Consider the following 144,179-nt stretch of genomic DNA (forward strand, 5'->3'; position numbering starts at 1 on the left):
GTAAGATGGGAAAAAATTTCTCACATAAAAGGTGTGTAGGGAAGAGCCTTTTTGGGGGCGGGATGCAAGGCAATGCTTGAATCTTACTATAATTGGAATTGGTTCAAAGATGGAAGAAAAATTATCTATCTATCTATCTATCTATCTATATTCTTATGCATTCAGTTGTGTATAGAAATGTAACTTACTCAATAGAGAAATAGGAGGGGGAAGGGAACAAAAGAAAGGGGAAGATAAATTAAGTTTGATAGAAATTAGAAGAAAAATAGGCTTTGAGGCAGGAGAGGATAGAAAAAGAGAGAGAAGAAACCTAAGAAAATGGGATGGAGGGGCAGCTAGGTGGCACAGTGGATAAAGCACTGGCCCTGGAGTCAGGAGTACCTAGGTTCAAATCTGGTCTCAGACACTTAATAATTACCTAGCTGTGTGGCCTTGGGCAAGCCACTTAACCCTGTTGGCCTTACAAAAACCTAAAAAAAAAGTTATTGAGGAGAAGAATGCTTTAAAAAGCAGAATTGGCCAGATGGAAAAAGAGATAAGAAAGCTCTCTGAGGAAAACAAATCCTTCAGACAAAGAATAGAACTCAGGGAGATTGATGAATTTACGAGAAATCAGGACTCAATACTTCAAAACCAAAAGAATGAAAAATTAGAAGAAAATATGCAACATCTCATTGAAAAAACAACTGATATGGAAAACAGATTTAGGAATGATAATTTAAAAATTATTGGAATACCTGAAAGTCATGATCAGGAAAAGAGCCTTGACATCATTTTCAAAGAATTACTACAGGAAAATTGCCCTGATATCCTAGAAGCAGAGGGCAAAATAGAAATGGAGAGAATCCACCGATCCCACCAAGAAAGAGATCCCAAAAAACCAACCTCCCAAAATATTATAGCCAAGTTCCAGAACTCCCAAGTCAAAGAGAAAATATTACAAGCAGCCAGAAGGACACAATTCAAATACTGTGGAGCTGCAATCAGGATCACACAGGACTTAGCAGCAACTACATTAAAAACTTGTAGGGCTTGGAATATAATATACCAGAAGTCAAAAGAGCTTAGAATGCAACCGAGAATCAACTACCCAGCAAAAATGAATGTCCTCTTCCAGGGAAAAAGATGGACTTTCAGTGAACCAGGGGAATTTCAAATGTTCCTGTTGGAATGGCCAGAGATGAAAAGAAGGTTTGATCTTCAGATACAGGACTCAGGTGAAGCATAGGGATTGAAGGAGAGGGGTAAAATATGAGGCACTTAATGATGATGAACTGCATGTATTCCTGTATAGAAAAATGACACTGATAATACTCATATGAACCTTCTCAATTAACAGAGCAGGTAGAAAGAGTTTTTATAGATGAAGCACAGGAGAAAGCTGAATTTGAAGATAAAATATGGTGTAAAAATGGAGCCAATAGAAAAAAAAAAGGAAATGTAATGGGAGAAAGAAAAAGGAGAGGGGGAATAGGCCAGGATATTTCATATAATAAGATTTTTCTTTATTACAATGAGCTATTGCTAGGATATGGAAGGGGGGGAAGGCAAGGGGGAATGAGGGACTCTTTGCTCTCATCAGAGGTGGTTAGGAGAGGAAACAGCATATATACTCAATGGGCTATAGGCATCTGGAGTAAGAAGGAGGAGGGAGAGGGGGAAGGGGGGGATGTGAGTGATAGAGGAGAGGTTGGACCATGGTAGGAGAGTGGTCAGATATAACACATTTTATTTTTTACTTCTTGCAAGGGCCTGGGATTGGAAGGCCTGTCCAGGACCATAGGGCCAGATGGATGCTGGGCCTAAGCCCAGTGGTACGGGGGCTTGTGGCCTCTTGGCCCCAGGGCCAGGGATCTGTCTGCTGCACCACTCAGCTACCCTACAGCAGAGTCAGAGTGAAAGGAGAGAGAAATATATAGTATATGGTAGTGGAGAAATATGAAAGGAGAGAGTTGTGATTGGCAATGGTAGAAAAATATGGAAGTAACTTTTGTGATGGACTTATCATAAAAAATATGATCCATCTATGACAGAGTTGGTGGTGTTGGAACACAGACTGAAGCACATTTATTATTATTATTATTTTTTGGGGGGGTGCAGTGCAAATGGGGCTGGGTGGCTTTCCTGGGGCCGCATAGCAGGGTGATCATTGGGAGTCTGAGTCCAGATTTGGACCTGGGTGCTCCTGGCTCAAGGGCCAGTGCTCTGTCTGCCACCCAGCCGCCCCTAATATTATTACTATTTTATTTTATATTGGGTCTTTTTCTTTCTTTTTTTTTTTTTGGTTTTTGCAGGGCAGTGGCTTGCATGTCACACAGCTGGGTGATTGTTGGGTGTACAGGCCGGATGTGGGCTCAGGTGCTCCTGGCTCCAGGGCTGGTGCTCCGTCCACTGTGCCACCTGGCCATACCTACAATTATTACTATTATTTTTTTATTTTAATTTTAATTTTTTTTCTCTCCCCTTTACTTTATCGCTCAAGAGAGTCTTTTTTTGGAGGAGGGGGTATTTTGTTTACTCTTAAACAAGAATATTTTATTAATGTTTAAAAAACATTATTTGTACAAAATGAGAATAAATAAATATTAAATTAAAAAATAATTAGTAAAAAAAATAAAGAAACAAAACAAGAAAAAAAACCCTCACTAGATCCCATCATCTCCTTAGGTTCTCTAAGCATCATGGAAAAACTGGATTTGGCCAGTTATGGTCACACATTTCTATCTCCTACTAGATTTTAAGGACCTTGAGGACAGGGATATCACAGAGAAGGAAAGCAAGCACATATCATACAAGAGGAAAACAAGGACTCAAAGGATATTCAAAAGGGATTCAGTGACATAAAGCACCACATTTACAAACATTTTTCAAAATAAATTTTGAAAAAAATGCAGAATGATATGAGTCAAGCCAGGAGAACAATTTATACAATACAATAATAACAACAAGCAACAGCAACAACAACACTATAAAGAATCTCAAAAACTGAAAGACTTTATAATTCTCTTCAATGAAATGATAAAATACATTCCAGAGGACTAACAAAGTAGGATAAGACCAGCTTGATAGGCAAATGGACTTAAAATGTCAAATGACACATTACCTTTAGATTATGGTCAATCAGGAAATTTGTGTTTATTTGTTAGGTCAGCTTTTCTTTTAATTAAAAGAGCAACTTTAATTGACGTGGGAATGGAATGGTTGAGGAAGAAAACAAATGCTTGTGAACTGATAAAATAAAATTTTTTGTTTCAATATCAAAAAAATCTAATATGCTAGATTGGCTAAACTAAAAAAAAGATAGGAGTAGCAAACAGGATCTCAAACAAAGGGATAATCAGAGAAGCTAAATCTTGCTAAAAGGTATCATATATAATGAAGCAATAATATAAACTTCTTTTTACAGTATGTCTTTGACAAAGGCCTCGTTTCTCAGATATATACTGAATATAGAACTGAGTCAAATTTATAAAAATAAGAGCCATTCCTCAATTGATAAATTGTCAAAGGTTATGAATATGCAGTTTTCAGAAGGAGAAATCTAATCTATAGTATGAAAAAATGCTCTAAATCAATATTTGAGAAAAGAAAATTAAAACAACTCTGAAGTACTGCCTGATAACATATTAATGCTGGAAGGGATGAGGGAAAAAAAAGATACACTAATGAAGTTGTCATTCTGGAGAAAAATTTGGAGCTATGTCCAAAGAAATATAAAACTTTGCTTATACCCTTTGACCCAGCAATATCACTACTTGGTCTGTGTAATAGAGATCAATAAAAAAGGAAAAGAAGTGACATGTACAAAAACATTTATAGCATTTCTCTTGTGCTGGCAAAGAACTGGTCATTGAGAGGATGCACATCAATTGATCAATGGCTAAACAAGTCTCTGGATATGATGATGATGAAATACTATTGCGCTATGGGAAATGATGAAGGATGTGATTTCAGGAACATGGCAAGAGCTATATGAAGTGAAGAAAAAAGAATGGGAAGTTTATTGAGCACAATGACGTTCCATTACAAAAGACTTAGCTTCTCTGACCAATGCAATGATTCAAATTAATTTCAAAGACTTAATTTTTAAAAAATATTTTATTTTTTCCAACTTCCTAAAATGATAGCTTTTAACAATCATTTTTTTGCAAGGTTTGTATTTTTCTCCCTCTCTCCCTCCTTTCTCCCCTCCCACTGATAGAAAGCAATCTAATATCAACTATATATGTATAACCATGCTAACCATAGATCCAAATCCAAATTAAAAAGAAAAAACCTTAGAGAGAAAATAGTACATAAGACTTAAAAATTGAAGATTGTAAGCTTTGGTCCACATTTAAAATTCACAGTTCTTCTCTGGATATGGATATTATTTTCTATCACAAGTCTTTTAGAATTGTCTTTGATAATTGAACTGCTGAAATGTACAGGTCTGTCTTAGTTGATCATCACCTAATGTTGCTATTAGTGTGTATAATATTCTTCTGGTTCTACTCCACTCTGCATCAGTTCATGAAAGTTTTCCAGGTTATTCTGAAGTCTCATCCCTTATGATTTCTTATAGAACAATAGTGTTCCATCAATTTATATATCACAATTTGTTCAGCTATTCCTCAGTTTCCAATTTTTTTCTACTTCAAAATGATCTGCTATAAATACTTTCGTAAATGTGAGTTTTTAAATCTTTTTTTTGTGATTTCTTTCCTAAGACTTATGATGGAAAAAAAATGCTATCTCCAAATGAGAAGTGATGAGCTCTGAGTGTAAGATGAAGTATAATTTTCTCACTTTATATTTATTGCCTTTTTTTTGGAACATGGCTGATAGTGAAATAGGTTTTGCATGATTTCACATATATATAATTGATAACATATTGCTTGCCTTTTTAGTAGGATGGGAATAGAGTAGAAGGGATATATATATATATATATATATATATATATATATAGAGAGAGAGAGAGAGAGAGAGAGAGCTTGGAACTCAAAATTTAAAAAGAAAAATTGATAATAAATCAAAATATTTTAAAATTAATTGGAAAATAATGAAATAAATGATACAATGGAATATAAAAATGTATTTGGTGAAATGGAAGGTAATAATACCATAGGATGTCACAAAAAAATAAAACCAATGTGAAAAATATGAAAAAAAATGTGACATATCCTAACAACTATCCTGGAAAACAGATCAAGGACAGATAATTTAACAATTACTGAAATACCTGAAAAATAAAGAGCTAGTTGGCATATTTTAATAAATCATAAAATTGCCAGAATATCTTAGAAACAGAGGACAAAGTGGAAATTGACAAATCTACCTAAAAAAAAACAACCACCAAAACCCCCCCAAACCAATAAAAACTCCAGGAAAATAATAATCAAAATTCAGTGCTCTGAGGTGAAGGAAACAAATATTGCAAGCAGTCAAAAAGAAAGAATTCCAATATGAGGAGCCACAGGATTGTACAAAATTTATCTGTCATCACAAAAAAAGTTAAATGAATTACTGGAATTAATTATAATACAATATAACATTATAGGAGATCATCATTCCAGTATTTCTATTACTATTCTCAATATAAATATAAATATATGCATACAGAAATAATAGTGGGAACCTCAATTTACCCCCTTGATCTAGATAAGTGTAAGTATGAAATAAAGAAAAAAGAAATTAAGGAGATGAATGGAATTTTGGAAAAGTTATAATAGACCTTTGGAGAATATGAAATATTATAGAAAAGAGTATTTCTATTTCTCAACTGTATATGGTATCTTTTTTGGGGGGCAAGGCAATGGGGTTAAGTAATTGCCCAAAGTCACACAACTAGGTAATTATTAAGTGTCTGAGGCCACATTTGAATTCAGGTCCTCCTGACTCCAGGGCCAATGCCCTGTGCCACCTAGTTGCCTGCAAGTGTATGGCATCTTTTTACAAAAATGGCTATGTATTAAAGCATAAAAACCTCAGAAATAAATGTAGAAATAATAAGTCTAGCTTTTTTTCTGACCTCAATGCAATAGAAATTGTATTAAACAAAGGGCCTTTCAAGGAGAGATTAAAATTTAATCAGTGAAAACTTAGTAACTTAATTGTAAAGAATAAGTGTGCTAAAGAACAAATCCCAGAAACATCAATTTTATTAAATATAATAACAACAATGAGACAACATACAAAAATTTGTGGGATTTGTACTATGTAGCCATAGTAATACTCTGGGGAAAATTTACATATCTACTTACATTAGATTATGAGATGATCAACTATGATGGATGTAGCTCCTCTCAGTAGTTCAGGAACAATCCTGAGAGACCTCTTAAAGCCAATGCCATACACATCCAAAAGAAAAAACCATGGAGTTTGAATGCATACTATGTTAGCTTTTATAATACTTTTAAAATGTTTTTTCTTCCTTTCTCATGGTTTTTTCCTTTCCTCTTAGTTCTAATTCCTCTTTCACAATATGATTGTAATGGAATAAACTAGATTCAAAATGTATAATTTTTACAAGATTGTTCACCTCCATGGGGAGGGGGGGAGGAAAAAGAGGGTGGTAGAAAAATATGGAACTAGTAAATTTGCAAATGGATGATTGTTGAAAAATTGTCATTGCATGTAATTGGAAAAATAAGATAAAAGTTTAATTAAAAATACATCAGTAAAAGAGAGATCAATGAATTGGACGTGCAATTTTAAAACTAGAAAAACTAACTCTCCCCCCATTAAATATAAAAATAAAAAATCTGAAAATTAAAGGAAATTAATAAGGAATACACATAGGCAAAGAGAAATTTAGATGTATGCCATTTTGTGCAAGTCATGACATGATTTTCCTGATGTTATGGTCTTCTTCAAGAGACCATAGGAGAAGAACCATCACTACTACATGTATTTAGCATTGATATTGTGTCTATAGTTCCTTTTTAGCAAAATGCAGTTTTCTTGATTATCTCTTAGGTCTATTTTTGCTTTGGCTATTGTCTTAGATCATGATCCAATATCTACATTTTATTTGTCAACTTCTGCTGAAGCATAATAGATTCTGCTCCTGCCCCTTATTTTAACTCTATGTATCTTTCTGTTTCAAGTATAAAGGTAATCCTAGTAAACATTTCCTTGGAAAAAAATTTATTATTTTATACATTATTTAAGTGTTAAATTGCATCAAGGATTTTTTCCCCCCCTTGGAAAGAACATTTTTAGTTAAGATTTCAGAGGCTCTTGGTTACATTCATTCCTTCAAACATTTATTTTTACTTAAATTTATCACTTATTAGTATCAGTTAGACCCAAAAGTATGCTGATAAAAGAGAAATCTCAAAAACACCCTTTTTGTTTTCTATTAGTAACTTCTCAAGTGGGAAAATAACCATAATGGAAGATTTTCCCCAAATGATCATTTCAAATTATGAACAATTCCATTAGAGAAGGCTTTTGAATCAGAGTTTGATGTGATGGCTTAACTCTATATTTTACTACATGCTCTTCACTTGCATGAGACTGGACAAACTTTCTGACTAGCTAGGTGATTATTTTCTCCAGAAAGTAGTGATTGTTGCAGTGCTTCTGTTGAACAGTTACATGGGCCCCTTGTGTTATGTGCAGTGATTTCAGATTTGTCTACGACACTTAATTTATCAAAGCATTCATTATCACTGGGAGGTATTGACAAGAGAAATGAAATGCTGTTGTAGGAAGGCTGGTCCAAATACTGTGGAAGGAAAAAAGGAAAAAAATATTAAAAAATCATGGCATATGCATTCCTTTTTTAAAATTAAGGTTTACTAAGATGATAATCAGAACTAGTTTGTCTGAAAATATCAAAGTCTGTTAATTAATACTTAATTTGTTAAATCAGTTCACCACAGATTTGCTGTATGATCTTGGGTAAATCTCACATTCAAAATGTTTATTCTTTTTATGGGCAACTAGGTTGGCAGAGTGGATAAGAGCATTAGTCCTGGAGTTGGGAGTACCTGAGTTCCACTTTGACCTTAGACACTTAAGAGTTATGTAATCCTAGGCAAGACATTGTAACCCAGGTTGCTTACCCTCCCCACCCCTCCAAAAATGTTACCTTTTGAAAAATCAAAATTTTTTATCCTGATTAGGATTCTGTGCAATTAACACAGAATATATGGAGGGAGTACTGGACCCTGATTCAGGAGGCTTAGGTTCCATTACCTTGACTAGTTTCATGACCTTGGAAAAGTCACTTAATTTTTCTAAAACTTGTTTTCCTTAACAGTGAAATGAATAGGCTGGAACATGTTATTTCTTAAGTTCTTTCCAATTCTGAAGCTTAATGGTATGATATTTTGTCTTCTTTATGGCTCTCTCTTCTCTATCATCCAATTCTTTATATGTAAAAACATTTAAGAAAAATTTGCAAACTTCATAATTTTTCCTTTATTTCTTTCATTTCCCATCCCTTCCTGGTTATTTTTTAAAAAATTCACTTCTTATATTCTATTTAAAAGTTATTATAGAAATTCAACCTAATAAAATGAATACTGGTCAGGTCTGAAGTTAGGTCAGGCCAGATCAGGTCAGAGGACTCTTCTCCTTAATACCTCTCTGATCCTCAGTTTTCTCTTAGATAAAAATGAGCAGACTGAGCTGGGTGATATCCAATATCCCTTCTTTGGAGGGACAGGGAAGGAAAGAAGGGTCTAGGTTCTAGGGTAATGGCAACAATCACATCTGGCTTAATATAACTAAGAATCTTTTTCCTTGTTATTTCTCTTGACTCAAAGAGTCAAGGTAAGCAACTTTGGGAAAAATAAATAGGGACCTTTCATATTTCCTAGAGTCAGTATATTCATTCTACAAGCTTGAGAAATAGATTCTTCTTCCTTTTTTTCCTTCAAGGCAAGTGACTCGCCCAAGGTCACACAGCTAGGTAATGAAAAATTTTTTATCTAGGTAATTATTAAGTGTTTGATGCTGAATTTGAACTCAGGTCTTCCTGACTCCAGGGCTGGTGCCCTATCTGCTGTGCCACCTAGCTGCCTGAGAAATAGACTCTTGCCTGGCTTGGAGGAAGAGGAATTTTATATCTTTCTGAAGTGGTAATGGTGAGGACAAACTCAGGGATGAAGACTCCCCCTAATCCTTTTACATAGCCTGCATTTGTACTTGCTACCAAGGTCTAAGTAATCCTTGGGGTGGGGCAGAGGAGAGAGGAACTAGAACCTGCTTATAGCTGCAGCAGCTGCTTATATGGAAGAGTATCTGCCAGAAACCTGCAGTTCCAGAGTAGGTAGGATTTCCTTTGTGCACCTCTCAACAACTAGCTTATGCTGTAGTTCCTGTGGAATACAGCCTTTACTTGGTTCTGTTTCGCTCTTCTACTTTGTTCACTTGTTGTAGATCTCTGCAATTAGCAGGTGAGTTCCCTGACCATTAAACCCTCACAGCTTATTCCTGAAGGTCTTGGTCTTCATCCCCCTATAAGGTTAATTTCTTTACTAGGTTTTCTTTAAGTAATGTGCACTTATAAGGTGTTTACTATGCACCAGACACTGTGCTAAGGATTGGAGATACAAAGGAAAAAATCAAAAGTCCCTGTTATATATGGAAGATTATAAACATTTAGTTCTCTACTATATTAATGTTGCAGTTTATGGCAATGAAATAATTACTTTATTTTTTTAGTCAAATGAAGCCAATGCTTGGGAAGTGTGATGTGCAAAATATTTATCTATAGGCCTCACAAAAGGTAGAACAGGCTTTAACTTTTATGGTATAATTTGAGTAGCAGCAAGAAAAAACTATCTTCTCATGCTACAGTTAGGTCTTTGAGGTAAGTATTTTCTTATCTAGTTTTCTTCTTTTATTTTTTGGCTTTTTTGTAAGGCAATGGGGTTATGTGACTTGCCCAACCAAGGTCATCCATCTAGGTAATCATTAAGTGTCTGAAGTCAGATTTGAACTCAGCTGCTCCTGATACCAGGGTTGGTGCTCTATTCATTGCACCACATAGCTGCCCCTATCTAGGCTTCTTTTAAAATGTTATTACCACTGGAAGTCATTAAGAATGACTAGTAGAGTTGGGTTGACTTTTTATATAGACTTCCCTGAACTGTATACTTCAAGAGGACAAAATTATCAACATAACATGCACGTGTTATTTTCAGCTGTCTAGAAGGGACTTACTGTCCCTAGTAAGGGAATGCTTAGGTCTTTTGGAACTCAGAAGCAAAGATTTGGGATTTAGGTTGTGATCCTGGGCAAGTAACTTCCATATGGCTAGAATTAATCCATCTGTGAAATAATACTTATAAAGTAAATACACAGACAGGGAAGGGGACTGCTTTAATATTTAATATATATGATTATACATCTAATATATATTTAATATATATATATATATGAAACATACCTCTTTCAGATGTTGAGGAAAAGAATAGCCAGGGAAAAATACAAACTTTGCTTTTCTGTAGAAACACCACAGCATGGAAAAACAACCAAGCACTGATATTAAAACCACTATCATGGATATAATAAGCACAATAGCAGTTATCCAGTATGGAAGTGACTCTGTAGGTGGGAAATACATAATTTCTCTCAAGAATTCAATTTTTGCAAAGTTTATATTCACAGTCATTAGAAAATATCTTCCTAATTAATACATTGTTGGTAGAGTTTTGAACAATTCCAACTATTCTAGAGAGCAATAAGGACTTATACGCAAAGAGCAAATTACTCTTTGACGCAGCAAACCAGTATTAGACCTATATTCAAAAGAAATCATAAAAAATAAGAAAAGTCCCACATGTTCAAAAATATTTTATAGCGGCTCTTTTTGTAGTGGCAAAGAATTGGAAATTGAGAGAATGGCTGAACAGTTATGGCATATGAATGTAACGGAGTACTATTGTTCTGTAAGAAATCAAGAATGGTCAGACTTTAGAGAATCATGGAAACAATTACACAAACTGATGCTGAGTGAAGGGAGCAGAACCAAGAGAATATTGTACACATTAACAATAGTATTGTGAGTTGATCAACTATGATGGACGCAGTGCCTCTTAGCATTTTAGAGATCTAGGACAACCCTGGGAGAACTCTTGTGGAAAACTGCCATCTACATCCAGAGGGGAAAAAACAAACCAAAAAACCTCACAGAATCTGAATGGATACTATGTTCACTTTTTAAAAATTTCTCATATTTTTCCTTCCTACCCCATGGTTTTCTTTCTTTCCCCTTAGTCCTAATACTTAGTGATACACAAAATGATGAATATATAAATATGTTAAATACAAATATACACATACAACTTTTTATCAGACTTTGCCACTGAGGGGAGGAGGGTGGGAAGAGAAGGTGGTAGAAAATGTGTAACATCAATATGTAAGTGAATGAAGGTTGAAAAACATTCATAACATGTAATTGGAAAAAATAAAATAAAATCAATAAAAAAAAGGGAAATAACTTCTGACATCAATTCCAGATAAGAATTTGAAGGGGAAAAGAGCTGACTTAAGAGTAAAAGTTAAGATGCAAGTTTTTCCCACTTTTATTTTTAAAGGCTAGTTTCCAGCATATCTTTTGTATCCAAAGAATAAGAATGTGTCCCTCTATTTATAATGTAACAATGAAACATTAGACTTGGGAGTCAACTGACTTTCTTTTAAAGTTTCAACCTCAAGTCTACATCTCAGCTGACAACCAGAGTGTATTTGGCTTGTACAGTTTATACAGTTCTGTATAAATCTAACAGAGGCACAGCTAGGTGGCAGTGGATAGAGTACCAGCCCTGGAGTCAGGAGTACCTGAATTCAAATCCAGCCTCAGACACTTAATAATTACCTAGCTGTGTGGCCTTGGGCAAGCCACTTAACCCCATTGCCTAGCAAAAAAACCTAAAAAAAAATCTAACAGAGAATACTATCTGTATCCAGAAAAAGAATTGTGGAGTTTAAACAAAGACCAAAGTCTATTACCTTCAGTTTTTTTAGAAAAAGTATCCTACATACTACATAATTTTGCTGTCTCTAATATTTTATTTTCTCTTCAAGGATATGATTTCTCTCTCAACACATTCAATTTTGATCAATGTATAACTAGTAAACAATTTAAAGATTATCAGACTGCCTTCTGTTCAGGGGGTGGGGGAGGGAAGAGAGGGTGGGGAAAAATAGCAAAATTCAAAACTTTCCAAAAAAATGATAGGTAGAAATTACTATTGTATATAATTGGAAAACAAAATAAAAAATTGAAGAAAAATATAAATCTATTCCAACACAGTATATATATATATATATATATATATATATATATATATAATATATAACATATATATATAACATATATATATATATATATATATATAACATATATATAAAGAGCATAACTCAAATTTTTCATTTGCTTATACACAATTTTAGTGGGAGAAAGTGAGGCTGCAGAAAACATCACCACTTCACCATATATCCTAAACTTCAATATAGAACAAATGTATAGAAACAAACCAGGTCTTTTTCAAGGTAAAGTGTCAAATTTATTGTATACCTTCTGGTGCACAGAGAAGAATTGTTCTGCATCTTTGCAGCCTACCTACTACCCACCACCTTCTATCTGTGTCTACCCTCTTCCAGAGTTGTGGCCCACTGAGGCCACCCTCTTAATTGTAGCTTTCTACTTTGCCAACCCAAGCCCTTGGGAACTGGAGACCCAAGCCAAAGAGTAGCCCTAGGCCACAGATATTACCATTATTTTTTATAGTATTTATGTCTTTATTAAGCTTGTAAAAAACTTTGCTTTTGTTTTGTTAGGTTCCTATCCTTTTTTCTTTTATGATGAAGTTTTTAAATGTTGTGCTTCTAACCCTATTTTTCTCATACTTCTTTAGGTTTTTATTTGCATAGCATGGTGATTTTGAGGAATGCATATGTTGAATTACAGCATTTTGAATTGTGCCACATGTTCATAGTAGGAACATGAATGGGCCACCTTGAAAAGAAGGGAATTTTCACTTCTGGGAAATATTTTAAAAGATGATAGATAATCACCTCCTAGGAATATTGTAGAGTTCTAAATTAGGGAGGCAGATGAATTATTTATGAGACTATGTGATTCTTTGAAGACCTGAGTAAAGCAATAGAAATCTCAAAGGCAGAAAAATTATCAGGTTAATGTTTTAGGACTTATGTTGAAAGTTAATTTTTTAGAGAATGCTACCATTTTGTCCTATATTAACCACTTTTTGTGTGTATTTCTGTATGAACTGCAAGATTATATGATGCAGTTGTTTTCCTTCAGTTTCTTTTCTTTTTAGATTTTTCAAGGCAATGGGGTTAAGTGGCTTGCCCAAGGCCACACAGCTAGGTAATTATTAAGTGTATGAGGTCGGATTTGAACCCAGGTACTCCTGACTCCAAGGCCAGTGCTCTGTCTTTATCTGTGCCACCTAGCTGCCCCACCCCCTTCAGTTTTTTTCCCTCCTCTAATCAGTATAAAAAGATTTAATGGCTAAAAAAGGAGGATTCAGAGTCTCTGGAAATCACCCTCCCTCATCTAGCATAAAAGGTAGTTAGCTCCCTTTGATTTAGTGAAACTAGCTATACTAACAAGGATATATTTCTTGTCTGTCTCCTATATCTAATGATACAAATTTTCCTTAACAAGTATACTTTATTTCCTTTTTCTAACCAGCTACAAGGAGCAACTGTTTTTTATTTCTGTATAAATATTGTTAACTGGCCCATCAATTGGGGAATGACTGAACAAGTTATGGTATGTGAATGTTATGGTTCTATAAGAAACTATGAATGGTTATACTCTAGAGAAGCATGGAATGAATAACAGAAACTGATGCTGAGCCAAGGGAGCAGAATCAAGAGAACACTGTACACATTAACAACAACATTGTGAATATGATGGATGTAGCTCCTCTCATCAGTTCAGAGAACAAGGATAATCCTGGAAGACCTGTCATGGACAATACTATCCACATACAGAGGAAGAATGAAACAAAAATGAAACAATAAAACAAAAAACAAACACTACAAAATCTGAATAAATACGATGTTCACTTTTTAAAATTTTCTCTTATGTTTTCCTTCCTAGCTAATGATTTTCTTTCTTTTTACTTATTCCTAATTCCTCCTACAGAAAATGACTAATCTGTAAATATGTTAAACACAAATGTATATGTGCAATGTTCACCAGACTGTTTGCTATTGAGGTGAGAAGGGAGGGGGGAAGGAAATTATGTAATTATAAAATATGCATGTTCATGTGGATGAATGTTGAAAAACTTTTATAACATGTAATTGGAAAAATTAAATAAAATATTAATTGAAAAAATATTACTAACTGAATTGTGAATGACACATTCCTTATCAACTATTGTGGTTGTCACACTGAGTATAATAAAAATCTGTACTCTGGTTTGAGATGGCTTAACTGGCATCAGCTGGTTGAATTGATAAGAAAATTCATGCAACACTTACCATTATCAGTAGTTTGGATACAGGTAGGCTGACTCCATTCTCCACTTTTGTTCTTCTCAGTTATAAATCCTTGAACTTGAAGACAATAAACTGTCCAAGGTTCCAGATCAGTAAGGACATCAGAGTTATATGAAATATTTTTTTCAAACTAAAATTGAAGATGGGCAGAATAAAAATGCCACAAATAAAGAACAATTTAATTTTGCAATGGCTAGTTATACATATTCACTTCCTCAGGGAATTATTAAAATGATGATCCGTATCCCGTTTCTCTCTAGGAGGACTTTGTTCAACTGATGATAATTATTGATAAATATTATTCCATTAATTCCCTATGCCAAATGATATGCAAAAAGTAAAATTATTTTCTTTCATTTTGCACAGTAAATACATACATCTATATCTATATCTCTCTATATATATCTATATGTGTACTGTGTTATTTTCATTTGCTGATATTCTTAATCTGATTCTAACAAAGAATAACTAGTTGCCACAATAGTGAGCACTCCATTTTAGGATTAATAAATGAGAAGGATAGGAAAGTTAAGTTTAGTCTGACAAGTACCCTAGATTTTGAGAGAGTACATAATAATGGGTTCAGAGAAAAAATATGGTGTAACTGAAAAAAAAGCTGACCTGGTAGTCATGGGACCCAAGTTCAAATACTAGTTCTCTCACTATTACACAATCATGGACAAGTCATTTAACTTCCCAGGACCTTAGTTTCCTAATTTGTAAAATGATGGGGTTGGACTAGGTGACCTTAAGATCCCTTCCATCTTTACGTCTATGATTCAAAGCTTAAATAAGTTATATATATATATATATATATATATATATATATATATACACATATATACATATATATATATATATATGTTTGAAATAGTTAAACAACTGAAATGTGAAAGGTTAAACCATAAAAATAAATTATAAGAGAATTAGATCAAGAACTTATTACAATTGTGAATAGAGAATTTGTAACTAAAAAAGACATAGAGATGATAAAATATAAATAAATGTTATATATTAAAAAACTAAAAATACTTTTGCATAAAAAAGCAGTGCAAATAAAAGAAAAATGGCAGACTGGTAAAATATTTCCAACAATAAAAGTCTGATATTAAACTTATTGTATATACTTATTTTAAGCTTATTTATGTTTATATGAAAAGGGAGTTTGGCATAAATATAATGTTTAACAAACTTTTTTCTACACCCCCCCCAATCAATTATTGTTAAAAAAGAAGCTCTCTTCAATAATTTATATTGATGAGCTCATCAAACATTGGGTAACTACATTAACTGCATTTGTTTCATGTTTACTCTAGGCTGTTAAACTGGTTTATAAAAAAAGACCTTAACACCATATAGTTTTAATGATTATTATTTCATAATAAAATCTACATCTTGAGGTTTGAGGTCAATGTCCCTTTCATTTGTACTATTTATTAATAATTCCTTTGTAGCTGTGTGACTTTGGCCAAGTCACTTAACCCTATTGCCTTGCAAAAACAAAAAAAAATAATTCCTTTGGAATCTCATGTCATTTTCCCTTCCAAATTAATTCTACTATTTTGTCCTCTTCTTTAAATCATTCCCTCTATAACTTGAATGAGTTAGCATGATAAAATGTATATTAATTTAAGTAGTATTATAATTTTTCATTATGTTGGCACAGTTCAACCATGAGCATTAATATAATTTCAATTATTTGTTTTCCTTTATTTCTGTCAAATGTTTTGTAGGCATATTTACTCTTGGTGTGTGAGAAATGGTCTATCAACTCTGAGACAGTTTATGTATTTTGTAATGATTTTGAAAGAAATTCTTTATAATTTCTTTCTGGTTTTTGTTAGTATTTTATAGAAATGGATTTTTTTAAAAAAATATTTTATACTTATATAATCAATTTACTAATCCTGTGAAATTAGTTACTGATTTTTTTGAAATTTTTTTAAAGTATATCATTACATTAGCTACAAGTAGGGATGATTTTATTTTCCTTTTGATTATGTTGTTCTCTAATCAATGTCAGAGCTATTATTTCTAGAACTATATCAAATAATAGTGGATAGAGAGAGTATATATATGATTTATTCTTTTGTATACTAGTAGGGCTTCTATTTTTTTTTGTGACTGTAACCAGTGCTAATTCTCTTAATTTTATGCTTTTGAATATATTAATGAATGTGAGTGATCTTACATTTTTTTTTAGTTCTTTACATGAATGAATGCTATATTATATCAAAAGATGTTTTTTGCATCTATTGAAATAATCATATGACTTTTATTATCCTTGATCAAAATTATACTTTCTTTAATACAGAATTATTTATGCATTACTGTTATGAAAACATAGTCATAGTGGATTATTTTCTGGCTGTAAAGAGGTACCTTGTTAATTGTTAGAGAAGCAACCTTGAATGCAGGAAGAAATGCTGAAGATGTAAATAGAAATAATTCTAATGAGGAAGAAAAGGGGACATTCTCTCAAGAGAACAATGTGGAAGTACAAGTATCTTAACAACTTAAATTTTATTTTTTTTAATGTCAGTTCTATAACATATACTATGTTAATTCATTTAATCTCTCAGTGCTCTAGGCAACTCTACTACTCCAAGATGCAGATAATGTTAATAACATTTCATTAATGCTAATCTGCATTAATGAAAGAAATTTCAAAAAACAAATACAGGGTGGCTAGGTGGTGCAGTGGATAGAGCACCGGCCCTGGAGTCAGGAGAACCTGAGTTCAAATCTCACCTCAAACACTTAATAATTACCTAGCTCTGTGGCCTTGGGCAAGCCACTTAACCCCATTGCCTTGCAAAAACCTAAAAAAAAAACAAAACCAAAAACCCCCAAACAAATACCAAAAAACCAACAACAAATCTACAAGTCTAGTCCTTATCTTTATTTATGAGTACATTTAAAAAAAATGTGCATTACTATTCATTAATGAGATTGCTGTCTTTCTCTACTTTGTCTCTCCCTGGTTTGAATAGCAGGACCCTATGTCTCACAAAAATAATTTGGTACCAGAGTGCTTTTTCCTCCATTTTTAAGAAAATTTTTTTGGGAGCATAGTTATTAATTATTCTTAAATATTTGATATAATTAATATAACTAAGGGAAGCCATATAAGGTTTAGTTAGTTTTATTTTTTCCCTATAAGGCAAGGAAGTTGTTTATGAGACTTGATTTATCTTGGGGTTTGATATAGCTTCTCATTTCATTACAGACATGAGAAAACTCATCAGGAGTTGCAGCTCTCAGACTTGATACATGTCTTGCTGACATACTTGTTACCACATCTTGCTTATGAAATCAATTCCTGTATGCAGACAAGCAGGGACATATCTACGTGAGGTAGTATTGTATCTTTGCTGAATATTCTTTCTATGTAGACACTTTTCTAAACATGTTTCATTTCATTCTGATTCCAAACTTGATCTATCAGATCAACTTAAATAAGTCTGGCCTACAAGAGAAATGTCACTAATTCTTCAAGAGAGGCAACTTACCTTATGATCAGTGCCATTTTTCCAATATAATACTTTGTAAATCCATGAGTAATAATAATCTTTTATAGTCCATATATTAGGTTCATTTTCAATGCTTGAATAGGATAAGTATATGTGTAAAGAACGAGCCAGTGATTCTACTTGTAATCCAGGAGGTCCAATGATGGCTAAGCATGAGAACAAAGGAAGATTACACAATATTCCATTTTCCACCAAGACAGGTAACATAAGGAAAGGAAATTAGCATAGATGCTTAAGCCTAAGGAAAAGAAAACCTTCAGTATAAATTTTATACTGAAATATTGAAATATACCAAAAATACACTGATATTATATTTCACTCCAGTGAAGTAACTTATTGTTATTATGGACTATTACTAGACAAAAGTGAATACTATTCTGGGCAGGTGAAAGTTCAGCCTATGGGGAAGGCACTAATAGTGTTATTCATAGTAATTAATTTTCATCAAATTCTGATAGCTATAATATATAGGTGCTAGAGACAGTGGTATGGGTAAAATGGAAAGAGTGTTGGAATTGTTTAAATATTGGTTCTGACACTCACTAATTCTGTGACCATGGACATTTATTTTTTCTGTCTTTGTTTCATACAATGCTGGTTTTTAATAAAATGAAGATAATAATACTTGTATTACCTATCTTACAATTTTTTTGGCAAACCTTAAGGTACTACCTAAGAAGAAATTATTAGTTTTAATTTTCATATTCAGAAACATTTAATTTAGCTGGAATTTGGGTAGTAATGAGTGGTTTATAGGAATAGATTTTTCTAGGTAAATGAAGTATACTTAAAAAATTTGATATTACATATTTTTCTGTTTCTTAGAGACATGAACATACCATAATGTATATATGATCTCATAGAGGCATAAATTTTCTATCCTGTGTTATTTTTGTCCATCTGAACAGATTGTTAAAAAAAACCATATTGATTGCCTCCTAATGAAACTCCTTCTTCTCATCAAAATCTCTCTTGTAACATCTAACTGCAGTTAAATTTTTTCACCTTATAGTCCTAGATGTGACTAATGCCAAACCAGGTAAGATGGTCTCCTAGCTCTGCCTCTCCCACAGTTCTAGAAGGGATGACCCAAGCTAGACCTCAGGGAAGCTGGTTCCTTTCATCTCTTATCTAGGCAAGCCCTGGAGAAGGATGTTCTGTATTTCTAAATAAGGCAATAGAGTGAAGTGGGGGTATGAGCACCAGCTCAGAGCTGGGCAAATATAACTCAGAGTAAAAACATAGGGGAATACCCACCTACAATTTTTTTTTGGTTCATTTCTTGTTTGCTGCTCTCTTATTTTATTTGGTTTAAAGTTTCCTTAACTGCTCCCTACAAGGGAACAAATTCAACAAATTTAAGGAATTGAATTTGATCAGAATCTTTCATGCTTTCATCTTTGCCAACAGCACCCCATAAATTGTTCATTGAGGATCAACTCAACATATTAGAATCATTCTTTTAGCTCTTTTAGCATTTTGTTATGGCAGCATTTAAGCAGTCCATCTGTTAACTATAATTATTTTTACCCATCACCTTACTATAATCATACATATCTTTGATGCCAGTTCTTTAGTATGGGTCACCATTGGCGACCTGTTGTAGTCTGTTATGAATCTCTCCATTGTTTTGGGATTCATTAAATAGGAGATGGCATAGGATGTTCAGATGTTCAGCTGTTTAAATAACTTTATCTTTTGTTCCCTTTGTCCCTTGAGAAAATGCTCTCTAAAATGTTGCAGAGGTGTGGGTACCCTTGGCTGGGTGACCAATGACATGTGATAGGGTCCATTACTGGGGAGACATGAACAATATCATTCAGGAGTTGTACTGTATGAGTTTAATAAAGGTTGTACATGCACCTTTCAGTGGGGCAGATTTATTAACTGCCTCACCCATTGCTTTTTTGGGAAGTTAAAATCAAATCAGACTATGCAAACGATGTAGGAGTAGAGTCACTTCTACATAACACAAAGGAAAAAAATCTTAATGCACAAGTGGAGATTCTCATTGCTTTTTCTCCACTGAATTGAAGAAGACTTCTCTGAAAAGAAACTAAAACTGTGATTCCTAGAAAAGTGACTATCAGGTTCTCAATAAGATTGGTACCAGATATGGGACCTGAGGTTGCTGAAAAACAGGTTTTAAGTTATTTGAAAACAGAGTTTGCTGAGCTGAAGTGACCCAAAAAGTTCAAGGATACATGGGTTATGGTGGAAAACCTTGGGTATCTGATTTCAATCATCCCCCTTATCTGTCTGGGCGAAAAGCCCTGAAAAAAGGTTTTGGTGTTGAACTGGACTTGATCAGAGAAAGAGGAAGTATTCCTGTGATCTTGATCTTCCAGAAGGTTACAGGTAAATGCTGTTGCCTGTAGGATCAGCAGATTGGTGGTGTTCTTTCATATTTTATGAAAAGTATGTGAAAGATACAGGAGCAAATGTGACCATTTTAAAAAAATAGGGGTTGTTCTGACCATAAAGCTTGGAAACCACTGGACTACATGAGCTCAAAGATTCTTTCCATTCTAACATTCCAAGATAGTCTGCCATTTCAAGCTCAGTATATTTTACTATAATACTTAATTTCTCTCTACTTTCAAATCACAGAGTAGCACTATCCTGTTTCCTGTTTTCCAAATCTAAAAGACAATTTTACATTTCCGAATTTTACTTCTTTTCCATTTCAACCATTTCTTTTTCTTCAACATTTGAATCTCTCTGTTCTTTGTTTCAGCTATCCAACTGTCAGAACATACTGCAACTAATTAGGACTTCTGACTTATTTTTCACAGACTTTTTACCCTTTTTACATTTTCAAACATTTTTTTATATTGAAGTTAAAATCATTTTTCAGTGCGTAGTTTAACTTTTCATTCCAATAACCCCATAGTGATTACTTTTTCTCTAAGTTAAACCTCTATTATTTTCAAAAATTATTTACTAAGTAGTCTTACTCTACCTATCTGCTGCCATCTCCTGCTATATACCTACTTGCACTTGGTTCTGGATAAGATGACCTTCTTGGGGCACCATCCATCTGGTCTTCCATCTACTATAGCAAGCCATTGTTCATGATATCCACATCTGTACAATAGCCTTCTATTTTGCTTACCATATTGTTTTCTAAAGTCATAACTCAAACCCCAACTATTTCAAGGATTTTTATCCAATTAACTCTAACTATTGTTCAACCTGTTAACCCAATGTATGACTTACTTTGATTATAATTATTTTTTGAATGATTTGTTTTCACATTACTATAGTAATCTTGTTGTAAAAGGAACCATAAACCCCTCTCTCCCTAAAAGGATAGAGAAACCTCAAGAGAAATGAAGTGAGAGAAAAAAAATATACTTTAGTCTGTGTTCAGATACCATCGGCTCTGTCTCTGGGATGGGTTGCATCCTTTATCATAAGTCCATTACAGAAGTTGCTTCAATTTTTTCCCCCATAGTAGCTAGTTATCTGTATTCCATTCTATTCCTCCCCATTCCCATTTATTCTGTTCTCTCTTTCCTTTCACTTGTCCCTCCTCAGAAGTGTATTGTATCTGACTACCCTCTCCCATGACTTCTCTCTCCTATCACCTACAACCCCTCCCCTCTCTCTGTCCCCCTTCTCCCATCCTTTCCTCTCCTTTTTCCTCTAAAGTAATATAGGTTTCTATACCTTATTGAGTGTGTATGCTAATTCCTCTCTCAGTCATTTTTGATGAGAATGAAGGCTCATTCTTTTCCCCTCACCTTTCCCTGTTCCACCCCTCTGCAAATGCTTTTTCTTGACTCTTTTATGTGAAATATCTTAGCCCATTCTACCTCTCCTTTCTCTTCCTCCTAGTACTTTCCTTTATCACCCATTGACTCCATCTTTATACTATATTATACCATTAAATTTTAGCTCCCTCCTGTATCTTGTCTATATATATATATATATATATATATATATATATATATATACTCCTTCTAATTGCTCTTATAAATGAGAAGGTTCATATGAGTTATCAGTATCTTCTTCTCATGCAGGAATACACTCATAATTGACCCTTCCCATCCACCCTCTCTATGCTTCTTCTGAGTTCTGTACTTGAAGATCAAACTTTTGGTTCATCTCTGGTTATTTCAATAGAAAAGTTTGAAAGTACCCTATTTCATTGAATGTCCACTTTTTCCCTGAAAGAGAATGTTAAGTTTTGCTGGGTAGTTGATTCTCAATTGTAATCTAAGTTCTTTTGCCTTTTGGAATATCATATTACAAGCCCTATGAAGCCTTAATGTAAACAGATACCGCCAAATCCTGTATAATCCTGATTGTAGCACCATGGTAATTGAATTTTTTCTTCTATTTACTCTTAGACTTGGGAGTTCTGTAATTTGGCTTTAATATTCCTGGGAGATTTTTGGGGGGAGATGCATCTGTTTCAGGAGGTGATCAGTGGATTCCTCAATTTCTATTTTACTCTCTGCATCTAGAATATCAGCAATTTTGCTGGATTATTTCTTGAAAAATAAAGTCTAGGCTCTTTCCCAGGTCATGACTTTTAGGAAGCCCAATAATTTATCTGTTTTCCAGGTCAGTTGTTTTTCCATTGAGATATTTCATTTCTTCTTCTAGTTTTTCATTCTTTTGTTTTTTTTTATTGTTCTTGATTTCTCACAAAGTCATCAGCTTCCCTTAGCTCCATTCTACATTTGAAGGAGTTATTTTCTTCAGAGAGTTTTTTTTAAATCTCCTTTTCTATCTGGCCAATTTTGCTTTTTTAAGTCATTATTCTCCTTATTGACCTTTTGAACTACTTTTTCCATTTGACTTAAACTCATTTTTAACATGCTATTTTCTTTGGCGTTTTTTTTTTTTATCTCCTTCACCAAGTTGCTGACTTGGTTTTCATGATTTCCCTGCATAACTCATCTCTCTTCACAATTTTTCCTCTACCTCCCTTACTTGCTTTCTTTTTAGGTTTTTGCAAGGCAAATGGGGTTAAGTGGCTTGCCCAAGACCACACAGCTAGGTAATTATTAAGTGTCTGAGATCGGATTTGAACCCAGGTACTCCTGACTCCAAGGCCGGTGCTTTATCCACTACTCCACCTAGCTGCACCTCTTACTTGCTTTTCAAAGTTTTTTTTGAGCTCTTCCATAGCCTGAGACTATTTCCTATTTTTCTTGGAGGCTTTGGATATAGAAGTTTTAACTTTGTCATCTTCTGAGAGTATATTTTGATCCTCCATGGGACCAAAGTAATTTCCTATGGTCAAATTCTTTGTTGCTGTTGTTGTTGTTGTTGTTTGGCTCATTTCCTCAGCCTATGCCTTGATTTTAATGTACTTACAAAGCTTTTTGGGGGTTTTGGGTATACTGCACCCCCCCCCCCCAACAAGACCTTAATTCCTCCAAGGTCTTATGAGAGACTTGGACTTCTCTTCTGGCCTATGCTATGGTCTGTGGATTATTACAATCCCTACCCTCTACCCTGGATCTGTGAGGAGGGTCCCTGATCTGCTATGGTAGTATAGGGACCTAGACTGGGCCCTGAATCTGAGTATGAGCAAAGCAGCAATGTCCTGTCCCAGGAGTAGCAGAGAGACCTCTGCAGTCTCTCTCTACTCCCTTATCACCTGTGGACTGAGCATTCTGGGAGCAGCTGCTGGATGACTCCACAGGTTCTGGGGTTGGGCTGCCCTGAGGTCTGTGCTGGCCTAGGCTTCCTGCTCACTCTGGTGCAGCAGAGTTCTGCCAATCCTCCAAGCTGTCCCAGAGATCTCTGGGTCAGGAGGTCTGGAAACCGCTCCCGCTGCCATGGACCCAGGCACCCCCCAGGGACCCAGGTGTTCTATGGATTGTTCCTGGAAGGCCGGATCTGGTTTGCTTCAGGGAAGCTATGGCTTGGATTGCTTTGTGACTCTTTCCAACCCCGGTTGCAATGGAATAGATCTTTTCCGTGTATTGTGGGACTGTTGTCTTGGACTGGAAAATTATTTCACTTGATTTTTCTGTGAGTTCTGCTCCTAGAATTTGATTAGAATCATAATTTTACAGCATTTGGAGTTTTTTTTGGGGGGGGGAAAGAACTTCTGGGAATTCCTGCTTTCATACCAACACCCTGACTCCGTGTAATCATAATGATTATGTAATTATATGAATTCCCTTTGTAGCTTACTTTCCCATTTCCACTTGTGGATTTGGTCCACAGCGTAACAATGTCTTGAGTTCTAAGGGCAACCATATGGTACCCTACTTTTAATATTATAACTTTTAAGTCCCCATTTGTATGATTAATATTAAAAATTATCTAGTAGGCTTACTTACCTTTTTAGCAAAGGTATTTACTAAGATAGTATAGTAAGAACTATAAAAGCCAAAGGCATAAGGGCACACTCTCTCACAAATATACACAGGTCCATGGGAAGAGTAACTTCAAACTTATGAGTAAAATGGTAATGAGACAGTTTTAACCCACTGATTTATTTTCAACAGAAAGGAAAAAATATTACTTACTGTCTTCCAAAGGACAAAAAGTGATGTTCACCCAATCTGAATGGTCATCTTCAGATTCAGTCCTGACACGCAATATATAGCTACCATACTTGGAAAGATTTGAGAAATCACAACTGGTGAGGATAGTGTTCTTGCACTCATCTTCGAATGAATCAAAACTACAAAACCATAAAAATGATTAGAATTTTAATTCTCATTTACCTAGAAGCTGATATATATTTCTTAGAATATCTATCAGATTAAGATAGGGAAATTGAGAAAAATGGCACTTAACTGGTCAATCCTGCTTTTTTATTATTATTGCTTTTTTGTTTGCTTGTTTTTGAAAACGAGATCTCTCCTTATTGAATCTAAGCTAGATTGATCCCACTACTGATCAATATAGGAACTTTGACCTGCACTACTTGTGATAAATTCATTAAACAGTCTGGTGACTTCACATCTCTCTACTCCCACTCTTGGGGCTCACCATATTGGTGCCAGATATAGTTCAGACATTCAAAAGACTTAGTTCACAGTGACCTCAAGATTCACTAGTCTTGAGCTCCTCCATAGCAAGGATTACAGGCTATATCCCACCATGTCCAGCTCCTACTATCCTCGATAAATAATATATGTAATGATGTATTTTTTAACTTTATTTTTATTTAAAGACAATGGGGTTAAGTGACTTACCCAAGGTCACACAGCTAGGTAATTATTAAGTGTCTGAGGCTGGATTTGAGCTCAGGTCCTCCTGACTCCAGGGCTGGTACTCTATCCACTGAACCACCTAGCTGCCCCCCATGATAATGTATTAATATATAAAGGTTCAGTGACTTCTTTGGTGGGGAACTCTTTGTGTAGGAAATATTTTCATTGGCACATTACAATATCTACACATATGTTAATATAAATAAGTAAACAACAATATATAACAATTATTCCTAAACCACATTTAACAATAAAAACATTAACTACAATTTTAAGTACCCAAAGAAATATATACTATCCATATTCCTCTGTCTTTCTGAGCTAGATATTCATGATTTCTATAAGTTTGACCAGTCACTCAAAGTGAGTTGAAGAGAAAAGACCCTAGCTACTCTTGGTAGCATAATGCTTTAAAAAATAAGTTTTTATTGATTTTCTTCTGTATCTTACATCCATGTATTGCTACCTCTCCCTCAAGATCAGCTACCACACTAATGGCACATTCTTCAATTAGAAAAGGTTATATAAGCCAAGATCAAAGTAGAGGGTTGGTGCATGATCTTCTGTTTGCAGATGATTGTGCACTCAATGAAGCCTCTGAAGCTGAGATACAACAAAATATGGATCGATTCTCTGTTGCTTGAGCTAATTTTGGTCTAACAATAAACATCAAGAAAAAAACAGGTACTCCATCATCCAGTACTGCACCATCCTTATGTGGAACCATTGATTATAAAAAATGGAGAAGTTTTGGGTACTATGGACAAGTTCACCTAACTTGGCAGTGTCTTTTCCAGGGAGGTACACATTGACAATGAGATTGACATATGCATTACCAGAACTAGCTCAGTATTTGGAAGGCTCTGAAAGTGGGGGAGAGAAGAGGTATTAGACTGATTACCAATTGGCAGATCTATAGTTGTTGTGCTAACTTCATTGTTATATGCCTGTGAAACCTGGACAATCTACCAGGACCATGCCAGGAAACTGAATTGTTTCCATTTAAATCATCTTAGAAGATCCTGAAGATCACCTGGCTGGAGAAGATACTAGACACTGAAATCCTTTCTCAAGCTAAACTGCCTAGTATTCCAACATTAATACGGAAAGTGCAACCATTGTTAGAATGTCAGAAGTATGCTAGCCAAAAAAGACTATTTTATGGAGAACTTATACAGGGCAAGTGCTCACAATAGGGTCAGAAGAAGTGATACAGAGACACTCTAAAGTTCTCTCTTAAGAAATTTGGAATTGAATGTGCAGCATGGGAGGCACTAGCACAAGACTGTCTAGCATGGTGTGAGGAAGGAAGAATTGAAGCAGCTCAAAGGAAATGTAAAATATGTAATTTTACAGTACCCACCCCAGGGGTTCACAAGGACTCTTTGTGCCTGACCTGTGGTAGATCATTCTGAACTCATGTTGGACTGATCAGTCACAGTTGGTCACACTGCAATTTAGCTCAAATATAGTGATATCATTTTGGACTTTTTCAATAACAAAGACAAGAACCACCACCCCTTCCTCTTTCAGAGAGCCATCCTATTTAACAAATAGTATTTTTTTAGAGAGAAAAAAGTCAGCACAATTGGCTGATACATTGAAAAAGTCCTAAAACATGTGCAATGTGTAACACCTATATATTTCCCATCCTTACAAGCCCTGAGCCAGGAGAACTGAGTTCGAATTCAGCCTCAGATACTTAATAATTACCTAGCTGTGTGATCTTGGGCAAGTCATTTAACCCCACTGCCTTGCCAAAAAAAAAAAAAGCTTGGCAGGTCAACTCCTGCCCTAGGGCAATTCACTAAGACTCTAAATGGCAGGAAAAAGTGTCAACCTATATTGGTAGTAGTTCCTTATACCACTGAAATGAAAGGTCTCGTTCCTACCCCTAAAAAACAACAAAAAATAATAAAAACAGAATCCAAGAAACAAATATCAAAAACACTTCCTAATAACCATAAACAAAAAGGGGAGGAGTAAGACCTTCCCTTTGTTGTTCATCCTTCATTCTCAAAGAGTACTGGGGTCATCACAGAGATGTTTGACTTATGGTGAATTGGATTTAAGTGAGGTAGGAATGTTAAGACAGTAATATGACCTTAATGTTAATTCCAAAACCTAATTGGTGACAGGTGACATCTACAAAAACCCAATAATATATTAGTTTATTAAACCTACCTGAAATACTGGGCTGTGTAGGTCACATTTCCCCTATCAGGCGGTTCCCACTGCAGAATGTTCTTCAAATTAACTGAATTCATTCTTAGATTTTTTGGCTCTGGCAATATTCCTACCACTGTAAAAATGAAAGGGAAGAGAATAGATTGAACTTTCTTCAAAGAGGATGCCAAAAGAAGCAAGTAGCTTAGCTCAGTGTCTGGCCACTGTAACTCCTTACTAAGTGTTTATTGCCTGAAATAATATACATAGATTCTATAGCCTGATTCATTTTTGCTCCATTTTTAAAATGCTGTGTTTAAAAATTGCAAATATGAAAATAAATATATGTACATCTGTGAATCTATACACATATGGATGTATGAGTGTATATGTATATATAAATATATATATATAATATCTTCTAAGTTATGTCCTTATTCATTGCACCAAGTTAATACTTCTTAGAAAGTAAATCTATACTTTTGTAGTAGCAAAGAACAGTGGAAACAAGCAGATGCCCACTGATTAGAGAAGTTGTGGTGCATGAATGTAGTGGATTATTACTGAACAATAAGAAATGGTAAATATGGTAACTACAGAGACCAACATGAAGATATATAAACTAAAGCAAAGTAAAGTAAGCAGAGTAATAAAAACAATATTCATTAAGGACTGCAATGATGTAGATGGAAAGAACAACAAGAAAAATGATCAAAACAATGCTGTGAAATTATAATGCTCAAGTTGAACCCAAAGAAGAGAATGGGAATGTATCTCCTTCCTTTTTGGTAGAGGAGGGATATTATAGGTCTAAAATATTACATATATCAGATATCTGGTTGATATATTGATTGGTTTTGTTATATCAGTTTTCTCCCCTTTTTTAAAAAAATTCTTTCCTTTAAGTGATGACTCTGGGAAAAGGGGGGAGAGATTTATTAGGAAATATGTAAGTGTGGGGGCAGCTAGGTGGTGCAGTGGATAGAACACTGGCCTTGGAGTCAGGAATACCTGGGTTCAAATCAGACCTCAGACACTTAATATTTACCTAGCCGTGTGGCCTTGGGCAAGCCACTTAACCCCATTGCCTTGAAAAGAAAAAAAGAAAATATGTAAGTGATGAAAAAACAATGCTTTAGTAGGAAGCTGGTATTTTTGCTTTTTTTGGGGGGGTCTGCAAGGCAACCACCCCTTATTTTTGCTTTTTGATCTTATCTTGGCTATCATAAAAATCCTAACTTTGTTGGCTCAAATTTTTTATAATTTTCAAATTACCATTCTGTCATACAACTACAATATTTTTCAAAACCAGGAAATGAATGCAGGCATATGGTTTCACTCACTATAAAATGGGAGTAGTAATAGTGCCTACCTCTTAGGGTCATTTTGGGGACCAAATGAGATAAGGTTTGTACAGTGCTTAGCACTAAGAACATGTAGTCAATAAATACTTTTTCTTTTCTTTCCTTCTGATGTGCCATCATGACAAGTGTGGAGGCAAGGAAGCTGTGCCCAATGAAATAAATGCTCTGTCTTTATTGAATAACCTTTCTATGTTAGGTTGTACAAGTTTCTCTCTCTTAAATATTATGTGGTCCACCAGTGTCCCATTCAGTTCCAATCCTGAGTCTGAAACACAAAAACCAATCTTTGGTCCAGAACAAGGCATTTTGGCCTATGTAGGCTAATTGGTTTATTGTCACATCGATTAGAATGGGATTGGATCAAGAGAGAAGACAAATTGTAGAAAAATTAACATTTTAATTAAAAACTGACTTAAAATTGTCCACTATTAATAAATTAAACTTTTAACAGTTAGCCATAACTATTTATGAAATGTCTACTATGTCTGAGATGCTGTGCTAAGGGCTAGGAATAGAGAGAACAGCGTTTAGGTCAGTGATGCTCAGCCTTATGGCAGATTGTAGAGCATTACTGTTGTGACAATGGAGATAATACTAATTAGAGGAAAAACCATCTCCTTGCGAAGTAAAAGAATTGCAGTGCAAGTGGCAAACGGAGACCCAAAGAACTATTTGTGTTTGCTCATAGAGCTCTCTCTCTCTCTTCATCTCAGAAACAATGTGTACAAGTTATTGTGTCTTCATTTGAGGGGCCAGAACCCCCAGGCAGGAAATGGAAATCTCAACTCAAGCAAAGAACACAAGGGAATCAAGAGTCTCCTTTGTTTCATGGACTGTTAGTCAAAAATTCATCACTGAGTGGCCAGTTTATTGGTGTTGATGAGCTTCTCTAGACTTGGCTAGTGTAGTTTTCAGAAACCAGACACAGTATTAGTATTAGCAGTATCTTTCTCAAAAATCTTTCTGGTTATGATAGAAATGATCAGAGCTTGAATTCTGTTGGCACAGATTTCAGCAATCCATGGCACAGAAGAACTGGTATTCAGTTTATGGAAGGCAGCTTGATACAGAGGAATGAATACTGAATTTGGAGTCTGGAGACACTTGGTTCAAATTCAGCCTCTGACACTGGCTTAGCTGTGTGACACTTGGGCAACTCATTTAACTGCTCTGGTCCTTGATTTTCTTGATTATAAAAGGGAAATCATGGGTGAGAGAGTGACTTGTCTTTTAGGGGAAAGACTGCCTGCCTTAGAGATAGTAAGATCTAGATCAAATCTTGTCTCTGATTCATACTGGACATGCAACCACAGGCCTCAGTGGCCCCAGATACCCCTTTTAAAATTGTAAGTTATTACTTGCCTATATGCATTGATAGAAGAAATTACTGCACCAGCAGGTCTCCACACCAATGAAATCATGACTGGATCAAAAAAGTCTCTAAAAAATCTCTTCCCCCCCTCCAGGATTGATGAACATATATAAAAAATGCTTTAAAAAAACCTGAAAATGTTATATAGATGGATTTGTTTATATGTTTATGCAATTGTGAAGAGTTGCATGAGATTGTAATAAAATATATTTTATACTGCTCTCATCAAATTTAAATCATTTAATAAAATTGCTTTTTGTGTAATAAAAGCAATGACACATGAACTATCCAGAAAAGCCATGAAATTTCTCTCTGGAAATCTTTCATAACATGGCAAGTATATACTAGGCACTAAATATATGATTTATGATTAAAGTGACAGAAACTAATCCTAGAAATAGGAAACTGGATACATGAAGTCATTTTGGTGTGAGAAATTTAGGGTGTTGATCTTCACAGGGTGTGGAGGGGAGCCCTTAGGGAATCCATTATAAAGGGGGAATGGCCCAGTCAATCACAAGACTGGAAGAGTTTTCCCTAATCCCATTCTAGGAATACCAAACCCCAAATGGGTTCTCAACTAGTCAAGAGTGACCTAAAGATCTTGACCTAATGCTACTGAGTTTGCTCAATTAGGTAATTGAATATTAACCCACACACCCCCTGTGATGATTGGGGTTCATTAGCATATCATGCCTCAGATGATGTTGGGGGGATCAAATTAGGGGCATGTCATGGAATGGGTGGACCTCTTAGATTGCAACTCAAACTCTGAGAGCCTATGAACATCCAAGAGGGAGGGGAAAGAGTTTCTGGAGACCATAAATTACCTGACTTTGAAGACTAATTTGTGCTTCATGCCTAGGTGAAGTACCCGTACCTTGTAAGGTGTATTTTGCAAGGTTTGTGAATAAAATGTACAATTTTCTCTCACTCTAGCAGGTTTTTCTTTTCATTCATTTATAACAATTTGGGGGATTTTGCCAGGATGTTCAGAAACCCGTGAGGAAGCCCCAGAAGAGACCTGGGGGAGGAGCACTCATAGCTTGATTTCAAGTCAGATCCTCGTTTCTTTTCTGAGGTTCCCTCCGGTGGATCTCTGGATGGACCTGAAACCCTGCCATTGATGGGGAGAGTGATTGAAAATTGTGGAAATGACCCAGAATGGTAGGGAAACTTCGGTTTTTATCTTTCGAGGCTGATTCTAGACAATTCCAGGAAGGGAAATCCTAGATGGGAGGCCAGGGGTCGAAAAGGCACCTCAGGGAGGGGAGGAAGAGACCCCCCCCCCCCCCATCCAATACCCAAGGAGAGGCCTTTGGGTAGGAAATGAGCTAGCTGGGACAGTGAGGATGGATGCTGTCCAGGGTCAAAAGAAGAGTAAGTTCATCAGATACTGCTGTTCTGAATGGCCACAAATCCCCATTCAAGGACAGTCTGTCTGGTGGCCAAGTTTGGGGTCTGATGAACAGTGAACCATAAGGTACCTTTAAATAAAGAGGAGGTGGACTATGCAGCATGCTGGATAACTGGGGATGCTAAATGGCGTCTAAGCAAGTTAGAAAAATATAAAAAAAACATAGGTGGGATCCTCTGGCCTCTCCTAGAGAGGAGGAGGCTAACAGCAGGGCCCAAGAGGAAAGGGAAAGTCTGGAGAGAGGAGAAAAAGAAATGTTTTCTAAATTAAGGAAGTCGATTGGATCCAATGCTATGTGAGTGAGTTTGAATGTTCCCGTGGGAAAGTGTGTATATGTTCCATGTCTTGTCTTGTGCATCTCTTTTAGGCATCTTTGGGTCTGAGCACCCAGCTTAAGTTTTAAAAGAGGGCTAGCTGGGAGTTGGGCCCAGGAGTTTCAGAAGGTGGGGGAGAAGGAAGTAGTGTGGAGTGGCCCCCATGTGTAAGTCAGCCCTTCCCTCACTGAGCCGGTGGTAGCTGTGCTAGGTGTATAGAGTTAAGGGAAGGGAGGGGGATTCTTAAAGAGAAAAAGCTGTACTTTGGGGAGAGTTTAGAAGAGTTTAAGAGAAGGGAAAGATTGAGAAGTTCTAGGAGGAAAGACTTTATCCTTACGAGTTCCTAGGAAAGATTCCATGCTTTCTCCCTGGGTTGGGGGAAGGGGTGGTGGGTTGGACATGTGGTGGTCTTGATTCCATCCACCATCATGTTAAGACTTGAACCCTAGACTGAGTCTCCCTAAGTGCCCCACCCACCCATGGGGGGGGGGGGGAGATAGGAGAGCTCAAGTGCTTAAGCCTTAAAGGGAAAGATCCCTCCATAGGTGGGATGTGTGATTGGAAAGAAAAAAATCGTTTAAGAACCAGGGGTTAAGAGACTCGTTTATTGAAAAGAAATCACATTTTTAATAAATATCTGCTGGCCACATGGTCTGAGTGATAACTCAAATTATTTTTAAAGTTTCTGAACTAGAGTTTTGGAAAGCATGCTGAAGGTTTTAAAAGAGGGATACTAGTGTTGTAACATTCTGACAATTTGTACAGAATGGGAGGAATTAAATAAACTATATTATTAAATTTAGTTTGGGATTAAACTATTTTAACACTATTGTAACTTTTGCAAGGAGTTATGTGGTTTGGGATTTTAAATTCTATTGTAACACCTTTGGGTTAAAGAAAAGTGGTAGTGTTACTAAAAAGAGAAATACCTAAGTTATCAGGGGTGATTACTGATTTCTTTTGGGGAAAAGCTCTAAATGGTTTTAATGTTGAGTTTAATAATGCTAACAATTGTACTTTTATTTTGGATAGAGTGTTTGGAATGTGAGTGCTGGATTCTCTAAAGTTTTTATCAAACTTAACTGTTGGAAAGTTAGTTGAATTGTAATTACATTGGGGTTTTAAATGTATCATGTATGAGATTGGATTCTGAGAATTTGGATAAAAAAACAAAAATGTAAATAACATGGGATATTCATTCTGCTCTTGTTCTAAGGGAAATGAGATGTTTAAATAAGAATCTTAATGTTTAATGTATATTAACAATGTATGTTCAATTTTAAAGAAGTCAAGAATGTGGCCTTCTCTTGACATCATTTTCAAAGAATTACTACAGGAAAATTGCCCTGATATTCTAGAAGCAGAGGGCAAAATAGAAATGGAGAGAATCCACCGATCCCACCAAGAAAGAGATCCCAAAAAAACCAACCCCCAGGAATATTATAGCCAAGTTCCAGAACTCCCAAGTCAAAGAGAAAATATTACAAGCAGCCAGAAGGACACAATTCAAATACCATGGAGCTGCAATCAGGATCTCACAGGACTTAGCAGCAACTACATTAAGGGCTCATAGGGCTTGGAATATAATATACTGGAAGGCAAAAGAGCTTAGAATGCAGTCAAGAATCAACTACCCAGCAAAACTGAAGGTCCTCTTCCAGGGAAAAAGATGGACTTTCAATGAACCAGGGGAATTTCAAATGTTTCTGATGGAATGGCCAGAGCTGAACAGAAGGTTTGATCTTCAAATACAGGACTCAGGTGAAGCATGGAGGTTGGAGGAGAAGGGGAAAATATGAGGGATGAGGGACTTAATGATGATGAACTGCATGTATTCCTGTATAGAAAAATGATACTGATTATACTCATATGAACCTTCTCAGCTAATAGAGCAGGTAGAAGGAGATTTTATAGTTGAAGCACAGGAGAAAGCTGAATTTGAAGATAAAATATGGTGTAAAAATGGAGTCAATAGAAAAAAAGGAAATGTAATGAGAGAAAGAAAAAGGAGAGGGGGAATAGGCCAAAATATTTCATATAATAAGATTTTTGTTTATTACAATGAGCTATTGCAATGATATGGAAGGGGGGAAGGCAAGGGGGAATGAGGGAACCTTTGCTCTCATCAGAGGTGGCTAGGAGAGGAAACAGCATATATACTCAATGGGGTATAGACATCTGGAGTAAGAAGGAGAGAAGGGAGACAGGAGGAAGGGGGGGGGACATGAGTGATGGAGGAGTGGATGGACCATGGGGGGAGAGTGGTCAGATATAACACATTTTCTTTTTTACTTCTTGCAAGGAGCTGGAATTGGAAGGTCTGTCCGGGACCATAGGGCCAGGTAGATGCTGGGCCTAAGGAGTAGTATTGGGGACTCAGGGCTTCTTGGCCCCAGGACCAGGGATCTGTCTGCTGCGCCACTCAGCTACCTTACAGCAGAGTCAGAGTGAAAGGAGAGAGAAAAATAGAGTACATGGTAGTGGAGAAATATGAAAGGAAGGAGTTGCGATCAGCAATGGCAACGGTGGAGAAATATGGAAGTAACTTTGGTGATGGACTTATCATAAAGAATGTGATCCACCTGCGACAGAGTTGTTGGTGTTGGAACAAAGACTCAAGCACATTTTTTTATTATTATTATTTTGGTGGGGTGCAGAGCAAATGGGGCTGGGTGGCCTGCCTGGGACCGCATAGCAGGGTGATCGTTAGGTGTCTGAGGCTGGATTTGGACCCGGGTGCTCCTGGCTCAAGGGCCAATGTTCGGTCCCCCAGCCAGCCACCCCTACTATTATTACTATTTTACTTTATTTTGGGTGTTTTTTTTTTCTTTTTTTGGTTTTTGCAGGGCAGTGGAGTTCGGGTGGCTTGCATGTCACACGGCTGGGTGATTGTTGGGTGTACGGGGCCGGATGTGGGCTCAGGTGCTCATGGCTCTAGGGCTGGTGCTCCATCCATTGCGCCACCTGGCCATACCTACAATTATTACTATTATTTTTTTAATTTTAATTTTTTCTTTCCCCTTTACTTTATTGCTCAAGCGAGTCTATATTTAAGGGGGGAGGGGGTATTTCATTTACTCTTAAACAAGAATATTTTATTAACGTATAAAAACATTATTTGTACAAAATGAGAATAAATATTAAATAAAAAAAAGAATGTGGCCTTCTCTCTTGGTAACTGCAGACAGCTAATGGGGGGCTCTGAACAAATTGAAATTGTGGGCCCTATTTTAAGGTAACTTATTGATGAATAAGATGTTTTTATCAGTTATGTGATTCTTTTGTAACTGCAAGAAGATTATATTTGCAATATTTAGCTATCTATTGTGAATATGTTATTTAAATACTGTATTGTTAAAGCCTGAGATTAATGTGTGATTGTTTTGAAGGGCAATAAGGAAATATGAAAAAGTATGACCCTTTCTGGGATAGATCTGGGGGTTCATGAATAATGTAATAATGGAAGGATTGTTTTAAAAGACCTAGTAATTTGTGTGTTACTCTTATTGCTGTTCTGTTATAATGAAATTAATAATGAATGTTGGGGGGGTGGTTAGGTGACGAAGTGGATAAAGCACTGGCCCTGAAGTCAGGAGTACCTGGGTTCAAATCTGGTCTCAGACACTTAATAATTACCTAGCTGTGTGGCCTTGGGCAAGCCACTTAACCCCGTTTGCCTTGCAAAAAAAAAACCCCTACAAAAAAAATAGATATCTTTAGGGGCGGCTAGGTGGCGTAGTGGATAAAGCACCGGCTCTGGAGTCAGGAGTACCTGGGTTCAAATCTGGTCACAGACACTTAATAATTACCTAGCTGTGTGGCCTTGGGCAAGCCACTTAACCCCATTTGACTTACCAAAAAAAAAAAAACCTAAAAAAAAATTCATGTTGGAAATTTAAGGCTGCCTAAGATGTTTTAATGGTTTTAAAGAATTCTGAAAAGTAATTTGTATGTTAGGGGGTGGCTAGGTGGCTCAGTGGATAGAGCACCAGCCCTAGATTCGGGAGACCTGGGTTCAGATCAGGCCTTGGATACTTGGTGATGGCTTAGCTGTGTGACCTTGGACAAGTCACTTAACCCAATTACCTGGGGAAAAATAATCATTTGGATGTTGAGGATGGCTAGCAGTTAAACAAGTTTATGTATAGAAGTTTATAGCTATGTATGTGAATTGGGAATATTTTGGATCTATATATGTATATTGCAAAGCATTGATTGTTTGTTTTGAAGTAAAAGCACTATATAATATGGGAAAGATAAACATAAGATAATTTGATATTTCTCCGTGCAATCTCCTGATAAAGGAGGCATTTATTTGTGGTAAGATACAACAGGCTTAGAAGGAGGTTTCTCTAGCCAAGGGGAATCTGATATGTCATCTTTATATAGAGATGGACTAGATATGATTTCACACAAAGGGATGTCTCTAGTAAGAGGTAGGAGACAGGACTGAAGGGTCAGTCATAGTTAGAATACCAGGTTTTAGGCAAAAACCCAGGAAGGATAATCGAGCTTTAGGTAGGGTTTCATTAATTGGGACACCATTAAGATTACAATTGGAATTTAGTGAATTGCATTCACTGGAAGTTCTAATTGGGTAAAACAACTATTTTAGATCACAGGACTTTTAATTTTTCTCTTATGTCAGATACCAGGATGGTCAACAAAAGGAAATGCTACTAGGCAAATGTCATGTTCTTGGAACCAAGGAAGCCAATGGGTCAAGGATGTCAGGTGACAGGGTTGGGCAGCTGAAGGGGTGGCTTTTCAGTATGGCTGCGGTTGGACCCCTTTGACTTGATATCCCCCAAATGACATTTGGATAATACCTCACCTGGAAGAATAAATCTGGCCTAAGACATTTTGCTTACCTACATGACTTCTGCCTGGCCACTGACATTCAATACTCATATCTATAAAGGAACTTTCCTTTAATGTCCTGGAAAGTTTTAGGTAAATTAGATCTAATAGCCAGAGATGGGTTAGGTATCTGGCTCTGGCAGCTGCTATCAGCTACATGCTAAGATAGGAATTAAGTTTCCATAGTTTTTGTATTAGAAGGGATATTTAGGTAAGAAGAATGGGAAATTCTTAGGATAATTACAGTTTCAAGTTCTAGTTTAAGGAAACAAATGTGTTAGATAAGTATACTAGGAAAAGGAAAATATGGGAATATTTGGAAAACAAAAAAAATTCATTTTGTTTAAGGATGTTTGAATCATTGTTGTAATGAGAGCAAAGGTTAAAATTGTTTTAGTACCCAGATACTGGGTACTCTTACAACAAAGGCGAATGTTGAATGTATGTGTATGGTGCAAACTTCCAGTGAGAATGATCATATTGACTCAAGATTGTGAGTTTGCTCATGTAGTAAAATACTAAGGGAAGTTTGCATTAAAAGTAAACTATGTGTGTCAATATGGCAATAAGGCAAAATGTAAATTGTAATAAGCTTCAGAATCTCATTGTTTAGTGATGGAAGCATGTGTTTTGATCTGAATAAGATGTTAAGCAGTTTCTCTACCAGAACACAAGGTCTCAACTAATCATCTAAGCTGGAGAGGACTTTTTGGAACAGATTCAGAAGCTGCTGAAGGACATTGGATGCCTCCAAGAGAGAAGGGAAGGGAAGGGAAGGGAAGGGAAGGGAAGGGAAGGGAAGGGAAGGGAAGGGAAGGGAAGAAGGGAAGGGAAGGGAAGGGAAGGGAAGGGAAGGGAAGGGAAGGGGAGGGAAGGGAAGGGAGGAGAGGAGAGACACTGGATCAGTTATCTCCACCATCTCTCACCTATGTGTACATTGTTTATCTGTAACTTCCCCTTGACTCTGTAAGTGTGACACCCCTACTTATGCCCTTCTCCTTATGGAAAGGAGGGGAGGCAGGGTGAAAATGTTCTCCATTGAGAAAGAAAGAGGGAGATTATTGGGTGGCATTATTATAGCTATGTGAGTCTGTATAGGTAATGAGTCCTATCTCTGATTTAGACAACAGGGTGTTAGTAAAGGTGGAAGGAGAGTCTAGCTGGCAGAGTCAATGCCCAGTCTTTTGGTGTGACTGTTGGAATTGCCATAGTTCACATCAGTTTGAGAATTGGCCTTGGGTACCCCTGGATCTAGCCTAGATTCTCAGTCCCTGGTCAGAGGTGCACGTTGGCACAGAATTCTGATCCAGAGGAGAGAGATACCAGTGGCATGTGACTGAGTCAGTTCAGGGTGACTATTGTTTATAACTGACTGGCCAGGAGATTTGCCTGTGGAGTAGCAAATGTCTGGACATGTCCAGAAGTGGGGTGCATATATTCAGGACTCAACAACAACAACAACAACAAGATAGGTGGCCTCAGACTCATGTGAGATTAATGATGGTACCTGGATCCCTTGTGAAGATACACAAACTGGGGCATATGTTAAGGGAAACTGATTATTAGTTAGTATGGACTTGCAAGGAAAGTGCTGAATGGCCATTTGTAAGAAAGATAATTTAAGGAACATCACTAGGTATATTAGCTATTCTTAGAGTTGATCCAATGGCATAAAATCAGGAATTTAGTTTGGATTTTGGAGCCAAGAAGACCTTTTTTTTTTTTTTTTTTAGCAAGGCAAACAGGGTTAAGTGGCTTGCCCAAGGCCACACGGCTAGGTAATTATTAAGTGTCTGAGACCTGATTTGAACCCAGGTACTCCTGAGTCCAGGGCCGGTGCTTTATCCACTACGCCACCTAGCCGCCCCAAGAAGACCTTTCTAAAGACATTGGTATAAAAACTTTCAGTGGAAGGAGGTATAGCAACTTTGGAAATGTACCTATTATCATGATGTGGCCTATTTAAGAGGGCCCTTGGAAGTAAAGAGGAGGAACAGTATTATCCATTTGTTGGAAACTATTCCTGGAAGACCAACTAGCACTAGAGGGATATTACTGGATTTGTAGGACTACTGCCTAGATCCAGTTGTCCAAAGAGTTGGTGAGGGAGTTATCTAGACTTAAGGGCCTACTACCTGGGTACAGGATGGGAATTGGGGCTATGGAGCCCCAATTTATATACTGAATAGGCTAATAAGACTCCAAGCTATAGTTGAAATAATTACCAATCAAACAGCTAGGGTCTTGGACCTGCTGGCTACCCAAGCCATGCAAACAAGAGCGGTGAGTATTCAACATAGCTTGGTACTAGACTACCTTTTGGCCAAGGAAGGAGTAATCTGTGGTAAACTGAACTTGTCAAGCTGCTGCCTAAAGATAGATGACAATGGGCAGGTAGTAAAGAAGATAACTAGGGATATTAGAAAGTTGGCACATGTTCCAGTCCAAACCTGGACAAACCCATTTACTATCTCTAGGATGAATTGGTTTACTGGTTCATGGTGGAAACAGTTACTAGGTATCTTACTATTGGCCCTAAGTGGGAGAATCCTATTAGCCGTGTGCATCTACCATGTATGATCCAGTTAATAACTCAAATAGTACAAGATTTTATCAGCAAATTAGGACTGGTGTATGGCTCTAATAAGGAGGAGGTAAAGATATTGATAAGGGAAAGTCATTAGTCCTATCGAGGATGAGGATTGTGAATTAATTTGAGGAAGACACTGCTGGTGAAGTGTGAAGACCAAGTTGTTATTAAAAAGAAAAGGGGGGAGTTGTGAGAAATGTAGGGTGTTGGTCTTCACAGGGTATGGAGGGGAGCCCTTAGGGAATCCATTACAAAGGGGGAATGGCCCAGCCAATCACAAAACTGGAAGTTTTCCTAATCCCATTCCAGGGATACCAAACCCCAAACGATTTCTCAACTAGTCAAGAGTGACCAAGTGATCTTGACCTAATGCTACTGAGTTTGTGCAATTAGGTAATTGAATATTAACCCACCACACCCGCTGTGATGATTGGGGTTCATTAGCATATCATGCCTCAGATGATGTTGGGGGGGGATCAAATTAGGGGCATGTCATGGAATGGGTGGACCTCTTATATTGCAACTCAAACTCTGAGAGCCTATGAACATCCAAGAGGAAGGGGAAAGAGTTTCTGGAAACCATAAATTACCTGACTTTGAAGACTAATTCGTGCTTCACCCCTAGGTGAAGTACCTGTACCTTGTAAGGTGTATCTTGCAAGGTTCGTGAATAAAATGTACAATTTTCTCTCATTCTAGCAGGTTTTTCTTTTTGTTCATTTATAACATTTGTCAACCCTAAATAGTATCTATTTATGAGAGATCTTCTGATTAGAGCGTCAGAAAATCCCTTAGAGATCATCTAATCAAACCCCTTCATTTTGCAGTTGAGGAAACTAATGCTGGATAGCTGATGTCACATTCCTATGGTAACTGGTATTGAGTGGACAATTAGTTTGCTAAATGTACTTTTTCTTCACATAAGCCTTGAAATTCTCCCATAACAACTAGTACAGGGCATAATCAATAAAAATATATTAAATGGGGGTTGGATTAAGATAAAATATGCATATATAAATATATTTATATATCACAAAAGATACAAATATATTTATGTTATTATATAATATTTATACCATATATGTATGATACAAAGATATATAAATAAAAAGGAATAATCATATGTACTTGTTTATATATTTACACATAAATATATTTAATATATGATATACCATATAATACAGTATAATATATTTATATATCAAATATATGTAATATATGATCTTTAATATCACACATATGTAAAGCAAATGTAGATATGGTTTACCAGTTGGAGTGTGCTTGTATTAAATAACATGAAATGGCCCCAGGTAAACTATCAACTATGGGCTACTTTTTAAAAGATAATTTTAAATTTAAAATCCTGTCTTCTTATATCTTTCAAGACCACTCTAATTAAATTTTCTTACAAGCTTATAAATAAGCCAAATAATCTTCAGTCTTTATCAATTTTATGATTGAAACAGACATAATTTCTAATATTAGCTACTTAATTTCTAATATTAGCTACTTGTTGACTTAACAAACAAAGAAAAAAATACCAAGAAAAAACTGAGCTAATTCAGGACAGAAGTAGTTCCTAGAATTTAGAAATTGTGCATATGTACAGGAATTTGGCTAAATTTGATTATATTGTTAGCCCAAGGAATGATTGGAAGCTTACTTTTTGACAAGTATCCAACTTCTGTCAGTTTTCCCTCACTTTTCAAAGTAGTCCTTAAGCTTGTTAAACCAATTTTACGTACTGACTTCTATTTAATACCTCTCCTTTTTGGTTTTCCTAACTAGATTTAAATTCCAAATGAATCTCCATACCATTTAGTAGAGTTGATGATTTTGAAGTATTAGTTAAAAGTTGTCAATTCAACTATTTAAATTGGGGCTTGGCGTTAGTATTGTGAAATATTACTCCTGGGAACCAAATTATAGGAAATTTAGGAAATATTTCATTTATATTAGCGGTTTCAAATTGAAGTCCAATAAACCAGGCTTAGATTCTAGACTTACATTCGTGGCATTGTAAGGTATTACTGGGTAGAAAGAGAGTAGAAAAGTAAGGGGCAAAAAATAAAGGTGGCCCAGGGAAATCCTGGCAGGGCCGGAAACTCAGCCGGTTCTGCCACTTTTGAAGCTCAACAATTAGGGAAGAGATAAAGGCGTTGGTATAGTCAGTCTCCCAGAATTGTCGGGAAGTGGCACAATCCCTGGATTGGGTGATAATAAATAGCAGATGTGGGGGTGGGGGGAGATAGAGAGAGAGACAGAGACAGAAAGAGAAAGAGAGAGTGTGAGTGGGTGTGCGTGTGAGTGCGTGCCTGCGTCCCCGCGGACGGGGTGAGGGTGGAGGGTATGTATGTATGTATGTGGGCGACCCCACGCGCGGCCAAGAGGGTCCGGGAAATTTTTTTAGTGCGAAGAAGACAGAAGTAGAAAAGTGTCAAAAAATGGGTGAAAGGGGCGTGGGGTCAGGTTTGCTCTAAATGTGAGGGAAGTTTGGGAAGGGGAGAAAGGAGAAAAGATTCCACTTCAGATCCCAGTCCCTGGAAGTCTGCCTTCCAGCACTCCTCCCGAACTCACCCGCGATTAAGAGGCAGCTGAACAGAGAGGGCTGGAAAGTCCTTTCCATGTCCGGGGGGCTGCGACCATGCCAGTCTAGCCTCTCTCTGCTCCCCGTCGTCTAGGGAACTTTCCTTGGGGACGCTTCCTGCGCCGAAGAAAGAAGAAGAAGCAGAAGCCCGCAGGGGAAGGGGAAGGGGAAGGGGAAGGGGATGCGGGCGGCTCCTGGATTCACCTGGTTCCGTGAGCTCCCCTTCCAGAGTCAGCCCAGGCCCCGCCTCCTCCTTTTCCCCACCCCCTGCCCTCGAGAGAGAACGTCACCCCTCCCGTCCTAGCACCCTGGGGTAAGTTACAGGAAAGCGGGCCACACGCTTGGGCCGGGAAAGGCCCTGGGGTCCGCTTCCCACGCAACGAGTGCGACTTGCCCAACTCCGACTACAAGAAAGGGGAAGTCTGAGATTTCTCGTCACCATATGGGGCCTGCGGCTCATCCAAGTTCTCCCCCTTCACTCCTCCTAATTGTGCTCACAGGATGGAAGTCACCAAGCTCTGAGAAAATTTCCACTGCGTTCCAACGTCCAGGGCATTGTCCTCGGTGCTGGAGATAGGGGAAAAACCCACCTACCAGATTGTTACCAGTCATGGGGTGGGGAGAGCGGTGGGAAAATGAGGAACTCCTAAACTTTGCAAGTGGATGGAATGTTGACATAAAACAAATAAGTGTCAACCCCTGGAAGGCTGATCATGGTGGTTGTCCATTCTCGAAGAAGACCTTGATATCAGGGAGGTGACGCCGTGAGAAGCACATATATTGTCTGTGGTGTGTGTGTGTGTGTGTGTGTGTGTGTGTGTGTGTGTACGCTATGTTAAATCACCAGTCTCAGTTTCTCTTCCAGACTCATTCTGGGTCCAGTGGCCAGGTATGGATCAGGACAACTGGAGATGGCCCTGGATTCGAGGTAATCAGGGTTAAGCCCAACGTCATGTTTTTGTGACTAGATTTGAACTCGGGTCCTCTTATCTCCAGGACTGGTGCTCTAACCTTTGCCACATCTAAGTTCCCACTTTGCCTCAGAAAATATGTAACAGAAACAGCAGTTCACTTCAGTCTTAGCCATCCCTTTTAGGTTCATACACATAAAAAACCTTTAAGGCTCATACCTGAGCTTTAAGGCTAATACACATAAAACAAATTGGTTTAGGAGCATCTTAGGTATGTCTGGACTCTCTTTTACAATAATACTCGTGGATGTAAATTTCTATCCAGTTCAGCTCTTCTGAAAAGGGAATTCCACCCTCTCTAATCCTAAAACCCATTTGTATGAAACTTTCCCTTTAGTGATAGAGATGAATGCCCTCTGGCCTGAGGGGTGGGATACTAAATTAAGAAGTTTCTAGCCTTCACCACTCATCTGTATATTCTGGCCCAGGTTGCTGAAGAAAAAGACTCTGGGAAGATAGGAAAAGTTGGGAAAGTCCCTATTATTCTCAGTTTGCTACTCTAGAAACTGGTGGCAGCTTGCTTCCCCAGAGAGGGTTCCATGGTACCCTTAATTTTTTCCTCTCTCTCTTACACACACCCCTTCACATCTAAACACCCCCCCCCCAATTTTCATCTGTATTACTGTTGAATTTATCTTCAGGACCAAACTGGTGTCTAACATGAGGATGGCCAGAGTCAAACAGAGCAGACTAGAGCTGGAAGAGTCAGGAATCAAATAAGTTTAATTTCAAAGTGAGGGAAACATCTTGCAAGGACGTCCATTTGGTTATGAAAGAGATGGGTTTTTTAAGCATGAAAAATCATAAATGGCCCACAACACAGGCATTCTTGTGTTTTGACTAAACAGTCACTAAGTCACTTGGGGTCATGAGCCATGAAGTTTGTTCTATGTGCAGCTACAGTCAGTTACAGTTGGGCACCTGATTTGGTTCATTTTGTGATTAAAAATGCAGAGGATTGTTAAACATGACAAGAGGATGAATGACTGGCTACAGACTCACCTTCCAAGTAGGAAGTAGGGAAGCTCCAACAAATCTAAATGGTTAGTATAATTGTTATACACATCATCCCAATTGACATAGATATTACAGATGTGATTAAAAATTATTTAAGGTAATGGGGTTAAGTGACTTGCCCAAGGTGACATAGCTGGGCAATTATTAAGTGTCTGAGGTCAAATTTGAACTCAGGTCCTCCTGACTCCAGGACTGGTGCTCTATTCACTGTGTCATCTATCTGCCCCTGTAGATGTGATTCCACTTCCACAGATTTATTCTGTCCAATAAAAAACCAAAGAAGAATGGGAAGGGAAGAGCTGTCACTCCTTGATTACTGCCTTACAGCATAGTCTACCCTCTAGGGATGCTCATGGTATGATGCGGGTAGTGGGTAGTTGTGTTGGGGACAGGGAAGTAAGTGGAATTTCCCCAGTAGAACTTATATAGCTGATACTTTTGCTCCAAAGGGCTTTTGCTGGTGCTGAAGAGGGAAGGGAGAAGGAGCCTTGTATAGCGATGGGAACAAGGGACCAGAGCCTTGGGGGATAATGGATGAAGGGTAGGTGTGGTGATTTTAGATATGTCCTACCTTTGACTATTCCAGGGAGAGGAGGGATTTAATTAATTTTCCTACCCATAGATTGGTCTATTATATACCTATTAAAGACATGCTACAGAGTCTTTGAAGTTGTCCAGTGTCTCCTCAGGGCACTCCCCACTGTGAAGTCAACTGGAGTAAATAGCATATAAAACATTCATTTCTCCTTCCCATTGGTTCATTTGACAATTATACCAAAAAGTCCATATTTTTTTGAATTATAAAGATTTTATTTATTTTGAGTTTAACAATTTTCCCCCCTAATCTTACTTCCTTCCCCCCACCCCCCACAGAAGGCAGTTTGCCAGTCTTTCCATAGTATACATTGATCCAAACTGAATGTGATGAGAAAGAAATCACATCCTTAAGGAAGAAACATAAAGTAAAAGAGATAGCAAGATCAGACAATAAGATATCAGTTTTTTCCCCCCTAAATTAAAGGTAATAGTCCTTGGTCTTTGTTCAAACTCCACAGTTCTTTCTCTGAATACATATGGTATTCTCCATTGCAGACATCCCCAAATTGTCCCTGATTGTTGCACTGATGGAATGAGTAAGTCCATCAAGGTTGGTCATCACTCCCATGTTGCTGTTAGGGTGTACAATGTTTGTCTGGTTCTGCTCATCTTGTTCAGCATCAGTTTATGCAAATCCCTCCAGGCTTCCCTGAATTCCCATCCCTCCTGGTTTCTAATAGAACAATAGTGTTCCATGACATTCATATACCACAGTTTCCCCAATCGAAGGACATTTACTTCATTTCCAATTCTTTGCCACCACAAACAGGACTGCTGTGAATATTTTTGTGCAAGTGATGTTTTTACCCTTTTTCATCATGTCTTCAGGGTACAGACCCAGTAGTGGTATTGCTGGATCAAAGGGTAGTTACTATATTTTTTTAGCAAAATATAATTTCCCTGATTATTTCTTCTAATTAGATCTATTATTGCTTTTTGTTTGTTCCCTTTGCCTTTCCACTTTAGCTCAAGCCTAAGAGACTCTGCTTGAGCTCTTTAACTGTGTTCTGCTTCTAGTGTGTCTCTTGATATAACATATTGTTAGATTCCATTATCTAATTCATTTTGTTATCCAATTTCATTTTCTGGGTGAGTTCATCCCAGTCACATTCACACTTTTGATTACTATCTATATATTCCTCTAGCCAATTTTATTCTTTTGAACTTTCTTTTTATTCTATCCCTCCTTAGAAGTCTGTTTTGCTTCTGATCACTGCTTCCATATCTCTTATCCCCTCCCTTCTTATTTCCTTATTTGGTAAATTAGATTTCTGTACTTAACTCTGTGTCTATATATATGCGTGTGTGTGTGTGTGTGTGTGTGTGTGTGTGTGTGTGTGTGTGTGTGTGTATGCTCTTTCCTCTTTGAACCAATTCTGATGAGTGAGATTCAAATGTTGCCCTCTACCCCCTCCCCCTTTACTATAAAGGCTCTTCCTTGAAAATCTTTTTTATGTGAGAAAATTTCCTCTCTGTTTACCTCCTCCTTTCCCCTTTCTCTACTGAAATTTTATTTAATTTTTTCAATTACATGCAAAAATAGTTTTCAACAATAGTTTATTTACAAGTTTATGAGTTCCACATTTTTCTACCACCATACCTTCCCTCCTGCTCTCCATGGCAGTGAACAAACTGGTAAAAGTTGTACATGTATGATCATATTTAACATAATTCCAAATTAGTGATGTTGTGAAAGAGGAATTAGAATTAAAGAGGGGAAAAACCATGAGAAAGAAAGGGAAAAATATAATAGAAGTTTTCAAAAAGTGAACATGGTATGTTTTGTTCTACATTTACAATCCATAGTTTGTTTTCTGGATGAGGATGTAATTTTTCTTAACAGGTCTCTCAGGATTGTCCTTGAATTATTGAGAGGAGCTGCTTCCATTATAGTTATAGTTAATGTGTACAATGTTCTCTTGGTTCTGCTCATTTCGCCTAACATCAGCTCATGCAAGTCTTTCCAAGCTTCTCCAAGTCTGGCTACTCATGATTTCTGACAGAACAATAAGATAAACCATAACATGTATAGCCATTCTCCAACTGATGGGCATCTCCTCAATTTCCAACAAGAGCTGCTATAAATATTTTGAACATGTGAGACTTTTCCTGCTTTTAATATAGACCTAGTAATGGTATATGTGTCACTTTCTCACATCTTTCTTTTTTTCTTCTTTGAGATCATCCTAGCATGATTAACTCACACTTACACCCTTGTCTATGTAGACTCCTTCTATTTGTTCTAATAATGATAAAGTTCTTAGGAGTTGCATGTATCATCTTTCCATATGGAAATGATTTCTCTTTCATGTTCCTTTTTATGCTTCTCTCTAGTCTTGTGCTTGAATGTTAAAATTTTTATTTAGCTCTGTTTTTTTCCTCAGGAATACTTGAAAGTACTATTTCATTGAATGTTTATTTTTCTCCCCTGAAGATTATATTTAGTTTGGCTGGGTAGACGATTCTTAATTGTAATCCTAGCACCTTTGCTTAATTCCTTTAAAGAAACTGTTAATCTTGTGTGATTCTAACTCTGGCTCCGTGATATCTGAATTGTTTGTTTCTAGTTGTGTGCAATATATTCTACTTGGCCTGGGAGCTTTTAATTTTTCTATAATATTCCTGAGAATTTTCATTTTGGGATAACTTTCAGGAGGTGATCTGTAGATTCTTTCAATGTCAGTTTTACCCGCTGGATCTAAGATAGTGGGATAATTTTTCTTTTCATTTCTTTTTTTTTGGTTGGATTTTTTTATAAGGCAATGGGATTAAATAATTTGCTCAAGGTCACACAGTAAAGTATGTATTAAGTGTCTCAGGTCAGATTTGAACCCAGGTCCTCCTGACTCCAGGTTCCTCTATCATCGTTAACTCTTTTAACTCTTCCAGGAATTCTTGTTGTACTTGTGTTCAGTTATCATTTTTCTTTGAGGCTTTGGTTGTAGTTGACTTCATATTGTTTCCTTCTGATTTTGTCTTGGTCTGCCCTGCCACTATAATAGTCTTTTTTAAAAAAAATAATCTAGTTCTTTTTCTTATTTGTTCATTTTTCTAGGCTATTTCTTGACTTTGAACTTTATGTTAAAGCTGGGCTCTGCTCATCTGGGGATGGGGGAACCATCATTTCAAGTTTCATGCTTTTTCATGCTCCAGTTTTCAGGACTAGTTTTGGAGATCTGTAAGTTTTCAGTACTTTCAGGGTGGTGTGAATTGGGAAGGTATGGGATTACTTCTCTCCTAGTCTGTGCTCTGGTCTTTACCCTGGCCCACCACAGTCAAAAGTACTAGTGCTCCTCTTGGAACTGTGACCAGGTCCCTTTCCTTCCTGAAGTAACAAGCACTAGTGCTACTCTTTTTTTTCTCAAACCATGGCCCCAGCTCCCTCCTGACTGATCACAAACACTCCTCTCCACATTTGAACTGAAGCCTGGAACTGCATATGAACAAAAGGTGCCAATCAGTATCAGTTACACCCAGTGCCAGGAAATGGTCCCCTGTAATCTCTTTTATAATCAACTGTCTGACTCCCTTACAGTTTCTGGGTTGAGAGTTCCCAAACCTACTGCTATTATTGCAGTCGAGTCCAATCATGGGCACTATTCAGGTGCTCCCACTATGCTCCAGGCTGGCTCCCACACAGGTGTCACATATATCTCCTACTGACATACTAAGTTGTCTGAACCTGGAAAAAATTATCGTACCCTGATCTTTTGTTGATAACTGCTACTCCAAAATTTATTTTGAGAAATTGTTTTTAAAGTTTTTTGGAATACTGAAAATGATTTTTAAAAGGAAGTTTTCTTGCAGAAGGTGGAATTTTAATTGAGACTTGAAGGAAGTCAGGGAAGCTAGGAGGTGGAGTGAAAAGGGAGAGTGTTCTAGAATAGGGGATAGTCACCGAAAATGCCCAGAGTTGGGAAATGGTGTGTTTGTGCCAAAAATAGCAAGAGGTCTAGTATCACCGGATCACAGAATGGCAAAAGAGGAAATGGGAAGGTTTTAGAGACAAATGGGAATTTTTGATAGTTGGGATCCATAGCATTCATTGAATAAGTGGGGAGGGGGGTGATATGGTTAGACTTGTACTTTACCAAAGATCAATTTATTATCTGAGTGGAGGATTGGTTTGGAGTGGGGAAAGACTTGAGGGAGGGTAACCAACTAGAAGGCTACTGTGCTATTTCAGGTGTCCTGTAGGATACCCACAGTTAGAAGGTATGATCTGGAATGAAGATCTAGCAAAAAAAAAAAAGACTGAAGAGATAGGTTGAAGATCTAGGAGAGAGAAATGTCATGAAAACATAGAAAGAAGAGAGTATAAAGGAGAAGGTGATCAATAGTGTCAAAGGCTGCAGAGAAGTTAAGATTTTTGAACTTATTCTTGAAAGGGAGAAGAATCATAAGTATATAGTTGGATAGATAAAGAGAGGGTTTTTTGAAGATGGGGGAGACATGGGCATATTTTTAAGCAGTAGGAAAACAGCTAGTAGAGGTGGAAAGATTAGTGAGAGTCTGGTTTATAGAGAAGGGCAATCTGCTGGAGAAGACAGGATCAAATAGGATTACTCTTACATTTAATTGTGCATTTTATCTTAAATTCAATATGAAGCAATTTTTTGAGTAGGAAGAATGCTATAGAGTTTTAACATTAATTTTTACAGCTGTAATGGATTGAAGAACAGAGAATAGAAGTGGGGAGAACAATTGGGAGGCAATTCCAGTAGTTTAGGTCAGAGGAAATAATGGCTTGTACTATTATAAGCTAAGTGTTGAGAAAGTGACTTATGGAAGAGTTAGAAAAGATGAAATTGAAAAGAATTGACAAAATTTTGAAAATGGCAGAAGAAAGCATCAAGGATGATATAAATTTGGAAACCTGGTTGACTGGAGGGGTTGTAGGAAATAGGGAATTTGAAAGAGGGCTGTATTTAGGTGGGGGAATATTTAAGTTCATTGGAATAATACAATCTAACTTGTGGGTTAATTAACTCATATGTTGATACAATTCTAAAGAACACCATGAAATTGCATTAAAATATACTTTACATTTTAAACCAAATTTCTATCATTTTATAAAATTTTAAAAAGAGATTAAAAATAATGATACATGAATAATCAAGAAAGATTATGAATGAATATCTCTGGAAATCTTTCATATTATCATAGACACATTCTGGAAATGGAGATGGACTAGGAAACTGACAGGGAAATGTATTTTTCTACTATGTCATTCAAATATTAAATATTTGTTATTTACTAAGTTACTCTGATAATTAAAAAAATCAGTACAGAATCCTTGAAGTGGGTTGAATCCAAGAGTATGCTAGTAGGGGCAGCTAGGTAGCCTAGTGGATAAAGCACTGGCCCTGGAGTCAGGAGTAGCTGGGTTCAAATTTGGTCTCAGACACTTAATAATTACCTAGCTGTGTGGCCTTGGGCAAGCCACTTAACCCCATTTCCTTGCAAAAACCTAAAAAAAAGAGTATGCTAGTAAATGTTTAATAATCAGGTTTCTGGGGGTATGTATGACATATCTTTATGTTTGTCCGCATTATTAAAATTTCTCCATCACTTTTTTTCTTAAACTTTTAAATGATTTCTTTTTATTTATTTAAGGCAATGGGGTTAAGTGGCTTGCCCAAGACCACACAGCTAGGTAATTATTAAGTGTATGAGGCTGGGTTTGAACTCAGGTCCTCTTGACTCCAGGGCCAGTGCTCTATTCACTAGGCCACCTGGCTGCCCCTCTATCACTTTCTTAAGTGCAGCCAATAAAAAAATACATCAAGTTCTAATCTGTAGCTTTTACTGATTTATGAGAGGGTAGTACTCATTCTGAAAATTTAACAATAAGCTCTAAGGAGCCTCTATGAACTGATCCCAGCACACCCCCAGAGATCTCAGGGTTTTTATTTTGGATGAACACAATAAGGGAAGTCTAAGAAACTTAAGAGTCAGATAATTTTAGAAATGGACAAAACCTTGGAAATCATGTATTCTGCCTCCTAATTTAAAGATGAAGCAGAAGGCTCAGAACTTAAATGATTTGTTCAAAGTCAAATGACTAACAATCGATGGAGTCTGGACCCAAGATAGGTATTCTGATTCCTGGGGCTTAATCTTCCATGCTACATTTATCTTTTATATAGCAAAATATCAACAAAGATGAGAAAAGAAATAGATGAATCATATACTTTAATTTATAATGGGATGCTGTGGAAGTAGCATTCACTTTGCAATCAAATTTGCTAGAGTTGAACTAACAGAAAAACCAATGAAAATGTAGCCTATGAATGGGACATGGCCATCTTTTTGGGCTGGCTCATTGCCTGTAATTCGTCCTAACAATGGCAGTTCTGTGGTTCCCAGAGATGGATCACCATTATCTGACTATGTGTCACATTCTCTGAATATTCTAGAGGTAACCCTCTTGCAGGGGAGTATACTCACTTTTATGATTTGTAAGGCCTCACTGACCTGCTTCCATTTATACATGGAAATCAGTCAACATGATGTCATTAATCCTTCAACATAAAAAAAATTTTACTTAATGATATGCCAAAAGCAAGAATAAGCATTACATCTACTGGATGTAATGCAACACAAAAATAATAGATATATCATAGGCAACATATTATGAATCATGCTTCTTCATTAATACAATTTTTGTGGAAGAGAATGGGAAAATACTTATAGAAATCTAGACAAGAGGCACATGAGTAAGCCTGTGCTTAGGACAACTCTAGATTGAAGTACTTGATCTCTTCAGGAACAATTCACATCATGGGAAGCCAAAGCTGTTTCTCCTCTTCTTTTTTTTTTTTCCTGATCCTCATCACTTATCTGCTGAGCAAATCTCTACTTCTACTCTTGGACTGCTGAAATAGTGACAGGTTCATTTAACTCATAATCACCCTTAAAAGAATGTAGAAAAAGTATTACACTAGTGAGAAGCAGTTTTCTGAGTTAGGCTGAGTAGGCAAACTCAGTTACTCATATAGTTATCCCATCCACATCTTGAGGCTTAGGGGTACAGTACCCCCAACAGTCTGGAAAATCTGTGAAAAATATTTTGGTCATCCCTTTGTACCAGAGAAGAAATCTGTTTTATTATGATATTAAAAGATAAACTATTTTGAAGTTATATAATACTATACATATATTTTTATATATTTCTGAGTTTCTAAACTTTTTCTGTTATTAAAATTGCTGTGTTGTCTGAGACTTTTACAAAACTCCCCCCAAAGTCCCATAATTTCTTATGCCAACCTGTGATATATTGAAATCATGATGAGGAAAGAGATAATTGTAAATTCTGAAATTAAGACTTTATCAAAGAAGCTTGCTGCAAAGATTTCCACTCTATTTCCTTTCTCATTTAAATTGTGTTGATTGTGATCATTTAAAAAAATTGTGCAAATGAGATTGTCTATTTTTTGTTCATGAACTATTCTACTATTCACAGATCTGAATTTTAATTTCTTCTTTACTCATCTAACTTGTTTTTGATGTCACTCTTTGGGGTCTGGAATAAGAACTTGGTCTATAATTAATTTCTGCCATCCTGCCTTCCACTTTTTCCAGAAGTTTTGTCAGATAGTGACCTCTTATTCTAGAGACTATAATCTTTAGGTTTATCAAATAGCACCTGCTGGTCTCATCACCCAGGAGGAGGTACAAGAGAGCCCTCAAACACTCAGACCTCCTCTCTCTTTGCAGAAATATGGGGAACTGCTAAGGCAGAATATTAAATAAATTGTTAGAAATTTTTTTTCACTTATACAAGAAAGAGTTCCACCTAAGGAGTAGAGGTGAGAGATGACTGCAATAATAAAACACATTAAAAACCAAAACAAAAATTCTCCTTACCTTCCAGTGGTGGTGAGACTACCACATAAAGGATCATAGAAATAGAGCTGGAAGGGGCTTTATAAGTCATCTTCACCCACCCTCTTCAATTTATATATGAGAAAATTGAAGTCCAGAAATGTAAAATGACTTGCTGGAAATCTTTGAGGAAACAATTGTTAGATATAGTCATAGTGAAGAAATTACATTGATTCTATATCATTTTGTAATTTATCCTAATTTGTAATTGATCCTATTTGGTATTTTGTATGACTGCTAAAGTCGCATTATCTCTTGTGAACTAAGTTTAGAAATACAATTCTTTTGCTAATCACAGTTCTATTCTTGCCTCTAGGAAACCTGTTATCCTTGAGGGACACCAGGCAGTCTGGTCTAGTATTGTTTCAACCACCAAGCTACCCTTCAAGGATGTCTGGTTTATTATATAAAAAGTCTGGATCACTGTCTCTACCCTTGCAGAACAGAGTAAGTTATTGCTGGCCCCCCACTCCCAATTTCCAACCATTGTGTTGTCCTCACCCCCATAATGCTGCTACCCTGTAGCCAATCTCAATATTTTCCTAATGTTCCCAATTGTATTCTTTGTTTTTATGCTTATAAAAAGGAGCTGTGCCTCTTCCTCTGGGTAACTAACCTAAGGTATCCATTTGATTCACTTTATTAACAGATTTGTACCTTGTTAATAAACTGATACAGCTCTGAATTCTTCACCTCCCTTTAGCTTTATTAAATTTATTTGAGACAAAACCCAAATCCTCTGATCTCAAATCCATTTGTTATAATGTTAAACCTACAAAACTGAGAACCATCTAATCATTATTGATGTGCAGCTCCTCTAGATCATATACATCTGTTTCCAGTCTTCCTTGACTTTACCTGTGTTTGCCAGTGTCAGATCAGTAGTTTTGTATGTTTCTCAAATAGATTAGCCCTTTAGTTCTTTTTTTAAAATTTTTCTTTATTCTCATTTTGTACAAATGTGTTTTTTTAACATTAATAAAATATTCTTGTTTAAGAATAAACGAAATACCCCTCCCCCGTAAATATAGACTTGCTTGAGCGATAAAGGGGAGAAAAAATTAAAATTAAAAAAAAAATAATAGTAATAATTGTAGGTATGGCCAGGTGGCGCAATGGACGAAGCACCAGCCCTGGAGTCACGAGCACCCGAGCTCACATCCAGCCCCATAGACCCAACAATCACCCAGCTGTGTGACATGCAAACCACCCGATCCCCACTGCCCTGCAAAAACCAAAAAGAAGAAAAACAAGACCTAAAATAAAATAAAATAGTAATAATAGTAGGGGTGGCTGGGTGGTGGACAGAGCATTGGCCCTTGAGCCAGGAGCACCCGGGTCCAAATCCGGCCTCAGATACCCAAAGACCACCCTGCCATGTGGCCCCAGGCAGGCCACCCAGCCCTACTTGCCCTGCACCCTCCCCCAAATAATAATAATAATAATAATAAATGTGCTTCAGTCTTTGTTCCAACACCAACAACTCTGTCATGGGTGGATCACATTCTTTATGGTAAGTCCATCCCAAAAGTTACTTCCATATTTTTCCAACGTTGCCATTGCTGATCACAACTCCCTCCTTTCTTATTTCTCCACTACCATGTACTATATTTTCTCTCTCTTTTCGCTCTGACTCTGCTGTAGGGTCGCTGAGTGGCGCAGCAGACAGATCGCCGGTACTGGTGCCAAGAGGCCCTGAGCCCCCATACCACCCCTTAGGCCCAGCATCCACCTGGCCCTATGGTCCTGGACAGGCCTTCCAATCCAGCACCTTGCAAAAAGTATAAAAGAAAATGTGTTATGTCTGACCACTCTCCCCTATGGTCCATCCTCTCCTCCTTTATTCACATCCCCACCCCTTACCCCTGCTTCCCCCTCCTTCTTACTCCAGATGTCTATACCCCATTGAGTATATATGCTGTTTCCTCTCCTAGCCACCTCTGATGAGAGCAAAGGTTCCCTCATTCCCCCTTGCCTCCCCCCTTCCATATCATTGCAATAGCTCATTGTAATAAAGAAAAGTCTTATTATATGAAATATCTTGGCCTATTCCCCCTCTCCTTTTTCTTTCTCCCATTACATTTCCCTTTTTTTTGATTGATTCCATTTTTACACCATATTTTATCTTCAAATTCAGCTGTCTCCTGTGCTTCAACTATAAAAGCTCCCTCTACCTGCTCTATTAACTGAGAAGGTTCATATGAGTATTATCAGTGTCATTTTTCTATGCAGGAATACATGCAGTTCATCATCATCATTAAGTCCCTCATATTTTCCCCTTCTCCTCCAACTTCTATGCTTCACCTGAGTCCTGCATCTGAAGATCAAACCTTCTATTCAGCTCTGGCCATTCCAACAGGAACATTTGAAATTTCCCTGGTTCATTGAAAGTCCATCTTTTTCCCCTGGAAGAGGACATTTAGCCTTGCTGGGTAGTTCATTCTTGGCTGCATTCCAAGCTCTTTTGCCTTCCGGTATATTGTATTCCAAGCCCTATGAGCTTCCAATGTAGCTGCTGCTAAGTCCTGTGTGATCCTGACTGCAGCTCCACGGTGTTTGAACTGTGTCACAACTGTGCCACAACTGGCTGCTTGTGATATTTTCTCTTTGACTTGGGAGTTCTGGAACTTGGCTATGATATTCCTAGGGGTTTGTTTTTTGGGATCTCTTTCTTGGGCGGATTGGTGGATTCTCTCCATTTCTATTTTGCCCTCTGCTTCTAGAATATCAGGGCAATTTTCCTGTAGTAATTCTTTGAAAATGATGTCAAGGCTCTTTTCCTGATCATGACTTTCAGGTATTCCAATAATTTTTAAATTATCTTTCCTAAGTCTGTTTTCCATATCAATTATTTTTTCAATGAGATATTTCATATTTTCTTCTAATTTTTCATTTTTTTGGTTTTGAAGTATTGATTCCTGATTTCTGGTAAATTCATCAATCTCCCTGAATTCTATTCTTTGTCTGAAGGATTTGTTCTCCTCAGAGAGTTTTCTTATCTCCTTTTCCATCTGGCCAATTTTGCTTTTTAAAGCATTCTTCTCCTCAATAACTTTTTGAACTGTTTCATCCATTTGACCTAAGCTGGTTTTTAGCATGCTATTTTCTTCAGCATTTTTTTGGATTTCCTTGACTAAGCTCCTGACTTCATTTTCATGTTTTTCCTGCATCTCTCTCATTTTTTTCCCCAGTTTTTCTTCTAACTCCCTCATTTGATTTTCAAAGCCTTTTTTGAGCTCTGTCATAGCCTGAGCCCAATTTTTGTTTTTCTTGGAATCTTTAGATGCAGGAGCTTGTGCTTCCTCATCTTCAGACTGAGTATTTTGATCCTTCTTGGGCTCATTTGCAAAATATTTTTCAATGGTGTTCCTCTTATTTCTCTGCTTGCTCATTTTCCCAGCCTGGGCCTGGTTTTGGGGTGCTTACTGAGGTTTTGGAACACTCCCACAAGGATCTCAGTGTGTGAGGCTCTGTCCTCCCTCCTGTTCTGTGAATGACCATAAGCGTCCCCCTTTGCCACGGGGCTGAGGTGGGGGGGGACCCTGCTGTTCTACTGGGGGGGGCCTAGACTGCAATCAGGATCTGAATGTGGTCAGAGCCCCAGAGTCCCGTTCCAGAGGCATAGGACAGAGCTCTTCAGTCTCTTTCTCTCTCTCTGCACTCCCCTCCCTCAGCTCAATGGGCTCATGCCCTGGAGGCTCCTGCTTACCAGCTCTGCCTGCTTCTGTTTCTGGATCTGGGCTGCTGAAAGACCAAGCAGCTCACTGTGTGCCCTGAGGGCTAGGCTCCACCTGCTCGCTCTGGCAGAGGTCCCCCACTGTTCCCCCACTTTGTGCCCGGTACTCCCCAGGATGCAGCTCAGGAGACTCCCCTGCTGCTGAGAGCTGCGGCTCCCAGCGCCCTGGGGCTGCCTCCGGGAGGCTGAAGTTCTTTCGCTCTGGCAGGCCACCCCTCTGCCAGGCTGCCCCTCCAACCCTGGGGAGCAGAGCCTTTCTGCTCTTTTCCAGGTTACCTTGAGTAGGAGAACTGCCTCACTGGGTCACTTTGTGGGTTCTGTCTCTCGAAAGTTTAGAGTCCTTAGTTTCAAAGTTTTATCAGAGAGCGCCTAAGACTGGATCCTTTATTGTTGCCATCTTGGCTCCGCCCCCCCCCCCCCCTTTAGTTCTTAACTTCTTATCTTCCCCTTCCCTCTCTCTTTTAGGTCTGAAATTTTCTGTTTCCTAAAGGACATATAAATTCTGGCTCAAAAAAAATTCCCCTGTGTGTGTGTGTGTGTGTGTGTGTGTGTGTGTGTGTGTGTGTGTGTGTGTTTGTGTGTGTGTGTATTTATACATACATATATATATATATATATATATATATATATATATATATATATATAAAATTGGGGGCCTCATCCTTCATTCTAAGAAATATTAAGCACATTTTAAGTCCAGTAAAAGTCTTTTAAGGTATCTCAACAATGTTCTACATAAAAAATAAAGTTCACAATATCTCAGTGCATTTAGTTTGTACATTTGATTTTTATCACGAACATTTGGCACCTTGGTTAGTGAGGGAGGGGAGAGAAAAAAATCTTATATTCATTAATGTCTGTGAGTTTAACTCATCAGGATTTATCTTCTTATATAACCATCCCCTAGGTCCACATTTGACTCTGAATTAACACTTTCATCAGAGGAAGCATTTTCAGATGAGAGGTAATCTTCAGAAGGTACACAGAAATGTGTGGAATGAGTTAGATGTTTTAATTCAGTTCCATCTGCATCCACTAAGTTGCTTTTATCTTCTTGCACAGGCAAAAATATTTGAGCAGAATCTTCTTCTGATGCTTTATCATCTCCACTGTCTCCTATAAAAACGGTTCTTAAATTCACATTAAAATTAAAGCAGTCTTCTAACCTAGAAGAAAAGGTACTACTTCCAGAAAGGTTGCTCCAGTTATGACATATTCTATTTACATCTGGGTTAGGTTTTAATGGATCTGTGTCAGCTGGAGAAGGGTCAGTCTCTGGATTTTCAGGTTCATTTGGGTCCAAACCAGTAGCATTATATTCTCTCCATGTGAATTTGGAGTCCTGACTTACAGATCTACAGGTAAAGCCATTTGTGGCATAGTTATTTTCTATACTCTGAGTTGATTCATAATCACTGTCACTTTTGTCATCACTGTCATAAGACATTTTTTTCTTCTTGGTCTTGGAAATCATCATTATCCTTGTAACTTTTTCATGAGGCATTTGTAGCAGGTTAGATTTGTGAGTTGAAAAATTCTTTAACAGAAAAAAAGGGGATGGGGAGGAAAGATTAAGGCTGAAATTTTGCTTTTTATAATTCACCAACAACCATCATTCCAATTTAAAAATCAATAATGGTAAACTTCTGAGAATATAAGATTGCAAACTTTTCTGTCTTATCTCTTAATTTAAAAAAAAACAAGAAAGTATAAAAATATTAAACCTATTCTAGAAAATGTATAGGAATCCTTAGCAGTTCCTCAGTGAACACTGGTTCTTCTTGTTTGTAATGCCTTCTACTCTCCATTCATTGTTAGGTCATTCAACCTTAACCTGACAAAATTTGTTATATATTTAATTCATCTATCCTGAAGCATATAGTGATCTGGTGGTAGACTGGATAATTTTCTTGTTAATAAATTATTATCTCTTATTAACTCAAGTTCCCACTTAAAATTCATTTAGTATTCATTGCATTAGGGAAACCTCATTAGTAATTAATTTTATATGTTTTAAAACATCAGAATACATTAATATAACTTATTAACAAATTAGGACAATTAAAAATATAGACATATATATCTGCATGCAATATATTGGCTATGATCAGTCATCACTAGAATCATCTCACACCCTCAAAAATATCCATACTTGTCTTTTCTGGAAATTCAGTCTAAAATATGGTTAAAGTCTCTTAAAAATTATTTTCATATTTCTCTTTAGGATTAGTCCTTTCTTTTTTGTCTGCTCTTCAATAAACACAAGAAATAGTCTTTCCCCAAATATACTCTCAGTCCCTCACTGACTTTTCATAAAGTTCTCTTTATAGAATTTGCTCTTCAAATGGGACTAAAAACATCCCATCAGAATAAGTCCATTCTCACCTTTTTTGACTACATAAATTCTTCCTAGATCCTTGTGGATCAAAGATAAATACATATTTTCTTCCTAACTCAATAAAGACATACATAGTACAAATTCTTCAAGGATCTTTACAGATCCATAAACATATTATTTCCCTGACTCAATAGGGAGAGTGACTTTTGATAGATCCTCAGGATCACAGATAAATGCACATAATTTCTTTCTGACTATATAAGAAAAGGCATTTCATATCAATCCATTTCTTATTTTAAAGTTTTATTTTTGTTTAAGCCATTTCTTTCTTTTTGGTTTTTGCAAGGCAAGGCATACAAATTTAGATGACTCGACCAAGGTCACACAGTACCTGAGGCTGGATTTGAACTCTTGACTCCAGGGCTGGTGCTCTTATCCACTGCACTACCTAGCTGCCTACTCCTAAGTCATTTCTTAACTGTCACTTCATATCGTCAGCCCAGATTATTATTATTATTATTATTATTATTATTTTTAACAATAATCTCTTTGAAATCTTAAAGCTATAGTCACAAGATCTAGAGTCTCTGTGATACAAACAATAAAAACAATCACACTGGAAAAACTGGAAAGAAGTATAAAAGAAATTAGGTGTAATTTAGACTGTATATTGCATTAAACTAAAAATGGGTATAAAATTGAATATTAAAATTCATATCCTAAAATGAACTAGAAGAGAACTACAACAGGTACACAGTCTTTGCTATGACCAGGAGGGTGAATTTTTAATTGAACATAGAATAGAAATGATTATAAAAAGATAAAATAGATAATTTCTATACATGAAAGTGAAAACAGTTTATGTGAATAAAATTAATATAACCAAGACAAGAAGGGAAGTACCAATTGGGTAAAAACCTTTTTTTTAAATAGAATATCTCCAGTAATATCTGGTACCAAATTACACACTTAACTAATAAACTCCAAGCTAGCCTCATAGATTAAAGGTCAACAAACACCTCTCAAAAGAATGAAAGATGAGCACACTAATGAACTGTTTTTGAACCTAAAATAAGTCTGACTATACTAGAAAAAAAAACTAGTTTTATTCTATGAAAGTAATAAAATGTCCATACTCTTTGACTTAGAGATTTCACTACCTGGCACATACCTTATGGCAGGGGAGGGTGGTCAATAGTAAAAAGAAAAAAGCCCTGGGATCTTAAATAACCTTTTGTTTTTAGTAAAGACCTAGAAACAAAGCAACTGTCTATCATTTGGGGAATAGCTATAATCCTATTGCAAAAAATAATGCCAATCCTACTTTAGAAATCTCTAATATCAATTCCTTCCAGAAATTATCATAGAATTTTGAACAGGATGGTGATATAAATTTCATTCAAACAACCCAAAAGAGTTCATAAGAATGTCTGAGTTCTGACTATACCAAGAGTTTAAAATAAAGTTAAAAAATATTAAGATAAATACTTTCAAGATGATCTGGTCATATATACATATTTAAGGTAAACTAGGGTGGTACAGTAGTTGGAGCACCAGGACTGGAGTCAAGAAAACCTTAGTTCATATCCAGCCTTAGATATTCAACTAGTTGAGTGACCTTGGGCAAGTCACTCAATCTTGTATGCTTCAGTTTCCTCATCTGTAAAACGCTTTTTTTTTTGCAAGGCAATGGGGTTAAGTAGCTTGCCCAAGGCCACACAACTAGGTAATTATTAAGTGTCTGAGACCGGATTTGAACCCAGGTACTCCTGACTCCAGGGCCAGTGCTTTATCCTCTACGCCACCTAGCTGCCCCTCCTCATCTGTAAAATGATCTGAAAGAAATAACAAACAAATCCACTATCTCTGTCAACCCCTCCCCCCCCCAAAACCCCAACTCAATGTCATAAAGAGTTAAAAATGACTGAAATAATGACACAATAACATGTCCAAAGCACTCTGGTAAGTTCTGAAAAGTAAGACAATCCCTGCTATCAAGAAATAGTACTAAGCTGAAGTAGCAATGAATATAATGAATACAAAGGAGTATGGGAAGATTTATGTGAACTGAAAAAGTAAAGTACAATTCTATATAATTATAATGATCAATCTTGGCTTCAAATAATATATTTGAAATACTTCTTTGGAGAGGTGGGGGCTTTGGTTATGTTTACATTACATATAATGTCAGAGTTTTTAAATATCTTGATTACTTTAGATTAATTGCTCTCTATTCTTTTTTGTTTTAAAGGACAGCACTCTGGGAGGGGTTGAAGAGGAATATTTTGGAAAATGTAAATCACATTAAAAATATAACAAAATTTTATTTTTAAAAAGCAGCAGGGGGGCAGCTAGGTGGCGTAGAGGATAAAGCACTGGCCCTGGAGTCAGGAGTACCTGGGTTCAAATCCGGTCTCAGACACTTAATAATTACCTAGCTGTGTGGCCTTGGGCAAGCCACTTAACTCTGTTTGCCTTGCAAAAACCTAAAAAAAAAAAAATTGAAAAAAAAAACAGCAGGAGGGGAGGCTAGGTGGAGCAGTGGATAAAGCACCAGCCCTGGAGTCAGGAATACCTGAATTCAAATCCAGCCTCAGACACTTAATAATTGTCTAGCTGTGAAGCCTTGGGCAAGCCACTTAACTCCATTGACTTGCCAAAAAAAAAAACACCTTAAAAAAACAGTAGGTGAAACAAGGGAAACTTTTAATTTCACTGAGGAAACAAACACACTTTCAAGTAATAGTTAAGGAATAGTTCAAGGGTGTATTGTAGTAAATATCAAAATAAGCATCTGTCTTGGAAACCCTTCATTATGCAGATTTTACAAGCAATCTTAAGATTCACTGATGGCAGAAGGAAGAGAATCTAATTTTCTATAAATAAAAACAAAGAAATGACATAAAAATACATACCAATGATTTGGGAAAATTTGTTTTTTTCGTGCATATATACCCTGCTTTTTTCAGGATTATCCCAAATATTATTATTGGGAAGATGATAAAACACGCAACAAATTTATAAGGTATTACAGTGTTTTTTTCTGAACCTGAAAATGAAAATTTTAAGTAGAATTATTTAAAGTAGAATTCATTATGTATTCAAGGAAGAACAACTCCCCCCCCTCCCATGTCTAGGAGTTCAAAATTTAGGAAATTGCCCTTACCCTCAAGCAATTTTAACAGTCTGATTTTCTTTTTTCTTTTTTTTAAAGTTTTTTTTGCAAGGCAATGGGGTTAAGTGGCTTGCCCAAGGCCACACAGCTAGGTAATTAAGTGTCTGAGGCCAGATCTGCAGTCAGGTACTCCTGACTCTAGGGCTGGTGCTCTATCCACTGCACCACCTAGCCGCCCCAACAGTCTGTTTTTCAAAAGATTCTATCTTCAACAAGGATGTAGCAAAATTCTCCTGTTTGTTTTTATGATTCTCTATGAATTTTTTCTATGCATTCTACAAGTGGTGTTGTCTTTAGAATTATCTTAATTTATATAATGGTTTTGCTTTCTTCACTGTATATCATTTCAAGGTTTTCTGTATTTCTTTATATTTTTCATATTCCTGATTTATTACATTGAAATAATATTCCATTAAACTAATATGCCATAACTAGGTCAACTTTTCTTCAGCTCTTTTCCAGTTTTTTGTATTACAAAAAGTGCTGGTTGGCATATTCTTGTATGGGTTATATCTTTTTTCACTCAATAACTTTCTGAGAGTAGAGGGATTAGTGGGTCAAAAAGTATGAACATATTTTTTTGTTTGCTATTATTATTTAATTACATATTGCTTTCCAAAAGGATAGAACCTATTCCAAGTATTACCAATAATGTAGTGATTGTGTTTTGACTGTTGTGTCTGTATTATACTTTGATCTCTTTAACCCACATTGCCATTTTAAATGATGTGAAGTAATGTATTGAAAGATCATGACATTGTGGATAGGCTAGTTTTAGAGTAAGGAATAGGGTAATATCCTCTCTTGTCATGGGAAATCATTTAAACTTAGGTACTCTAAGCAGCAGATGAGCTGCTGATCTACATCAGTAGAGAGAGATTAAAAATGACCTGTTCTTTATTGCAGATGAAACCACAGAGAGGGAACAAAAATGCAAATTTTCACTTCCTTCAAAATGAGAATTTGAACATTTTTTCATAGGGTTGCTGAAAATTTCTATTTCTTTCTTTCCCCTAGCACTACTTTTTGTATTATTTTAAAATTTATATTTTGGAGAATGGCCCTTGAACCTATACATTTTTATTTTTAGGTTTTTGCAAGGCAAACAGGGTTAAGTAGCTTGCTCAAGGCCACACAGCTAGGTAATTATTAAGTGTCTGAGACCGGATTTGAACCCAGGTACACCTGACTCCAGGGCCGGTGCTTTATCCACTGCCACCTAGCTGCCCCGAACCTATACATTTCTATGTAAGAGTTTGGATGTCAGATTTTTATCAGAAATGTTTATAACAAAGATTCCCCCCCCCCCAATATGTTTCTTACCTTATTTAGATGCATTCCTTATTTAGTCAAAACTTTGTTTTTTTAGATAAAATCAAATTTATTTTGTTTCTCATGTCTTCTTCTAATTGATAACTAAAGTAGCCATCCCTTTTCACAGTTGTGACAATGTAACATTTCATTAAAATATATTTTTAATGATTTAAAAATACTTAGATCTTTTTTTCAAAATGCATTTTGCTACTTTATTGAATCCTCATAAAATATTCCTTTTGATAATTTGGCATAGCTCTAAAACTCAAAGTTAACACTGGTAATATTTTATTACTTTGGCATATCCATGATATAAGAATATAGTTCAGTTATTTAAGTTGTTCTTTATTTCTTTAAGGAGCACTTTTATAATGGAATCTATTCAAGTGTTTTCATAGATTGATTTTTTTTCAAATAATTTATTCATTTTGTTGTCATTTGAAATGGAGTTTCCTTTTCAACTACGGTTTTCTGGATTTTGTTAATATTAATAGAATTGAAGTTAATTTGGGGGATTAATTTTGTAGTCTGCAATTCTGCTGAAGTTGCTTCAGTTATTAAATGAATAAGTACTAATTTTTCTAATTAATCTTTGTTGATTCCCTGGAATTTTCCAAGTCAACCTTCAATGAATTAGCAGATTGGGACAGTTTTATTTTCTCTTTATCCATGTTTACTCATTAGATTTTCTCATTGCTAATACTAGTAATTATTCAGAAATATATTAAATAATAGTGGAAACAAAGGGCATACTTACTTTACATCTATATTAGTTAGGAAAACTTCAGTGTATCCCTATTACACATGCTGTTTGCTTTTGGTTTTAGGTAGATAATTTTATGATACTTATATGATGCTTATACTTTGAAAAGTTATTTTTGCTTTTGCTGTATATGAGTGTCATACTTTGTCAAAAACTTTTTAAAAATTGATTTAAATAATCATGTAGCTTTAGATGTTTTTATTTTTAATATGATTCATTGTTTTGGTTGGTTTCCAAATGTTGATACATCTAGCATTTCCGGCTAGATTTATCAATTTAGTCATGATGAATGATTTCTTGGAAGAATTACTGTAATCTATAAGAAGACTTTTATTTAGAATTTTTGAATTGATATTAGTTAATGATATTGATCTATAGCTCTTTTGTGTTTTATCCTTCCTTGATTTAGGTGTCAGGACTAAATTTATCTCATAAAAGGAGTCCTGTGAAGTTTCTTCTTCTCAACTCATAAACAGAAGCCATTCCATCTCACATAATGAAATCACCCTTCTCCTAACCAAGGTAAGTCCTACTACATGTAGAGGTGATTCCATTTCATCCCGTCTTCTACAAGAGTTTTTCCCCTCTATGGTCCCCACTTTCTCACTTATCTTCGATCTCTTCCTGTTCATTTCCCTAAAGTCCACAAACATACACATTATCTCCCTCATCCTTAGAAACCCCTTACTTAATCCATCCATCCCCACTGTGGCTAAACTTTGTGGCCACATTTGACCTTGAGTCTCCCTGACTCCAAGTTTATTGCTTTATCCCCTACACCTTCAATAAACCCACCTGACTCCTACTTTGCTGAAAAAAAATATAGGTCTTCTGTTAAGAGTTCCTTCTTTTTCTTATGCCATAATTAAAAATCGCTTAATATTACATTCATTCTCATTCTCTCTCTCTCATTGCCTGTATCCTTTTTTGTTTTTGTTTTTTGCAAGGCAATGGGGTTAAGTAACTTGCCCAAGGTCACATAGCTAGGTAATTATTAATTGTCTGAGGTCATATTTGAACTCAGGTCCTCCTGACTCCAGAGCTGTGCTTAATCCACTGTGCCACCTAGCTGCCCCCATTGCCCTGTATTTCAAGGAAAAGTTGATATTTTCCTTGTCAAGGTCAATCCTCTTACATATGTACTTGATCTTATAGTTCCTCTTGTCTCACCTGGTAACTTATCTAATTGATTGCATCCCTCTTTTCTCTCATCTTCAATCGTACTGCCTACAAATGTTTAAGTTTCCTCTAGCTTTAAAAAAAAATCCACTTGACTCTGAAATTGCCTCAAACTATTCTTATATCTTTTCTCTTGTTACTGTTTATTTGTGTTTGACTCTTCACCACCCTGTAGACCATATTGTCCATGGGGTTTTCTTGGTAAAGACAATGTAATGGTTTGCCATTTCTTCTATGGACTAAGGTAAATAGAAGTGAAATGACTTTCCCAGGGTCACAAAGCTAATACGCGTCTGAAGCTACATTAGAACCCAAGTCTTCCTGACTACAAGTTCAGTGCTCTATTCCCTAGAGCAAGTAGCTGCCTCTCTATTTTAATCTAAACTCCTAAAAAGAGTTAATATGCTGTTTGCCTCCATTTCTCTATTTTATAATCATGTTTCTACTGCTTACAGTCTAGTTTCGACTATACATATCACTCTACTGAAACTGCTTTCTCTGAGTGAATCAGTTATTTCTTCATTAATACATCCAGTGGTCTTTTCTTTGTCCTCACCCTACTTGACTTCTTGGTAACTTTTAGTAATGTTGACCACCCCTTCCTCCAGGATATTCTTTCTTTCCTTGACCTCTAGGACATGGTATTAAAGAATTATCTTTTTTGCCTTTGTACACTAAAATACAGGATGCTCCCATCTAACCTGTAGCTGGAAAATTCTCTATGTGAGTCTTCCCCATTAGAATGAGAGCTCCTTAAGAACAGGGGTTCTAACTTTCCTATTTGCATCCTCAATGCTTTGCATAGAATAAATGCTTCCCTACACTGATGAAATGAGAAGTTCAGATCTAATATGATATATGCTTTTGTCTACATTTACACAAAATTCCTAATAACTTCAGATTTTTTTATTTCAGCCAATCAGAAAGGGTAAGAATGAAGCGTTTTCCAATTTAGAAAGAACTTTTAAAGAAAAATTTTGATGGTCATATTTGATGAAACTTTTTTTATATTAGGTACCAGTAAACTGAATAGCCAGGGAAAGTGAGTGGGAGATTCACATGCTGCAGTGTTAGTTGTGGTGGTGAATGAATAGCCAATGAAAAACTATACATAAATTATGAGTGAACAACAGAAAATCTACCCTCCAATCCCACTTATTTTGTGCACAACTTATCTTGTGTAAAATTCAGAAGTAAAATATGCAAAATTGCAACATACCTGATTCTTGGCTAGGAGAAAGCATGATACATTTTAAGGGAGACAGTATCATATTATCCTTAGATGGTAAATCCCAGTAAGCAGATATACAGTAATTTGAATTTGGAATCACAGAGTCAATTATGGTTTCTACATATTCTCTATCAGCCATTTCAAATTTTAGTTCCTGAAATGAAAACCAATATTTACCTTTAAAATAAGTTTATTATAAACACAATGTGGAATATAAATATAGTTAATTAAATTTACATTGTAACTACTTATTTTTAAACAACAATTTCAATGCATAAAATCACATAAAAGTTTTTCTAAAACTTCCTCTAAGGTTCCAACAAGATTTTTATTTCATTTATTCCCATTTTTCATTTTATATGATCATATAATATGAACTGGCTTTCTTTTTAAAATCATTCTTTTATTTCTCATACTTGCTGATCTTTATTTACATCAATGTTACACAATTTATTTAAAGAATCTCCCTATTTTTGGATTATTAGTTTGCTTCTATTTTTTTCCAATTACAAATAATGTTGCCCTGAAAAATCTTTGAAAAAAGTAACTCTTTAAAAATGACTTTATATTTCCAGCAACTGTACTTTTGGAATAAAGATTAATAACATTTCTGTAACTTTTACTGTATGCTGCCAGATTGGTTTTCAAAAGATTGCAATTGAAGGTTTGCAATTCTACCAGCAATGAATGACCACATCATTTTTCCCACACAACTTCACTAACACTGAGTTGTTTTTAATTATTTTTGCTTATTTGATAGGTCTGAGATACCTTAAAGTTAATCTAATTTAAATCACCCTAATTATTAATGAAGTTGAACTTTTTTCTTTTTTTCCCCCCCACATTTAAGTATTTTACATTTGATCATCCTATAATACTGCTATTACTTAGTATACAATACATTTCACATTGCATCTGCTCATGTAAATTTTTCTAGGTTTTATAGAGCATCCTGCTCATATTTCTTATAGCTTAATAGCATTCAATCATAATCACATAGCACAATTTGTTCAGTCATTCCCCAACTGATGGGTATTCCCTTAATTTCTTACTCCTTGCTATCAGAAAAGAGCTGTTATAAATAGCCTTAAACATATAAGTCCTTTTTCGTTTTGCTTTACATCTCTTTTGGAATACAGATCTCACAATGGGATTGCTAGGTCAAAGGGTATGTACGGTTTTATAGCCTTTTGGGCATAGTTCCAATTGCTCTATAGAACAGTTGCAACAGTTCAAAACTTCTCCAATAGTATATTAATGTCTCATTTTCCCCAAATCTCCTCTAACACTTGTGATTTTTCTTTTGTCTTGTTAGCCAGTTTAGTAGGTATAAGGTAGTACCTCAGAATTGTTTTCATTTGCATTGCTCCAATCAGTAGTGTTAGAATTTTTTTAAAAAATATGACTATAAATAGCATTGATAACTTATCTAGAACTTTTGATCATTTACCAATTGGGGAGTAACTAATTTTTTAAAATAAATTTGATTCAGTTCTCTAAATTTGAGAAATGAGGCCTTTATCAAAAAAAATTTTTTTCAATATTTCCCCCCACAGCTACTATTGCTAACAGTATTTCTCTCCATCCTATTCCCTCCATCCCCATGTATTCTATGTCCCTCTACAAGTATTTTGCTTGACTAGCCCCTCCCTAATTTGGTCTTTCTTCTATCACTTCTCTCCCCCTTTCTTTTATCCCCTTCCCCTCCTACTTTCCAGTAGGGTAAGATAGATTTCTTTGCCCAATTGAGTGTTTATATTACTCCCTCTCTGAGTGAATTCTAATGAGAGTGAGGTTCCCCCCCTTCCACTCCACTGTAAAAGCTTTTTCTGGTCTCTTTTATGTTGACTAATTTAGCTCGTTCTACCTTTGCCTTTCCCTTACTGTCTTTCACCCCTATATTTTATTTTTTGAGATGTCATTCCTTCATATTCAACTCTCACCTGTACCCCATCTCTATATATTCCTTCTAACTCCCCTAATAAATAAGAAAGTTCATATGAGTTATCAGCATTCTCTTTCCATTTTTAGGAATATAAACAGTAGTTGAACATTTTTTGAGAGACTTAAATATATGACTTTTTGAAAAGTCTATTCAAATCAAATAAACAAATATTTATTAAGTGTCTATTCCAGGTCAGGCATGTTGCTAGCTTTCAATTAATATAACAAAATATACTTTACATATTTTATCTCATTTGATCCTCACAACAACCCTTTGTAACAGATGCTATTATCCCTATTTTACAGAGATGAGGAAACTGAAGCTAAGAGAGGTAAAGTTATTTGCCCAAAGTCACACAGCTATAGTTATTGTCTGAGGCAAGATTCAAACTAAAGACTTCCTGACTTAGAGTTGGAGATTCAAATCTCCTCACCTGTAAAATGGGAATAATAATAGCATCTATCTGACAACATTGTGGGTAGGATCAAATGAGGTGTTGTATGCGTAATAACCATATGGCTTTTTTGAAAAAAATTATTTTGTTTATATGTAGTATTAAAGTGATAGTGTAAGACCCTGAGTTTCGAAACCTATGAACTTTTGCCTAAATTCTGCTCCTAAGTCTCTGCCTGGTCAGTGCTCTAAGTTTCTGCCTCGTCATCTATTGGACCATGCAATGGGGGAACCTCCCCAAGGACCTGCATTCAATGATAACATGCCACACTATCTCAAGACAACCAGCAGATGCTTGGAAATCCCATACTGAACCATATATAAGGTCTCTCCTCACTTTACTCAGGGTTCCAGGATACTAGCCCTGTCCTAGGATGGAACCCTAGCTTGAGCTAGTTTAATAAACCCTTGCTATTGCATCTCTATCATGTCGAGTGCCTCTGTTCCGTAATTGGGGACTTTTCTCAGACCCTAATAATAGTTCTACTATCATTGTGCCAGTCTTGTAAACCTGGCAGAAATCCTGTTTGGTAATGATGAATAATTTTTTAAAAGTAAGATTAGCTGTTAGTTTGTTTAGTATTTTAACAAACAGCATAAATTTTTTTCAGTGTCATCCTTGTCAAATTTTATTATTAATAGTAAATTATTTTTTCCAATTATATGTGAAGAAAAATTTTAACGTTCATTTTTTTTTTTAGGTTTTTGCAAGGAAAATGGGATTAAGTGGCTTGCCTAAGGCTACACAGCTAGGTAATTATTAAGTGTCTGAGGCCAGATTTGAACTTAGGTACTCCTGACTCCAGGGCCAGTGCTCTATCCAATGCATCACCTAGATGCCCCTACATTTATTTTTTTTGAAAGATTTTGAGTTCCAAATTTTTCCTCCTCCCTCCCTCCCCAAGATGGAAAGCAATGTGATATAGGTTATACATGTTCAATCATGTAAAACATTTCCACATTGTTCATATTGTGAAAGAAGAATCAAAATAAGAGCAAAAAAACCAACAAAGAAAACACCTGAATATAGTGTGTTTTTATATGCATTCAGACTCTTTAGTTTTTTTTTTTTTTTGCAAGGCAAATGGGGTTAAGTGGCTTGTCCAAGGCCACACAGCTAGGTACTTATTAAGTGTCTGAGACTGGATTTGAACTCAGGTACTCCTGACTCCAGGGCCGGTGCTTTATCCACTGCGCCACCTAGCCACCCCTGCATTCAGACTCTTAACAGTTTTTGCTCTGGATATGGATAGCATTTTTCCATCAAGGATCTTTTTGAGATTGTCTTAGGTCATTGTGTTACTGAGAAAACTAATCATATTTAATCATCACACACAATTATTTCTTATAAAACAATAGTAGAGCATAATAGTCTTATACCATATTCCACAATGATGGGAATCCTCTAAATTTCTACTTCTTTGACATGACAAAAGAGCTGGTATAAATGTTTCTGTTCAGGTGGGCCCTTTCCCCCTTTTTAATTATCTCTTTTAATTTATCTCTTTTAATTTTATCTCTTTTAATTAACCCCATCTTAATTCCTAACAGACCTAACAGTGGTACTGTTGGATCAAAAGTTTGATTGCCCTTGGGCATAATTCCAAAGTGCTTCCAGAATGGTTGGATCGGTTCACAACTCTAACTAATGCATTAGTGTCCCAATTTCCTCATATCTTCTCCATTTATCCTTTTCCTTCTCTTCCATATTAGTTGATATTAGGTGTTTTAATTTGCCTTTCCCTTATCAATAGTGATTTAGAGCATTTTTTCATTTGACTATAGATAGTTTTGATTTCTTCATCTGAGAACTGCCTGTTGATAGATATCCTTTGATCATTTATCAATTGGGGAATGACTTGTATTCTTACAAATTTGATTCAGCTCTCCATGTAATTGTGAAATGAGGTCTTTATCAGAGAAACTCACTACAAAAATTGTTCACCGCTTTCTGATTTCCTTCTAATCTTGGGTGCATTGGTTTTGTTTGTGCAAAAACTTTTTAGTCTCTAATGTTATCAAAATTATCCATTTTGTACTTCATAGTATTCTCTCTTGTTTGGTCATAGATACTTCCCTTCTCCACAGATCTGACAGGTAAACCAATCATTATTCTTCTAATTTGCTTATGGTTATCACCCTTTATATTTAAATCATATATTTTGTCCCTATATGGTGTGAGTTGTTGGTCTATCCTTAGTTTCTGTCATACTATTTTTTCAGATTTCCCTGCAATTTTTGTCAAATAGTGAGTTTTTATCCCAAAAGTTGGAGTCGTTGGGTTTATCAAACAGTAGATTACTGTAGTCATTTGCTACTATGATTTGTGTATCTAATTCATTCCACTGTTCCACTACTCTGTTTCTTAGCTAGTACCAAAGAGTTTTGCTGACTGTTGCTTTATAATATAAATATAGTTTATATATAATAGTTTTATAATTTATATTATAATGTATTATATAATTATATAGCATATATAATTATATAATTTATAATATAATAATAATTTATAATATAGTTTTTGATCTGGTACAGCTAAGCCACTGGTCCTTTACATTTTTTCCATCATTTCTCTTGACAGTCTTGACTTTTCTTCTAGATGAATTTTGTTATTTTTTTCTAGTTCTAAAAAATAATTTTTTGGTAGTTTTTGATTGGTGTGGCACTGAATAGGTAAATTAAGGTAGGATTTTTATTATATTTGCTGGGCTTACTCACAAGCAATTGATGTTTTTCCAATTATTTAGATTTGAAGAGGCATGAAAAATCCATTATAGCAGAGGGAAAGAAGCGAAAAGTGTTTTGTAATTGTGTTCACATAGTTCCTGGGTTTGTTTTGGCAGGTAGACTCCCAATTATTAAATAATGTCTACAGTTATTTTGAATGGAATTTCTCTTTCTATCTCTTGCTGCTGGGTTTTGTTGCTAATATCTTGAAATGTTGAAGATTTATATAGATTTATTTTATATTTGTACCTTTGCTAAAGTTGTTGTTTTAAGTTGTTTTGGCAGGATTTTCTAGGTATACCATCATATCTCAGTGTGAGACTTTTGTTTTCCTCATTGCCTATTCTAATTCCTTCATTTCTTTTTCTTTCTTATTAAAACTAACATTTCTAATACAATATTGAATAACAGGGATGATCCTTGTTTCACTCCTTATCTTATGGGAATGCTTCTAGCTTATTCCTTTTGTGCTGTACTACATGGCAATAGGTCCATCAAAAAATTAGTTATGAATTTGGGCAAGTTATTTTTTGGGGCCTCATTCTCTTTCTTTGCCAAGTAAGAAAGCCAGATTAGATAATCTCTAAATTTCCTTCTTCCTCTGAACATCTGTGTTCTAAATTCCCCTTCAATTTAGACATTTATGGTTCTAAGCTACTGAAGAACCATTTGCCTACTCCTACTCCAGGAACCTTTTTGTATTATTGAACTTGTTTTAACCCACCCACCCTTATCAGGGACAGGACTGCTTGGAAACATAGACAGCTGGAGAAAGCCTAAGGGCCTTGGTGGGGGGGGGGGGTAGATCTCCTACACACTTTCAGGAATCATAGCATCAAAGAATCGATTTAGCTCTAGCTGGAAGCTCATTTAGTTCAGTCCTTTCAATTTACAAATGAGGAAACTGAGGACCAAGGAGAGTAAGTGAATTGCCCAAGGTCATAAAACAGACTTTAGATGATAGGACAAGGAACTGAGTCACAAAACTGAGGTCAAAGAGGTTAGAGATCTTTCCTTGACAAATTCATAACAAAGATTCTCTTTGAAACCTCAGATTTCTATACAGGGTGTGCTGAATCCAGCTCAATTTTGACTAAAAAATCAGTTGTTAAATTTTCAGTGTGAGCATCTACACCTCATAAATCCATAAGTGAAAAAAATGGAAATCAAAATCCTCCAAAAATGAATGATGAGAACTATTGTTACATGTAATTGGAAAAATAAAATGCTATAAAGTGGGAAATAAAGAACTCATCAAATGCTACCAAAACTAAAATTTTACAGAATCTGAATGAACACTATGCTCATTTTAAAAAAAAATCTCTTATGTTTTTCCTTCTTTTCCCATCTCATGATCTTCTTTATTTTCCCTTAGTCCTAAATCCTCATACCCAAAATGACTAATATGTAAACATGTTAAAAACAAATGTATTTTGATCTAGTTCAGACTAGAACTTTTCTGTAGACTTTTTCTCTAAGCACCATGTGGATTGCCAACGTTCTTAGGACTATTTACCTAAGGGGAGAGGGGTGGGAAGGGAGAGTGGAAGAAAGTTGTATAACATAAATATACAAAAGTATAAATGTTGAAAAACATTCATAACATGTAACTGTAAAAATAAAATAAAATTGTCAACTAAAAAATAATATCATACTACAAAACCTTTGATCTTTTAAGGTAGAACCTGCATAATCCTAACTGTGGATCTTTGTTAATAGAATTGTTTCTTTCTGACTGATAGCATTATTTTCTCCTTGACCTAAGAGTTTTGTAATTTGGCTAAAAATTTCTTGAGAATTATCTTTAGAAATCTCTTCCATTTGGCCAATTTTACTTTTTAAGATGCTTTTTTTCTTTTTTAAGTATTTGACTTATTTTTTCATGATTCTCTTGCATCCTGCTCATTTTTCCCCATTTTTTCTTCTTCCTTTCTTTTTTGAGTTTAGAAATTCTTTTTGAGCTTTTCCAAGAGAACTTTTGGGGAGTAAGACCTATTCATGTTTCTCTCTGAAGCATCACATATAGGTCTTTAGATACTTTTGCTCTCTTCTGAGTTTGTATTTTGATTTTCCTATTACCACAGTAGCTTTCTATGGTTAGGACTCTTTTTTTTTTTTTTAAATTCATTTTCTGGACTACTTTTTGACTTTTAAAGTTGACCTCTGCACCTCAAGTATGGGAGCACTGTCACAAACTTTTTGCATTGAGTTCTGGGGCTAGAGGCCTCACAGCTGGTCTGTTGTGCCATTGGCCTTAAGAGTCAGGACCACAGAGCCTTGGCTGCTGATCTATATTATGGCTAAAAGCCTCATACTGGCTTGTTTGGATAGTCCTGGGCTGAGCAATGCTCTCCTTTTACCCAAGTGAGAGAGTCCTTCCAGATTATCTTGGACTGGAAAATTGTTTCACTCAGTCTTTTTTGTGGGTTCTGTCACACCAGAATTCATTTAGAAGCTTGATTTAATATTGTTTCTAGTGAAACTGAGGAGTGCCTAGGCAACTTTTTGATTTTTCTCCACCATCTTGATTCCATCAATTCTTTGTCAAGTTTTAAAATCAACAAAGGATATTAAGAGCAATCAATATGGAGCTTAGAGATAAGGTCTACAGGAAGGAAATGGTCTAGTCTGAACCAAGATCAAAGAATATGGATATCAGGGTAGTGGGTAGTCGAGAATTTACTACCACAGTTTTCCAAGGATAAAGTCCAGTATTTCCACTGCATCATATATTATTACATCTTGCTTTGAAAAAACAAAACCCAAACAGCAAAAGCAAAAACAAACAATTCCCTTGTCCCTCCCCTTCCCTACCCCCCCCCCCCATATGGGGCTATTGTGGTTGGAGTAAGATTTTTAAATTAATCTAACCAGAAAAAAATAATTTCTTCTTTTGCTAAGACCAGAAACTGCTATTAGACTAATGCTCTATACTTTACTAATGCTAGATTCCTATTTCACATTGTTTTGACAGAAATTAGAGTTCTTTAAGGAAAGTCAGGAGGTTCAGAGGATAGAGGACTGGGCCTGGAGTCAGGAGTCAGGACTACTCTTTCTGAGGATCAAGTCTCAGATCAAGATCTCAGATATTTACTAGTTGTGTGATCCTGGGCAGGTCACTTAACTCTTATTTGCTTCAGTTTCCCACCTCTGTAAAATGAACTGGAGAAGGAAATGGCCAACCTCTCCAGTATCTTTGCCAAGAAACCCCAAAAGAGATCATGAAGAGTAAGACACTGAAAATTAAACAACAACAAAGATCACTGTATATATTTTTCCACCTTTGATTTGATTGTCAAGGGTTTTTGTTTTGTTTTGTTTTAGCCTTTCCTCCTTCTTATTTTCTTCTCTATTTCTGTTAATCTAAGCAATGTCAACCTTTCACCTTCAGTGTACTCATCTATAAAATGAGGATTAAAAACCTCATAATAACCACAATGGCTGTTATGAGGATAGAATTCGTTAATTTTATATAAAAACATTTTATAATGTATAAAAGTGCTATATAAATCTGATTTTTTTTAAAGATAGGAGCCATAAAGAGAACTATAAAGGACAACTTTTAAATTATTTCTATATAAACCAGAAAAGAGCTATAAGAATACTTCATTATTAGGTTGGGCAAATATACAAAAAAGTAAAATTACTTTTCAAAAGATTTAATGTAATATAAATTATTTTTTAAAACTTTTTTGGGGGGGTCCAAACTTGTATTTTCAAAAAAGTGAGGCATTCCAGATATTTTAAGAATTAATAAGCTTTCAGAAGTATATAGCAAGTCAAAAAAACCTAAATATTAGAATGCAAGAAATTCTATAAGAAAACTGCCAAGAGCTTCTGAACACAGAAAACAGTCTTTATCAAGAGAATCCACAGATTGACTCTAGGGGGGGAAAAGCATGTGGTGCAAATTCCAAAACAAACAACTGTTTCTTTCAATAATTCCAATGACAAAGAACAAATTCTAAAATCAACAATGAGAAAGACCTTAAAATATAAAAAGGAAAAGATATTTGAATGACTCAAGATTATTCTGTATCAACTAGAAATAGGGCAGAAAATGATATTATATGCTGTGAGGGTCAAATGAGATCAAGATGCACCCAAAGATGCTAGACTCTGAAAACCTGAGCCTAATCATTGATTAAAAAAAAAAAACCCTGAATATTTCATTTAAAAAAATCATCTGAAGGACTTCTACATTAAACTGAAACTAAACAGATTATCTGGTTTTAAACACCCCAGATAATAGAATACAAGATAGGTTTAAAAAAAAGTAAAGCAACCAAGTCAGGCAAAAGTAATGAAAGACAAAAAAAAGAAAAAATTCTAGAAAATGAAAGATTCCTATGAGATCTATGTTATTTATCGTCATCATTATTACTATCATCAGTAACAACATAATCAAGAAACTATTAGAAGATTCCTTTCTGGGGCGTCTAGGTGGTGCAGTGGGGGTGGCTAGGTGGTGCAGTGGATAAAGCACTGGCCCCGGAGTCAAGAGTACCTGGGTTCAAATTGGGTCTCAGACACTTAAGAATTACCTAGCTGTGTGGCCTTGGGCATGCCACTTAACCCCATTTGCCTTGCAAAAAAACCTAAAAACAAAAACAAAAAACCCCCAAAAGAATCCGAATATGGAAAAACCCATATAAAGTGATATAAAGTTATCACAACAAAACATAAATCAGATATTTATTATTACTCAATAGTTTAAAGAAAAAGAACGAGGGAAATCAGACAGTATGATAGAATAGGAAGAAAATTGATATAGCTGAGCTCTAACAACTATTTCACAAACATACAGAAAATGCACCAGAATGTTTCCTTATTCAAAGTCCAAAAGAAAAAAAAGAGTCATTTTTCCAGTCTAAGTTGGGATTGGGAGACAGAAATGTCTGTGGTCACTAAGGATAGAGTCTAGTCAAGGATATACCATATAGAACCTTCTAGACTAGAGATTCAACAAAGGGGTATGTATCAGGCCAAGAGGTCCCAGCTTCAGCACAGACCTTCTGCAGGTATCAGTAACAGATATCAACTGGCAATTCTAATCATTTGTCTTCAATATATAGGATCATAGAGCAGGGTAAATGGAACAACCAGGATGGACAAAAGAGGAGAACTGCTCCTGTATAGCAGTCCAAAGCAAAGAACTACTGCAGGCCAGAGGTTTTAAAACTGAGAAACAAGCACAGAAGAAGCAGCAGCTATATGGTCCAGAACCCAGGCCTGTATGTTAAAACAGGAATGTTTATTATTGTATAGCTTGCATTTTATTATATATTTTTATATTTATTATGCAGCATATGATTATTATATTATTACTATATTGTATTTTTACCATATTTGTAATATTGTTACATAATATACTTAATATGTTAGTTTCAAAGATATCCTACTTGTGTGTCTTCCTCTGAAGCTCCTTCTGTTCCCTTTGCATTAAAAAAATACTACCCAAATCCCTTTTTTCCCTTTTTTGACATCCAGATCACCTATTCTCTTTGCCTTCCCAAATGAAAGAAAACAAAATCCTCCTAAATATCAATGTAAGTTTATATATTCACATTTAAGAGATATGGGTTGTTTAAATACACAGACAATTTGGAGACAATTGTACAGTCCTGGGTCACCCATCAGCACCCACAGTGTTGTCGCCATACCACTAGCACCCTGGTTGGGAGACATTGCAGGCAAGGAAAGTTAAGTCAAATATTTGTTGAGTGACTGGCATGTCGAAGCACTCTACTAAGAGCTGATGAAAGATGGAAAACAGTCCCTGCTCTCAAGGACAATGATAAAATAAGGATAAACTGCTCACATTCAAATATGGTGAGATGATACATGTGATATGATCCTATCATTCTTAGGAGTCATTGAGGAAATCCAATTAGACAAGGCCTAGAAGTGGTTCCATTCTGTCTTGACTTTACAAAAATGGAAAGCAAGAACATGAAGTATACAAAGGGGGAGAAAGGAAAGAAAATTTGAGTAAATTATCTTACATTATCTTACATAATCAGGGTGTTCAAGAAGACAAATGAAGATGAGGTTATGGAGGGGAATGGCTGCCACCTCATCTGAACTGGTCAAAAGGAGAAAGAAGGTATACACACAAATGCATTTCACCCAATGGGAAATAGAAGAGAAAAGGGAAAAGAGGGTAGAGGAAATTAGAGGGAAGGTAGATTAAGAGAAAGATTTGTTGTTTGTTGAGTTCAACTCTTCATGATCCTGAGGACTAGAGCATGCCAGACCCTTCTAACCTTCAAACTGTCCATGGGATCATCTTTTCCATTTCGTTCTCCAGTGATTCACCTTTTGTTAGAACTTCTCACTATGACCACCTTGCACAGTTCATCATTTTATTGAATTGTGCAAACCCCCTGTGCCATAACAAGACACTGATCCAGGAAGGGTGTGGGAAAGCTTAGACTTAAGCAAAACAAACTAAGGAGGTACACAAATGTTTGAAGCTCTTTTTGAGATGGCAGAAAATGGGATGCTCATCAAAGGGTTGCTCCAAAAAGTGGGGAATCAATGAACAAATTATATCATATAATTGTGATAAAATACTATTGTTGTGTTGATCAGTGTAATGATTAGCCACTTCCAGATAGCTGAAGGACTCAGAATACAGAATGAGACTTTTTTTGAACATGTACAATATGGAAATTTCTTTTCATCAGTTATACCTGTTCATAATGGGTTTTTCTTGGGTTCTCAATTCTGGTGGAGGGGTGGGAGTAGGGGGCTGGGCGGGGTGTGAGAAGGTGGATTTTATCTGATTAAAACTTTGCTTTCCAGTTTATAATATAATTTTTGTCAAATAGCCTGAATTTTATCTTAATACTTTGAGACTTAGGATTTTACTGAATATCATGTTTATATGTGGGGGAAGTGAGGTGATGCAGTGGATTAAAGTGTCAGGCTTAGAGACAGGAAGACTAATCTTCTTAGTTCAAATCTAGCTTCATACACTTAAAAGTGTGTGACCCTAGGCAAGTCATTTAACTCAATTGCCTCCCTCCCCAAAAAAGTGAGGACTAAAGGCCCAGAGCTGAAATGACTTGCCCAGTGTCACACATATAGTCAATCAGAAGCAGAGTCAGAACTTTATTTCAAGTTTATTTTTTATGTTACCATTTTGCTTAAGTTATCATTTCATTAATTTTTATTTGAATCTCCAGGGTTCTCTTAAGTTGATCATCTTTATCTGCAAAAATAAATATTTCTGTTTCTTGTTCTTTTTTTGCCCAATGCCTCAATGCCTTTTTCTTCACTTAGAGCTATTTATAAAGCCATGTGAAACAAGAATAATGATAAGGGATATCTGAGTATCAAAGAAAGAATGGTTGACACTACTAATCTATAATTTGAACAATTTGTTTTTGTTTCACTGCCATTCTGCTCCTAGAAAAGATTCTCTTTTTTGAATCTTAATTCCCCTTCACAATCCATCTTCAAAAACTGAAGTTTGTTTTGCTTCTGACTATTCTCTGTATGATTCTACTCTTCCTCTTAAAAATGCCCTCCTCTTGCCTTGTCCCCATCAATTTCCCCATCAAATTGACTGTATTTCTACATCAAATACTATTTAACTTTCCCTGGCCCAGTTAAGATAAAACTGCAGTTCACATAGTACTGCCTTCCTGCCCCCACCCCCTTATTCTGTACTTAGATATGGTTCTCCTTACCTATCCAAGCATGAGAATTAGTAAATTCCTTCCTTTTTTGGTGCAATCCTTTTTCCTCTCCATTTTCTCTCCTCTTTTATGATAAATTACATCTGTTTCTCCTTTTTCATCCTCTGCTTCTCTTAATACCCACTAAATACTTGAAAATAAGTACTTTATTCTGAAAAAACATATTTCATTTTCTCAGATGTACTTACTCTTTTATGTTTCTCTTGACTGAATTTCAGAGTTTCTGCTCAGGATTGAACTTTTCATCAAGAATTCTTGATAACTCTGTTTTCCCACAGAGATCTACATTCCTTTCCCCCTTTATGATTATATTCAGTTTTCCAGAGTAAATTTTCCTTTGTTCTAAGTCCTTATCTTTTCCTTTTGGAGGAATAATATAGTATCCCAAGATCTTAAGAAGTATTCATGTATGAGTTGGCTATGGTTCCTTGATATTTGATTTTTTTCTTTTTTTTTTTTTGTTGTGAATTTATTTTTTAATTTGATCTAGAAGTTCTAGATTTTGTTTTGTTTTGTACTGATTTTGCTGGGCAGTGGGGTTAAGTGACTTGCCCAATGTCACAAAGGTAATTATTAAGTGTCTGAGGTCAGATTTGAACTCAGGTTCTCCTGAATTCAGGGCCAGTACTCTTATCCACTGGGCCACCTAGCTGTCCCTGAAGTTTTAGATTTTGGCTATGACATTTCAGAATTTTTCATATGAGAATTTCTTTCAAGAAGTTATCTGTGTATTGTTTTGTATCCTGTTAGTTTGCTTAAATTATCATTTCATTAATATTTAGTTGAATCTCCAGGGTTCTCTAAGTAGACTATCTTATCTGAAAAAATAGATAATTATGGGGGTGGCTAGGTGGTGTAGTGGATAAAGCACTGGCCCTGGAGTCAGGAGTACCTGGGTTCAAATCCGGTCTCAGACACTTAATAATTACCTAGCTGTGTGGTCTTGGGCAAGCCACTTAACCTCATTTGCCTTGCAAAAACCTAAAAAAAAAAAAGATAATTCTGTTTCTTGTTTTCTTTTGCCCAATGCCTCAGTGTCTTTTTCTTCACTTAGAGCTATTTATAAAACTACATGAAACCAGAGTGATGATAAGAGGCATCTTAGGATCAAAGAATGATTGACATTACTGATCTTTAATTTAAGCAATCTGGTTTTTTGTATCATTGCCTTTCCTCTCTTCTCCTAGCACAGATTTTGCTCATAGGTTCTTAATCCTCCCTTCAAAGAATTTTTCAATTCCCCCTTCACAATCTATCTTCAAAAACTGAAATTTCTTATGCTTTTTCCTGTGGTTTGAATAATTTTTTAATTTATGATTTCTTGAAATATGTTATACAGGCTTTTTTGGGGGGGGAAATGACATACTCAAAAGATTATAAATAGAGAAAATATGAATTCTGGCATCTGTTTGTAGGATAAGAGAAAATAAGGAGTTGAAAATGACATAGTTTGGGTAGCTCGGATGATTGGAAGGATGATGATGCCTTAACTGGAATTGGAAAGTTTGGAATAGTGATGTCAAATACTACTGAACATTACATTGAGAAGAGGCTTATCCCTTCCAAATTAAGGTCCCTTTGAATGATATGGTGAACTTGCAATTTGGAAAATCACTTTGAAACTTGAATAGAAAATGGGGCTTTGACTGGGGAGACACTAGGCAGGCAAACCCACCAGCAGGCTGTTTAAATAGTTTTTAGTTTATGATGTATACTTTGAACTAATATATATTTTTAAACAAGTTAAACATAATACATTATAATATTTTTATTGTTGTAATTATATTAGAATACACTTACCTCGTCTACTATGTCATGTGACTTCACTTTAATGACTACTGATGAAATAAATTCTTTTTCATTATCCTTGAGGTTAGATAAGGATGCTGGATGATGCACAGTGACATTAATTGTATCCTTAAAACCAAAAATACTAACTTCTGGTGGATCTAAAATTGCTGTTTAAAAGAAACAATATGAAATAGTTAATAATTGAGGAATCTTTTAAAGACAATAATAATAAAACTTATCTCACAAAGTTTTCCCTCAAAGAATCTCAATGCTTTACAAATACATACATACATATATATATATGTATATATATATATTTTCAATGTGCCTAAAAGACATGAAATGAAACAAGAATCATTCTCATTTTTACTGGTAGGAAAAATGAAGGATAAAAAGACTAAGTAAATTCCCCAAAATATTAAAGTGAATTGTGAAAGCATTAAGGATAGAATCCAATTAAATGTCTTAATTTTTATTCTATTCTATTCTATTATACTACATATAGCCAGATCAGATTAATTTTTTTACCAGTATTTTATATGCATTTCATTATTTTCAATGCAACAAATATCAAATTATTCCAAATTATTTACTTATGTGAAATTTTGTTATCATGAAAATTTAACAACATTCTTAGACTAGTCATTGACAGCTACCTCTCTTACTGAAATAACTAGAAGCAAATGGAAAGAATCACTATAGTAGACAGAACAGAGTGGGTCAGCAATCCTTTTTGCATAGAGTAACCTCCAGGACTAAGCTAGCAACAACTGGTTTAACGAGTATGCCTAAAGTATAAGGATAGTGAAACTATTGGGTATGTAAGTGGGTGTATATGATGTGGAGTGATAGAGTGGTACTATAGCTGTTAAACTGCCTATTTCTTTGGGAAAGAAAGTAGTATTATTCATGCACTAATACCATCCCCTTTCTTCTTCAAATTTTTAGATAATATGCTTAGACACAATCACATGTGCATGTATTTGAAAGAGTGTTGTTTTGTTGTGAATTGGGAAATGAAAGAAATTAGAAGTGCTACCCACCAAACAGGATTGTTGTGAAGGTAAAATGAGAAAACAATTATAAAGTACTTGGCAAACCTTAAAGCACAAGTTTAACTCCTAGTGCTGTAAAGATACAAATTCTCTGAACTTTAATAATCTTATTTTTTTAATATGCAATATTTAATATAGGCTGTACCAATCTCCCAGAAGAATTACATAAGTGCTTGGTAAACTGCTAGGCTTTATACACATTGGTACTATTATTAACAATAAAACTATGTAATTTGAGTTTCTTGAAAAAATGAGAAGTTTTGAAGAGAGATGAAAATGCTGATTGAAAAATCTACAAAAAAGTCAATTCTATTTTATTTTACCCCTAAATTTGTAGAAAAGTAAACAAAATGAATAAAAACCAACTTACTCTGTGTTATGGGAAAGAATTCTACTGCACATTCAACTATTTTTTTTGTTCCATTGAAGCCTGCTACAGTGAAATAGTAGGTTTCCAAAACCTCATAACTATCTATCAAGTTACATGACGTTTTTGTGATATTTATGCAATTTTCAACAGCCTTACATTCTTCTTCTAGCCTGTATTGAAGGAAAAAGAAATACGAAATGATCAAACTAACGGTTCTGTACAGTGAATCACAAACTCAGACAATACTTGAAGCTTTAAGTATGTAGTCACAGAGGAAAAATCATTATATGTGCAATTGGGGGAATTAGTAGTAACTCTGGGGATAGATAACTAGGGAACTAGTGAGATGGTGGGAAAGTGAATGTTTTGGAAGATGAGGCAATAAGTATCTGATTGCAGCAGGGGTGGAACCATAATGTAGGGAAAAAATAAAGGAAAGAATAAACTTCTTGAGAAGAGTGAATGCAACAATAGTCAAAGGTACATATAGAGGACTGGTTTTGGTAAGGAGAAAGGTTACCTCCTCATGAGAGATGGAGTAGAGGAGGAAATTGTGTCAGATAATATCAAGGAATTACTAAATAAGGGAATAGAGAAAAAGGGAGGATGTGCTATAGGAGGCATGAGAGGAAAAAACATTTGAAATGGCCTATATGATAAGTAGAAGTCAATATTAGTAAATTTTTTCCCCTTTGGCTTAAAAAGGAAGAAAAAAATCCAAAAAATTTAATTTTTGGATCTATCACAACTAGATTTCTCCCAATAGTGTTCTCCCTCAAATAGAAAAAGAAAACCATTTAGCAAAATAAAAATTGTAAAACGGACCTTATGTTTATGGAAAACACAGTATAGTGACTTGGTCGAGTGGCATTGCTGCTTAATTTCCAAGATAAAATGGAATGAAAATTATGAGATTTCATCGTTAAACTGCAATTCTGCAATGGCAATTCTAAAGAAAGAAAAAAAAAATTAACCACAACAGCTAGCAATATTGGGACAAAAAAAGGGCTTATATTCAATTGTTTCTTAACCTACTCACTAGTAACCTACATTTAAACAGCACAAAAAGACCTGAGAGAAATGATTATTTATAGTCAATGTTTTGGATATCATAGTTCCCTCTTTTTCACTTGTTCAGTCTCTTGAAGAACATTACTGATAATGAGACTGAATTAACTCTCCTCAGTCTTGGTCAGAATTGTCCTAAATTTAGAAGAAATTTAATCTAAGGTGAGGAAGCTTACTTTTACTCAGGTTTGGGTAAGGAAGACTTCTTTGATTAGATTGCCTAAGGTCAGAGGTAATTTAGAAGTAAATGACATAATCCAAGTTCTTTATAATTGGTCCAGCCCCCTTATTACAATATTCTTTCTCTCTCATTACTTGTTAACCAATCAGAGTAGATTGTCACCCTCTGGGATACCTGCTTTTCCAAGGGCATATAAGCAGGAAGCTCATCACCATAAATGTTTCTGGCATTTTCCATGACTGTTTTTGACCTTCAAGAGTGCCAGTGACCTCTTTTATTAAAATGAGTGTTATAAATAAAATGATTAAATTACCCAGGAATTATGTCTCTCAATCTTTTTAAATGAAAATAAAGTCATGACCTATCAAACATTAGTTCAGGAAGAGTTTTCTCCATCAAATCCTGAGGATCTTGGAAACATGAAGAAGTTTCTCATGACTAATTTCAAATGATTCTTTACCAAAACAAGATGATTCTTCTACTTTGATCATCCTTACAATATTGCTGTGATGTGTATATCATTCTCCTGTTCACTTCACTTTGTATCATTTCATACAAAACTTCTCAGATTTTTCTGGAATCATCCTCTTCATCATTTCTTACCACAATAGTATTCTGTAATTTGTTCAGCAATTCTCCAATTGATGGGCATACTCTCAGTTTGTAGGCAGTTAGGTGGCACAGTGTATAGTGGGCAGAGCTTAGGGTCAGGAGAACATGAGTTCAAATATGGCCTCAGACACTTATTGGCTGTGTCACTTACCCTCAGTTTTCCTCATCTGTAAAATAAGCTAGAAAAGGAAATGGCAAATTCCAAATATCTTTTCCAAAAAACTCAAAAAGGGCCAGGAAGAATTACATGTGACTGAAAATGACTAAACAACAACTAAATAATTTTGTTATATAAGTCCTTATTCTCTTTCTTTGATTTCTTTGGAGTACAGACCTAATAATATATTGCTGGCTATGCCCAATTTGTAGTTTTTTGGGCCTAGTTTCAAGTTACTTTCCAGAATGGACTAGTTCAAATACACTCTCAACAGTGTATTAATATTCCCATTTTCTCACATCCCCTCCAACACTATTTTTCTTTTCTGTCATCTTAGTCAACCTAATAGGTGTGAGGTGGTACTTCAGAGTCATTTTAATTTGCATGTCTCTCCTTATTAGTAATTTAGAGCTTTTTTTTTATGGTTACTGGTAGCTCGGACTCTGGACCTATGGTCATTGGGTCAGTTTAGGAATGGTCCTTATTCTAACTAATAAGAAATCTTGGAAATGTGGTATCTATCAGAGAAATTTGTAGAGACTTTTTTTCCACAAGTTTTTGCTTTTCTAATTATAGTTAAACTAATTTCCTAGATAACATTTTATAAAAGATTTTTGTATCAATATTCATAGGAAAATTGGGCTATAATTTCCTTTGTTTTGGTTTAAGGATTAAGATCATACTTACGTAAAATTTACTAAGCCTTTCTTTACTTATTTCTTCAAACAGTTTATATAATATTGAAATTAATTGTTCTTTAAAGGTTTGGTAGAATTTGCTTGTAAATGCATTTGGTCCTGATATTTTTCTTCTTAATGAACTCATTTATAGTCTTTTCAATTTCTTTTTCTAAGATAGGATTATTTAAATATTCTATTTCCTCTTCTTTTAATCAGGGAAATTTATATTTTTGTAATATTAAACTATTTCATTTAGATTGGTAATTTTATTTGCATATAGTTGGAAAAATTAGCTCCTAATGCTTTTATTACATGAACTCCATTGGTTGTGAATTCACTTTTTTCATTTTTGATACTGGTGACTTGATTTTCTTCTTAAATTAATTAATAGTATAAAAAATTTTTTAAAGCATCTAACTTTATTAGTGCAATAGTTTTTTAAACTTTCATTTTTTGTGAATCTCTGCTTTGATTTTCAGTATTTCTATTTTGATGTGTTATTAGGAAGTTTTAAATTTGTTCTTTTCCTAGGTCTATTTTTAGTTGTGTGCCAATTTAGTGATCTCTTTCTCTCCTTTATTGATATAAACATTTAAGAAACGTTAATTTTTCCCTAGTGTGGTGAAGTTTAACCAATGGTGGTTCAGACCTGATTCTTTACTATTTCTTCTTCTATTTTTCTTTCACTTTCATTCTTACCTCCTTTTGTAATTTTATAAAGAAATATGGTCTTTCTTGTTTGTTGCTAATGTTCTTGGTCATGGTATTCGATTACCTTTCTTGTATTTCTGTTGTCTTCAGTGTTTGCAAATTAAGGTCCAAATTTTTTTTGCTTCTTTTTTTTTATTTGAATGTTTATGATGATTAGGCTCATTCGTTAATGATTAGGCCCAATTTTATATCCTATGTCAACTTGGGTTGCACTGTGAGTTTCTTTTTGCTCTTTAGAAAATAATTTTTCCATTCCCCCCCTGCATTTTCTGGTATGGAATAATCTCATTTTATTCAAATTCCTTTCCTTTATATTTGAGGGTCTGTCTTATGGTCCTTTGTAAATGATTTTTGTCTGTCATCAGAATTGTTAAATTTAACCACTTATGTATCTTATAGTTTGCTGCATGAGTTTTTTTTTTTTTTCCTTAAAGAGGCAGTCTCTGGTTCTTTTGATGTACCTTTTGTTTTCAGTGTACAAAAGTTCTGGACAGTTCTGAACAGGCTTTTTTCCAATTGGCAAAAACTTGCTTTCTCTCTCTCCTATTAACCCTCCCTCAACTGAGAACTAAAGAAAACAAAAAAATTCCTGTTACAAACATGCACTCAAGGAAGAGAAATTATTGTCTAATTATATATGTATACATATACACATATGTGCATATATACATGTTTATGCTGTGAAATTATTAATGTGAAGATTTTTTAAGTTAATCACTGAAAAAATAGCTATGAAACAGATTTGAATTTAATTGTATAGGCCTTAGTAGTAGAGTTTGTAAGAGTTTTGGTACTGAACCAGGTGCTTTAAGCTGGTCTTTTCTCTTGAGGGTCACGAGTTTGGTGAGGAGTAGATGAGTCAGACGGTCAGATATTTTGCAAGGCACTGGGCTCCTGATCCTGAGTGCTGGCATGGCACTTTCCAGGGGGTATTACTCATTTCTGTGTTTTCTCCACTGCTCTGGAGACCTCTTCTTGCTTTGTTTAAGGTGTTTGTCTTTTCTAAATAGATATAATTACAGTTTGAGTTTAGATTGTAAGGTGTGTCTCTAATAATTGAGGGACTGTGACCTTTATAACTGTTAACTGCAAGCTGTGCTAATAAATAGATTATGCTTGGACACAATCCACCTTTATATAGATTTTTTTTTAGGTTTTTGCAAGGCAATGGGGTTAAGTGGCTTGCCCAAAGCCACACAGCTAGGTAATTCTTAAGTGTCTGAGACCAGATTTGAACCCAGGTACTCCTGACTCCAGGGCCGGTGCTTTATCCACTGTACCACCTAGCTGCCCCTTATATAGATTTTTTTATTGCAACACTGCATAATGCACACACACACACACACACACACACACACACACATATATTATATATATATATATATATATATGTCTTATTCTGTACTCTGAGTCTCACATTTCTATCAGAAGATAGACATCATATTTTTTTTTTTAGGTTTTTTGTTTTTGCAAGGTAAATGGTGTTAAGTGGCTTGCCCAAGGCCACACAGCTAGGTAATTATTAAGTGTTTGAGACCAGATTTGAACCCAGGTACTCCTGACTCCAGGGCCGGTGCTTTATCCACTACGCCACCTAGCCACCCCGAGATCATATTTTATAAGCCTTTTAGAATTTTGGTTAGTCATTACCCTAATCAGAGTTCCTAAGTCTTTCAAAATTATGTACCTGTACAACATTGCTATCATGTATAAATCGTTTTTGTTCAATTTTTCTCTGTTAAGCTCATACAGAACTTATGAAGATTTTCTGAAACCACTTTCTTCATAATTAGATCATAACTTTTTTAGCCATTCCTGAACTGCTGGCACCCCTTTAGATTCATATTCTTTGCCACCTCAAAAAGAACTAGAAATATTTTTGTTTATCTTTAAGAGTTTCTTTGGCTAAGACCTATTTCTTCTCATTCTATCCTCTCTCTAATTTCCCCTTCTCCCCTTTCTCTCCTGTTTACCTACTGAGTGAAGCACTATTTTTTTTAAATCTATATCTAATTTTCCCTCCTTTGATCATTTGAGATAAGAATGAGGTTCAAATGTAAGTTACTTCCTCACCCCTTTCTCCTCATTAGTATAGTCATCTATTTGTGTATTAGGTAAGATAATTTTCCATAACTTTTCTTTCCCTTTTCCCCTCCTCCATTGGTATAATCTTCTCTTTCCTTTCCTTTCATCTTTTTTTGTTTGTTTTTGCAAGTCAATAAGGTTAAGTGATTTGCCCAAGGTCACACAGCTAGGTAATTATCAAGTGTCTGAGGTTGGATTTGAATTCAGGTCCTCCTGACTCCAGGGCCAGTGCTCTATCTACTGTGCCATCTGGCTGCCCCTCCATTCATCTTTTAAGAATATCAAGATATGACATTCCTATATCACCCCTGATGTTGCTTGGGTTCTGAGGAGACATAAATATCATTTCTTCATATTAGAATGTAAGAAGTTTAGCCCTATTTTGTCTCTTATGATTGTTCATTAAGGATGCAATCTAGTTGAGTCTGTGGTTCTTTTGATGTACCTTTTGTTTTCAATGAACAGAAGTTCTGGACAGTTCTGAACAGAAGTTTTTTTCCAATTGGTAAAACGTTTATATTTTTTTAACTCCTGTGTTTGAGTTACAAAGTTTCTTTCAGTCTTTTCAATAGAAATACTTTGAAGTCTTCTATTTAATTAATGGTTCATTACCTCACCCCACTATGATTATTTTCAATTTTGCTGGGTTAGGTTTTTCTTCTTCTTCCATTTTTTTGCAAAATAAATGTTTATTTGTTCACAGTTAGACATAAGAAACTGTCTTGACATTTTGAGAACATTCTAATAAGGACAGAAAAACCTTTTGATTTCAATTCTCATTCACTAAGATTGTACCATTTTTTCTTGCAATTCATATTTATGGCATTTATTGTGGATTGTTTTTGACATGCTTACAAGTATGGAGCAGGGAATGGATTGAACCGTTTTTGACAAAAGACATTTTTAGTTTTGAATTAAAAGCAGGTAAAAAAGAAGTGTTGTCATTTTGTCAGAGAATTCCTTTAAACTGCAAGTTCACTCTATTATTCTGAAATTCTGTGAGGTTTACAAAACTAGACTGCATCCTTAAGCAAAAAAAAAATCTGTTCCTCCATAATCTTTGTGATCCATAGGAAAACAGAATCTTTTGAAAGTGATTCCTAATTCTTCCTAGTGTAAAACACTTGGTGCTCCTGGTTAAACCCATATTTGGAGTCAACACCATATTATCCTGCTATAAAGAATACCCTCTCCCTCCTCTCCAAAAATGGCAACTGAACTTAGCCTACAGGTTTCAAATTCCTAAAGGTATCCTTTGAAAAGAGATTGAATTTAGGAGGTAAATCAGTCTGTTTGCTCAAGGATAATTTTTGTGAAGTTAAATTTATTCATTATCCACTGAGCAATGGGGAAAGAAGGGACAAAGACACTAAACTTTCATTAACTCTTCTCAGTGATAGTAAAGTCTGGTTAGGTAAATAGAACCGCCCATTCACAGTGGACAGCTTAGTTTTGTGAACAAACCAATCCCTTCAGATTAGCATACATAGATTACAAGATTGTTTTAAGAAAACTGAACTATTATGTTTTCATTAAGCAACTAGTCAATAGTTCTGGAGCCAAATATAAGACAAGGGCATACAGAAGCAACTTAGAGGTCAATTTGGATAAATTATTCTTGATTGTTAGCCTATATTCTTTGCATTCTCTGATATATTCCAAGCTCTTCACTTCTACAAAGTGGTGGCAGTTAAATCATGTGTGATCTTGCTTATGGCAACTTGGTACTTGAATTCTTTTTTCTTTCTGACTGTTTTCAGGACTTTTGATTTGTCCTAGATGCTCTGTACTTTGGCTATAACAATTCTAAGAGTTTTCATTTAGGGATTTCACTGAAAAGTTAATTAGTGGGAGTCTTGCTCTTTTTATTTTGCCCTCTTAATTTAAGAGATCTAGACAGTTTTAAGATTTCTTGAAATGTAATATCTAGGCTCTTTATTGATCATGGTTTTCTGGTGGTCTAATGATTTTTAAATTTTCTCTCTTCCATCTGTTTTCTAAGTCAATTGATTTTTTTTTTTTTAGGTTTTTGCAAGGCAAATGGGGTTAAGTGGCTTGCCCAAGGCCACACAGCTAGGTCATTATTAAGTATCTGAGACCGGATTTGAACCCAGCTTCTCCTGACTCCAAGGCTGGTGCTTTATCCACTATGCCACCTAGCCGCCCCCTAAGTCAATTGATTTTAATGTGAGGTACCTTAAATTTTCTGTTTTTTTTTTTCTGCCTTTTTACTTTGTCTCATGAAGCCAGTGGCTTCTATTTGATCATTTCTAATTTTCAGAAAGGTCGATGTTTGGGAAAGATTAGTTATCTTATCTTTTCTTAATTCCTTGTTAATCTACCTGTTAATTATTCTCTTTCCAATTTTTTCTTCCATAGTTCTCACTGACCCTCTAATTCCTTCATTTTGCTTACAAAAACATTTTAAACTCTTTTGTCATCTTGTCCTAGAATTCTAGTTGAATTTGTGTCTGAGTCTTGGTTTCCTTTGGGATTTTACTTGGAGATGTAGATGTTTCTCTGGGTTTGCTTAATGGGTGCCTCTGTCATCATAACAGTTTTTTTTTTTTGCAAGGCAATGGGGTTAAGTGGCTTGCCCAAGACCACACAGCTAGGTAATTATTAAGTGTCTGAGGCCGGATTTGAACTCAGGTACTCCTGACTCCAGGGCTGGTGCTCTATCCACTGCGCCACCTAGTTGCCCCTCATAACAGTTTTTTATGGTGGGATTCTTTTTCTGATTGCTCATTACTCCAACCTACTTCCTGACTTTAATCTCAATGTTAGGATCAGACACAGTACATTTCTGCAAGTGCCACTTTCTTGGAGGATATTGAGAGTTGTGGCATTCCAGATCACAGAGACAGCTCAAGCTGGGGACCTCAAAGCTTTGAGTGTTTACAAGGTGGTCTGACAAGGACAAAATATGATCCCTAACCTTCCCCTCTTCTTCTCCCTCCTTCCCCCATCTATGTTCTTCATATTGTTGACTTGGATTTTAGTCTGAGCAATTGTAGACTGGTGCAGGATGCAAGACTATGAGCTTCTTTTTGGACTAGGATTCCTGCCCTAATTATTCCTCTGGAGGGTTGGGCTAGAAGTTGGAAATGAGATCTCACTCTGTCTTGGTATGTGAGCTAAATAGCTAATGATTTCTTTTTTCGTTTGTTTGTTTGTTTTTTTGTTTTGTTTTTTTGCAAGGCAAATGGGGTTAAGTGGCTTGCCCAAGCTAGGTAATTATTAAGTGTCTTTGAACCCAGGTACTCCTGACTCCAGGGCCGGTGCTTTATCTACTATGCCACCTAGCAGCCCTAGCTAATGCTTTTTTCTGAATTTCCTTGTTAAGTAGACAGAATAGAGCTCTCCTCTCTGCCATCCCTAGGCCCAGGTCCCCTCTTCATTCTACCCTGGATCTGTAACCTGGATCTAGACAGTGAACTCTAAGTTGCCAGTAGGCACCTGCTCCCTTGTGCTGCTTATAGGGTTTTGGTATGATTACCCTAATGACAGTTTTGTTCTGCGCAGCTGGCTCCTGAACAAATCTGATCATCCCTCAATGTCTGCTGCACCTGACCCAGGATTACAAAAATGACTTGCTGTGACTTTTCTTGGATTCCTCCATTGGAACATAGTCTGGTGCCTTTTCTAGATCCATTTGGAGGAGGTTAGTATGTTTGTGGGAAACTTTCTTCTTTCTTCTGTTCTGCTGTCTTGGCTTTGCTTTTTGCATTTTCCCTATATTATTTCTTGCATTATGGTGCACAGGTTTTTTTGAGTTGTTGAGTTCTTCTAGGAGATCTATAATCCTTTTTTTTGAGATCTATAATCCTTAAATCACCCATCCCTGTCTTTGAGATTATTATGTTTGGCTTGTATGGAGATTATCTTTTCTTTTAATATTATTTTTTTGTTTTCCTTTCTTTCAGATTTATCTGAAATATACCTGATTATACCTGAATACACCTCTGTATCTTTGCATTTCTAATCTATTTTTTCTCTTTTTCTTCTTTAATGAGGTACTCATCACTGTGAGTTCAAGTTTTTCTATTCTGTTGGTTATTTCTGCTGTAAAATAATCGATATGTGGAGGCATAATACAGAGTCAAAAAATAAATCTATTCCCTTTCCTAATGCTTATAGAACATTTGAGGGCAAGTCTTAGATTTCCTTCATAAGAAGGTTGCAAAGATAAATTATTTTTTCATTGTTTTATATCTTCCACGCCAGTTCTCCCTTCCATTGACAGGGATGTTCAAGAACTGATTATGTATTCATAGTACCGTACAATTTCCTGTATCAGTAGTTCATACCAATTTTATTCAATATTTTAATCCAATATCAACAGTGAAGCAAAAGGAGGCATAAAATTGTGTTCTAGGTTCTATTAAGTTGTTGCTCCGTTTTACTAATGGAAATTAAGAAAAAGCTATTCTACTATTCTCACTATTAAATAATCACTCCTAAATAATCTAATTCCTATTCAAAGTTTATTCAAACCACTTAAAAATTTCTTACCCATTGAGGTATTTGAAGATATAAAGCAGATAGATTCTAGAAAAAAGAAGATAACAATTAGAATCATAATAAATATTTCTGTAGGTTAAATTTACAATCGAATTGACTACTGCATATATGTAATTACTGTTTACTTTCTTACTTAAGCATATTTGGGTGTATTTTTTCCCCAAGTTAAAGAAATTTCAATTAAATGGCTCCCAGATAATCAACAAGAGCAATCATGATGATAAGAGTATTAAAATCAGAGTAAATTAAAATAAAAATCAACCAGGACAAGGAAGTTTTTAAGCTAATGTGTGTAATATTAAAATAAGAAACATACTATGCACCTATATATAATATTTAGCATGGCAGGAAACACTAAAAACAATGGTTTATTAATTAATAAATAAATAATCGATTTTATAGGGAAAGGAATTTACCAATAGAGATAGAAGAGAGAAATAAAAGCTGTTAACTATTGAGATGATGGTGGTGGGAGAGGTACTGTGGTACTGCTGACAATGCAAGAACACAGGAAAAGATAAAAGAAGTGGAAAAAACAACAATAACCTACTAGAAAATGGAAAGACAGATTATTTAGAGAAATTGGCTTGTTGGGAGGTAATCCAGTTCAGTTTGTATTGGTGAGGTGTACAATCATTTTTTTTAGGTTTTTTTTCCCAAGGCAAATGGGGTTAAGTGGCTTGCCCAAGGCCACACAGCTAGGTAATTATTAAGTGTCTGAGACCGGATTTGAACCCAGGTACTCCTGACTCCAAGGCCAGTGCTTTATCCACTATGCCACCTAGCCGCCCCCCAATCATTTTTTAAGTTGACTTTATTTGCATAGTCATACAAACGATGGAAAGGTACAGAAAATACAAGACCTAAGTGTATTTATTGTTTGCTGATTATAAAAAGCATATAATTTGGCAGAGCAGAGCATAGTCTATAAAGGCTCTCCTCCAATAAATTGTCACCTATATACGTTAGAATTATTCTTAATTCCTTAGGAGTCCACAAAACAACTATTCACTGATCCTCTTTTTATTGATATAAATCAAGGTATGAAAACAGAGACAGACTTGCTGTTCTAAAGCTGTCCTACACAGAAGTCCAATGGAAAAAGAACTCTAAAAATTGTAACATCTTCTAAATGCTTCTGTTTGCAGATGATATTGTTTTGACTATATCAAGTTCTTGAATGCTTTATGTCTTTCTCAAATCAAAATAAATGAGCAAAACAAGCTAATTTTTAGGGGGGGGAAGTGAAGAGTGTATATTATTCAGATTATGCCAAGAAGTTAGTTATTTAGTGGTTACTACTAAGTTAGTATATAATTCATTAATTCTGAATGAGTGTTGCATGTGAATATTAAGCTGGATTGAGAATTAAAAAGTGAAGAAGGCATTATTTTTTCATTGTTTTATGTTTTCCATGCCAGTTCACCCTTCCACTGACAGGGATGTTCAAGAACCTATTATGTATTCATAGTGCCATACAAGTTCCTGTATCAGAAATGTAGTTCATATCAAATTTATTCAATATTTTAATCCAATATCAACAGTGAAGCAAAAGAAGGCATAAAATTATGTTCTGGGTTCTATTAAGTTGTTGCTCAGTTTTACTAATGGAAATTAAGAGTTCAAAGCTATTCTACTATTCTCACTATTAAATAATCACTCCTAAATACTCTAGTTCCTATTCAAAGTTTATTCAAACCACTTAAAAATTTCTTACCCAATGAGGCATTTGAAAATATAAAGCAGATGGATGCTAGGAAAAAAGAAGATAACAATTAGAATCATAATAAATATTTCTGTAGGTTAAATTTACAATCGAATTGACTACTGCACATATGTAATTACTGAGAATGTAATTACTAAGAAACTTAAGCATATTTGGGTGTATTTTTTCCCCAAGTTAAAGAAATTTCAATTAAATGCCTCCCAGATAATCACAAGAGCAATCATGAGTTTAGATAATGAAGGAATTGTAAGTAGGCTGTGACAAATCATCAGGGTTGACTAATGAACATGAAGTAGCAGAGAAGAGATTCAGGAAATGTAGAATTAGAAAAGAAGGCAAGTTTGTCATACAATGATATCAAAGGAAAGTGGAAGCAAAAGAGGCAAATAGGGTTAAATGACTTGCCCAGGATCAAATAGCTAGTGTCTGAGGCCTAGGATTTGAATTTGGGTCTTTCTAACTCTATGCTCTGGTACTCAGAAAATATTCTAAATATGGAAGAATATAGACAAAAAATTACACAGAAGTTAAACACATGGAGGTATTTCAATATCTATCAATGAAGGGAATAGCCACATTGAATGTATCACAGGTGCACTCAAATATCAAATTATTCTTCAATTGGGGGTGATGATCAACCTTGATGGACTCACTCATTTCATCAGTGCAATAATCAGGGACAATTTGGGGCTGTCTGCAATGGAGAATACTATCTGTATCCAGAGAAAGAATTGTGGAGTTTGAACAAAGTTCAAGGGCTATTTCCTTTAATTTAGGAAAAAAAAAACTGATATTTTATTGTCTGATCTTGTTATCTCTTATACTTTATGTTTCTTCTTTAAGGATATGATTTCTCTCTCATCACACTCAATCTGGATCAATGTACAACATGGAAACAAAGTAAAGACTGACAAATTGCTTTCTGTGGGGGGTGGGGGAGGGAAGTAAGATTGGGGGAAAATTGTAAAACTCAAAATAAATAAAATCTTTATAAAAATTAAAAAACAAACAAATTATTCTTCAAAGGACATAAGAAGACTTGCCAAGGGCTATCCTCTAACATTTAGTGATCACATGATTATGCAGGAAAGGTTAAAAAGAACTTACCACTGAGGTAGAAAAATAATAATCCAATAAATAAGAAACACTGGTTCGGAAGCATTGTTGTTAGGATTGACTTAATTTTGTTTTCACATCTGAAATGACATTAAATGAAAACATTTTCTGAATATAAAGAGCTTATTAAAAATATAAATAAATGGACAGAGCCAAGACAATAAGAGACAAAAGACAGAATTCAATAAATATTTATTATTAATTCCAACTATGACTACAACATTGTAGTGAGTGCTGTGGGTAACACACACACAAAATAAAACATGACCCAAGAGTTATTTCCTGGTAGATAATTGATCAAAAGCCATAGTTTTCATAAGTAGAAATGTAAATAATCAGGAACATAAGAAAAAAGTTCCTAAACTAATAGTATGAGAAATACAAATTAAAACAACTCATTTCATTTCTAATATATCAAGAGCAAAGTTAATATGAAATGGAAACAATCCCTATTGGAGGAGTTATAAGAAGACAAGTTTCTTAATCCACTCTTGGAAGTATCAAACTGGTTGAACTGTTCTGGAAATCAATCTAGAATTATGGCAGAAAAATGACTAACAACTTTTCAACGACCGATCCTGTCTTATTATTATAGTATAGATCTGTCTCCTTTTGTTGTTGTTTGGTCATTTTCAGTTAGGTGGCACAATGGATAGAGCATTGATCTTAGAGTCAGGAAGATGGGAATTTGAATCCAGCCTCAGACACTTGCCACTTATGACCTTGGGCAAGTCACTTGTATCCAGGGCCATCTCCAATCATCCTGATTCATATCTAGCCACTGGATCCAAAGGTTCTGGAGGAGAAAATGAGGCTGGTGACTTAGCACTAAAATCCAATTCATGTCCTTTTCGTGGCATCAACTCTCTGATGTTGTGGTCTTCTTCAAAAATGAAGGACAAACATTATTGTCTTGTCTGAACTTTTGTGAACCTCTTTGGAGTTTTTCAACAGAGGAAAACAGGGTTAAGTGACTTGCTTAGGGTCATACAGCTAACAAGGGTCTGAGGGTCGGGATTTGAACTGACAATATTGGGCACTCTATCCACTGCACTTCCTAGGTGCTCATTTGTTTCCCTAGCATATAGCAAAGTGCTTAGTATGTAGTAGGTGCTTAATAAATATTCACTGATTGATTAGTTACTAAAAGTTACATAGGAAAGGTCTCATGTATTCAAAAATAATTTTAGTAACAGTATCTGTAGTAGCAAAAATAATGTTCATTGACAGGGAAAGAATGAAAAACTTCTTCATGAATGTAATGTTGTTTCTTAGACTTTCATTCTTGCTCTGGATATACTGGCATCTCTTAGTACTCTTTATTTCTTGGTGAATTAGTTTAAGTCTACACTATATTACACACTCCAATCCCTTGTCTCCTCCTTCAATTAATCAGGTTTTTTTTTTTTTTTTTTTTTTTTTTTTTTAGGTTTTTGCAAGGCAAACAGGGTTAAGTGGCTTGCCCAAGGCCACACAGCTAGGTAATTATTAAGTGTCTGAGACCTGGTGCTTTATCCACTGCCACCTAGCCTCCCTAATTAATCAGCTTTTGAAGTCCAAATGAATTACTCCTAATCATGTGCAACTGAAAGGATCTAGAGAAACAACATGATTCTGGCTACAAATTTGTTACAGTTTCAACTAGGCCCTCACTAAAGCAAGTCAAATCTTTTTTACCTCCCTAATCGATTTGTTATTCTCATCACAGCTACTATTCCAAACTTCTTCATCCTATCTGTCTTCCCACTTTCTCCCCTCCCCCAGCCTCAACAGAGGACCTCACCTTATATTTCACCAAAAAAAAAAAATTGAGGCCATTTGCTGACAACCCCCCCATCCCTCTCCTCCCCATTTCATATCATTCAGGCATCTTCCCCTTTCTCAGTTATGTCTCACATGAAGAGGTGGTCCTTGCATTTGCTAAAGCAAAACTCTACATGTACCTTTTATCCTATTCCCTACTTTCTTTTGCTTACTGCCCATCTATCATCATCATGCTTTTTCTAATCTTCAGTCTCTACCTACTGGCCTCTTCTCTGCTGCTTTCAATACAAGTACATGCATTAAAAAAATTCTCATTTGATCCAACCATCCCTACTGGATGATGGGATTCTATAGTTCTTCTCTTGTTTTTGACTAATCCTTTGAGAAACCCAACTACACTAAGTGCCTCCATCACTTCTCTTTTAAATGCTCAGGAAAATGTTTTTATTTCATCTTTCAATTAAAACTGCTATCTCCAAAATTACCAGGAATCTGTTAATTATTACCACCAACAAAAAAATAACATTTAGTATGTATCAGGCTCTATGCTAAGCACTAAAGATACAAAACAAACAAACAAACAAACAAACAAACAAAACACCCCAAAACCCAAACCAACAAACCAAAAACAATCCTCTCTTCCACAAGGAGTTCACAAAGCAATGGGTGAGACAAAATACAACTAACCCTGTTATATACTAGATACATGCATTGTAAATGGGAAGGTACAGGGAAGGGAGAGAAGAGAAACGGCTTCTTACAGAAGGTAGGATATGAACTGAGTTTTGAAAAGCCACAGAAGCCACAAAGACAGAGCATCCAGGAATGGGAAAAGTCAATGAAAAGGTTAGAGTTCTGAGAAATGGAGTATCCAATATGATGAATAACAAGAAGACTAAATCAGCTAGACTATAGGAAGTAATATATAAGGAGAAATGTAAAGTATAAGATTGGAAAAACAGAAAAGAGTTGATTGTCAAAAGTCAAAATCTTGCATTCAAAATTTGATCCTGGGGCTATCTAGGAGTCCATGTTGTTGATTGAATGAAGGATGATATTGATGGGACCTTGAGTTCTCAGGGAGCTACCCAAACAACTAGTGCAATAACTCAGGAATGAACCTACACCAGATTGGCAGCTATATGACTGAAGAGATGTTGTAAAGGTAGATTTGGCAAAAGAAATGCAGGCTAAGTGCTAGTGATGGAGAAGAGGAATCAGGAAAGAGCCTTTGAGGATAACCGTGATTTTTTTTTTAGGTTTTTCTGCAAGGCAAATGGGGTTAAGTGGCTTGCCCGAGGCCACACAGTTAGATATTTATTAAGTGTCTGAGAACGGATTTGAACCCAGGTACTCCTGACTCCAGGGCCGGTGCTTTATCCACTGTGCCACCTAGCTGCCCCCGATAACCATGATTAATGGCTATGATGCTGGATGAAGATCCAGTGAGAGAGGTTCAGAAGGAGAACTGGGAAAGAACAATGTCACAAAAAACCTGGAGGGAAGAGTCTGTCAAGGAGAAGCATCAAAGAATGTCAACAGAAGTGAGGAAGAACCAGGATGGAGAAAAGGCTCTTAGTTTTGGCAAGAAGATGTTATTTGCAACTTTGGAGAGAGCAATTTCAGCTGAATGATGAAGTCAGAAGCCAGAAGGGAGTGTGGGCAAAAGCAGTGGAGGCATCAATTGGAGACAATCATCTTAGGGATGGATAGGTCAAGGCATTTTGAGGATGGGGACACGGGAGTGTTTGGAGGTAGTGGGGAAACAGGCAGCACATAAGGAGAGAGTGAAAATAAGTAAGAGGGGGAAGCTATGAGTTCAGGTGGGTTATCACTGCCTTTAGGCATTTGGCCTTTGGGTAGAATTGTCCCAGGGTTTCAGGCAGCTATGTGTAGTTTTAGAATGGAAGGTGATTTGTAGGGCCAGCTGAGGAGGGGATAAGGCAACTTCTGAGGAATTGCAGAAGGTTGGAGAGTGCCTGGAATGTGGCAGAAAGAGTTCTAGGAACCCTTCTTTCCTAGTGAGGCAGAGGTAAGACAATTGCAATAGCATTATAACAAGCTAGCTATTTAAGCAAAACTGTACCTCTCCAATCACAGGGCTCTCTCTGAAAAAACAGGAGGAAACAGGTGTTTCCTCAACTTCTATTCAAGTCTAATTTAGTCATTAAATTGTTTTTTTCTAATTTCATTGTCATCATTATGTATATAAATTTCCTGGTTTTGCTTACTTCTGCAATATTTCATGTTTCTCTGAATTCATTATATATGTCTTTTTTATAATACAAAAATATGCCATTATATTCATATATCACAATTTGTCTAGCCACTCTGCAAAAAAAAAGGGCATCTACTTTAATTCTAAGTCTTTGCTATGACTTTTATGGGTCCTGTCTATCTATCTTTATCTTCCTGGGAGTATATGCCTAAAAGGGGAGATCTGTACTTCTTGAGTTTTCTTAATTCATTCTTCTTAATTCATTCTTAATTCATTCTTCTGAATTCTGTGGAATCTGATTTTCAGAAGTACATGACTAACAATGTCTAGTATTCCTCTACAATAAAATGAAAATATAATGTGCTAGACAGACCTTGCCCTTAAAGGAGCTTATAATCTAATAGGGCAGACAGAAGGCAAACAAACATATAAAGAGAAAGCTATATACAGGATAAATAAGAAATAATTAATGGAGGGAAAGTAAGGAAATGCTAAGGCACTGGGAAAGGTTTCCTATGGAAGGTGGGAGTTGGGACTTGAAACAAAAGAGGTCAGTAGTTGGAGTGGAGGAGGGAGAAAATTCCAAGCATGGTGGGACAACTAGAGGCAATGCCTAGTGTTGAGAGATGAAGAGTCTTGTTTGAGGAAAAAGAAGAAAGTTGGTGTCTTTGAATGAAGAGGACCTGTTGAGTAAGGTACAGGAATAATGGAAAGATAGGAAGGGGTATTTTCAATTTGCTCCTGGGGGGGGGGAGTTGTTGGGGGAGAGGGAGAAAGAGGGAAAGAGAGAAGAGGAGAGAGGGAGAGGAAGCAGAAGAAAGAGTGTGTGGTGACTTGATCAGCACTTTAGGAAAATGGCTGAAGAGAGAATGGACTGGAATGGGGAGAGACAGAGTTGAGGCAGGCAGGTCCACCTGCAGAGTCTTGCAATACATCCCAAGTATAAGGTGATGAGAGAAAGTAGCATATATGAGAGATAAAGCCAAGATGAAATTGATGGAGAAGTTGGGAGATAGTGAAGAAGCCAGTGACTGCTAAATTGCAAGCTGGAGGATGATGTTGCCCTCTACAGTAAAAGGGAAGGGAGGGAAGATAATGATTTGACATACTGAATTCAAGATGTCTGAAAGACAATTGAAGACATGAGAGCGAAGGTCATTAGAAAGACTGGGGCAGGATTGGAGGATTATCAACAGAGAAGAGGTAATTAGATGCTTTGTGATCATGAAGTAAAGTAAAATAGAGAAATATAGTAAAGAGAGAGAGAGAGAGAGAGAGAGAGAGAGAGAGAGAGGAGTGAGGTATGATGTGAAGGATCCACAAGTCAACCAGTGAGGTATTTATGTCTATTGTCATTGTACAAATGAGGAAATTATGACTGGAAGAGGTTTAGTAACATGCCCAGGAGTCACAGAGCTAATAAGTTTGTGTGGTAGGACTCAAACTGAGGTCTTTCTGACTCTAAATTCTCCATCTGCTATATCAAATTGCTTCTCTGAAAATTCCTTGAGGGCAGAAATTATCTCATTCTTGTATTTTTTTCCCATGGATACTAGCACAGTGCCCTGCACATGGTAGTCACTTAAATACTTGTTGGTTATTTGTGAAAATAAAATTAATTTTGATCAATAATCAAAAGTTGTTGGCTATTAATTTTAGGTAATACAATGAAGTTCTTAAATACCTGAATATAGATCTCATGTCCATCCTAAATCTTCTTTCTTTAAGTTTAATACCCCCAAATTCCTTTCCTTTACCATTCTCACTGCCTCCCTGTGGATGCTCTTCAGTTTATTAATTTCACTTCTAAACCCTAGTGCCGAAATCAAATGGAAAGAACTATTTTGGACATTAGGTTTCTTTGAATTCAGCCTACTTTGATTTTCAAAATTAGTATGACAGCTGTCAATTCAAAGACAATTTCTTCAGAACACTTTAAAATTAGAATAATTAGGTAAATTTGACTGAGAGCATCATTGTAAGTCATTCCCCCAAATCATTTATCATTTCCAATCCTACTAATGAAAGACATTTATTATTCATTAGTCAACGGTAAGTATATTACTTTTTATGATATCTTTCTCTGAGAAAATGGAATTATATTTATACTGACATTTTCCTTATAAATGAAATAAGGAGACATAAAAAAGTTGCAAAGCTAGACTCTGAAATCTACTTCCAAACCTATAGCCAAAGGATGAATTACTCAATCTACTTTACAACTTTGTCTAGGAGATCTAACTCCAACTCTCTTATCTGCACTAGAAAACAGCATGAGGTCAAGAGGACCCAGGCATACATGCAGCAGGTGTATTCTTCAGCTGTGGGAGAACAAAGAAATGTGCAGAAGGAGATGCACAAGACCCAAGATGGCAGAGAGAAGCCAGCAACTTGCCTGAGGCCTCCCCAGTTTCCCTCATAATGCTCAATTAAGCCTCTAAAATAATTTCTGGAATGACAGAATATACAAAAAAAAGATAGAGTGAAACAATTTTCTCATACAAGATAATTAAGAAGGACTTCAGGAAAGATCTGTCTCACTTGGGTAAATGGGAAGCAGAGATCAGTAGGTGATGTCTGGGCAAGTAAGTGAGAGGCTCTTAACCACAACCCAGACCAGCACCCAAAGACCTGTAGTCTGTTGTGATGACTTCAGTCCAGCCATCCCCCAAACCCAAGATAAAACAGATGGACTAGAATGGGGCCAACCTAGTGCAATGATCAAGGTACCAGCCCCTGAGGGGCAGGCACAGAAAGTCAATGGCCAGTCCCCGGTCCCCAGTGTAAGGAGCTTAGGACAGTACCCTCTATACTTGAGGAGCAGAGCTCAAATTTAAAACATGAACAAAAATCCAAAAAAGAACCATGACCACAGAAAGCTACTATCAAGACAGGGAAGATCGGCAGGGCCAAGATGGCGGAGAGAAGACAGGCACAGTTCTAAAATCTCCTGATCTCTTCCCCATCTATCACATGAAACAAACCTCTTAAAAGAAATCCGAACCAGGAAACCCAGAAAGAAAAGCCAGGAGAGGAGAATCTACCTCAGGATTCGTCTCCCGCAGCAGCCTTGGCTGAGTACCTGCAGGTGAGTCTGAGCTCCCAGGGAAGATCAGCCAGACCAACAGCTGAATCGGAACCGGGAGTCTGAGGGCCCGAGAGCCAGACCTGCTGGATCAGCGGTGGGGCTGGACGAAGGGGGCTTGGGTCCGCGGGGAAGCAGAGGCGCTGGTGTTGGGGCTGTCGCCCTGGAGCTTGGGGAAGGGGCTGTGGGGAGAGGTCTGGTTCAGGACAGCTGCGGACACCATCCCTGGGCTCCTCAGGTCTGAGAAACTCTGAGCCCACGCCTCCATTGCACTGAGGTCTCCTCCCAAACAAATGCAAATTATTGCTGCCCCAGGCCCAGGTGTGTGAGCAAAAGAACCAGCCCAGCTGAGGAATGACTTCAGGCCAGGGTAAAGCCCACCATTGATTGAAGGCAAAAGAATTCAATAGCTCCAATTCCCTCCCTCAAGCAAAGAGAGAAGGCCAAGGTCACAGACACCCCAGAGAGGGCAACCAGCTCCTCCTACTGGCCATCCAGAGAAACTGCACTCAGTAAAGCCTTTAGAGATCCCAAGCCCAGGTGAACCAGCCCCACCCAACTCAAGGTCTTAGCATAATGAAGAAGGGTCAGCGGAAAGGTGGATCCATAGAAAAATTCCTGGAAGGGAAAGACCCTAACCCAGAGAGACCTGGAACCTCTGAGGAGAATACAATTTGGTCTCCAGCACAGAAAGACTTCCTTGAAGAAATAAGGAAGGAGTTTAAAAATCAACTGGAAAATTTGGGGGTGACAATACCTTGCAAAATCAGAATAATTCTCGCAGATCCTCAAATGAGCAAATGCAAAAAGAAATTAATTCTCTCAAAACCTCAATTGGTCAGATGGAAAGCTCTTTCAAAAGTAGAATCAACCAATTGGAAAAGGTTAATGAAGAAAACTCCTCCCCCCAAAAAATAATGGAGTCTACAGAATCTAATGACTCTACGAGACAGCAAGAATCAATTAAACAAAATAAAAAAATAGAAAAAATAGAAGCAAATGTGAAATACCTCATCAACAAAACCACTGACCTCAAGAATAGATTGAGGAGGGGAAACCTGAAAATTATAGGACTTCCTGAAAACATTGAAGAGAAAAAAAGCCTGGACTTAATATTACAGGATCTAGTGATGGAAAACTGCCCTGACATCATGGAATCGGAGGGCAAAGTAGTTATTGAAAGTATACATTGATCCCCACCAGAAAAAGATCCTAAAAGGAAAACACCAAGGAATGTTGTGGCCAAACTCCAGAACTATCAGATAAAAGAGAAAATCCTGCAAGCAGCCAGAAAGGAACAATTTAAATATCACGGAGCCACAGTAAGGATCATGCAGGACCTGGCTGCATCAACTTTAAGGGATTGAAGGGCCTGGAATGAGATATTTCAAAGAGCACGGGAGCTTGGAATGCAGCCAAGAATCTACTTTCCTGCAAAGCTGAGCCTTCTCTTCCAGGGAAAAAGATGGACATTTAACGAAATGGAAGAATTCCAAAAAATTCTGATGAAAAGACCAGAGCTAAACAGAAAATTTGGATATCAAACAGGAGGTTCAAGAGACACATGAAAAGGTAAAAAAAAAGGGGGGGGGGCAGTAAAAGGAAAAAAATGCAATCCAGCAAGTTGAAACTGGCTATATCCCAGCATGGGGGGCAGGGTAGAGACTCTCATAAATCCTGAGAATCCTGAGAAATGTAACTCTAACAGAGAGAGTATACCTAGCCAGAAATGCTGGACATCCATGACCTATCCATGAGACTGATATCTAAAGGGATATAACTGGCTTTAACTCCACCGGGGAGAAAGACTCTAATAACTCTCAGGAATTTGGACTCTATTCAACAGAATATACTGAACTAGAAGGGTCAGACACTCAGAATTTTCTATGACTTAGATAGAATGATCTAAAAAAAATACACTACCTCCCTAAAAAGGGGGACAGGAAAGAGATGGGAGGAGGGAGGGGATTGAATGGGACAAATCTCATTACACTAAGAGGTACAAAAAACCTATGGTAATAGAGGGGAAGAAGGGAGTAGAGGAGAAACACCTGAATCTTCTTCTCATCAGACTTGGCTTAAAGTCAACCTACGCATACTCAGTTAACTTATAAAACATCTAACCTTTCAAGAAGTAAAAGGGGAAAAGGGGAGGGGGGACAGAGAAAGGGAAGGGGAGTGGAGGAAATAAGGGGAAATGACAAAAGGAAGGGAAGGGAACAGGGAAAGGGGAAAGAAAGGGGAGGGTGTGATATAGGAAGGCAAACACACTGAAGGGGGTGGTATTCAAAAACAAAATACTGGGGAATATGGATAAAAGGGGGGGAAGAGGGAAAAATACAAACAGAGGGAAGATAGTACAGAGGGCAATAAAGAATTAGTAATCATAACCTTAAATGTGAATGGGATGAACTCTCCCTTAAAACATAAGCAAATAGCAGAGTGGATTAAAAACCAGAATCCTACAATATGCTGCTTACAAGAAACTCATTTGAAGCAAAGAGATACATATAGAGTAAAGGTAAAAGGTTGGAGCAAAATATATTTTGCTTCAGCTGAAGTAAAAAAAGCAGGGGTAGCAATCCTTCTCAGACAAAGCAGCAGCAAAAATAGATAGTGTTAAAAGAGATAAGGAAGGAAACTTTATCCTCCTAAAAGGTACCTGTTGGGGGCGGGGGGAAGAGGCTTGGTGGTCACTTAGCGGGGGAAACATAATCCCCTTATAAAGGAATGTTACAGAACTCGGCCCCTCATTGTTTAAGAGTTCATGGGAGGGAGGACAGAAGGGATAAAATAATCCCATTATAAAGGAATGTTACAGAACTCGGCCCCTCATTGTTTAAGAGTTCATGGGAGGGAGGACAGGAGGGATAAAAGTGTCTGCTGAGAGGTGGGGAGAGAGCGGGAATGTGATCACAGAAGAATAAAGACTCATGACCCACCTCAGGCGCTCTGTCTGGTTCTTCCCCCATCAAAGAGTGGGGGCCGGAGGTACCCCGAAGACTCACCACGCGTTGGACTGGTGAGTAAGAGGACGGACTAGCATTAAGAAGCCGGCGTTGTAAATAAAAACCCGGCAAGTGGTGCCGAAACCCGGGACCTGATTTTGCTAGGGAACGTCTGAATCCGCTGGTCGGATTCTCCAGACAGCCTCGGTCGTTTCTGACCGGGAGGAAGGAGAGGGCGTTTACTCTCAGATATTGCCTGAGGGACATATCCCTATTGTGTTGACTATGCTTTCTTTCTCTCCCCTTTCTCCTTCTACTCTAATCACACTCCTTGCCGTGCTGGCCTGTCTGATTGTGCCCTGCTTCCTCCTTCTCTTTTGCCGAACGGGAACTTTCCAGTTCTGCCACCTGTTAGGATTGCAGCCTCCGCTAGTAGACAGCATGGGGGGCCCGGAATAGTATTCCCGCCTTTGAGCCGGAGGAAAAAGAGGCCGTTGCAGTGCAGCTTTATAAACTCTGCGCTAAGCATGGCTGTAAATTACCTATCAAGACGTGCCGTGCTTTTGTTGAGAATATCTGGAACATCTGCCCTTGGGTGCAACATAGTGGGATCCAACCAGATAAATGGAAGGTGGTAGGGCAGCAGATGGCCTCCTATAATGACACCTGCCCGGGAAAACTGACCCCCAAGGATTTTACAGTGTATAAGATAGTGGATGCAGCCCTGCATCCCCAGAAGGTGACTTTGGCACGAACAATCAGCACTCAGGTGGGTAGCTCGTTGGCGGGATCGGATTCAGAGGGCTCAGAGGAAGAGGGAAGGCCACTCCCTCCCCTGTATCCGTGGGAGGAACTTAGAAGAAACAATGGGGGAACAAGGGGCCCCCAGGGAGAAGAAAATGCCGCATGCCCCTCCTTACCGAGACAGAATGAAAAGGGGGAGGGCGATGAAAGTGGCACACTTAGAGATTCAGGGCCGGAAGTTTCCGAGCGCGGGAAGGGAGGGGTGCAAACAGTCCTCAGGGGTGGCAGGAAGAGGAGCGTGAGTAGGTGGGACCGGGAGGCTGCTGACGAGGAGGGAGGAGTCCGCGCTGATTGGACAGCTGCCGCGCCCCAGGCTTGGCGGCCCAGCCAGGAAACAGAGGCAAAAAATCCCCCGTGTTCCTTGTCCGCCCTTCAGAGATCCCCTCAAGGGCTCCGCCCATCCGGCCTACTTGCCACCAGTGCCTCCACAGCAATAGAGAAAGGGGAGGAGGTGGACTGGGATGACTGGGGCCTCTACCCGGTATTTACGGACCCCCTTACCGGAGCCCGAGACTACCGCCCTGTCCCTTTTAAGATGCTTGAGGAACTTAAGGAGGCCGTGACTAAATACGGCCCAAGCTCCCCTTATGTAAAAAGACTGATGCAAAACCTCTTTGCTACGCACCCTTGGACCCCTGCTGACTTTGACGAAATTGCAGCCGCGTGCCTAGATGCCTCCTTATATTTAGCTTTTAAGGCTCAGGCCCGCAGAGAGGCCTCTAAGCTGGCAAAATCCCGGGGTTATACTCCCCTGGATTTAGCCATTGACCTCCTGTGTGGAACTGGAGCCTATACTGACCCTGCTGTTCAGGCCCGGTATGGCCAGTTTGAGCTAGAGACTGTTAAAGAAACACATGTTGCAGCTTGGGATAAGATTGGAGCCATGAAAGGGGGGAGAGCCACACAGAAGTTGGTTGGGCTGAAGCAGAGAGCAGATCAGACACCCCTCTCATTTGTGAACGAGGTTAAAGAGACCTTGATTAATGCCCAACCCTACGGGGGTGAGAGGAATTTCTTCCTTTTTCAGGCCTTCTGATCGTCGTAGGGATCCTTGGAGGTGCTCCATCTGAAGGAAATCCGACATGGGGAATACTCCGAGTTATTCCCTCTCCCCTTCCGGTAGCACGGAACTCCCCGATCTACCCTCGCCTGCTAGTGACCAATACATCGATGGGGCTCCCTTCTGCATATATGGACCCCGCTGAAGCACCGGTCCAGAACTCCTTCTGCTGGGACCTGAACAACTCCCTATGTTTCGACATCGGGGAAGAAAATCGGTCCTGGAACTTCAACTCCACAGGGCAGAACGATTTTAACTATAGCACTGCCCCGACTGACCCCTGCGTCGGCCTTTTCCCGCAGACGACTGTCAGCCCAGCAGGGGCAAAAAAGGGGACCCAGCTCCGAGGCCTTCTGGGTTGGCGACCCCTGGTGAATCAAACTCAACGGGACTTCACGATTCCTCGGTGGGGCCCCTCATGTGTGGCCACAGGGGAAAACATCAAGGATCCCATACCATGGAGGGATTGCCAGATGGCGGGAGGATACCCCCTTGAGGGTGAACAAGGACGCTGATTCTGGGAATCACCCTACTTGTTGTCTGTTTCTGCCGCCTAGCTAGGCGACAGAGGGGTTATATGCTTCTTACTCAGAAAGCCTTCATGGCCATAGAGACGGGGGAGGATCCCCAAGTCTGGCTAGCCGCCATGCATGACATGTGACACCTAGGGGTAAGACGAGGTAAACCCCAAGACGGGCAACTTCTCCTCACCCAGCCACCTAAGACAGGCCCTGAGGGTGTCGGGCGCCTAGGACGGGCAAGGTCCTGGGTTGAAGGAGATGACCTAAGACAGGGTTCCTCGCCCCCGGCTATCAGAGGCCAGTAGAAATGACACCGCTTAAGGCTAACCTCAGCACCGCTTAAGGTCACACCAAGTGATAACCTTGTAAAACAGAAAGGGGGAGATGTTGGGGGCGGGGGGGAAGAGGCTTGGTGGTCACTTAGCGGGGGAAACATAATCCCCTTATAAAGGAATGTTACAGAACTCGGCCCCTCATTGTTTAAGAGTTCATGGGAGGGAGGACAGAAGGGATAAAATAATCCCATTATAAAGGAATGTTACAGAACTCGGCCCCTCATTGTTTAAGAGTTCATGGGAGGGAGGACAGGAGGGATAAAAGTGTCTGCTGAGAGGTGGGGAGAGAGCGGGAATGTGATCACAGAAGAATAAAGACTCATGACCCACCTCAGGCGCTCTGTCTGGTTCTTCCCCCATCAAAGAGTGGGGGCCGGAGGTACCCCGAAGACTCACCACGCGTTGGACTGGTGAGTAAGAGGACGGACTAGCATTAAGAAGCCGGCGTTGTAAATAAAAACCCGGCAGGTACCATAGACAATAAAGTCATTTCAATATTGAATATATATGCACCCAGTGGGACAGCATCCAAATTCTTAGAGGAGAAGTTGAAAGAATTACAGGAAGACATAGACAGCAAAACTCTACTAGTAGGAGATTTCAACTTCCCGCTATCAGATCTAGATAAATCAAATCATAAAACAAACAAGAAAGAAATTAGGGAGGTAAATAGATTGTTAGAAAAATTAGATATGGTAGACTTATGGAGGAAACTGAATGGGGATAGGAAGGAATATACCTTTTTCTCTGCAGTACATGGAACTTATACAAAAAATTGACCATGTACTAGCACATAAAAACCTAATGATCAACTACAGAAAGGCAGAAATAGTGAATACATCTTTCTCAGATCACAATGCAATAAAAGTCATATGCAATACTGGGCCAAGGAGATATAGACCCAGAGCAAATTGGAAACTGAATAACCTCATCTTAAAAAATGAGTGGACCAAAAAAACAAATTATAGAAAGAATTAACCATTTTATCCTAGATAATGATAATAATGAAATAACATACCAGAACCTATGGGATTCATTCAAAGCAACTCTCAGGGGATATATTATAGCTCTAAATGCTTATATGAATAAATTGGAGAAAGAGGAAATCAATGAACTAAACATGCAACTAAAAAAATTGGAGAAAGAACAAATCAAAAAATCCCCAATCAAATACCAAATTAGAAATTTTAAAAATTAAAGGAGAAATTAATAAAATTGAAAGCAAAAAACTATTGAATTAATAAATAAAACCAAAAGTTGGTATTATGAAAAAACCAATAAAATTGATAAACCTCTGGTCAATTTGATTAAAAAAAAGGAAGAAGAAAACCAAATTACTAGTATTATAAATGAAAAAGGTGAACTCACCACCAATGAGGAGGAAATTAAAGTAATAATTCGAAATTATTTTGCCCAACTTTATGCCAATAAATTTGATAATCTAAGTGAAATGGATGAATATTTACAAAAATATAAGTTGCCCAGGTTAAATGAAGAAGAGATTAAATACCTGAACAACCCTATCTCAGAAAAAGAAATTCAACAAGCCATTATTGAACTCCCTAAAAAAAAATCTCCAGGGCCTGATGGATTCACAAGTGAATTCTACCAAACATTTAAGGAACAATTGTTTCCAATCCTATATAAACTCTTTGGAAAAATAGGGAAAGATGGAACCCTGCCTAACTCTTTCTATGAAACCAATATGGTACTGCTACCTAAACCAGGAAGAGTTAAAACAGAGAAAGAAAATTATAGACCTATTTCCCTGATGAATATAGATGCAAAAATCCTAAATAAAATCTTAGCAAAATGACTACAACAAGTCATCACTAGGATAATACATTATGATCAAGTAGGATTTATTCCAGGAATGCAGCGTTGGTTCAATGTTAGGAAAACTGTTAGTATACTCAATTATATGAATAACAAACCTATCAGAAACCACATGATCATATCAATAGATGCTGAAAAAGCTTTTGACAAAATACAGCATCCATTCCTTAATAGTGTTTTTAATAAAACACTAAAGAGTGTAGGAATAAATGGACTGTTCCTTAAAATAATGAGCAGTATCTATCTGAAACCATCTACAAGCATTATACTCAATGGGGAGAGGCTAGAGGCATTCCCAATAAGATCAGGGGTTAAACAAGGGTGCCCATTATCACCACTACTATTCAATATTGTATTAGAAATGTTAGCATCAGCAATTAGAGAAGAAAAAGAAATTAAAGGAATTAGAATTGGGAAGGAAGAGACAAAACTCTCACTATTCACAGATGACATGACCTAGAGAATCCCAAGAAATCATCTAAAAAACTACTGGAAACAATTAGCAATTTTAGCAAAGTTGCAGGTTATAAAATAAACCCCCATAAATCCTCAACTTTCCTATATATGACTAGCTAGAAACAGCAGGAAGAGCTAGAAAGAGAAATTCCATTCAAAGTAACCTCAGTGTAAAATACTTGGGAGTCTATTTGCCAAGACAGACTCAGAATCTTTTTGAAAACCATTATAAAACACTTCTCACATAAATTAAATCAGATTTAAATAACTGGGAAAATATCAACTGCTCATGGATAGGTAGAGCTAATATAATAAAAATGACAATTCTACCAAAACTAAACTATCTGTTTAGTGCCCTACCAATCAAAGTTCCAAAAAATTACTTTAATGAGCTAGAAAAAATTGTAAGTAAATTCATATGGAGAAATAAAAAGTCAAGAATTGCCAGGAGCTTAATGAAAAAAAAATGCAAACGAAGGTGGCTTAGCACTACCAGATCTAAAATTATATTATAAAGCATCAGTCATCAAAACTGTTTGGTATTGGCTAAGAAATAGAGTGGTGGACCAGTGGAATAGACTAGGTGTAAAAGCAGGAGAGGATTATAGTAATCTGCTGTTTGATAAACCCAAAGAGTCAGGCCACTGGGATAAAAACTCCCTCTTTGATAAAAACTGCTGGGATAATTGGAAGTTAGTATGGAAGAAACTTAGATTATACCAACACCTCACACCCTTTACCAAGATAAGATCCAAATGGTTACAGGACATAGACATAAAAAACAATACTATAAACAAATTAGAAGATCAAGGACTAGTCTACCTGTCAGATCTATGGAAAGGGGCACAGTTTATGACTAAGGAAGAGTTGGAGAACATCACTAAAAACCAATTAGATGATTTCGATTACATTAAATTAAAAAGTTTTTGCACAGGTAAAACTAATGTAATCAAAATCAAAAGAAAAGTAGTAAATTGGGAAACAATCTTTACAACTAATGATTCTGACAAAGGACTCATTTCTAAAATATACAGAGAACTGAGTCATATTTTTAAAACAAAAAGCCATTCCCCAATTGACAAATGGTCAAAGTATATGCAAAGGCAATTTACAGATGAGGAGCTCAAAGCAATCCATAGCCATATGAAAAAATGCTCTAAATCATTAATTATTAGATAAATGCAAATTAAAGCTTCGTTGAGGTACCACCTCACACCTCTCAGATTGGCCAGTATGACTAGGAAGGATAATGATCATTGTTGGAAGGGATGTGGGAAATCTGGGACACTATTACACTGTTGGTGGAGCTGTGAACTCATCCAACCCTTCTGGAGAGCTATTTGGAACTATGCTCAAAGGGCAACAAAAATGTGCATACCCTTTGACCCAGCAATACCACTACTGGGTCTATACCCTGAAGAGATGAGGAAAAAGGGTAAAAACATTACTTGTACAAAAATATTTATACGAGCCCTGTTTGTGGTGGCAAAGAATTGGAAATCCAGTAAATGTCCTTCAATTGGGGAATGGTTTAGCAAACTATGGTATATGTATGTCATGGAATACTATTGTTCTATTAGAAATCAGGAGGGACGGGATTTCAGGGAAACCTGGAGGGATTTGCATGAACTGATGCTGAGTGAGATGAGCAGAACCAGAAAAACACTGTACACCCTAACAGCAACATGGGAGTGATGTTCAACCTTGAAGGACTTGCTCATTCCATCAGTGCAACAATTGGGAACAATTTTTGGCTGTCTGCAAAGGAGAGTACCATCTGTATCCAGATAAGGAGCTGTGGAGTTTGAACAAAGTACAAGGGCTATTCCCTTTAACTGGGAAGAAAAAAAGAGAAAAAAAAAACCAGATGTCTTATGGTTTGATCTGGTTACCTCTGAGAATTCTGTTCTCTTTAAATATATGATTTCTCTCTCATCACACCCAATTTGGATCAAGGTACAACATGGAAACAAGTAAAGACTGACGGAGTGCTATCTGTGGGGTGGGGGTGGGGGGAGGGAAGCAAGATTGGGGGAAAACTGTAAAACTCAAATAATATCTTTAATAAAAATTAAAAAAAAGACAGGGAAGATCCAACAGAAATTCAGAAGAGGAAAACAATGTCAAAATATCTACATGTGAAGCCTCAAAGGAGAATATAAATTGGTCTCAGGCTCCAAAAATCTTCTTGGAAGAGCTGAAAAAGGATTTTAAAAATCAAGTAAGAGATGTAGCAGAAAAATTGGGAAAAAGAAATGAAATTTTATGAGAATTATGAAAAAAGAGTCAACAGCTTGGAAAAAATTGATGAGTTTCTTAAAAAAATAGAAGTGGCCATCTTTTATGCTTTTAAAGACTGTTCAAGGGTTTTCTGGTTTTCTGTATAATAGGATTAGAATTAAATCCACAGGGAAGATGGTATAATTCATTTTTTTTTTTTAGGTTTTTGCAAGGCAATGGGGTTAAGTGGCTTGCCCAAGGCCACACAGCTAGGTAATTATTAAGTGTCTGAGACCAGATTTGAACCCAGGTACTCCTGACTCCAGGGCTGGTGCTTTATCCACTATACCTAGCCTCCCCTAATTCATTCTTTATTAGTTAAAATCTCCTAACACTATGGAAATATTTGGTAAAAGGATGGACTAGAATGATAAATAAGTGTTAGAACACAGATAAGAAAGTCAGCATAACTCATAATGTCTCCTTTCTTGATGTTTATGAAATACATATTTTCTCCATAAATAAAGGTTGCAGAATTGTTAAGCTGTTTTTCAAAAGATATCAAACTGCTAAGTATCTTCAAAGTTCAGTGGATACACATTATCTTCTCAAGAAGTGGGATCTCTTTGCATTTAGATTCTCATATACATGTCTATGGTGTTTTGTGCCTATTGATGTCTTAATGACTTATTTAAAGAAAAACAAATTTTGTTAAAATTAAGCAAACAACTTAACTAAAAAAAAAGTCAAAAGCTAGATGAAATAAAAGAAATTCCCTGACCTAAGTAGAGTTATGACACTGTAGTTTGTGTTCTGAATGAATTGTGACTAGAACGATGTAAAAGAAGTTAAAACATACAGAAAAAAAATAAAATTGGCCAAATTGGAAAAAAAAATCACTGATGAAAACATCTATATTGCTATTGATTAGAGAAATACTAATTAAAAACAATTCTGAGGTACCACTTCACACCTTTTAGATTGGCTAATGTGACAGAAAAGGAAAATGATTAATGTTGAAATTTGCTTTTGCATGTAGTTAGGGGAAATATTTAAAAATAAAATAAATTAAAAATTAGAGCGGTCACTCAAAGTGAAGACCAAAGTTTTTGCCTCTAGAAGTAAAGCTCCCTTTCCTTGGAGGTCTACCCAAACAGAAGCCGGGACCCTCAGCCACTGTGGGGGTCACCAGATGGGCCTCCTCGAACGGGCGGCCTGGGTCCCTTCCATCTCTCAGTTTCCGGAGGCCCAGCCTGTGTCTTTGCACTCTTGGCCTAATCTCTAGGGATGGAATGCTCTTCTGCTCTTAAACAAAATCCCTAATTTCCCTTCGGGACTCGATTCAGATGCCACTTTTTGGAGTCTTTTCCCCATTCCCCTAGCTGCAAGGACATTCCGATTACTACTTGCAAAATATGACCCTATCTTGTATTGCAGATCGTGTCTCTGTCTGTCTCTGTCTTTGTCTGTCTGTCTGTCTCTGTGTGTTCCTCCGTTAGGATGCAAGCTCCTCTAGGGCAAGATAATTGGCTGGGCTGTTTCTTTGGGCGTCAGGTTTAATAATCAATTTAATAAAGCGGAGTTTTTATTGCTCGGCGACGACCTGCGGGAGAGGGATGGAGAAGGGAGGCGGGGGGAGGGGGGTGTCCTGACAATATTTGGCCACAGACGTCTCGATTCGAGTCACAACTCGCACCCTAGTCTTTAAAGTTCGATGAGCTTCCTCCACCCGCCCCGGCCTTACCTTGGCGGCGCGGAGGCTCGGCTCTGCCCATCCCTTCGCGGTCTCCGCCAGCTGTCCCTCCTCCTCTGGGGGGGCACCCGGGAGGCCCGGGGCAGGACAGCGGGGGGAGGGGAGGGGTCTTGCTGGGGCTGCGGGCGCGGTGTGGGAGGGAGGCCTTGATAACCGCGGCTGGGAGGGAACGCGGAGGCTGATCTTAGAAAGCGGCCGAAGGCGCTTCTCAGGCCCCATTCACTTGCGCAAGTGGGGAAAATCCTAGCGAGGGAAAGAGAGCGCAGGGTGGGGAGGGGGTGGGGAGGGGGTGGGGAGGGGAAGTGGTGGAAGGAGGCGGGGAAGTGGTGGTGTCAGTGCGATGCTGTGAGTTGGTGCACGGGGGCCCCCGCGCGGTGAGGGAGCGCGGGGCCTTGGGCTCCTGAAATGTAGAGAATGCACCGACAACCGTCCTAGGAAGCCCGCCCTCCCTCCTGGAGACCAGAGGCCAGAAGCTCTCCTTAGAGTGCCGGGAGTGTGCAGGGAAGAATGAGGCGTCGCAGTCGTCCTAGGGTCACGGGAGGGGAGCTGGAGGGACTTCGTGGACACTTGCTCAGTCGATCGACATTTAACCTAGTCAAGCACGACCGAGTCCTGCATATCTATCTATCTATCTATCTATCTATCTATCTATCTATCTATCTGTCTACATATCGATCATCTATGTATCTATGTATCATCTATGTAGCTATGTATCTATCTATGTATCTATGTGTCATCTATGTATCTATCATGTATCTATGTATCTATCATCTATGTATCTATATATCTATGGGGGAGGCAAAGATATATATATATATATATATATATATACACAACATAAATCCACCCGAGGGAATGTATTGAGTTGTCTCTTCCAAGATGATACTTTATCTGGGTCTTCTCAATCTGGAAGGTTGAGTTGTGAAAAGAAAACATTCCAATAAGTGAAAATGTCTGGCGTGGGAACTTGGAATGTCTTGTAATACTTTCACACAATCCCTAAGGTAATGCATAAGGTGTAAGAAGACTGGAAAGTTAGGAGGCGGCCAGGTTATGAAGGACTTTAAACAACAAATTGGATTTTATATTTGATCCTGCAGGTAATAGGAAACTCCTGGAAGTTTATTGAATAGTTTATTGAATTGAATATTAAAATTTTGTAATTTTAACTGGAAACTGAAGGAATCCAGGAAAACCAGGAGAGAGCTCATTCAAAGCAAGAGGGAGGGGGCGGCTAGGTGGCGCAGTGGATAGGGGGTTGGCTAGGTGGCGCAGTGGATAAAGCACCACCAGCCTTGGAGTCAGGAGTACCTGGGTTCAAATCCGGTCTCAGACACTTAATAATTACCTAGCTGTGTGGCCTTGGGCAAGCCACTCAACCCCATTTGTCTGGCAAAAACCTAAAAAAAAAGCAAGAGGGAAAGCCAGTGAAAATGCCTGGGAGGTGGGGGAGATTGTTCAAGAAATAGAGAAGTGTCATTGGGCTGCTGAGTGTGGGAGGGACTCTAAGGTATAAGAAGACTCAAAAGAAAGGTAGGGTGCTGGCTAGATTATAAAGGGTTTTGAATATCGCTAAGGGGACATTACATGTGATCCTGAAGGTGAGAGGGAACCACTGGAGTTTTCTGTGGAATGTGGGTATTTGACTGGTGCTTTAGGGGATCAATGAAGGTTGGATTGGAGTGAGGAGAGACTTGAGGCAGGTAATGTATGAAGTGATGGGGAGCCTACACCAGAGTAGTGGCAGTTATCAGAGGAGAGAAGTATAAGTACAAGTCCCCAGCTCCATGTCCATGGGTTGAACAATGTAAAAGAGAACTATAGTTTAGTAAAAATGAAGGCACCATTCTCTGTTTGATCCGGGCTTGCAACCTAGATAACATCTTTTACCTCTCTTATCCTCATTCTCCAACACCCAATCTTTTGTCACATTCATTTTATTCTACCTGTTTAACATCTCTGGTATATGAACTCTTCTCTCCTCTGATACACCACCATTTTGGTTCAGGCTCTCTTGGCCTCATGTCTGGGCTATTGAAGTAGCCTGCCTGAAGTCTCTCTCCAATCCATCCTCCATTCTGCTGTTTCTAAAGTTGACCCTGTCACATACCACCCCCCCTCTGGAAACTCCAGTGGATCCCTCTGATTTCCAGAATCAAAAAATAAAATCCTCTGTTTGGCATTAAAAGACCTTTATAACCTAGCCTTCCACTCTATCTTTATTTTAAAGTCTTTCCTACCCTCACCTTCCCTACCCCACCCCCAAAATTCAGCAATTGAATAACTCTGACTTCCTTGCTATTCTTAGAATGAGATCCTCCATCTCAACTCTCAACTCTAGATTTCACTGACTTTCCTTCATTCATAAAAAGTTCTTCCTCCTCATTTCAGCCTTCAGGTTTCCTGGTTCTTTTAAATCCCAACACATCCAAATGGAAGCTTTTCCTATTCTCTCTTAATGCTAGCCCAGATTTTTTTTTTATCAGCACAGCCCAGAATAGGCACTTAATATGTTTTGCCTGACTAAGAAGGTGGGTCATATACATTATTTCATTTAATTCTTGCCACAACCCAATGAGGTTAGTACAAGAATCTACACCTAAGAAAACCTGAGTCCTCAGAAGTACTGACTTAACTGGGGTTAAATGAATAATATAAATAAGAACTACAACCTGAACCCTGCTTAATGAGGATCCCCAAATAATCCCAATTAATGAACCCCCTCTCTAACTAACATTTAGATACCTCTGAGTATCCTTTCCTGGGTCTTTGTGAAGTTCAGGAATTCTATCTGGCCCTACAATTCCTATCTGGGCCAAGACCTTTAGTCACTTGTGTGTTTGATATCAGTAACTACTGCTAGGGGTTATCTTTACCCATTGAACTTTTGCTAGGGTCTGCTCAAGACTTAATCATTTACTTCAAAGCCCTTCTTCCAAAAAACTTAATTAGAAGTTCTGCCCCTTCTTGGCACCAACTTCTGACCTCTAGACCCTCTTCAAACAGACAAATTTTAATCTGAGGTCATTTTTTTCTCTCTTGTTCTTTCTTTCCCCCTCCCATATATAAATGAGAATATGTCAGATCCCTCTTGGCTAGAGAACCTTCCATCTATAGCCCGCTATAATGCACAATGAATAAATGCCTCCTTTGACTAGGAGATAGCCCACCATCTTGTGAATTCTTTCTCAGATCTTCTATGTCAGTTTTTCTTCCTCATACTGAGTTCAAACTGTATATTCTCTTCTACTACATTACACTGCCTCATTAGATTTTTTTTTTTTTTTTTTGAAGACTGGATGCTTCTATCTCACCTGAGTTGGAAATGCAGGGATTACTCACTGATCAATACCTCCATAATAAGGATGATTTTAAATCTGGGCTAAGATTTCCTACTAGAGATAAAGACAGGCACCAACAAGCCTGGACTTCATTATAATTTTTTCTCTGCTGATATCATCAGGCTTATTAAATTAGATCTTGTGACAAAGTGAAAAAAAGAATTAGATTTAGAAGACCTAGGTTTGAATTTTGGCTCTTCCATTTACTACTGATTGTAGTCTTGAGTAAATTACCCAACTTCCCTGGACCTTTGTTTCTTCACTTATAAAATAAGAGTTGAATGAGATGGCCTCTAAATGCTCCAGAATTCTAAATCTATGATCCTTTTGTAACCCCTGCTTCAAAAATCTTTCATACTGATGTAGGTATGAGGGTTGATCCTCCACCTCCTCTTAGCTTAGGTACCTTTATCAAGTTAAAACATATCTAGGTTGAATTAATCTGTGTGAACTAGATGTGAACCAGACCAGGACATCCTTTAGGCACAATAGAGCATCTGGATTGGTGGAGAGATTTGGTCATATCCTGTGTATATAACTATCCAGCTGGTTTGGAATTGGGGATTTTATAATCTAAAAAGAAGAAAATGAGTGAGATAGGGGTAGCTAGGTAGATAGAGCACTAGCCCTGGAGTCAGGAGGATCTGAGTTCAAATCTTGTCTCAGACACTTAATAATTATCTAGCTGTGTGACCTTGGGTAAGTCATTTAACCCCATTGCCTTACAACCCCCTCCCCCAAAAAAGAAAGAAAAGAAAATGGTTGAGAATCTTAAGAAATAATTTAGAAAGAATTGGTTGCTCATGGGAAAAAGAAAAAAAAATGAACTGAGCTGTGGCAAAAAAGATTTGAGTTCTAAGGCAAAATCTCTTTCCCTCCCATCCCCGCACCCTTAAACCTCTTCTATCATTTGCCTATTAAAAGATACTCTAACATGCTCTGTTTGTTTTTCTTACTCAAATCATTCTGATAATCTGAATTGTGTCTCAACCATAAAAGGGCCAGAGATCGACTAGATATAAATATATTTAAATTAAGGCAGAGAATCAAACCTCTGTTGAGATCTTAGGCTTTTACTGTATTGCAACAAAGGGCTCAATAGGAGCAGGGCATATATAGAGAATTGTTTGTGGTATAAAATTTAAAAAAGTTAAGATGACCAAATCTTCTATGGAAATTTTTTTATTGTCTTTACATATGATAAAATCACTCTTACACAGCATAGGTAGGATGAATTATTGTATAGAATGATGGGGTTGGAGTCTGAAAAACCTGGGTTCCAATGGTACATGGTCCCTTACTCTTGTGTGAGTATGGGTTGGTTATTTAACTACTTGTTGACTGTCTCCTGTGAGCCTTGCTTTCTTTATCTATAAAATGAGGATAATACCTGTGGTACCTGTGTGGTATATACCCCATCCAATACATTTCTCAAGGTATGAAGAGAAAAGTTTTTATTCGATTCCCATGGGAAGTGAACATCAACTCCACCATGCTTATTATGGTGGAGGGAGGCAATGGGTACAAGCAGCAGAAGCAATATATGTGATTCCTAACTCAAGCCCCACCCCCCACCTTGTTCTCATTGGCTGAGAATGTGACCTTACATTCTAGGAGAAAAATCTAGTTCAAAGTGGCAAATTGGGGAGCAAATAAACAAGTTTAAATGAAAACATACTTGCCCCTTGGGGCCCAGCTGCCTGATGGATATATGGCAAGGGGATAAAATAAGATAGATTCTGAGAAATGTTAGTTCACTTGTTCTCTAAGAATTGTTTGTCAGTAAGGTAGGAGGAAGGAGGAAGGAGAAGGGCAGAAGGAAAAAGACCCTGTAAGAAATTTCACTTACCTATTTCATGGTTTGTTGTCTGGATCATGGGAGACAATATAAATAAAGCATATTGAAAACCTTAAGCATTATATGTCATGTTATTGTAATTATCTCTATAAAAGGACCTATGAACCATCCTTCCATTTAGTACAACTGTTTGTATTCTCATTTCTTTTATATTGAGAATGTCAATATTACCATTAAATGAATGAAAAATCCTAGGAATAGAATTTCTGGGTAATTAATAAGCAATTTATTAAGCTAAGAAATAATCAATAATTTGAGTTCAATGATCTTTCTTATAACCAAAGACCCTGCATGAAGATCATTGAAAGTTTAAATACCTTTGGAAAAGAAGGTATTCCTGACAGGTAGAAATCAACTCTGATCAGTTAACAATTAACAGGAGAATGAATTGGGGCTTTTTCTAATGTAGGGTTGGGGAAAGAACTTTGAACATGTCAGCACTCCTAGATTATTCTGCCTCCAGTAATCTATTCCAAAAAATTTGATTCTCCATTCTTCTTACTTGAGTTGAAGAGAAAAACTAGATTTGGTGCTGATATGCTGTGTATTTCCCCATGTACAGGACACATCCTTTTCAAAAAGTTTGGGGTCTAAAAACTGGAAGCATCTTATATAGTGGTTGTAGATTTTTTACTTGCATTTCTTGATTTTTCATGCTTGTTACTGGTATATTAGGTTACATTTTGCCATGTTCTTCCCAGAAATATCTTAGAAAAGATTTTCCTACAATATTGAATTCAAGTTCAAAGGGATGCAGGTTGCAAAAGTGAATGGAAATGGGGGCAGCTAGGTGGTGCAATGGATTGAGCATGGGCCCTGGAGTCAGGAGGACCTGAGTTCAAATACCTAGCTGTGTGACCTTGGGCAAGTCACTTAACTGTAAGCTTAGTCTTCCTTCAACTGAGAAACAATCTGAGACTGGGAGGAAGAAACCCTTGTAAAAATGCCCCAGCCGAAGAAGGCCATGAGAGCCAAGTTAGCCAAATGGCTTGATTTAGAGAGGGAATTGAAGCTATGGATTGAAGAGCAAAGGGAAGTTGGGATTCCTGTGCCCACAAAGATGGTTCAGCATGAGGCAAGAAGAATTGCTGATGGAAAAGAAGTGACTGATTTCAAAGGAGGACACAAATGGTGCTTCAGGTTCACGAAATGGAATGAACTAAGCATACAGCCATACACTAGACTTATCCAAAAGATGCCTGAAAGCTATGAGCAGAAGGTCCTGGAATTTCATGATGAATAAAAATTGAGTTCAATAACTTTATGATATATATATATATATATATATATATACACATATATATAATTTTTTTCAAATTTTGGGCCCCCAAATTAAGGTATGACTTATACATGGGGAAATATGGTAATAGGAATTCCGCCTAAATAAGATAGTCTGGATGGTGTGAGCTTTGGGGCAAGGTCAGAAATGTCCTCCAGAGGCTAGGTTTTGAATGAGCAAGCTAAGAGGATCATTTTCAGTTCCCCCATTAAGAGGATAGACTAACACTGATTGATCCAAGTTCTAAGTTTTAAAGTTCTAAGTGTTAAACTATTTATAGACTACCTACAAATTGTTATTGTTTTAGCATTTTCTTTCTCTCTCTCTTTTTTTTGTCTTTTTGCCATCATCTCTGTAGAAGTAGAAGTAGGTCACAGAAGACAAGTAGTCTTTGTTTTTGCCATGGCTAAGGAATTTATCACTTGGCACCAACCCTCTAATCTTGAGGTTCTATAACAAATCTAAATAAATATAGACAAAATAAAAAATAAAGGAAATAGATCCATTGTTATGTGCCAGCCAGCTAACTTATACTTTACTCATAACCTATTACTTGACTCAGTCCAGTTGTAGTCAAGTTCTCAGGCCAACCTTGAAGAGGCAGAAGACAAAGAAGACACGTTCTCCCTTTATTTAACCAAATGCAAGTGTTTAAATACCCTTTTTTAGTCCCTGGTTTACTCCCAATCACATGGCATTCTCTAATTACCAGTCAAATAATGCTCCAGTGCTCATGGACAGCAGGTGATAAAAGTTTACTTTCTCAGACTAGTACTCTCACACAATATTGTTGGAAGTGCCAAAACATAAGGAATAGATGAGATGATCCAGAGAGCCAACCCAGGTAAGTAGGCCATTGTTGTACTTGGGCAAGCAAGAGGACCTTTAAGTCATTCCCAAGTCATTCAATGACCTTTCTGTGACCCTCCACAGTCTCTTGCAATCCACAGCCTAGGTCAAGGACTATACAATAAGCTTTTCAACTTCTTCCTTCACAGGCTCTTTTGTTGTTGTCCCTGTCAAAAATGCAGAAACAAAGTTTCTCTGAAACTGCCAAAATTTGGAAAAAGTGAGTTTTTTTCTAATTTCCCTGATTGACAAAACCTGAGAAAGATCTCCAGCAAAACAAATCCTGTTATCAATTAGTTAAGTAGATTATATTATCTGGGGAACAGAAAAGGGAATAATCTAATTCAGCATTTCTATCATAGAACACAAATTTGCTGAATCTAAATATTCTAGGCAGACATAAGCTCACCGCATGACTGTCTGTTATGATTCATACTGCTTCTGTGACTATTATCTTTTTTTGACTTCCCTTAGCTGCAGGGGGAAAAAAATCACTCTTGTGGTCTCTGAATAAGATGTATACTTTTTACAGTATAATAAAGTCACAACTTTATTACAAATGTAACAGGTCAGATCATATGAATCATAATTTTTAGATTGTTGATAATTTTTATCTGTTGGTACTCTAAATGAGAGACATTTTTTTCCCAATCTCCAACACATTTATGTATTATTAAAAGAAAGGAATTCTAATATTCTTGAAACAAATGAAACTGGAAGATAAAAAAGTAAATTTTAAATAGAAAAATGAATTCCCAGGGGTGGCTAGGTGGTGCAGTAGATAGAGCACTGACCTTGGAGTCAGGAGTACCTGAGTTCAAATCTGACCTCAGACACTTAATAATTACCTAGCTGTGTGACCTTGGGCAAGCCACTTAACCCCATTGCCTTGAAAAATCTAAAAAAAAAATGAATTCCCAAGCTCACTTTGGAGAACAAATAAAGGAATTATGTTTTTCTGTCCATAAACAAAAACAAAAAAAAACCCCACAGTGAAGAGCATTTCAAAGTATTTAATCAACATTTTCTGCAGATAAGGATACAGCACCCTCACAGACATGGTGGGGTTGTCCTGACTCATGTCATGACATAAAGGGACAAATCATGGTGATGGTAGGGAACTGAAAGCAGAGAGCATGAAGGATAGATAGTAGGAAAAGAAAGTAAAGAATGTTTGAAAACTATACAAAAGAATGTAAATTGCATAATATGATCTTTGGCTGCCTGAAAATTTTACTTGTATAAATGAAACCCTAACAAGGAACTAGTTGGTTAGCTAGTCTCCTAGGATATTATATCCTTAATCAAAGGTATTGACAATGAATGGCCAATGAGGTGGATGTCAAATTGAATATTTGTAAGAGAGCAACTCTTTTTGTGAATCCTTTGTCCTTGTCTGCAAAAGATGATATATATATATATATATGTATATATATATATATACACATATATGTAAAATATATGTTGAAATTATCTTCACTGAAGGTTTTTGTTTTTGTTTTGTTTTTAGAGAAGAAGAGATTTAAAAATATACTTATCATAGGCATTGTAAGATAAGATTGTTTTGGGGAAATTAAACAGTGTGTTTCACAATTGAAAATCTGACTGTTCTCAATCTCAAAAATCGAACTTTTCCCAGTGATACTACATTGTTACAAATTTTGAAATACAGTCTCTGAAGAATCAAAGTTATAGGTGACTACAAAAATCAGTTGGGGTAAACTTATAATTTGAACCTATAATTCCTGGCATCTGGATATGTAATCCACAACATCAAAGAAACCAAATTACAAACAATGCCTGTATTGCACACACAGGAGACAAGACTCTCTCCTTGAAAAGGTACTGCAGTGATAACATGTTATCACATAGGTATAACGACAACACAGACATGTTTCTTTTCTTTTCAATACATGCAAATTTCAAAAGTTCTTGCATAGCTAGCCATAGTTCAGCAATTAGTCATAACTAACAAAGTGTAAAGTGTGGCTAATAGGGCAAAGCTAGCTAGTTGCAACAAAAACATTATGACCAGGCCTATAAAAATAGTTTTGAAATATAACCATTAGCATTTACACACAATAGATATTGTTATAGCATGAACACAATATAAAATAGTCAAACATAACTAAATTAAGAAATAAGCATTCTTAAGCATGCAGTAATTCACATGTGTAACTGAACATTTGCAGTTACATGCAGGAGCATTTCTTTTGATTAATCTCTAGAATCATTGTCTAGATATGTGTGTAGCAATATCATGGTTTTGGTTTGTTTTTTAATAATTTTTCTTTTTTTGTTTTATTATATTGTTTAAGCTATTCCCATTTAAGCTTATGTTAGGTTTATATTTTCCTCCTGTGTCTGAAATTGCTTCCCCCAGTTATAATTTTTTTTCACACTTCTGTTAAAAATAGTTTTGTATTCTTTCAGTTTCTTTAATTTTTTTTTAAGGTGGCCTGGTTTCTATTGACTTTCTTCCCCTCAACCCTGGTCCCTTTTTCTCATTTGTTATCCCTTTCCTTTGGGGGTTTTATTAATTTCTTTTACTCCCTTGCTTTTATCTGGTTATATATTTCCTTCTTCCTTTTCTCCTGTTAGTTAAGTAAATTCCTCTTTCCTCTTCTTCCCTGAAGCTAGCACTATTCATTAATTTTTTTTTTTTGGTTTTTGCAGGGCAGTGGGGTTAAGTGACTTGCCCAAGGTCACACAGCTAGGTAATTATTGTCTGAGGCTGGATTTGAACTCAGGTTCTCCTGACTCCAGGGCCAGTGCACTACCTAGCTGCCCTATTCATTAATTTTTAAATTTCTTCTTTGGCACCCTTTCCAGAAAGAATTTCTCTTACTTTTTTTTCAATATCCCTCTTCTCTTTCTGTTTACTCTGGACTCTCATTCTCTGATTGATGATCCCTATAATTATATGGGCTCTTTCTTTTCTCTGTATTCTTCTTATTGATGTAGGGGAAATTTGGTGGTGCTGCTATAAAGATGAGAGTTCTTTTGAAAGTGAAAAACTTGGGGCGGCTAGGTGGCGCAGTGGATAGAGCACTGGCCTTGGAGTCAGATCATCCTCAGACACTTAATAATCACCTAGCCCTGTGGCATTGGGCAAGCCACTTAACCCCATTGACTTACAAAATCTAAAAAAAAAAAAAGTGAAAAACTTAGGAGACTAACCCTGCCTGAAGTTAGGGAAAGCTCAGAATTTTTATTTTACAAGTCTGCAAAGTTCATAGATTAAATCTTTTCCTGGAGAGATAGTAAGCTGCTTGAAGACAGGGTGAATAACAAAGGTCCAGGCAAGAGTACCTGAGGGAAAGAGAGAAAGGAAGGGAGCTATAAGAAAGAGCTGTTTGGGCTGAAACTTCAGTGAGTTGGGCTTCATGGAGCAGAGGCCATAGTTTCTCTAGCCTCATAGCCTGGGAGCATGTTGTTCTACCTTAGAGAGAGAAAGTAGTCATCCTGCAAAGAAGAAGAGAGGAAAGAAAAAAAAGATAGAGCTTTCTTCCCAAAGACCTTGCTTAAATGTACTTCCATAGAAGGTTGGACAAGGGTGATGCTTGAAGAGTGGTTTAGCACCTGACTCCAGGTATTCTCCAATATATATGCCACAGGGGCAGCCCTCCAAGGAGTGGCTAGGACAATACTCATTGCATTAGTGATGTTCTACACACTAGTCTTTCCTTTCTCAAAGAGCATGACTTTCAAAGTCCAACATAGTCATTTTTTTGAGTCTTGTTTCATTATAATCAAAGCATCCAAGGTTTCTTGCCTTGGCACTTTCTGCCATTTCCTGGAGGACTTGAACCCTTTTCCACTGTGCCTCACTCTCAGATTAATGTCATTTACTGCAGGTATCAGAGAGGACACTACCTCATGGTAGGACCCTTCTCCTACAACTGATTTAAAAACACTCATTTGTTGACCTCTTCCTCCCCCCATATGGAAATCTTTTCCCCTGCCCTCCAGGTGCCAGTTATCCCAGGGATTTCATCTCCTCTCTTCCTAAGCAGATGTTTTGGTTTATTTTTGTTTGTTTGTTTATTAATTTTTTTTTGCAAGGCAATAGGGTTAAGTGGCTTGCCCAAGGTCACACAGCTAGGTCGTTATTAAGTGTCTGAGGTCAAATTTGAACTCAGGTCCTCCTGACTCCAGTGCTCTATCCACTGCACCACCTAGCTGCCCCCAAGTAGACTTTTTAAGCAATAAATCCCTTAGGCTTCATTCAGTGAAAGGTCATTTCCTTTTATTCATTCATTTATTATTGCAATCCCCTCCTCCTTCTAAAGTAAGATTTTCCTTTCCTACCCTTTTCAGTCTTTTCCTTCTCGTATAAGCTCTTTTCTTTCAAAGAGAACAGAAATTATTTTCCCTTCTTTTGATGTATCAGTCACTCCTCTTTATCCCCCCTTTTCCTATTCATATTTCTGTCTTAACCCTTTTCTCTGTGTACATTTATTTAAAATTTTTTCCCACTTCCATGTGAAAATAATTTTTCTTTTACAATTTGAGTTTCAAATTCTCTCCCATCCATTCCCTTCATTGGGAAGGCAAGCAATTTGATAAAGATTATACATGTGCAGTCATGTAAAACATAGTCATATTGTAAAAGAAAACATAGACAAACCCTGCTCCCAAATTGCATTCTGATTCCATCAGTTCTTTCTTGGAAGGTGGATAACATTTTTCATCAAAAGTCCTTCAGAATTGTCTTGGATCTTTATAATACCGAGAATAGTTAAATCATTCACACTTGATCATCATACAATATCATGTTACTGTGTACAGTGTTCTTCTGGTTCTGCTCATTTCACTTTGTATCAGTTCATATAAGTCTTTTCAAGTTTCTTCTGAAATCATCCTGCTTGTCATAACTTATTGAACAACAGTATTCCTTCACAATCATAAACTACAACTTGCTTAAACTATTCCTTCAACTCAGGGTCATCCCTTCCATTTCCAATTCTTTCCTATCACAAAAAGAACTACTATAAGTAGTACCAAATAGATCCTTTTCTTTTTTTCTCTTTTTAAAATTTCTTTGAAATTCAGACCTAGTAGTGGTTTTGCTGCATCAGAGGATATGTACATTTTTATAGCCCTTTGGGCATAATTCCAAATTTCTCTCTAGAATGATTGGATCAGTTCACAACTTCATCAACAGTGCATTAGTGTCCCAGTTTTCCCATATCCCTTCCAACATTTGTCATTTTCTTTTTTGTTTCATTAGCCAATCTGATGGATATGATGTGGTACCTCAGAGTTGTTTCAATATGCATTACTCTTTTCAATAGTGATTTAGAAAATTTTTTTCATGATTATAGATAGCTTTAATTTCTGCATCTGAAACCTGCCTGTTCATGGCCTTTGACTATTTATCAAATGGGAAATAACTTGTATTCTTATAATTTGACTTTCTTTTTTTATTTATTTGAGAGATGAGACCTTCATCAGAGAAAAAAACTGTAAAAAAATTTTACCCAGTTTTCTGCTTTTCTTCTTGTCTTGGTTGTTTGGGTTTTTTAAATTTTAATGAATTCAGAATTATCCATTTTACCTGAAATTCTCTCTGCCTCTTGATTGATAATATTTTCCTTATCCAAAGATATGACAGATAAATTATTCTACACTCCCCATAATTTGCTTATGGTATCATCTTTTAATTTTAAATCATGATCTCATTTTGACCATGTCTTGCCTGGTCTGTACATAGTTTCTGCCAAGCTGCTTTTTCAGTTTTCCCAGCAATTTTTGTCAACTAGGTCTTGCCCCAAAAGTTTAGATCTTTGCATTTATCAAACATGAGATGACTATATTTCTTACTCTGTTTTATATGCCTAATCTATTCCACTGATTCAACATTTTATTTCTGAGTCAGTACTAGATTATTTTTGATGATATGTGTGATTTTTATAATTGTGTTCATATTATTGCTTAGTTTGTCTTAACAGGAAGATTCCCAAGTATTTAAATTGCCTATAGTTATTTTAAGTGAATTACTCTTTCTTTCCCTTGTTCCTGTGATTTATTGGTAATATAGAGAAATGCTGATGATCTTAGAGTATATTTAGAAAGACATGTCTTATTATTCATTCTGTTATCCTGATGCTCTTGTTCTCCTTGCTTACTGTTATTTATTCACCCCTTTTGTGTTTCTATTGTTTGGGGATGTTCAAGAAGAAAACAATCTCAACAGTTGTGGTTGTCTTTCTAAAAATGTTTCAAACTCATCTTTATTATTGAATCCTTTTTTTTTGTCCTGTATGGTTAAACTCAGATTTGCAGAATAGGTTACCCTGAGCTCCACTGCTCTTTGAAACACATTAACCCATTCTCCCCTTTTCTAGAATGGTTCCATTAATTAAATAGTCTTTTCTTTTAATTTGAAGTTTTAGCTAAAATTTTTTTATGAATTGAATTGTTATATTTTAGAGTTTTCTGTTGTTATTTTTTCTTCTGGAAATTTCTACTGAAATTTCATTTTCTAAGTTCAGAAATTCAAGAGAGTTCTCTTCTATTTTTTCCTCATTATTTATTGTGTTCTGAGAAATCTATGATCCTTAGGGTGTCTATACATCCTGAATTTGAGATCAATAATTTTTGCATGCATAGTAAACATATTTTGTTTTAATGTTCTCATTTTTATCTTCCAGGTTGTCTTTCACACCTGTGTATTTACATCCCCCACATGTTGTCATCTTTTCTGTTTCTTTAGTGAGGCTTGTTATTGCAGTTTCCAGCTTTTTTTATTTTGCTCATAACTTTTGCTTTGAAGTCATAAATTCTGCACTCATAATTCTCTCTTCTCTTTTAAACCTCTCAGGAATAACATGTTTTGTCCTATACTCTCCTCAAATTGCACAGTCCTCTATCTCATCAAATGTTGGATCATATTCTTTTGTTTTACAGTATTTATTCAATGCCTGAACTTTACTAGATCTAGAAGTCATATTTCCTTCCTTTCCTTCCTGGGTAGCTGATTCTTGGCTGTAATCCTAGTTCTTTTCCCCTTTGAAATATCATATTCCAAGCACTCAATTCTTTCATGTAAAAGCTGATAAATCTTGATTTACCTTGACTGTGGCTCTACAATATTTGAATTTTTTCTTTCTGGTTATTTGTAATATTTTGACCCGGGAGCTCTAGAATTTGTTTATAATGTTCCTGGGAGTTTTCATTTTATCATCTCTTTCAGGAAGTGATAAATTGAGTCGTTCAATTTCTATTTTGCCCTCTGGTTCTAAAATATCAGAGCACTTTTCCTTGATAATTTTTTTTTTTGCAAGGCAAACAGGGTTAAATGGCTTGCCCAAGGCCACACAGCTAGGTAATTATTAAGTGTCTGAGACCAGATTTGAACCCAGGTACTCCTGACTCCAGAACCAATGCTTTATGCACTATGCCACCTAGCCACCCCATCCTTGATAATTTTTTGAAAGATGATTTCTAGCTTTTTTAAAAATAATAGCTTTCAGGTAGTCTAATAATTTTTAAATTATCTCTTCTCAATCTATTTTGTTAGATTGTGACTTGATATCTCATAGATTCATTAGTTTTCACTTGCCCACTTCTAAGTTTTAAGGAATATTTTCTTCAATGAGATTTTTTTTAACTTCCTTTTCCATTTGATCAATTTTGCTTTTCAAGGAGTTCTCTTAAATGTATGTTTGAATATCTTTTTTTTTCATTTGGTCAATTCTGCTTTTTAAGATATTCTCTTCAGTGGATTTTTCATGCTTCTTTTACCATTTGACTTATTCTGTTTTCTTCAAGATTCTCTTTTTTTTTTCACAATTTCCTTGTATTGCTCTCATTTCTTTTCTTTTTAAAAATTTTTTTATTCTCATTTTGTACAAATTTTTTTTACATTAATAAAATATTCTTGTTTAAGAGTAAACAAAATACCCCCCATAAATATATACTTGCTTGAGTGATAAAGTAAAAGGGAGAGAAAAAAAATTAAAATTAAAAAAAATAATAGTAATAATTGTAGGTATGGCCAGGTGGCACAATGGACAGAGCACCAGCCCTGGAGCCATGAGCACCTGAGCCCATATCTGGCCCCATACACCCAACAATCACCCAGCCATGTGACATGCAAGCCACCCGATCCCCACTGCCCTGCAAAAACCAAAATGAAGAAAAAAATACCTAAAATAAAATAAAATAGTAATAATAGTAGGAGTGGCTGGGTGGTGGACAGAGCATTGGCCCTTGAGCCAGGAGCACCCGGGTCCAAATCCGGCCTCAGACACCCAAAGATCACCCTGCTATGCATCTCCAGGCAGGCCACCCAGCCCCATTTGCCCTGCACCCTCCCCCAAAAATAATAATAATAATAAAAAATGTGCTTCAGTCTGTGTTCCAACACCAACAACTCTGCTATGGGTGCATCACATTCTTTATGGTAAGTCCATCGCAAAAGTTACTTCCATATTTTTTCCACCATTGCCATTGATTGCTGATTGTAACTCCCTCTTTTCTTATTTCTCCACTACCATGTACTATATTTTCTCTCTCCTTTTACTCTGACTCTGCTGTAGGGTCGCTGAGTGGTGCAGCAGACAGATCCCTGGTCCTGGGTCCAAGAGGCCCTGAGCCCCAACACCACCCCTTAGGCCCAGCATCCACCTGGCCCTATAGTCCCGGACAGGCCATCCAATCCCAGCCCCTTGCAAGAAGTAAAAAAGAAAATGTGTTATATCTGACCACTCTCCCCCCATGGTCCATCCTCTCCTCCATCACTCACATCTCCCCCTTCCCCCTGTTCCCCCCTTCTTACTCCAGATGCCTATACCCCATTGAGCATATATGCTGTTTCCTCTCCTAGCCACTTCTGATGAGAGTAAAGGTTCCCTCATTCCCCCTTGCCTCCCCCCTTCCATATCATTGCAATAGCTCATTGTAATAAAGAAAAATCTTATTAAATGAAATATCTTGGCCTACTCCCCCTCTCCTTTTTCTTTCTCCCATTACATTTCCCTTTTTTCTATTGACTCTATTTTTACACCATATTTTATCTTCAAATTCAGCTTTCTCCTGTGCTTCAACTATAAAAGCCCCCTCTACCTGCTCTAACTGAGAAGGTTCATTTGAGTATTATCAGTGTCATTCTTCTATACAGGAATACATGCAGTTCATCCTCATTAAGTCCCTCATATTTTCCCCTTCTCCTCCAATCTCTATGCTTCACCTGAGTCCTGTATCTGAAGATCAAACCTTCTGTTCAGCTCTGGCCATTCCAAAAGGAACATTTGAAATTCCCTTGGTTCATTGAAAGTCCATCTTTTTCCCCTGGAAGAGGATATTCAGCCTTGCTGGGTAGTTCATTCTCGGTTGCATTCTAAGCTCTTTTGCCTTCTAGTATATTGTATTCCAAGCCCTACGAGCTTCCAGTGTAGTTGCTGCTAAGTCCTGTGAGATCCTGGTTGCAGCTCCACGGTGTTTGAACTGTGTCCTTCTGGCTGCTTGTAATATTTTCTCTTTGACTTGGGAGTTCTTGAACTTGGCTATAATATTCCTAGGGGTTGGTTTTTTGGGATCTCTTTCTCAGGGGGATCAGTGGATTCTCTCCATTTCTATTTTGCCCTCTGCTTCTAGAATATCAGGGCAATTTTCCTGTAGTAATTCTTTGAAAATGATGTCAAGGCTCTTTTCCTGATCATGACTTTCAGGTATTCCAATAATTTTTAAATTATCTTTCCTAAGTCTATTTTCTTTATCAGTTGTTTTTTTCAATGAGATAGTTTACATTTTCTTCTAATTTTTCATTTTTTTTTTTTGGTTTTGAAGTATTGATTCCTGATTTCTGGTAAATTCATCAATCTCCCTGAATTCTATTCTTTGTCTGAAGGATTTGTTCTCCTCAGAGAGTTTTCTCATCTCTTTTTCCATCTAGCCAATTTTGCTTTTTAAAGCATTCTTCTCAGTAACTTTTTGAACTGTTTTATCCATTTAACCTAAGCTGGTTTTTAGCATGCTATTTTCTTCAGCATTTTTTTGGATTTCCTTGACTAAGCTGCTGACTTAATTTTCATGTTTTTCCTGCATCTCTCTCCTTTCTTTTCCCAGTTTTTCTTCCAACTCCTTCATTTGATTTTCGAAGTCTTTTTTGAGCTCTGTCATAGCCTGAGCCCAATTTCTGTTTTTCTTGGAGTCTTTAGATGCAGGAGCTTGTGCTTCCTCATCTTCAGACTGAGTATTTTGATCCTTCTTGGGCTCATTTGCAAAATATTTTTCAATGGTGTTCCTCTTATTTCTCTGCTTGCTCATTTTCCCAGCCTGGGCCTGGTTTTGGGGTGCTTCCTGAGCTTTTGGGACACTCCCACAAGGGTCTCAGTGTGTGAGGCTCTGTCCTCCCTCCTGGTCTGTGAATGACCATAAGCACACCCCTCTGCTATGTGGCTGAGGTGGGGGGGCCCTGCTGTTCTATGGGGGGGCCTATACTGCGATCAGGTTCTGAATGTGGTCAGAACCCTAGCGTCCTGTTCCAGAGGCAGAGGATAGAGCTCTGTAGTCTCTCTCTTCACTCTCCTCCCTAGGCTTAATGAGCTCATGCCCTGGGGACTCCTGCTTACTGGCTCTGCCTGCTTCTGCTTCCTGGATCTCGGCTGCTGAAAGACCAAGCTGCTTGCTGTGTGCCCTGAGGGCTGGGCTCCACGTGCTCACTCTGGCAGAGGTCCCCTGCTGTTCCCCTACTTTGTAGCTGCTGCTCCCTGGGGTGTAGCTCCGGAGACTCCCCTGCTGCTGTGAGCTGGAGTTCCCAGCTCCCTGGGGCTGCCTCCGGGAGGCTGAAGTTCTTTCGCTCTGGTGGGCCACCCTTCTTTTTGGCCGCCCTTCTGACCCCAGGGAGCAGAGCCTTTCTGCTCTTTTCCAGGTTACCTTGAGTAGGAGAACTGCCTGGCTGGGCCCCTTTGTGGGTTCTGTCTCTCAAAAGTTTAGTTAGAGTCCTTAGTTTATAAGTTTTATCAGAGAGCGCCTAAAACAAGATCCTTTCTTGTCGCTATCTTGGCTCCACCTCCACTTTCATTTCTTTTTCCAATTTTCCTTCTACATCTCTCATTTGAGTTAAAAAAAATTTTTTGAGCTCTTCCAACAATCCTTTTTGGGCCTGAGAACAGTTTACATTTTACTTTGAGGCTTTGGATATAGCAGTTTTAACTTTGTTGTATTTTTTTTTTTCTGAGTAAGATGCTTTGATCTTCTCAGTGATTTTAGTATCATTTTGGTCAGACTTTTTTTTTGATTTTTGATAATTTTTCCAGCCTATTTCTTAATTTTTTTTAAGTCTGTGTTAACGATGGGTTCTACTCCTAGGGTGAGAGCACTGTCCCAAGTTTCAGGTTTTTTTATGCAGAACCCAGCAATTCTTTCTTTTCTCACTCTTACCAACTCTTATCCATTCTTCTAGTCTATTTTCTGAATTGATGTTAGCACTGGACTCTGCCACACTTTTAGAGGGAAGGTCTGGGCTGGTCCTATGTCTTCTTTCTTGAGGTACTGAGTATTGTATTATTCCAAAATCTCAAAAACAAACTGCTGACCTGCTAACTTTCAGTGTTCCCCAGGTGGTCTGTTGCAGGGCTAAGTCTGATTGCTGGCCTCTTTATCAGAATTCTACAACCTGAGTTTGGGTCTGAGCAAACGTAGTTAGAAATTTACAATGTAACTTTTATTGTATATTTGGAGGAAATAGCAAATTGTATATGGTAGATTTGCAGGTTCATATGTAATCATCTTTTTTGTTGTACTATGTTATGGAAATGCTTGTTTTTTTCCATGAATTAAAAATTAAATAATTTTTAAACAGTAAATGCTACCAGACTCATCTCCTATTGTAGGCTACTTGCTTGTTTGAGTTCAATTCTGCCTGTGAGAAATCACTTTCAGACCCAGGAAAGCAAGTGTGAAAAGAAAATAGAATTTTATTTAAAGAAGTTATAACACAGGACGGCTAGGTGGCACTGGCCCTGGAGTCAGGAGTACTTGAGTTCAAATCCAGCCTCAGACACTTAATAATTACCTAGCTGTGTGGGGTTGGGTAAGCCACTTAACCCCATTGCTTTGCAAAAACCTGAAAGAAAAAGTTATAACACATAAGAAAGTGATAGAAAAATTAAGAAGAGTTTAAAGAGAAGATCATAGGGGTTGCTGATTGAACTGGCAGATCAGCTAGCAGGCTCAGCTAAAATTTGGAAAGGAAGGGGGGGCAGGCAGCCATAAGGCTTTAGTTAACCAGGTGACATAGTGAGACCCTTGGAGTTCCACTTGATTTTGAGGAAGAGCCAGAGGATAGCCCATCCTTCTGTATGGGAAGTAGGAGAAGCAAGAGAGAGAAAGAAGGGGGCTTCTCTTCCTGTTAAATTACTCCATTGTAGGCGGGTGTAGGTGGTGCTTGGGGTGTGGTCTTTCCACCTTGAACCAGGTAACTTCCAATGGCAATCTACATGGGGTCTTTCCTGTCTCAAGGTACTTGATGTCTACTTTTAACATGTCATTTCCTGCTACCAGTGTCCAGGCCAAGGTTAAGTCAAGAGGGAAATGGAGGACAAGATACAACAGGGTTAAGGGGAGACAGGATACAATCAGCAGTGTCCAAGGGAGGCAAAATCTCAAGAGTGGGAACCTCCACTCAGTCAACAGATTTTGCTTCTGCCATGGTTACAATTCTCTACATCTTTCTCCTGCATCCCTATGAGCCATCTAGAATGTTCTATTGATTAAAAAATGACAGCATTGGAGGCTCTGCCTTGGTCTGGTTTTCTTTCTCTGGTTATTCTGTTACTCTTTGGACTAGATACTGGAACTGGGACCTCGCTATGCTTCTGGGGTCTAAACTATACCTCCACTGCTACAGGGCCTCCCTGCCTGGAAGTACCATTGCTCAATACAGGTCCTTTTTCAATAAACCCTGGAATTACCACCCAGACTTGGGTAATGAGTGACAAAGCTATCAATTGGCACATGTCTTCATTGCATTACAGGTCAGTGTATCTGAGCTTGCTCCAGCTTGAATCTGATACCTTTGTGTGTGAAAAAAATAAACTAAACAAAATGTTCAGGGACTGGTGTTATTCCTGGTTCTGTATCTTTTTTTCTATATTTAACTTTATATAATTGAAAGAGCCCTACTATATACTTGTCTCTACCATCTCACTTGCCTTGAGAGTAAGAGATTGGGTAGAGGTCTCTGGAGTCAGCTTTGTGTTCCCACCCCCCAGTTTGATAGTTAAGGAACATGTTGTCACAAAATCATAATCATAATCATAATCATATTAATTAAAGAAAACATGCAGTTTCCTAAATTGTTCTTATTTCTACTGTCAAAGTATAATAATTAGGGTAAGATTATACAACTATCTAAAGGTTGATTTTTCTTAGCTGTTATGAGGAATGGGTTGGTCATTACTAGAATGACCTCCACCTAAAGTAATTCCCAGAGAATAAAACTTCATGTCTAACCTATATTTTTAGTTGTTTTATTTAAACCCTATATTTTTTAAGATTTTGCTTTTTTTAAGGACCAACATTATGAAATTAAAAAAAACTTTCCTCAAACCTTTTTCAAGATGCTTAAACTTTCTTCCTTTATTTCTCTATATCCTTCCAATTGTCTTAAAAATTGCACCTTTTTATTGATTTTTTTTAATTGCATGTTATGAAAGTTTTTCAACACTTATCTGCATGCATTTGCATATTTTTAAGTTGCATAATTTTCTTCCACCCCCCCCCCCCCAGCAGCAAATAGTCAGGTGAATATTGTACATACAGATTTGTGTTTAACCTGTTTACAGATTAGTCATTTTTGGTATGAGGAATTAGGATTAAGAGAAAAGAAAGAAAACCATGAGATAGGAAAGAAATACATAAGAGAAATTTTTAAAAAGTGAATTTTGCATTCATTTGGATTCTATAGGGTTTTTTGTTTTGTTTTGTTTTTCTTCCTCTGAATAGGGATAGAATTATCCATAGCCTGTCTCCTAGGGTTTTTTCCCTAGCTCTCTGAACTGCTGAGAGGAGCTGCATCCATCAAGGTTAATCAATTTGCAGTGTTGTTGTTAATGTGTACAATGTGCTCTTGGTTCTACTCCTTTTCCAGCATCAGATCCCGTAAGTCATTCCATGCTTCTCTAGAGTCTGACCATTCATGGTTTCTTCTCGAACAAGAGTATTCCATAGCATTCATATACCATAACTTGTTCAGTCATTCCCCAATTGATGGACATTCCTTCAATTTCCAATTCTTTGCCACCACAAAAAAGAACTGCTATGAATATTTTGGAACATGTGGGACTTTTCCCATTTTTTTATGATTTCTTCTGGATATAGTCCTAGTATTGGAATTGCTAAGTCAAAGGGTCTGATCAGTTTTATTGCTCTTTGGGCATAGTTCCATATTGCTCTCCAGAATGGTTGCATCAGTTCACAACTCCACTACCAATGCAGCAATGTCCCATTCTTCCCACAACCTTTCCAACACTGATCATTTTCCCTTTTTGACATCTTAGCCAGTCTGATACGTATGAGGTGATACCTCATAAGTGTTGTAATTTGCTCTCTCTCTAATCAGTAATGATTTGGAGCATTTTATATGATTATATATATATATATATATTTAATATCTTCATTTGAAAACTGTTTGTTCATATCCTTTGACCATTTATCAATTGGGGAATGACTTGTAACCTTATAAATTTGATGCAATTCTCTGTATATTTTAGAAATGAAAGAACCCCTAACTGTGAAAATGGTTTCCCAGCTTTTTATTTTTTTCTGATTTTGGCAGCATTGATTTTATTAGTGCAAACCTTTTCTAATTTAATATAATTAGATTCATCCATTTTAAAATTTATAATGTACTCTATTTCTTGTTTGGTTATAAATGTCTCCCTTTTCCATAGATCTGACAGATGAGTATTTCTTTAATTGATCTATGGTGTCTATTATGTCTAAATCCTGTACCTATTTTGACCTTATTTTGGTATAAGATGTGAGTTGTAGGTCTATGCCTAGTTTTTGTCATACTATTTTCAAGTTTTCCCAATAATTTTTGTCAAAAAGTGAGTTCTTATCCTAGAAGCTAATATTTTTGGATTTTTCAAAAAAGTAGATTACTGTAGTCATTTACTATTATTTCTTTTGAATCTATCTTAATCCACTGAATCAATACCTTATTCCTTTTTTTTTTATTTTTTATTTTTTTTTTTGCAAGGCAATGGGGTTAAGTGGCTTGCCTAAGACCACACAGCTAGGTAATTATTAAGTGTCTGAGGCCAGATTTGAACTCAGGTACTCCTGACTCCAAGGCCAGTGCTCTGTTCACTGCGCTACCTAGCCACCCCTCAATACCTTATTTCTTAACCAATAAATACCAGGTAGTTTTGATGACTGACTCTTTATAGTATAGTTTTAGACTACTTCTTTCACATTTATTTTATCAGTTCCTTTTTTTGCTGCAGATGAATTTTGTTACTATTTTTTTCTAACTCATGAAAGTAGTTATTTGGTAGTTTTATTGCTATGACACTGAATAAGCAATTTAATTTGGGTAGAATTGTTATTTTTATTATAATAGCTTGACCTAACTATGAACAATTTTTCCATTTATTTAGATTTGACTTTATTTGTATGGGAAGTGTTGTATTTCTGTTTCTGGGTTTGCCTGGGGAAGTAGATTCACAAGTATTTAATGTCTGCAGTTATTTTAAATGGAATTTCTCTTTCTATCTCTTGCTCTTGGGCTTTGTTGTTTATATAAAGAAATGATGATTTATGTGGGCTTATTTTACATCTTGCTAATTTGCTGAACATGTTAATTGTTTCAAGTAATTTTTAGATGATTTTTTTGGGTTCTCTTAAGTATACCATCATATCATCTGCAAAGAGTAAAAGCTTTGCTTCCTCATTGCCAATTCTGATTCCTTCAATTTCTTTTTCTTTTATTGCTAAAACTGACATTTCTCTTTTTTTGAATTAATTAATTAATTAATTTTGAATTTTACAATTTTTCCCCTAATCTTGCTTCCCTCCCCCCCCCCCAGAAGGCAGTCTATTAGTCTTTACATTGTTTCCTTAAGGAAGAAAAATAAAGTATAAGAGTTAGAAAAATTACTTAACAAGGTAACAGTTTTTATTTTAAATTAAAGGTAATAGTCTTTGGTCTTTGTTCCAACTCCACAATTCTTTCTCTGGATACAGATGGTATTCTTCATTGCAGATACCCCAAAATTATGCCTGATTGTTGCACTGATGGAATGAGCAAGTCTATTAAGGTTGATCATCACCCCCTGTTGCTGTTAGGGTGTACAATGTTCTTCTGGTTCTCATCTCGCTCAGCATCAGTTCATGCAAATCCTTCCAGGTTTCCCTCAATTCCCATCTCTCCTGGTTTTAATAGAACAATAGTGTTCCATGACATATATACCACAGTTTGTTAAACCATTCCCCAATTGATAGACATTCACTCTATTTCCAATTTTGTGCCACCACAAGCAGGGCTGCTATGATTTTTTTTTTTTTTTTGGTGCAAGAGATGTTTTTACCCTTTTTCATAATCTCTTCAGGGTATAGATCCAGTAGGTATTGCTGGATCAAAGGGTATGCACATTTTTATTGCCCTTTGGGTGTAATTCCAAATTGCTCTCCAGAAAGGTTGGATGAGTTCACAGCTCCGCCATAATATATTAGTGACCCAGATTTCCCACATGTCCTTTCTGGTCATATTGGCCAGTTTGAGAGGTGTGAAGTGGTACCTCAGAGATGCTTTAATTTGCATTTCTTTAATAGGTAGTGACTTAGAACAATTTTTATATGACTATGGATCTCTTTGATTTCCTCATCTGCAAATTGCCTTTGCATATCATTTGACCATTTGTCAATTGGGGAATGGCTTGTAAAATTAACATTTCTAATACTATATTGAATAAAAATAGTGACAATGGGTATCCTTGTTTCACCACTGATCTTATTGGAAATGTTCCGAGTTTATCCTTATTACATATAAAATTTGTTGATGGTTTTATATAATTACTGCTAATTATTTTTAAGGAAAAACTCTAATACTATGCCTTCTAGTGTTTTTAACAGGAATAGATGTATTTTAACAAAGGTTTTTTCAGCATCTATTGATTTTCAGCATCTTGATTTTGTTACTGATATATTCATTTATGTCAAGTGTTTTCCTAATATTGAACCTAATATTGAACCTGATCATAGTTTATTATCCTAGTAATTTGCTGTACTATCTTTGCTAAAATTTTATTTAAGATTTTTGCATCAATGTTCTTTAGGGAGATTGTTCTATAATTTTCTTTGTCTGTTTTGGTTCTTCCTGTTTTAGGTATCAGTACCATATTGGTGTGGTAAAAGAAATTTGGTAGAACTCCTTCTTTTCCTAGTTTTTTTTGTTTGATTTTACAAGGCAATGGAGTTAAGTGACTTGCCCAAGGTCACATGGCTAAGTAATTATTAAGTGTCTGAGGTTGGATTTGAACTCAGGTCCTTCTGATTCCAGGGCTGGTGCTCTATCCACTGTGCTACTTAGCTGCCCCTTTAAAATAATTTATATAGAATAGAAATTAATTATTCCTTAAATTTTTGGAAGAATTCCTTTATAAATTTATCTACCTGGAGATGTTTCCTTAGAGATTTCATTGATGGTTTCTTCAATTTCTTTTTCTGAAATGGGATTATTTAAATATTTTATTTCCTCTTCTGTTAATCTGGGTAGTTTTTTTGCAAATATTCATACATTTCAGATTATTATATTTATTGGCATACAGTTCATCAAAATAGCTCTGAATTATCTCCTTAATTTCCTCCTCATTGATGGTTAGTTCACCCTTTTCATTTTTGATACTGGTAATTTGGTTATCTCCTTTTTTTAAAACTACATTAACAAAAGATTTATCTATTTTTATTTTTTTTCATAAAACCAATTAAGTTTTATTTATTAGGTTAACAGTATTTTTTGCTTTCAATTTTATCAATCTCTCACATTTTTCTTTATATTTGTGTCTTAAATGATTTTACTTGCTCAACTCCTTTTTAAAAAAATTATTCATTTTGAACTTAAATACAAATAACTTTGAACTTAAATATAGAAAAACATATATACTGCACAACATAAAAAGAGAATTCAATAAAAAACTATGAATTTTCATTTCACACTGGCTTGTTTTTCCCTTATGGAGAGAAGAGTCATCATTAAATCAGTTCTATCTCTTCAAGTAGAATTGTATATTGCTTTAAATATATTAATTAAATTAAAATATTAAGTTATATAAATATATAGTCATATAAAATATTAAATTACATTTACTAATTAAACATTTAAATATAGTTTTGAAATGATCTGTCACTGCTCCAGAATCCTCATCAAATCTAGGATGTTATTTCTCTAAGTGGAGAGATAAGAGGGGCTGAAAGATTTATGTTGTCTACTAAAAACTGTTATCTTGAGTACAATCATTTACAGATGGGAAATATCTTTAGATGACTTAATTGCTTTTTTTTATTTTCTGTTTCCACTGGCTCAGTTATGTCTTCCTCCTATGTCATCTCTTGATGCGCTATTTTTTGTTATTCTTAGTGCCCATAATAAAAACAAAACCCTTAAAATACACAAAAAGCCAGGACAAAATGCATACACAGGACACAAACAAAACATTAATACAGAGACATAAGTAAGACACTAGTGAAAAAGCAGAGTTTCATTGAGCAATTTAAAAATTGCTTTTGTCGATTCAAATCCCAATTAAGAAGAGGATAAGAAATATCTTAGGATATGCTTTCTAGAATTTAAAGGTGTAGGATACCCTCCTGAAAATAAGAAACAAAAACCCCGAAGTCGCCTTTCTCAAATCCCCAAACACATTTTCATGCTGCTATTTACAGTTTAGTCCTTATGATATGTCTCCTGAGACCATGTTATCACACATGTACATAGAAGAAATACTTACAAATAGTCATTTGAAATCAGTTGCTCTTTGATTAATGTATTTCCCTAAGATTTAGACAAGTATAACAGATAGTGATAGCTTAACTGTCCTTTCCGGTCATATTTTCCTCGCAAAAAGAATACCTAAAACCTTGTCTCATATTTTACAGAAAATATTTTGAGACTATTTGCTTTGAACTCCACTTTTTCACCTTTTCTCATTCATATGCCTTCTGCTTGTTTCCTCTTTCACCTCTGTCTCACATGAAAAGGTGGCCTTGTTCCTTACTAACATTTACCTTTCCTCCTACTCCAACAATTCCATTCTATTCTATTTCCTCCAATAATTTGCCCCTCTGTCATCTTTGTTCTTTTTTTTTATTTCATTCTCTCATTGTCTGCCGCTTCCTTTCCTACCACCAATAAACATGCCCATGACTCTATTATCCTCAAAAAAAACTCCTCACTAGAGGATCCCTCCATTTTTACCAACCATTTCCCTCTATCTCTTCTGCCCTTTATGACCATATTCCTTGACAAAGCCATTTACAATAGGTAAACCTCAACTTTTTTTCTCTTCTTATTCCTTAACCTTGCAATCTAGTTTCAGATATTATCATTCTACTCAAACTGCTGTCTCAGAAATTAGTAACCTCTTATTTAATATCCAATGACCTTTTCTCAATCTTCATACTTCTTGACCTGTTTGCATGTAGTCTTTGACACTGTTATCACCCTCTTCTTTATACTCTTTTTTTCTGACGGTTTTAGAGATACTATTCTCTCTTGGTTTTCTACTTATCTAATTATTCTATCTCTTTTCCTGGATCTTCAATCAGGTCATATATATCATACTGTAGAATGACTGTTTGTTACTAAGGTGTGAAACTCCATTATGCCAAAGTCTAGTGATTAGGTCTTAGTGAAATATCAGATTCAGAAAGAAGGAAAGTAGATGGAGCCTCAGAGCTATTCTGCTTGGGTAAATCCAAACCATCTACATTCCTTAACCTTATGAGATAGATGGTTGATCATTCATGGAGAAATAGAACTGGTAGATAAAAAGATGACCTACTCTCTGAGAAGTATAAGAGAGTTTAGAACTTCCTTAGTAGTTACCAAAAAATAGGGCAGAGAAAGATGAATGTGGAAATTTCCAGTACTTGTGTGATAAATAGGATTGGAACAGTGGCTAGCAGTGCCATCTGGTGGCTAGATATGTATCAAATCTTGTTTAACCTTTAATTGATGTGTGAATCTCCTCCATTTCTACAGTCTCCATGGCCATAATGGTATATAGTAGAAGCTGGGATGGAGTGTAGGGTGTGTTAAAGGAAGATTAGTACCTTGGTGTGAGAATTGCTGAGTTCATTTCAGGGTTACTTTCTACTTTTGATGTCCACCTGAGCCACCTAACTCTTACCTGTGGCTCCAAGAAGCTATAGCTATAGCGTGCCCAGCAACCACACCCCAGTAAACTGTTTTGGAAGGTAAGCTAAACTAGGTTGAGGGTAACCTAGGTAGTCTCAAGCTCATTGGTGAGTGGTGGGGGGAGTCTACTCCAAGCAAGTGAAATCTTCCACTGATGGATTGGGCAGAAGAGAACAATTCTTTCCAATGGCCATGAAGCCAGCTGAAGCAGGTACTGTGGAATGCTTAGAGCTTGGTTAGACATGGAAGGCACTAAGGTTATCCACTGCATCTAGACCCATCACCAGTTGTCTTGATTTGATCTTGCTATGCTGGATCATAATAGCTTTGGAAGACAGAGTGAGATGGATGACTTAATGTAGCTTCTACCTCACTTAAATCCAATTTACACATAACAAAAGACATTACTCATAATCATTCCTCATAGTTCAGTAATGACAGGTAAGTGATGAAGCAGCAGGTGAATATACACTGGGATCTATAGTCACAACCCTGCACAAAGGTGACCCAGGCCATAGAGTCATTTTCCCCTGAAAGTAGCAGTGAGATTTGACAGCCACCTAGGTGTCTGAGAGCTTTATTTTTTATTGAATTTTTTGAATTTCATTTTGAATTTTACAATTTCCCCCTAATCTCACCCCCCCCCCACAGAAGGCAGTCTGATAGTCTTTACATTCTTTCAATGCTATTGATCAAAATGGAATGTGTTGAGAGAGAAATCATGTCCTTAAGGAAAAAATAAGATATAAGAGATAGCAAAATTATATAAGATATGTTTTTAAAAAAAATTAAAGGTAATAGTTTTTGGTCTTTGTTTAAACTCCACAATTATTTCTTTGGATATAGATGATATTTTCCATCGCAGATACCCTAAAATTGTCCCTGATTGTTGCTCTGATGTAATGAGCAAGTCCATTAAAATTGATCTTCAACCCCATGTTGCTGTTATGGTGTACAGTGTTCTTTTGGTTCTGCTCATCTTGCTCAGCATCAGTTCATGAAAATCCTTCCAAACTTCTCTGATGTCCCATCTCTCCTAATTTCTAATAGAACAATAGGGCTCCATAGTTTATGTATACCACAATTCATTCAGCCATTTCCCATTTGATGGACATTCACTCAATTTCTGGTTCTTTGCCTTCACAAACATAGCTGCTATAGATATTTTTGTACAAGTGATGTTTTTACCCTTTTTCATGATCTTTTCAGGGTATAGTGGTATTGCTGGATCAAAGGATATACACATTTTTATTGCCCTTTGGACATAATTCCAAATTTCTGAGCAATTTTTTTTAAGGATTACACTGTTCACCTCCTTATGTGAGGAAGGGGCTAGAAAAGATGGCCTAAAATTGTCTGCTTACCCAACCCTGGCCTGATTACTGTAGCAGATAGGAATCCCACAGTGTGGTTGAGACACAAAAAAAATCTACAAAAACTTCTTCAGAGAAGATTTCACTCACCACTATCAGTGCATGGAACATGTGCACACTCATAGACAATGCAAGATTCAATACACTTTAAAGACAACTCTTCTAGTGAGAAAACTCCGCAGGTATCGTATCCAAATAGCAGTTTTTTTTTCATTTTAACATTTTCTTTGTTTTCCAATTATATACAATAGTAATATGTATCCATCATTTTTTGCAAGGCTCTGAATTCTACAATTTTTCCACCCTCCTCCCTTCCCTCCCCCCAGAAGGCTGTCTGATAGCTACATTGTTTCCATGCCATACATTGATGTAAATTGAATGTTATAAGAGTAAACATAAGAATAAACATAACCCCCCTTCCCCCAAGCAGATGAGAAGCCTCAAGAATAGAGAGAGAGAGAGAGAAAAAAATTGTGCTTTAGTCTGTGTTCAGATTTCAATGACTCTGTCTCTGCGTTGAGTTGCTTTCTTTATCACAAGTCCACCAGAGAAGTTGCTTCAATATTTTTCCTTCAGTTGCTAATACTAGCTGTACCTCCACTCTATTTCTCCCCACTCTCATTTATTCTATCCTCTCTCTCCTTTCATCCTGGCCCTGTCCAAAAGTGTGTTAAATCTGTGTTAAATCTCTCCCTTGATCTTCCCTTTCTTCTATCACCTGTTGCCCTCTTCCCTCCCCCAATCCCCCTCATCCCATCCCTTTCCTCCCATCCTTCTCCAGGGCAAGATAGATTTCCTCACTCTATTAAGTGTGTATGTCATTTCCTCCCTGAGCTATTTCTGATGAGAATGAAGGCTCATTCATTCCCCCTTGCCTTCCCCCCACCTCCACTCCATTGAAAAAGCTTTTTCTTGACTCTTACATGAAATCTCTCAGCTTCTTTGTCATCTCCTTTTCCTTCCTCCCAGTACTTTCCCCCATCACCCATTGACTCCATCCCTTTACCTCATCATACCAGAATATTCCACTCCTTCTTATGTCCTGTCTATATTTGCTCCTTCTAACTGCTCTTATGAATGAGAAAATTTATATGAGTTATCAGTATCTTCTTCCCATGCAG

At 36.7% G+C, this 144,179-nt stretch overlaps 1 protein-coding gene and 1 long non-coding RNA gene across 5 annotated transcripts; one reads left to right on the forward strand and one right to left on the reverse strand.

The window, feature by feature from the left end:
* Positions 1–5,305: 5,305 nt before the first annotated feature.
* Positions 5,306–114,238, reverse strand: LOC141506896 (interleukin-10 receptor subunit beta-like). Of its 4 annotated transcripts, XM_074214083.1 has the most exons (14): positions 113,979–114,238; positions 94,979–95,067; positions 93,863–93,898; positions 92,137–92,172; positions 82,953–83,076; positions 82,128–82,297; positions 80,712–80,869; positions 66,069–66,234; positions 27,387–27,504; positions 24,510–24,667; positions 17,992–18,158; positions 14,462–14,609; positions 10,386–10,543; positions 5,306–7,712 (listed from the first exon to the last, which is right to left on the reverse strand). In XM_074214083.1, exons 2-14 carry the CDS (start codon positions 95,031–95,033, stop codon positions 7,488–7,490), a joined length of 1,719 nt encoding a protein of 572 aa, XP_074070184.1. In that variant the 5' UTR covers positions 95,034–95,067; positions 113,979–114,238; the 3' UTR covers positions 5,306–7,487. The 4 variants fall into 4 exon arrangements, with proteins under 4 accessions (XP_074070184.1, XP_074070182.1, XP_074070183.1 ...); XM_074214080.1 differs by lacking the exons at positions 5,306–7,712; positions 10,386–10,543; positions 14,462–14,609; ... (1 more) ...; positions 24,510–24,667; positions 27,387–27,504 and adding exons at positions 56,727–57,617; positions 61,334–61,467; XM_074214081.1 differs by lacking the exons at positions 66,069–66,234; positions 80,712–80,869; positions 82,128–82,297; ... (3 more) ...; positions 94,979–95,067; positions 113,979–114,238 and adding an exon at positions 41,863–42,114.
* LOC141506898 (uncharacterized) lies at positions 52,684–76,448 on the forward strand. Its single transcript, XR_012474005.1, has 3 exons — positions 52,684–52,791; positions 64,080–64,192; positions 76,281–76,448. It is a non-coding gene; the product is annotated as an uncharacterized LOC141506898 (long non-coding RNA).
* Positions 114,239–144,179: the final 29,941 nt, after the last annotated feature.

Source organism: Macrotis lagotis, chromosome 1 (assembly GCF_037893015.1).
Source record: "Macrotis lagotis isolate mMagLag1 chromosome 1, bilby.v1.9.chrom.fasta, whole genome shotgun sequence".
Classification (NCBI taxonomy): domain Eukaryota; kingdom Metazoa; phylum Chordata; class Mammalia; order Peramelemorphia; family Peramelidae; genus Macrotis; species Macrotis lagotis.

Excerpts from the sequence above, each read along its gene's own strand:
- LOC141506896 (XM_074214083.1), bottom strand. The coding sequence starts at position 95,033 with ATGCTTCCGAACCAGTGTTTCTTATTTATTGGATTATTATTTTTCTAC. Across the intron at positions 82,298-82,952 it reads GTGTTTTCCATAAACATAAG|GCTAGAAGAAGAATGTAAGG; the intron begins GTCCGTTTTACA and ends CCTTCAATACAG. Across the intron at positions 14,610-17,991 it reads AAAATGGCACTGATCATAAG|TTTGAAAAAAATATTTCATA; the intron begins GTAAGTTGCCTC and ends CTTCAATTTTAG.